Here is a 144,179-nt window from a genome sequence, read left to right on the forward strand (position 1 = left end):
CCCGTTTTAAACCAATAAATTGACAGGTTATATTATAGTGTTTCTCCGGCTGTATACTCGTCCAAATGTTTAATAAATATTGAATATTATATAATTCTATATAAAATGATCTATTATTTATCTTCTGTGTTGTTTTTTTTACTTCAGGAATACCCATTTTTTCTGCGCAGATCAGTTTCTCTACTTGTAATAGGGTTGGTAAGCGAACAGGATGGATCCTGATCAGACCGCGCGGATGCGCATGCTGGTCTGGATCCATGCTGGTCGCAAACGCATTATGTTTGTTTTGTCGTGACGCGGCTCATATATTCATGGTGCTAAATTTTTCTAAACAAACTTTAAAGAAAGGATTATTTATTGAAAAATCAAAAGTGGAGTTCTAATTAAGGTTATGAGGCTCTTTTTGGCTCATCTGGAGGCATGCATCTTTAAAGGTCAAGTTCATGTTGACAAATATATGCCACTGTGAAAATCAATTGAAGTTTTATTTTCTATTCCTGTGTTTAATATTTTTCATTTTTGTTGCATTGTTTTTGTAATTATTTTTCCCTCACGTTCTTAATGTTTATATAAAAGTGTTGATTTAAAAACTATATTTGTGTCAGTCATTTTCCAAGAAAGTTGCAGTTGTTATCAGTGATTTCCAACTTAAACATAATAATGTATCTCAATGTAAATCATGTTAATTACTCAATTTTACTACTGAGTTAACATAGTGTGAATTTAATACTTGGAAACACTTGCTTAATCAAAAAACAAAACAAAACAAAAAACAACATGGAATAAAAACAACAAAAAAAGAAGGAAAACATGTCAACATGTAGTTTTTATGGCCCAACCACTTGGGAGTCATGTAGAATTTCCTTTGTCCCTCTGTCATACTCATACTGTCCTGCAGTCGACTGACTGTGGAGTGTGGTGGCATGACACAATTCGAATTTTGGTTGAGTTATGTTCATTGAAAAAAAAACATTTTGACCTGTTAATAATGTTTGTATCTCCTGCTACACAGTAGCTGCAACATGCAAATGGCTATAACATCAGGCGACATGTGATCACTGATCTCACTGATCGCTCTTTTTCATTAAAAATCATATACAATGTATTGCAAAATTAATTAAATTATACAAAAGTCATGCAGTTTTTGGGGAGGCTATGCCGACCCAATGTTAATAACTGTCTGTCAAATCTTACTGCCGCGGTAATCAGGTCAAAAAATAGTACCTTGATTTTTTCTAAGCTGACTCATCACTCATCACAGACATTTACAATATGAAAATATTTTCATTCTTTAATTTCATATCTGCAATTTGTAAAGATAATAATTCTCTGAAAAATTCTTGATTTTTGTTTAAATCACTACTCCGTGACGTCATACTGCCACGGTAATCAGGTCAAAAAATAGTACTTTGATTTTTTCTAAGCTGACTCATCACTCATCACAGACATTTACAATATGAAAATATTTTCATTCTTTAATTTCATATCTGCAATTTGTAAAGATAATAATTCTCTGAAAAATTCTTGATTTTTGTTTAAATCACTGCTCCGTGACGTCATACTGCCGCGGTAATCAGGTTTAGGCATATTACGTACGTCTATATTAAATAGTTCTGGTATGAAAACCCTTCAAAATAATAACTTTATCCATATTTTTTTAACAAAAAGCATAAATGAAAATTTAAAAGTAAATGCTTTAATTCAGTGGCAAATATTCTTTATTATTTTTGATAACAATTTTCCAATTACTACGCAGCGACCAACTGTTTATGACGGGTCATTAACTAGAACGTTGCAACTACGTATTCTCAATATCATGCATGTGCTTTTGTTGTTATAAACTATTAATAGTCCTTAATATTTTTTAAAGACAAATAATTGTAAACTGTCGCTTACATCAGAGACATGGATTATGCTTGCGTGATAACTAAGGAAAACTAACTTATTTGTACACCCCAGGAGGCTGTACGCGGAAAACGCTCATAAACCGCTAAATCATATAGCTGTTTAGTAAATATTTTGCATACATTTAACTAAAAATTCACTGATGGTGATGAACATATAGTTTAAAAACATTTTATTCTTTAACCATTATCGCCGAAAAAAAACTATTTAACTACAAAACCCCTAAGGACCTCCGACAAAATCCCAGCACAATATTACATTTTACATTAGCAAAATAAAAAAAAGCAATACTTATATTTTCATCTTACATAATTCATTAATCAAACTTTTAACATAAAAGTATCTTTGGTAATTGACAGATCCCTACTCTGATCTTTTATTTGTATAGGAATAAATTTAAACATGTGCTCTTTTGTTTAGGAATATTTTGTAGTGAAAGTCTTATATATTCACTAATCTCATAATTAGAATTAGACAGGTCAGGAATTTATACAAACAGTTGTTTAGTTAACTATGCTCATTTTAATCCCAATAGAAACATTCAAATATTTGTGGTAAAAAACATGACCAAAGTACCTAGTAGTCGTTTACCCGGTGGTGATCCCATTAAACTGATTATAGATTCGAATTGATTAGAAAACACAAATAGAAACATGTGTTTCCGTACAACAAAATCGGAAGTAAAGTGAACAGTTAATTGACAGAAATATGTGGTCAAATATGTTTTAACAAGGAAATAAGTATTTCAGAGAAAGACGCAAAGATCAGTATGACCCGTATTGTGTAATTAGAAAGTTTATTCAATTCTAGGGCATACATCATAATTTGATAGTCCATGTGTAATAAAATTCAAATTTTCAATAAAGATTATGAGATACATAAAAAATATTAAAGAATAAGAAGCTTTAATTAAAAAACAAAAACAAAAAAAACAAAAAAAAAAAAAACCGCATACATATACAAATTACTTACAGTCGAGCATCGGAAGTCATTAACATATCTTACGAAACTTTAATTTGAAACCGATATTTGCTCGCGCTGAAGTGATAAATGTTTATTTGAAAAATAAAAAAAAGAACTTTTATGGTTGTGTTCTAAAAATAATGGCGGCATAAGAGGAATTTCTTATTCATTTTACAACACTTGAAAAAATTACTACAGAAAATGTGATGTTGTTTTGTTTTCAACAAAAGTGTGTGTGTTTTAAGTTTATTTATACTCGGCGCCGGAATAACCATATGTCCGAGATTATAGCATCTGGGACGTCTTTTTCAAGCAGATTCTTCCTGGAAGCCCATTCTTCGTTCTTTGGTGGTAAAGGAGACGACAATACCGTCAAGGCATCAACTTTCTGACTGACGTCAACAAAAACGGCATCTATTAGCGCCAAACCTCCAGAGTAAGTCACGACAGGTCAACCAATCACCTCTGGTACTTATGATGACTTGACTATGACCTTCCGTGTGCCTTCTCCGCGACGTGCACGCCTCTGGAGGTATTTGGAGAAGTTTCAACAAAAACTTCCAAAACACGCCATTTATAACACCATTCATAGCACTGACGGCTTCGATGTTCTCATCTATTTGCGGGAAATGGTCGACAGGGAAAACCCTACGTAATAACCGCACACCCTGTTAACAACAGATTTTCCGCAGTATATATTTCAAGCTAGTGAGGTGTGAGAATCTATCGATTAAGTAATAGAAAGAGCACCGAAACACGAGGTTATCTGATTTGTACGAGGGGGCGTTGCCCCCGAGTATTAATCAGATTACCGAGTGTTTTGGTGTTCTTTCTCTTTTGTATCATAGTCAAACATAATCAAAGCACAGAAGGCGCTGAATTTGTTTGGGTCTCAGAATGTAAGAAAGGTGCAGGTTGTGAGATTATATGTTTAGTGCCACCAATGCTTTCCAGCGTTTTAATTGTAGTAAATTGGCTATAAGACTAATTGCAATACTGATATTCAATCCAATGTTTATTTGACTTTAACAATTTTAAAAAATGAGTTACCTTTACTGGGATTTGAACTCCAGACCTCTCGCTTCCTAAGCGAGCCCGAAAACCCTTCAGCCACGGTTAAATTTATATGTGAACGGCCTGAAGAAAACCATATTATTCTAAATTAGGGCTTGTAACGACTTTTAACTGTTGTTTAACACAGATGTAAATAATCCTGAAGCTTACTATAAGCATGTATATTTATAAAGAATCAAAGGGCTTCAAGTTCTTTGGTATTTTCTGATCTTTGCAATCTAAATCGTACTGTATATCTGTATGCATTTTCCTGTATAAGTTTATTTTTATGTATTATAATTCATTTTGTAAGGCACATACGGAATTCTGCATAACTAGAGTTGCATCAAAAAAATCATTTATGTACTTTTTTTACGACAGCCACACTTTATCCTTGTAAATCATGGCTACTTCCTTAACAAAAACAATTTAAAAAAGAATTTAACAAAAAAAAAATTTCCTCGACTGGGATTCGAACTCGAGACCTCTCACTCACTAAGCGAGCGCGTTACCACTGTACCACGGACAAGTTATACACAGAACGTCTGAATAATATCAAGTCATTCTAAATTTAGAACTTCTATTGCATTCAGGTTTGTAATCCCAGGTACGTTATACGTACCTGGTAATCCTTATTAATTTCGAGGTATTTTGTTCAGGGTAAACCTGTTGTTTAAAATTGAAGTAAATATTTTAGCGAAAATCCTCTCGCCCAAACAGTCCAACATGTAGAATCTATATATTCCACTACTCGGTTTGTGTAGTATTCGGTAATCTACATGGCTAAAAATAGTATTTTCATTGATAAAATCATATTCATCCGCGTAATTTGTGATTGTGCATTTATTGACAATTCTATAAGCCAACGCTATTGTTTAACTTTAAATGCGTTGTAATTTGTTGGATACTTGTAACAAAATAAAATATTTCTTTCTTTTAAATCGCTAGTTTTAAGCTGTTTTGAGAACTACTTGTTGTTAGGTTTGTCATAAACTTCTGTGTCAGAGATTGAATGTCCGCTTTGTATTTAGTTATTTTCGATCAGAAAATACCAGAAAACAATATTAGAAATCTTCGACCATTCGGGAATTACTTTGCTTGAAAATTGATGCGCCTGTCTTTGACCATCTTTACGCAGTGATCTCCCCTGAATTTTTCGGCTTTAGTGTACATACAAAAGGGAAGTAACCGCTTCAAAAAAGTGGACTACTTTCGGCATTTGCAATTAAGAACATTAGACTCTGAAATTTCGCTACCATTATTTGTTTGGTCTGACGACCCAAACAAATAAAAACACGTTCCCTGTTGTTACAATATGAAACCCCGGCAAAAATGAACCAATGAACGAGCATCTAAATATGACATTTCTGTCGATTTCACTTTCACTGCCGTCACAATATGTAAACCCCAGCAAAAATGAGCCAATCAATGGGCATGCTCTGGAGTGCGGGTAACTAATACCCGCACTCCAGTTAACGCACTGTGCATGTATATGTATACGATTTAACCCTGACACATTTTCAACAGAAAGGTCTCCAAACTATGATACAACTACCATAAGTTGGTTGAGTGTTGAGTGTTGGCGGTAAAAAAAGAAGATATAACTTCCTGATCAATTTTCACTTAGGTTGATTCAGTTTTGAATAAGCTTTGCAGAGATGTATTTTTTCAAGAAATATTTAGCTTTAATATTATCCGACGCCGTCAGTAATGAAATGGGATTAATTTTCTGAAACGTGATTTTATTCGAGATTTGCTTCTGAAGAAGACAACCTTCTGTCCGTAGAGCATGAATGTTAATACTCATCACAAGACAGTATCTTATTGATCTCAATTATGGTACATCTAAACGTGTATAATTTTTATGTTCAATAAAAATGTTGCATCACTGCAGTTGTTATTATCATTCAATAATATTAAAATGACATAAAATATTTATGATGAACAGTCCTAGAATATTTTGATAAGGAACCGTCAGTTGTAAAATGTTATTGTTATCTGATAATGAACAGTCGTCATACTTGCTGGTATGTCATTTATTATTGACAGTTTAGGTTTTTCAAAATTTGCATGATTAACAGTCCGAATGTAGACCTTAATTAAATGTTCTGGAATATTTACAAAATGAATAGTCAACCTCATTAACCATATATATGAATGGTTGAACACAACAGTAAGGATAAATAGCGCAATGTGCATATCTTTTTATTTTGGTAGCATATTTAAAGCAAAAAGAAAAAAACTATAAGTCTGAAACATTCTCTCATAGCCTCCCCATCAGTACATTCAGTGCTTTGATTACATAAGTTGTCATAATTATATCATTGCAAAAAGGGAAAATGTTGTTGGGAAATACCGTAAAATTCCAACTGAACGCCCCCGGGGCGCTTAACATTATCCAAAATGGGGGGGCTATTATTACAACACAGTCTTTCCTAAATCCAAAAATCATTGTAAATACATTTAATGATAGCAAGTGTTGGTAATAACATTAAAAAGGTTTTAAAGTTTTTATGATACATTTTTGTGTTTTCTGAAAAATAAAATGGATTCTGAAGGATTAAAATAACATGGATTTACTCATTAGTTCAGCACTGAATAGTACACTTTTTTCCTTATTAAAAAAACTTGGAGGGGGAGGCTTTATTAAGGGAGGGTATTTAATAGGAAATTTACGGTACAATACGAGTGTCTCTGGTAGTGGGATGTGGTTATACGGGAGGTAAATCTGCATCGCTTTGTAATATGGGGATGTGGAGTTGTTTCCCTTATAAGTTAAAAACTGCAATGTTTTTGTATTTATTTTATAAGGTGGCGTACTGTCCGAGGATAACTGTCGATTCAAATATGATCGAGAATGGGTAATCTTAAATTTAAAAGTACATAGGGGTGGCAGGAAAAAGCCATATATGAAAACTGATTACCAGGAAAACATGTGATAAAATATTATTTTGCATGATAGTGTAGTGGTTATATTACTTGTTTTGCATGCGGAAGGTCGTAAGTTCAAATCCCACAAGGAGTAACACTTTTATCAGGCCTTTTGTATTTTTTTTTTACTTTCTATTTTATTTATTTTCTATTTTCAATTTTTATACATGTATATATAATTTCAGGTTTTTATTCACAAGAATGCTATAGCATGTATAATAAGTTACAATTCAATTCAATTAAACACTTCAAACAATTCCTTAAACCTCTGCGGCACGCTCATATATCAGAAAGTTACCCAGACCATAACAGTGGGAAGTAACATATTTCTACCGTTCCGTTTCAGGGTTCTATGCCAATACTTTTTCTGTTCTGTTCCTCAAGTTACTGTCAACTTATCCTTCCCTTCTTGCAAGGCTATCCTCATTGCATAAACATGGGCCTTATACAAGGTTTAAGCCAAGCTGTCTCAACATTATGATACGTACTCCTCTGCAAAAGCTTAAAATTATTGTCGATTGAATAATTAAGTTGAATGCTTTAGTGTATTAAAGAGATGGAAGGATTGTCCGAGACAAATGTACGTTGGAACTGTTTTGATCGCTTGGAGATAGACAGGAAAACGAACATTTGTCAACTCGGTCTTGCCTCTAGACATTTGCCCCCTTTTTGCTAAGGAAAATATTTGCGACTCCCGATCTAATTTTGAAGAGCGGACATTAGCCCCCCTGAAACCTTAAGAATACAGTAGCGTACATGTGCCCTGCCGTATAAATATAGAATGAAATTCGAGCAAAACAGAGCTCGACGTTATATCTTCCTAACTTTTTATCAATTTGCCTTTCTTTATTCATCTGTCATACAAACTGTTTAAACAATTATTTTACAATATGAATTCATATTTGTTTCATTTGGTTGAACGTTGCTTCCCCGAGAACACTAACTGACTGACTCACTGGTTAAAATACGAGCTTTGTTTTTGAGGACAGATTCCAGAGATCAAACTGTTGAAGAAGGCCTGTCTTACACCACAAGCTAGCAGGGACAAGAACGGGTACCATATATACGGTCTGGGAGCTCCTTGTACGCTGTGACAGCTTAAAAGGCAGACAGCAAACAGCTTTTATCAATACTACCTGCCTGATAATTGTAACAGGTTACTGTATGTTGAGACTCGTGACCTCTGTACAGTGATGAAATTCGGATGCCAAGCAGCCGTGTCTTGTATAATTTTGAATAATACCTCGCTCTACTACATTAAGGGCGGCTATTCAAGTTTTTGGAAGCACAGCGCTATCTCAATCACCTCAAAGGAAAAACACAAAACGTAATACATACACATGTATTTTGAGACTAAGTATTTTGAGACTTAATTCATTAAAATCGACAGAGATGTGACAAATTTGAGAGCAAAAGTTCGACGTTAAACTTTCATAACTTTATGAATTGGTGGATCAAATCCGGATAGGGGTGAATTTTCTAAATATAAGCAATACACGTCGTGTTGAATATTATTTTTTTGAAACTGTTCATGTGCACATTTTAAGACTAATATTAAATAAATAGGAAAAGATTTGGCTAATTTAGAAGCTAAAATTCGACGTTACATACCTGAAAATGTAGATATACCCGCCACTTACAGGTTAGGTGGTAAAATTATTTTAATTATTGCATATTTCTATGGTTTCATATATCTAAATTTCGTATTTCTATGTTAAAACATTGTTCAAACGTTCTCACTAAAAAGTGATTTTAAAAAATCTAGGTAACCATTCGGCGGTATTAATCTGAAACTCAAGACATTTACATGTATTTTAGAAATCGGGGTATCGGATAGTTTTATACAGCAGTCGAAATATTTGTATGATATAAATGTGTTTCATACTGTTCCAAAGACAAAACCCATTTCATTTAAATAACAAAATATCATTGAAATGAAACGAGAATTGACAAAATTATGAGAAAAATATAGTGCGCGCAGACGTCGCATTACGTCAGACAAACACGGCTGGACTCGTCAGTCCAAAAAAACACCCAATAACAATAACAAACCCTCCATTTTGAAATAAATCCATGAAAGCCATGACATGATAAAACTCCTCCGTTTGATTATTTTTCGGATGATATTTGAAAAAAAAAGAGAAATAGTTTTTGTCTGTTTTGTCTGCAAGTCTGTCGGTAAATTTGTTCAACAAAATTGACATCTCTTATTTTCATAAATTTTTGTTTAATCTAATCGAAAATTTACAGAATATACCTTGAAGGGTAGCCCTTTTATCATGCCAAATTTCAGAAGAAGGGTCAGAATTATCACGTGATAAACATTTGTATCATGGTAGGCGTGGCTTACCTTTGTCTGACTGAAGCAAGCATAATCTGCTGACGGACAAAAAGATACAAAACTTGATATTTTTTTGCTTGGATTTCCACAAACCTTTATTAGAATTTTAAAATGATTCCCGCTGAAAAGCGCTAAATATAAAATAACTTTCAGTAGGCGATGCCTCTTACGTTTATTTGAAATACTTGCAGGGAGCAAAAACAAGACGCGGATTTTGAAATTTTCTAACCCGGCATATTGCCGCAACACGTAAAAACGCAAAAATTCCCTTTTTAATTGATGTATTTTTCGTGTCTTCAGGTTTCATGATTTTGTATTGAGCTGGGCAGACAGGCCGACCGACTGCAGCAAAGCCCTCCCTTTTTCAGGGGGGGGGGGGGGGGTAAACAGTCAAATGATTTAAAATGTAACACTAATTTTTACTTATTGTTGCATAACATCTCTGCATGAGGTAAGTGGAAAAGGCGCGTACGCAAGAGCAATCACAGCAACTGCGGAAGACCCGCAACTTAAAGAAGGATCTTTATTAGTTTAAACAATATTTTATTTTTATTTTACAACATAAATATATACAGTGAGCATATACAATCACACTGATATATTTCGTGGATTGGAAAACAAGTCAAATGTGACTTATGTAAATTCCTTTCCACACATAATGTACTTGCAATAAAAAATATGCACTTATTTGGTTAGAATAATACAGAAAAGGGAAATCAGATAAATAATTAAAATGAATAAATTTGTTAGAACATTATTATCTAGAGTAGTAGAATAAGAAAACGTCCGTTTCAAGATTATTTCATAATATTGGGAGATTACTCCAAACAATTTCTATTACAAGGTAAAATATTGTTTTTAACTAGTATTCAATTTAAGTAAGTTTTTTTCAAATGATCTTTATTAATTATTAGAAAATAATTATTATCAAAGGTACTGCATCTTCAAATGATAAACTGACCTTTTCATTCAATAAAATATTATTAAAATGCTTTTATGTATAGGTTAAAGTTTATTAGTACGTTTTTACAAAATTAAAACGGTCTGACCCGGCGCTGCACGAGAAACATGGACTTTCATCAGTAGTGGTTTTATTTGATATTTAACATGATCGTGTTTGGACCGAAAAAGACACATATTTTAAATGTAAATCTTACAATGGATGGCATTAATCATAAAAAACGTGGTCGCGTGATCTATCACTTAGATATACGTAAATTAATTTTATTGTTCGTTATAATAACAATAATAAATAATAATAATAAATGTTTCAAGTTACTCGAATTGTTCGGTCAGCACACGGATTTATATTTATGTAATATAAATCCGTGGTCAGCAGTAGCCAGTAGATCTGTTTATAGATCTACATGTATCAAAATATTGTTGAGACAAATTAAATATAGTTCAATATCTTTAGCCGGTGATGATCAATATTTATATTCATTCTGGGGCTTAAGATAATTGTAATTAAGTCCCGCATTAATCCATTTAAGTTTTAGAAACTGATATTAAGATCAAAATATGCGCTCTTGAATTCATTCTTATGAAAAGATCTCATATATAAGAGGTCTTTATTTGATAAAAGATTAATTGAATTACAAAAACGAGCAAATGGAACTTGATCTACCTATAAATCATGTTAAGTCAATTTAACCGAGTTCGAATTAATGTTCTACAACAAAAAGCAAAAAGTCCCCGTAGATTTCTTATGATGCATCCGTGTAAACTTTAGAGCGTACATGCTTTCGCTCTTATTACAGGTCGTACCAATATAAAAATTTGATCAATTAGTCCTTATTAGATAAAGAAGATTCTAACGTAGGGTATCAGAGTTTAAAGTATGATTTTAGTGCTCAAGTTTAAATATGGGTCATTTAGATTTAATTCAATTAGGAAAGAATAACCATACACAGACAAATTATATTTTGTAGTATAAAGGGCGACAACTGTCATTCCCTTTATACCTTAATTCTTTTCAAAAATCATTGTAGAATTAGGTTAAACTAATTGAAAAGTTTTTTCCTTATCACTAAACCATCATTTTCTAGCTTCAAGCGTTTTACAAGTTATATGCTGCATATTTCTCCCTTAATTTTCATATGTCAGGATGGCCGAGTGGTCTAAGGCGCCAGACTCAAGGTGTAATAACCTTTACAATGAGTGTTCTGGTCCACGTATGTGGGCGTGGGTTCGAATCCCACTTCTGACACATCTTTTTTCACATTTTTTCTCGAAATTTAAAAGAAATTTTATTCTTTACTTATTTTTTCAGAGCCAGTCTAGATTCTATGTCTATCAACCGGTATATTAATCCGTTCCAATTTACACGCACTGCATTAGAAACATAAGGAATCGTACTAATTTACTGTCACATTGAATCATGTTTTTTATGATAGGCCCTATTGTTGATGTAACATTTCAAATATATTATGTCTATATAATATATCGGTATTCACGGCTTTTAGTAAATTATTATTATCAGCTGTGATGTAATATACATGTATATTTATATAACTATTTCTATTGCTTAATCAGTTGAGCCCCATCCGTCTTTCCAGGTTAGCACTTTGGAAGTAAGTGCTGATTCAATATCGCCATATAGAAGTAGTAGTGACATCTCGTGCCAGAGCATATGTAGCAAAAGGTGACTTGTAACGTTATCTATATGTCTTTGCTCGTAGCACATATTTCTTGACATGAGATTACAAACCTAAATAGATCTTGTTAATAACAATCCCAAACTTATCTGTAATTTTTCGCTCTCTGACTAGAACAGCATCTTATTCTAATAAGTGATAGAAAAAAATGCTGAATTGCTGATGCTATTCTAGTACAGAGTCTTTCTATTCGATAGACTCTGGACTAGTAGGAACTAGATCTAGTAGTCTCTTTCACGTTGACGCTGATAATGATTCGAGCATAATTTTTCATCTAGAACCTATAAAATCAAAAAAGTGAACACAACTATAATTACATTAAGTTTTCGTTATAATAATCAATTAGTTTGCCTTAGAATCACGTGCATTTGGAAAATAACAGCTGATTCGTGTTTCCCGCCATCAACGGATGTTATTCCCGGCATGCAGTGTCAGTAGTGCGCATGCGTGTTGATAGTATTGCAAATGGCGGCACTTGTTATTGTTCCATGGCGTTGAAGAAACAAGGTCATTTCTAGGAACGTTTTATCGCCTCCACAGGTATAATGCCTCCGCCCTAGTATAAAGAATACATTGATCTATGTCTCTCCTGTCAAAAAGAGCTGGAAATATATGCAGTTTTTGCTGTCAACTCTGTTAAAAATATCCCAAAATGCAGTATGTTGCACGGGTGAAAAATCCTGCAAAAATGGCCACCTTATACAGTATGTGGAAAATTTGCCTTGACAGTAAATGATATATTGTGAAATAACCTTGAATCACTTAATGAGTACATTATTTTGGATGTTGAACCCTAAATGTCAATCAAAATACCGTTGAAAATGTGTTGTAATACGTTTTGCAAAACGTGAATATCCCATGAAAACAAACATGGTGGACATGGATAAAAATACCTTCCCACCCGCTTAATGTCCTCATTGTTTAAGATGTTCATATATATTTATTGCAGCAGAACGTAGGTTATTCATAGACAATTTGTAAAGTTAAAGGGGCACAACCGTTTTTGATGAGTAGAGAAAGTTAAGTTTAAAAGTTTCATTCTGTCTCCCTATGGCTCCCTATATTGTGACATGAACACAAATTGTCCCAGTGTGTTTTGATTGATATGGGGAATGGAAACACTGAACAAATAATGACTTTTGTTAATGGGTCAACCAGTATGCATACATTTCATAGAAAAATGTGGTACATTATTACCTGTTAGCATAGATTTTGCGAGAAATTCGAAAACTGCTGATGCGACTTGGAACGAGCAACTGGAGATTCATACCATGTTATGTTCTTCCAAAAAGGCACATTCTCTTCCAGTATTTCCTGTTTCTTGTTGTGAAATGGTATTTTTTGTCAAGAAAGTGACATATTCAGACTTCCCGAAATACGTCGGTCCGACGGACATGTCCGATAAATTTTGATTAGGTCCGGCGATTTTTTTTATTCCGGATCGGTCTGACTGTCCAAGCCGCATGTATACAAAATGGCATCGCTAAAGGTGCCAAACGTGGGAAAAAACGAAAATCTACGTCAGCAGAGCGCGCAGTACAGTAAAAGGATGAAAAGAATAGATCTGAGACAAAATTTAATAAAAATGGAAGCAGGACCGTGAATCGATGGTGTTTGACAGGGATGAGATAAAAATGAGCTGTACGGACTGTGCTGATTTTTACGGCGAAAAAATTAAAACCTAAAAGTGTCTTAGAAATACAAACACAAGTTTTCCTTTGATTTTGATTAATTTTAATCGGTCTGACAGATATCGTTTCGGTCGAACAGATTTTCATGGTTTGTCAGACCAAATGTCTGACACTTTTTTTTAACTTTCGGGAAGTCTGCATATTAACAGAAATATAAGCCAACTGGAATGTAATTTGAACAGTTGTTTTCTATTAATATGTTCTTCTTTCATGTTGTCATTGTATGGATTAAATTATGATAATGGTATCAGTATATGTTTTAAACACCATGCTTACCATTTGACATGGCGCTTTACCAACTGTCAATTAAACACCAACATAAGGCCATTTATCTAGTCGTTCGTTGCTTTCCCTTTTTCCTGTCTTTGTCATGATGATAAGTTCATTCCTGACAATACACAGCCCTAATAATGTTAGTTACAATAATGTTTTTATTATTGCATTTTGACAAATAATAACTCTAAGGAATAAAATCAAAAGGTTGAAAATCTGGCGATGCAAGGGTAGGCAATTTCTAAGAGTTTGATAATTTGTTCTAGCCCTAGTGATCAAAGCAAAACTGACCGCCTAAAATTCATAATGGACCATCTCAGAATTTTTTTTAATGACAATCTTTTAGCAGTAGGGCTTAGTTTGCACCATCCTTCAGAAAAACAAAACAACACATGTTATTTACCTACCAGTTAAAGGCATTTTTTTTCTTGCCATCTGATAAATAAATGCCTTACTGGTCCAAAATTTTCATTTTATTACACACATAATTGCAAATTTTTTTTTAATGAAATACTTTGTTCTAGCTAAATTTGAAAGTGCAGAAATCTTTTTGAATTGATAGATTCTTTAATAATCACACTGGTACAAGAGATTATTGTCATTAACATGTGAATTTATATTTGTAGAGCTTATGTAATATAATATCCAAGAATGAAGATTTTCTTAATATTTGTGTTCAAGTAAGGCGACCCTACCTTTTGTCTTTGTTATGTTTTTTTCTGTATAATTTAGATGAGCACTAGTGAAGTTTAAACCTAACCATACACAAATGAAATAGTTTTCCAAACAGCCAGTTTCAGATGGGCCAGTTTTGCCAAGGTTAGAGTATCATCTCTGCCAACATTAGAGCTTAAATACAACTACTTCAGCTGTAAGTTCAGCATGTATGAATCCCAGAAAAAATACTCTATTAAAATTAAGAATGTGTTCCAAGGAACATGTTATCAAGCATTATTGAAATATTCCAAAGAAGCAAAAACAGAGACATTGACACCATAATATATATAAATAAAATATAAAACAACAAATATGACATTGTGATGAATAAAAAGAAATCACAATTTTGGCTTCCCAATACATGTGCAATTCTTCCAAATAAGACAGGAGCCGGACTCTTTCTAAATTCCCAAAACTCATAAAAGAAATTGCCAATATATGATTAAAATGTATCAGTTTCTTAGTGACAAATGTATAACTCAGATGTGTAAAATTTGAAAATGCTATACTCAACACCACTAATTCCGTGTCATCACTTATTTTACAGTAATGGCATATTTTCATGTGACCAGTGTTTAAATTGACAGAATTGACATATTTCATTCATACAACTATACAACAAAGTTTTTGTGCAAAATATTTTAAATCTCTAGATTTTTACGTAAAACAGAACAATATCTTACAAATTTCTGCAAAAAGCAATAATAGTCCATTAAATTTGTGCATATGTCTGAAACAATCATCATTTTCTAAATGTTCTTGTTTGTTGAAAAAAAAAATTTGAGTTACAAAGTAAGGATAATTTTAATATTAAAATTAAGCAAAATAACATGTAAAAATTTTAACTGAAACATGAAAAAACTGAACTGTAACACGATTACCGTGATTTAAATGATGAGTATACTGTTTTCAAAATGGCTGACATACGATATGGTCTGCGTTTGGTCCATTAAAATTGACTTTGACTGAATATATTGTTGTTTCCTTGTGCCATACAGCAGAAAATACCTATATGTTACAGCTTATGACAATTTTTGTACCATAATTTTTTGTTGTTGTTTTCTTTCTGGTTTCAAAGCGTTAAGTACCGTGAACAAAGAGGAGCACATTATAGTAGTCCCATGCATGCATGCATAATGAACATTTTAATATTTTTAGTTTATAATAATTCAAATTAAATACTCTGAATTAAAAACTAGTCTATAGATCTGCTTGATCACTGCCAACTGTTACATGCCTTTTCCTAGTGTCACCTGGGTCGGGCCTGATGGCGATAGATGCTTGTTTTTTCCAGTCTGTATAAAAAATCCGAATTCAACTAAAGCGCCGGTTATTACTGTTGGAGGGTAGAATAAACAATGTTGCACGAAACTTTTCCAAAGAATTGAAAAAGAGTATTCAAAATGTACATAGAAATTAGACTTGTTTTTGAAGAAGGCTCCTATTATTAGCTTTACTATAGATAGAAAATATGTGGAGAGCTGTCCTACTCACCCCAGCGATGGTGTTCGCGTCCAGATTTCAGATTAAAGTTTTGGTGCAGTAAAATATTTTTTACTATAACTTTTTCATTTTTAGCTCACCTGAGCATGCTCAGGGTGAGCTTTTAGGATCGATGATTGTCCGTCGTCCGTCTGTTCACATTTTGTTGTTAACACTCTAGGGGTCGCATTTTTGCCTCAATCATCATCAAACTTGGTCAGGATGCTTATCTAGTTGATAGCTCGGATGAGTTCGAACATGGGTCATCTTGGATTAAAAACTAGGTCACAAGAGCTAAAAATAGAAAAACCTTGTTAACACTCTAGAGGTCACAATTTTGCCTCAATCATCATCAAACTTGGTCAGGAAGCTTGTCTAGGTGATAGCTCGGATGAGTTTGAACATGGGTCATCTCGGATGAAAAAGTAGGTCATCGAGCTAAAAACAGAATAACCTTGTTAACACTCCAGCGGTCACATTTTTGCCTCAATCATCATCAAACTTGGTCAGGATGCTTATCTAGTTGATAGCTAGGATGAGTTCGAACATGGGTCATCTCAGATGAAAAACTAGGTCACAAGAGCTAAAAATAGAAAAACTTTGTTAACACTCTAGCGGTCACAATTTTGCCTCAATCATCATCAAACTTGGTCAGGATGTTTGTCTAGGTGATAGCTTGGATGAGTTCGAACATGGGTCATCTCGGATGAAAAAGTAGGTCATCGAGCTAAAAATAGAAAAACCTTGTTAACACTCTAGCGGTCACATTTTGGCATCAATCATCATCAAACTTTGTCAGGAAGCTTGTCTAGGTGATAGCTCGGAGAAGTTTGAACATGGGTCATCTCTGATGAAAAAGTAGGTCACTGGAGCTAAAAATAGAAAAACCTTGATAACACTCTAGCGTTCACATTTTTGCATCAATCATCATCAAACTTGGTCAAGATGCTTGTCTAGGTGATTGCTTGTATGAGTTCGAACATGGGTCATCTCGGATGAAAAAGTAGGTCACCGGAGTTAAAAATAGAAAAACTTTGTTAACACACTAGCGGTCACATTTTTGCCTCGATCATCATAAAACTTGGTCAGGATGCTTGTCTAGGTGATAGCTTGCATGAGTTCGAACATGGGTCATCTCAGATGAAAAACTAGGTCACCAGAGCTAAAAATAGAAAAACCTTGTTAACACTCCAGCGGTCACATTTTTGCCTCAATCATCACCAAACTTGGTCAGGATGCTTATCTATTTGATAGCTCGGATGAGTTCGAACATGGGTCGTCTCGGATGAAAAACTAGGTCACAAGAGCAAAAAATAGAATAACCTTGTTAACACTCTAGCGGTCACAATTTTGCCTCAATCATCATCAAAATTGGTCAGGATGTTTGTCTAGTTGATAGCTTGGATGAGTTTGAACATTGGTCATCTCAGATGAAAAACTAGGTCACAGGAGCTAAAAATAGAAAAATCTTGTTAACACTCTAGTGGCTACTGTTTTGATCCAAATATCCTGTAAATTGGTCTTAAAGTTTGTTTTGATGATTTCTATGTCAAGTTCGAACATGGGTCATCTTGGATGAAAAACTAGGTCACCCACCCAAATATTGAAAAACCTTGTTAACATTCTTTCTAGTGGTCACATTTTCGACTCAATTATCATCAAACTTGGTCAGGAAGCTTGTCTAGGTAATTGCTCGGATGAGTTCGAAATTGCATGTGAAACTCGGTCACCGGAGCTAAAAATAGAAAAATCTTGTTAACACTCTAGTTGCTACTGTTTTGATCCAAGTATCCTGGAAATTGTTCTGAAAGTTTGTTTTGATGATTTCTAGGTCAAGTTTGAATATGGGTCACCTGGGTAAAAAACCAGGTCACACTGCTCAAATATGGATAATCCTTGTTAACACTGTAGTGGTCACATTTTTGACTCACCTGTCATGAGACTTGGTCAGAATGCTTGTCTAGGCCATCCTTAAAAAAATGTTTGTTGCAGTAACGCGAAGATATAACCTTCAAACTTCAAATATACGTTCCTTTTCATCAACCACATGATGTCATCTTATGTGAAAAGGTTCATAACTCTAGAAGCAAAATTTTAAGAATTATGTCCCCTTGAACTTAGAATTTTCCTTAAAAGATATTAATTTTTACTCTTACTTCTTTATTTTTTAAGGGATCAACTGTTAATATATGTTCCCTTATCATCAACCACATGTTAGTGACAAGGTTATTAACTCTAGCACCAATATTTCAAGAATTATCTTCTCGTGAACTTAGAATTTTTCCTTAAAAAATGTTATTTTTTACGAACACTTCTTTATTTCTTAAGGTATGTAGTATAAATTTCATTTGAGTATTGATGGTTACATTCTGTAAATAAATACTGAAAATGGTTATAAATAAAAGCAAAAAATATCTCTACCGACAGTGCAAGTATTCCAAGTAACGTTATGTTTTTATTTATATTTATAAAAGCATGGATAGTGCAATTTTTGTTAGAAGTACAAGGATATTTTGGTTTTCTTACAGTTAATCATGAAAGTGGTACTGCACAGGTTGAATGCAATTGACAGTTAAAATGTAAATAATTTTTGTATGCATCATGCCTAATATAGTTACCTTAAGAGCTATTGTTAGACTTAGTGTTTTTGGGAAACCTATGTGGAAATTAATTCTTGTTTTAATCAAATGCAGGAGTTGCTAAACATGATAAGGGATTTAAATAAACCCTGGTCATTTGGGACAGTTTACAAATTTCCCATATTCTCCTTTAAATGATTAATTCAACGCTTACTCAGCATACAACCACCCAAACACCAAAAAATGTTAATACAACATGCTGTTCGATCGTTAACCTTAATAAAACGTCAAGAAATATTCTCACATAAAATTAAAAACTTTACCAAGAGTGTTAAACTGGCAAAATTTGTTATGCCTTATGGCCCATGTTTACTGTGTCAGCAAAGGTCTATGACACAGTCTCTTCTTTTACTACTATCTAGATCTTAATTTTATTATTTAAAGATTAGTAAAGGAAACTCACCTTAGCCCTATTATCATAATTATGGCACTGTCACAGACTTGTTACCTCTTCAACAGTTTGTCATCGGGTATTGTATTTTGAATTTGTATCTTTATTGCAGCTTGACAGCTTGATTTTAAAGAAATGTAAAACAAATGTTGTATTATTTCAGGCGACTTCAGTTGACGATGGGTCCTCAGGAGGACTACATTGAGACTGTGTTCACCTGTGAGGGAGATTACCACGATCCACATCTAAAGGATCGGCTTGAGGATTTCCAGAAAAGTCTAAAGGATCTCCTACTCACAGGTTTGTTAAACACACTTGTCACATTACTAAATTAATGACTTACGAAGAAAAAAATGTTTTTAGATAACTTTTTCTATTCTGACTATTCTGAGTTTGAAATAGCTTAAAGAGGACAGATTAGTGCTGATACTTATGAAGTGACATTATTTTTGTCAACTGCCTGATTGAATATATGTAATTGAAACTCATGGGTTCAATATTAACTAGCTCATAAAAGAAAATGGTTAAATTTTTGGCATGTTTGAAGTCTTAAAAGAAGGTAATCAGCTTGTAAATGTAATGTATAACCTGTAAAACCAGGCATCATATCTTCATTTCTGTGACAGAAGGTACTTTATGATAATCTATTGCAAAAATTTGTTTTTATGGTAAAATATAAATTTAAAACATTGTCAAATGTTAAAGGGAGACACAGGCAAAATTTTCATTTCTTAGTTTTGAAATTTTCATTCATTATTCTATAAATGTCCTCAAAATGAATACACTAAACAGTCAAAGGAACAAAACTTTTCTCCATATAAAGAATAAAATGGTGTTTTCCTAACTTGACCCGCGTGGGTCAGGTTAGAGCACTAAAATTTCACAATAGTTGTCACTCTGTACTCTGGAAACGTTAAAAAACATGTCAAATCAATTACTTAGACTTGTTTCAATCATACAATATCCACAATATTTGTTATTGTAACTTCCAGGGTTTGTTCAAATCGCACGACTTGTTTTTAAACTATTCAGTGATTCTGTTCGCGTCAAAATTTCGTTCAACATATATAGATATATTTAAACTTCAAACCCAAAATATATAGAATTTATACAGAAATTCATGTTGGGACTTTAAGAAATGTCATTTTAGGGTGATTTGAGTACAGAAAATCATTTTTATATTTTTGCCATTATTTTGCCTGAGTATCCCTTTAATTCTAAATTCAAAACATGTTGTATTCATTAAATACTTTCCATATTGAGCTAATGGAGACAGGTTATTGTAAACTTCACTTTTCTGTAGCATATTGAAATATTATAGTGAAATATATTTCTATATTACATTACAAAACTAAATTTGAGTTAGATTATGTAGAAAAATAGCTTTTAGGGATGTGGATCGTTGGATAAGTGATGATCCGATCCGAACCAAGATTCAGCACTTACGATTCACAAATCGAACCACAAATCTTTTGTTATCAAGACACCCATAAAAACATGTACATTAGTTATAAAAACATGTTTATTTAAAAAAAACAATACTAAACATTAAACATATAAAATATAAACTAGGTACATGTATATGTTTTTATTCTTTGGATGAGTATTTTTTTTTTTAAACCAATAACTTCCTAGCTTAGCATCGTGGTACATTGGTCTTTAACCGGCAAATTGTATTTGGGTAAACTTCATATAATTTATATTCAAATCGTATTTTTCCCGATTTTATGAGTGTGAGAAACAGTGAATGTATATAAAAAAATAAGATCGCGATCAACGATCTCTGGGCTTACGAATATTCAAACTCGATTTTTCATTTTGATTCGTGATTATCCGAGTACTCAGATACTCGCCCCAGCCCTAATAGCTTTTATATATAAATAAATAAAAGGAAAGTTTCATTAGAATTTAGAAATACAGTACTGTATATTGCATTGTACTTAAAATCCTGATAGCTGTAGGTACAGAAATATTGTGCTCTTGATATTAAAATCTACCAAAAGTCTTCATAACTTAAAGAATTTCTTGAGTATTAAAGTCATATTGAAGACATCATAACAAGGCAATAATCAGTAACAATTAATTCTAAATCATTCCAGAAACATAAAATGTTTCAATACCCTTGAAAATATTACTTGCAGTGTTTACAGTACTCTATGAAATATACATCACATTTTTCAATCTTACAAGAAACAAACACATACCTTTAAATTTAATAAATTTCACTTTTTACTATTTCAATTATATAATGATAAATTATATATATTTCTAAAATAAACAACTTTAATAATTATTCTATAAACTATATGCTGAAAGTAAAAATAATATTTTCAAAATTGTTTCTTAACATTGTAAGAAAATTCTATCCTTTATTTTTCAGATAAAAAGAAGCTGATTCTTAAAAAGGTTGAACCTTGGAATAGTGTCCGTGTAACTTTTAAAATCCCTAGAGAGGCTGCATCAAGATTGAAACAATTGGCTCAGCAGGGAAATGCCACTCTTAGGGATTTAGGTGTGCTTGCTGTTAAGATTGAGGATCAGAACATTTCCCTTACTATAGCAGGAAGAAATAATGAAAGAACTCAACTTGTGTTCAGAACAGGGGACGCAATCCAATCAACTACTCCATCAGTCTCAGTGTATAATACAAACTCACCATCATTAGATGAGCTTGGTCCACAAGGACCCGGACCTAGTCATGTAGATGTGACTAGTAAAAATATTGCGGATTATTTAAGACAAGGGCCTTCATTGTTAGATTCATTATTTAATCAGCAGATAAGTGAAAGACATGGGGAGGGTGCAAGAGCAAAAGTGAATAATATTTTATCAGAACATGGTATAGGGCAGCATAGAACATTTCAACAAACAGCAAGTAAACCTAGTCATCATAACAATCCATCGACTACAAGTCCATCAGTTAATTCTGTGAGTCCAAGTAGAAGTCCAGCAGGGCAAGCGGGACTCAAATTTCCACAGTTACCTGGTATGCCCCCTGGCCTACCACCTGGTTTACCGCCAGGGCCTCCTAGACATTCTTTAGACAACCTTCCCCCTCCACCCCCTTATCCTGAAGGCAGCTCATACATGAACATGAACAATCTCCAGAAGTTGCGGCTAAGCAGTGCAGGGGCTAGTCCACTCTTGGTAAACTTGTTGCAGAATGATCCTAGTTTGTCAAGTCTACTAGGGACGGGGAGATTGCCTCCAACTTTAGACCCAGATTTATTACAACCACCGAAGAAAAAGAGAAAACCAAGGAAACCTAAGGAAAAGAAGAAGAAAGAAGGGGAGTTTGTGTCAGCACCTAATGCTATTATACCAGGAACTTCTACAGAGCTTACAAGTGGGGCATCTTTAACAGCATCTTCACATTCAGCTTCAACAGTCATTAATCGTAACTTAAATCCCTCAGTGAAAGAACAAGGTTTTCAGAATGTTCCTCAGGCACTTTTACATGGTAAAAACTTACAGACTGAACAAATTGTGCCATTGACTAGTCCTGGTGTATGTCGGAAAGAAGAATGTGATACTGCTGGTAAGATAATAAATCCAGTTACAGGGCTTTTGGAGCCCATGGATTTATCAGACACAAGTCCAACTAAAAGTGAAGGTGATAAAAATTCTCCGCGATCTCTTACAAATAAGGTTGGGCTAACTGGGGAACATAGACTGGACAGTAAACATAAGGATATAGGTAACGCTGCAGAGCTTCAGGGTAGGTTAGAGAACCCCAATCAGGGCGTACAAAAACAGTTTACTGAACAACTAAATCCTCATAGTGTGGCTTCAAGTGAACACAGTTTTAAGCCTTTTAGTTCTAGTCACATAGGTGTTAACGCTTCAAGTGAACTTTTAATACAGAAACATTATACTGAAGGTGTAAAAAATGATATGTTGACAAAAGGGCGATTGAAAAATGATATAATGGCCTCTCATAGTAACTTAGAACAAATTGTACCAAAAAGTAAACATGATGTGACAAAAGAAAGGCCAGAAGATAAGTGTGATAACTTAAGTGCTTTGGAATTGAAAAAGAAATCTTTTTCTAGTAAGAGTGAAAACATACCTCAGGAACTTGACTCTAGATCTATTCCCCTTCAATTGCTCAATAAACCGTTGTTACAAGTGAAACATGACAGTATGATTAAATCATCTGGGTCACCAGATAGTAACGGAGACTCAGAGTGTTCAAATCTAGATACTCAGAATGGCCCTGACACTGGTAATCACCAGGGTCCTCATTTAGATGTGCGTAGTTACAATAATGACTCTGGTGTTGGCAGTTGTTCCGAGAGGTCAGATGATACACCGTCCGAACATGGAGATAATGACTTTAAATCTGGGAATCACAACTCATTTGAATGTGCCAAAACTCCAAATATAGATTCTCTAAAACAGGCTCCGCCACCAAATGCTAAAAGTATGATAGTAGGTTATGCTCTCGAAGAAACTCAGAAAAACCACAAGTATATGTCTGAGAAGGCAATATTGAACTCTGTTTTTGAAAGGGTGAAAATGAAAACTGAAAAATTAGATATGTGTTCTACTAGTCAATCACAACAGCTACATAACAACAGATCAGATGAATCATTACAATTTGCCAACAATGTAGAGAACAGAGTAAAACAGGCAGTTTATGAAAGCATTCATAGAAAGAGCCCAAAAATGTCAACGGGTTTACCAAACTCGTTGCAACATGCAGCTGAAGGGCAGTTTCCTATGCAAGGTAGGTTGATATGACATGAAATAACTTACTAAACAAGCCCATCCTAGAAAAGATTTCGCATGTTTTAAGTTAGCGCTTTTCGCGGTAGGCATGATTCCGCAAATCTTTATAGCCGCGAATATGTCACTTATAACAAATCCGCGCGAACATTTCTAGCTTCAACCAAATATAAACAAAAACGTGCAGAATATTTATTATAATCTAATTACACACACAAAAACAACATATAAACGCAGGTGCTATAGAAATGTGTATTTAAAGAAATATGTATGTATGTTATAGATACCTGTTTGGACCCTGAAGAAAATAAATTGTCAATTATTAGTAATTATCATGCTTATTGACGTTATTCGGTAGTCACAACGTATACAAAAGCATTTACAGTTTGCGTGCATTGAATGGCTTGGATTTTATTTGCTTGGAGTAGGTGTAATCCTTTGTTAAAAGTACAATAGCGATCAAGTGCTACATTGATAAGCAGCTGTTATGTTGTTATAATAAAAGCGATGTACAGTCCGATACTGTGTAAAAAACGTATCGACATTTTGAAGATAAAGTCAGTTATGATTCAAATGAGAATAAAAGCTTACAGGTTTGACTATATCTTAATTAATCACATAATGAAAAACGTAAGGGAATAAGATAAAAGTATTCACGGAACAACTGTCTGTGTTCGACCAGTCAATAGATGAAAAGGTATTGTCAAAAAAAGAAAAATAATTAAAAGTACCCAACAGGCGAGGACATGTATCAAAAACGTAGCCTCTTAAGGCCGTAGTGATTTAATATTCGCGAAATTCACGGTTACTACAAATCCGCGAAAGTTTGTATCCGCGAAAATGCCGACGTTGTGAAAAAGCGAAATATTGTATCCGCGAACATTTCTAGGAATACAGTATATTATATTTAGCTTTTTCTCATACCCATGCCACTTTTTGAAACTCCTAAAAATGGTATTGCACTGTTGTGCATTTATTCTGATAATATATAAACATAGCTGATTTTGTTTGTCTATTTGTTCGGGATTTTGTCATACCGACACAGTATAGGTCATATGGTGACATTCCAGCTTTACTGGTGGAGGAAGACCTCGGGGTGCCCTTCATTGCATTATTTCGGATAAGAACGGGCAACTGAGTAGAACCAGTGACATTCCATAAGCTAGCTGGATAGCTTCCTAACATGAAAGGATTTAAAGTTCCTGTCGGGATTCGAACCCACAGCGGTGAGGGGCAAGTAGTTTGAAGTCAACGACCTTAAACAAAGCTGAAAGAAAATGCTAAATTAAGTGTTGATAAGTGAGTCAATGTAGTAGTTAGATGCACTTAGTATATCATGTATATGTACACTGACAGTACAATGATATAATGGTCTTATTCAGTCTTAAGGTATTTGTACAGTGCTGTAATTAATTATGTCTCTCAAAATTTTTGGAAGACATTGTTTTTGCCTTCGCCGTCTTTCTGTCCTTTTGTTCGGTTGTCCGGCTGTCCGCATTAAGCCCTTCACAGGTCAAACTACTGGTGGGATTTCAACCAAACTTTACAGGAGTGATCAGTACCATCCCTAGTTGTGCACAATACCGCCATGTTCCGCTTCACTGCACAAAATGGTCGCCAGAGCAAAAAATAGAAAAATCTTGGCCGGCCTTCACAGGTCAAACTACTGGTGTGATTTCAACCAAACTTTACAGGAGTGATCAGTACCATACCTAGTTGTGCACATCACTGATATGTTTCGCTTTGCTGCACAAAATGGTCGCCAGAACTTAAAATAGAAAAATCTTGTTCGGCCTTCACAGGTTAAACTACTGGTGGGATTTCAACCAAACTTTACAGGAGTGATCAGTACCATCACTTGTTTTTGCATGTCATCGGCACGTTCCACTTCGCTGCACAAAATGGCCGTCAGAACTTAAAATAGAAAAATCTTATCCGGCCTTCATAGGTCAAACTAATGGTGGGATTCCAACCAAACTTTACAGGAGTGATAAGTACCATCCTTAGTTATGGACAAAACCAGCACCCTCCGATTCGCACGCAAAATGGCTGTCAGAGATATAAATAGAAAAATCTTGTCTGGCTTTCACAGGTCAAGCTACTTGTGGGATTTCAATGAAACTTCACATGAGTGAGTTTTGCAGACATGTTTTTGTGACAAGAATGCTTCTAGTTAATCTTAACTAAAATCAGGTTAGGTCTGTGCATTCAGGCCGTCTGATGTGCAGAGGGCAAGTTTGACCTTCTTCAGGGCAAGGTCACAATGTGGTCATTTTGTATCAATTTCAAAATTTTGTTTCTTAATACCAATAATGGCATTAGAAAGAAATTAAAACTGTTTGGCAGAAATATTACTTATAATGAAATGATGTGTATAACACATGTTTGGGCTTCTTTAGATCAAATTTGGCCTTGCCCCGGGGATTAATTCTTGATTTATATAGATTTATATAGGAAAACACATTGTACTTCCATTGTGAAACTGCGATGTCTAGAGCTGAGATATTAAGCTTTTTGCATTGCCTTACTGACTTTAACAAAACTGATATGAATCATGCCCCTTGGTTCAATATTGGCCCTGTCCCAGGGGTCACTTGATTTATACAGAATTATATAGGGAAACATATATGAGACTGACTGTGTGAATCTATAAATGATGCCCAGTGCTTAGATATTTAGCATGTAACTTCACTTTATGGACCACAAATTAACTGGTATTAATCATGTCTTTTGGGTCAGTATTGACCCTTCCCCAGGGGTCACTTAGTTGATAAAGTCTTGTGTGAGAAAACACATTTCAATCTTATTTTGTGAAATTACAATGCCAAGAGCTAAAATACTTGAGCATTTTGCATTACCCTGTGAACCTCTGCAAAGCTGATTATGCCCCTGGGATCAATATTGACCCATCCCAGGGTCACTAGATTTATATCAACTAACGAAGGAAAGATATTTAAGTCTTAGTCATGTAGCATCAGTTTGCAGATTTCTGAGAAAGTTATTTTAATCATGATGATATGGTCAAAATTGGCCCCTGCCCCGGGAGTCACTTGTTTTAGGCCAGCCTTAAAATGATCTTTGTTTTTCATGCTTGTTTGGGTAGGGTAGGTAGGTTGGATTAAAAAAAAATATATATCCAATTTTTTTTTCTATATTAAATGATAGTGATTGCTTAGCGTCTGTTTAAAGTTTAGAACCATATTTTCAAAATTTTATTCAACATTATATTATCCCAGTTTGTATAGCTACAATTTAAAAAACATGAGACAGATATACCTGTTAAGATGTGATTCTCATTGACAGATTCTGCTTCCATGTTTTAATAGTAAAAAATAATTTTTCTTTTGTAAGGCAATTAAATTTCTTGGGTAGCTGTGATTTTTGTGGGTAGGTAGTGGAAGGGGAAACAAACAATATTTTGTTTTAGGCCTTAAAGATAAAGTATAGATAAAGTAAAGTTGGCTTAAATGTGTTGGACGTGATGACAATATATTGCGGCTCCAGCTGAAAGCTCCAAAGTCCGGATTGATCATTGTGATTTGATTTTAGCATACAGTCCATAACTTTGTCATTGATGAATGTAGTTTGAAAGTTATGTATGAATGATGGCATATTAAGATGATGTGTGTCATTGTAGGTTAGAGGTCAAGGTCACAATTTACTTCAAAGGAAATTTTCCATAAAAGTACATTGATATTTATCAGCAGTAATGTTTTGTCATTAGTGAAAATAATATTTGAATGATTTGGCAGACTTGTCAAGGTCAAGGTCACACTTAGTTTTAAAAGTCCTGATAAAATTGTGAAAAAATGGTTGGTTAGGACTATGACCTTATCTTAAATCATAAAATGGATGGTTTTTGAAACAATTTTGCATTAATGTGTGGCACACTGAGATGATGTGTCACATGCAAGACCAGTTTTGGAGCTCAAAAGTCAAGGTCACACTTGGAATTCAAACGTAATATTTTTAAAAGCCCATGCATGATTTTATCCTGTCGGCAATTCTGTCATTCATTCAGGGGTTTTAATTTAACATTGCATGAAGATTATATTTAGTGCACCAGCTCAATGGTCAAAAGATGACAAACCCATATCACTGTCAAATAATTTGACAGATTTTAAAATTACTTTGCATAAGTATTTGGAATTGTGACATACTTTTGTTCAGATTTAGTACTGATATTTACATGTTTGACATATAAATATTGTGCAAATTTAGTCTTCACTAATAATATATAAAACCAAACAAGATTTTCAATTGTCTGATTTTAAAGCATACTCATAAAATATGTGGATCTTTCAATTTGTATGCAGATGCTACTTGACAAGTCCTATCAAAAACACCAATTTTAGGTCAAGTTCAAAGTCACTGTTACTTTAACAGGAAAACCTTATAATTATGTCTCCCAAAATTTTTATTGGGAGACATATTGTTTTTCCTTTGCTGTCTGTCCATCCGTCCGCACAAAGCTTGTGGCCTTCACAGGTCAAACTACTGGTGGGATTTCAACCAAACTTTACAGGAGTGATCAGTACCATCCCTAGTTGTGCACCTCGCCAGCACTTTCACCTTCACTGCACAAAATGCCCTCCAGAGCTAAAAATTGAAAAATCTTGTCCGGCCTTCACAGGTCAAGCTACTGGTAGGATTTCAATAAAACTTCATATGAGTGATCATTACCATCCCTATTTGTGTATATCGCCACCATGTTCTACTTTGTTGCACAAAATGGCTGCCAGAGCAAAAAAATAGAAAATCCTGTCTGGCTATCACAGATTAAACTGCTGGCGTGATTGCCACCAAAATTCACAGGAGTACAATACCATCCCTAGTTGTTTATACCACAGCATGTTCCGCTTTGCTGTACAAAATGGCCGTCAGAGCTATAAATAGAAAAATCTTGTCACTTGTCCTTTCACAGGTCAAGCTACTGGTGGGATTTCAATGAAACTTCACATGAGTGAGTCAGTGTGACAACACATAGTTTTAGGAGACATAAGTTTTCGTGACAAAAACCCTTCTAGTTGTTCATTACAATACATCAGACATTCTTTACTGTGCAGTGTCACAGCATCTTCCACTTTTCTCAGTCAGTGATGGATAATTTTTAGTTTGTCTTCTTGCATTTACTATCCAGCAATGAGAATAGAAGAGGGTGAAGTTATTTGACTGCTGTTGTTGCAAGTGTAGATTAAGTGATAATAAAATGTATTGACTCTGTGTTTGTCTTTAAGAATTTAGTGCACTCATCCTATCCTTACCTGTTAAAGGCTGGGCATACATTTAGGTAATTTATAACTTCAACAGTATTGGAAACAATGAACTTCATTACTCTTGTCTATTTGTTAAACAAGTAAATTAGTGAAATTTATGAGTATTTTTTCATGTTTATAAATTACAATTTCATGTTTATACCTTATTTCAGGTTCAGAGTCATCTATGCAGAAAAAGAAATCTAGCCCACGTAACAGCCCAAGAGGTAATTGTAGCCCACGCAATCCTGGTAGTCCACGTAATCCTGGCAGCCCAAGGGGAGGTGGAAGCCCGAGAAGCTCAGAACAGACCCAACAAGGAGGTAACAGTCGTCAGTCATTCCGAACCAGCCAAGATGTTCCTGCACACATGGCATCAAGGGAATCTCACAGTAAATCACCATTTAGTGAATTAGGAAAATCTGAACAAAGGCGATCACCTTTTCATATGTTGTCTACATCACAATCTGTAGCAGGCATGTCTGGTCACATGAATCATGTTGGTGTTGAACCACGAACAGTGTCACCACAGTGCAATATAGACAGCATAGCTCTCTTCAAGTCTTTTGAAGCATATGCTCAGCCTCATTTTAGCCAACTCATGGCTGCAAACAAAGACCCTGGCTTTCTTCAAAAGCTAGAAGAACTAAAACCTTTCTTTCAGAAATTGCAACAACATGCAGCTGCACGTTCAGCTGCAACCTCAATAGCAAATGGTCTTGAGACTTTGAACCATACTACACGAGCTTCACCTTCAAAAGGTCATGTGTCAAAATCAAGTGTTGGTTCAGCTGTGACTGAGATAGTTCATTCTGCCAGTGAAAGTCCTTTGATGCCAAATAGTTTACATGCTGGTCAGTGTAATACAAATGTGCTAACATTAAAAAGTGAAAAAGAAAGTAACAGTGTACATACAAAAACAAACAAAGTTGTGACAGAGGAACAAAAAATTGTTACAAGCGTTTCATCGCGACGTTCATCTCCTGGAGCTGCAACAAGCACCTCTGTTTCAATGCATTCTTTTGATTCCTCATTACCTCCACCAAAGAGACTTACTGAGTCTGTGCAGAAACTGTTTCCATTACCATTATTAGACACTTCTCTACCTCATGCCAATCGCAGATCTCCGTCAAGTAGTGCCTCTGTGACAAGAACAAGTTCAGGTCACATGGCATCAAGTAATGCAAATACACGGGGATCCGCTCCATTGATGTCAACTTCATTTTCAACATCAAACACACGAAATTTCCTTCCAGAAACTTCAGTGCTTGATATTGATACGATCACTCCATCTATAACGGCGGTAAGCATTGGACCAATAGACTTTCAAAGTGATACCTCTCGAAAACTTGGTTTAGATGCTATAAATTTAGATCATAAGAGCAGTATGCCACCTTTGTCATCAGTGGACTCTCAACCAGTAAGCATGTCATATCCAAGTGTTGTGTCGTCCTCGGCTACTAAATTAGTGCCAGCTGTAACTGGTTCAATACCTTCACATAAACTAGGAGATTCTAGTGGTAATTCACTTCAGTCAACAGTAACTAAGCATAATGGTACTAAGACTGAAACATCTCCTTACTCTAACTTAGTAAGTAGTGTTAATGAATTAAAAACCTCAGTGTGCAATAGTGAAACCAAAATGGCAGGCAATAGTATAGTGCAGTCTAAGAGTAATAACTGTCAGACTTCCTCATCAGGATTAGGCCCCCCTATTCTTCATCCTCAAACAGTTCCTTATTCTGTTAAATACCCTGTCCAGTTGAATAAAGACATACCAAAAAGTACTTCTTCTCAAATGGGTTTGTCTGAAATGCTTCAGGAAACAGCAAATATGCCTGTTCCTGCAACAGGGACTACAACAATATCACAACCAGTTCTACAAATAAAAACATCTGTAGCAGTTACTAGTGTAAGTTCAGGGCATGGTACATCAGTGTCTAGTAATGTAGTTGAAAATATAAAATCTAATGTTGAAACTTATTCAAGTGCAAAAAGTCCAGCAACAGAAACTAAACAAAAGCTAAACTGTGATGAAAAAAGTGAAAAGCAAAAAGATTCATTAAATGCAGGGACTAAAGTTGGTGCAGATGATTCAGATATACCTAAATTAAAACGTCAACCGAGCCTTAATTTTTCTATCAAACCTGGGCCTGTCGTAAGGTCCACATTGAGCAGTGATTCATGTGATAGCGATTTAAATAGATCGCAAGATTCTTGCTCATCTAATAATTTGACTCCTCCAGTTCTTATAGCAGTTTCAGAAATACAAGATGTGAAAATAACAACAGAAAAAGATCCATTGACAGTGAAATCTGAGCTTGAAATTCATTCTGAACATAAAAATTTAACAAATACATCTATTAATATACAAACTCCAGCAGGGTCTGGGGCGAACACAAAGATTGAAATTGTAAGTGAAGTTGTTAATGAACAAACAGTTGTTGTGAATGAAGATAAACCGCCTTCACTTATAGTAAACAGTGATCCTAGTATTCTTAGTGGCATTAATTCTATTCATGAAGACTCGGAGTCATCTCAATCAGCTGTGGGAGTACAGAGACAAAAATCACAAAGAAAAAGGAGAGCATCTTCTGAAAGTGTTGAAGATAAGCCTGGAGAAGCTCCTAGACAGTTAAGAAGTAGAAAAAGAACTAATCCTAATGAAAATGATGGTCATACTTCTGAAGATGCAAAGAAATTAAAAATAGACCCTAATACTGAACTGTCAAATAAAGCAGAAAGTGCTAAAGATAAAAGTGTGCTAAGTGCTAAACCAACTTATGTAAGCCCAGTTCAAGAAAGTAAAACTTTAGATGAAACTAATACTCAAACTGAGTCTATTAAAGCTGGACTTAGAACTCGGACAAATTCCAAGAATATGCAGGAAGACAAGACAAAGCCCATGGCTGCACGAGAAAGTCGGAAAGATAGTAAAGTAGTTGCTGGGAAAGGTGTGGTAGAGAAAAAAGCTGAGGTATCAAAAATAGAGGAAATGAAGCGTAATCAACAAACAAGGCGAAATAGACAGTCACCATCTGCACCAGCATTGGAAAAACAGACCGGAACTAATGGTATGATGCAGTCAAATATTGATAATCTTAAAGCCATTTCAAATATATTTGTAAAAAAATCAAAGTTTTTTTTTGCATCAAAAGTTCTATGAATATTGTAATAGTGCTGTTAAGTTTGTACTCCCAAAATGATTGAAATTACATTGTAGCAAGTAACCATTATTTTTAAAATCATTACATTTTTTATATTAGTTTTTGTTTGTAACAGAACTGTATTTATTGTATGTTGAGTTTATTTCAAATTTTTATTGTATATTCAAGGCTTTATTTTGTAACCAATTCTACATCAAAACATGTTCATCTTTCTAATATTTTTGCCAACTGAATTTATTTGGTATCTTGTGTCAGCTTTTGCATGCAGACATTAAATTTTGTTTCTAGAATGCTGGTTAAGTATTAATTATTATTAAAGCACATCCTTCATTTAACTCTGATGATAAAAATTGTATTTTCAAATTTTACAGTTATAAGGGAAAAATCTCCATTGCGAGGAAGTCGAACTAGAGGCCGCAACTCTCCGGTAGTAATGGAGAACTGTGAAGAGTCCCAAGAAAATAAACGTACCACAAGATCTGCTAAGTCTAAGGAAACTAAAGGTATGACTCTTTTAAAAGTATTTCACTCCAGACAGGAAAGTGTTGGTTTTATATAGAAAAAAAAACCACTTATGAGAGGGCTTCCTGCCCTTGTTTTTGTACAACAACAAAAAAGAAAAAAATTAATATGATACCAGTAATGCTTATAAATTAATATAAAAGATGTATAATTTAAGATGGTTATTTCTCATTAAACTTAAACACTTTCTTCATTAGATTTATAATTTGGCACTGCAGGGAAGTTATATTTTATATTCAGTTTAAAACAGATTTTAAAGATGCTCAGCTTTGAAACTCTTTCAAGCTTTGGTTAGGGACAGGCATGAGGTTATCGTAATTATTTGCAACTATTATACAATTCAGAACTGTTTCATGTTGTTTGTATTTATATTTCAAACTTTGCTGATTTTAATATCTGGTTCTATGAAAATAACCTCAAGACAATATTTGTGAATGCCTTTTATAAATGCTTAATGCAATAAAATGTAATTGTGTACTTATTACATGCTTTGCAGTGGAAAGAGAAATTATATTTGTCACAGTGAAATTATTATTTGATAATTTTCACTGTAGCCAGCCTATATTTAAATGTGGTTGAAAATAATATTTCTTAACTAAATGAAATTATCAACAGAAGTAAACTCTGTTGTATGTAAACTTTTCTTTAGGGGAAGCAAGTAAATAACTGCATACATTGTGTTAAAAATGTAACAAAATTCGAGAAATTTTACAGAACTAAATTTCAGCATTGGTACGGTGACGTTGTAATGTGATGACTTCATGAAGAGGAAGGCATGACGTTACGCGGCAAAACAAGTAAAAATGACTTAAAATCAATAAAAAAGCATGAAATAAAAACGAAAATTGTTTGTTTTCCATGAAAGATTGAAATATATTTCACTTGTGAACACTAGCTACGCCACTCGTGAAAATATTGCATCTGGTGGCCACTTAGTGAAATATATTTCGATCTTACATGCAAAACAAAACAAATATCCTCTTACATATTTTGGGGGAAATTGTAATTTTATCAAGTACAATTTTGAAAATGGTTCAAAGTACTTGTAATCATTATCGAAATGGATTACATGTAGACGTAATCGACCACATGTCTGGTCAGGAATAATAGAACAATTTCAGATTGAATATTGATCTTTTATTTTTTTGCAGATGGATCAAACGCCCAAACAGGAAAAGTCACATCAGTAAATAAACGTCGTAGAACGTCACAAGATCACAGGTAGCAGGAATTAAAGAGATGGAAGTTGATTTATGATTATCAGACGGGTGAAAATTGTTAAAATGTTACAGAATAGTATTGAAGCTCAAATGTTGGAAATTGAATTCTTATATTCAGTGCTCTTATACGTGTAGTTGAGGAGTTATGATGGAAGAAGTTGATAGTGAGCAGAGTTGTTATAGATATATGTTATTGTAATAGATAGGTAACACAAGTGGTGATCATAAGTTGTTTCTAGTGCTAAACATTAAGGGAAATCAGTGCAGGGATGTGTACCCTCAAAGAAAAACAACACAATACTGCTGCAGTGCAGTGCAACAATTTTATTTGAAGAAAAATGCTTAGAATAAATAAATATGTTTCGAAGCTGCCATGGAATGCAAGCTTCTCTCAAGTGTGATACATTTGCTTTATTAAGCACAGGAGGCGGACTTTATATAGCGCTATCACATAGTTAACATATGAAATATGTATACAAATGCTCATGGTCACGCATATTTTTCATCAATCATTTTGTGTTTTGTTTTCCCATATTACCTGTCATAGAGTTGTTAATAGATAAAATATGAGACATTTCTCAGACAGATTGATCATTTTTTCATACATTTTTTCTTTTCTTTTTTTTTTTTCTTACCTTGTATATAGCATCTTTGTAAATTGGCAGTAGAAAAAAAATGCAGTCACTTTGTTATATTTTTTCATTTAAATGCTTGTAAATATAAAGATGTAAATATGTATGAATGTTAATCATATTTAAGTATGTAGACGTAACATGAAAATAAAAATGGTGAATATTCCTTTATTATTTGTCGTGGAAAGGCGAGTTTTTCATGGCCATTTTGTGATTTTTTTGTTACTTTATCATTTTAGAGAGATTTAGATTAAAGCATCATATAATTGATTCTTGTTACTGATGTATAGTGTTGAGAAATATATTGGATATCTATACATTAACTGTGTTATTTAAGACTTTTTTTCTTTAAATCAAAATAGACTTGTGTAGTGTGTAATGTTTTTTGTATCTGTAATTTTGTGTACCCATCTTGTGTCCCAAAAGTTTCTTATTTCTTACTGACTTCATTTGTTAGGGTTTCTTTTCCAGAATTTTATCATTTTTTTATCAATATGTAAGCTAAATGACTCTATTACATGAATGAAATAAAAGTTCCCTTTTCAATTATATTGTTTACAGCTGAGTGAATTCTTTAACTGACTATAAAAAGTTTATGAAATTGTATCATGTATTTTACAATGATAAATGAATTTGCCCGTAATTTATATATTAGATTTTTATTAAAATTTTGAAATATTATCTATACACATCATGAGACTTACAATTATGTATATTTTAGAGTAATAATTTCTCTGTTTGAAAAAAAAAATCACAACTTGAAATATGTGCTAAATGGACAGTTCAGCTGTATAGTTTACATCTTTTATATTGCATTGATATATTTATTGGATGTTTGATAAAGAAAGTTATTTTGCCTCTATATACCATTGGAGTAAAGAAGCATCTATAAAATCATTGTAGAAAATCAATGTTTACTTTTTACTATCCAAAATTAATGTTTATTGTTTACTATCCAAAATTAATGTTTATTTTTTACTATCCATAAGAAAGATTTATTTTCAATGATGTAAAGACCACAAACTGTATTTTCAATTATGTAAAGACCGCAAATGAAGATAACTCTGGTTGAAATAAGTTCATCACATTAAAGAAAATTCAATTGAAATCATGTTGCCAATCAAAAAAAAAATGTGCAGAATGAAAATACAGCATAGTCACAAAGGTTGTGCCAACCTCATTTTATGATCAGATAACACAATAGTCCTATAGTTTGAGTGCATATTTTTGATAAGATAGTGCAAACTAACCCCAGTGCATGTAACTTAGTTGCTTGAAAAATCATATAGCTCTGAGATTTAATGTTGGAACAGAATGGAAATGATGGGTCTAATATAGTTTTGAGATTTAATGTCGGAACAGAATGGAAATGATGGGTGTAATAAATATATAATATATATATGTTGCTAAAAGTAGTAAACTAAACAGTTAATCTTGTTCAAGAATTGTTGTTTGTTTTCTTTGTTGCATTGAAACTGGTGACTGGTCACACTTACTTTAATTCACTTCTTGTATAGGTGAAAGTTATTCCTTCTGCCAGAAGTTACAACATGTACTATTATACTAGTTACATACCATGTAGTTTTTTTTATGAATTTCTGTCATTTTTACACTAAAGCTGTTCATACCTGTTTGTGATTAATTAACTGTAGTTATTTAATTCTTATATTTTGAAAATATAAGTCCTATCATCACATTGAGGTCTTATTTTATTTAGAAAATAACTAATTGTTAATCCAGTAGATGTTAACTTAACTATAAACGTCTTGCTATTAAGTGGTCACAACTACATGTAGTTACAGAGTTTGGGAAGGGAAAACGTTAACTTAACAATAGATGTCTTGCTGTTAAGTGGTTACCACTACATGTATTTATCGAGTTTGGGAAGGGAAAACAACTTTACATGCTATCACATTCTCAAATCTGGTTCAAATAAATTCATACATATATTTCTTCATGTTTTGAAAAGGTTTTTCAGGTGTTCAGCTGTTAATTTACTGATGATCTGTTAAAGAAATTCATGTTGTTGGATATAACTTCTATTATCTATGCATACACAAATTAAAACAATCCTTTGAAACAGAAATAACAAACTAAAGCATTGACATTTCCAAAACTTCAAAAACCTTTGGTTTACATATGGAACAGGTATGTGAATAGGTACCAGAAATTGTGTATCATTATGGTATTTTTGGTATATTTGTATATAAAATTGTAAAAAACTAACGAACAAAAGGCGCAGTATTAATAGATATTTACTAAAATTTATCAGATAAACATTAGTTATACATTTATACAGTCAGGGGTGGGTGGTATGGTAGGGAGAGGTGAGGGGCTATGTTCCTGCTCTTATTATGCCCCCATTTCGAAGAAAAGGGGGTATATTGCTTTGCACTTGTCGGTCCGTCGGTCCGTAGACCAAATGGTTTCCGAGTGATAACTAAAGAACCCTTAGGCCTAGGAACTTCAAACTTGGTATGGTGATTGGTCATGACCAGTAGATGACCCCTATTGAATTTGGGGTCAAGGGGTCAAAGGTCAAGGTCACATTGACCTTGTAAGCAAAAACGGTTTCCGATCAATAACTAAAGAACCTTAAGGCCTAGGAACTTCAAACTTGATATGGTGATTGGTCATGATCAGTAGATGATCCCTATTGATTTTGGGGTCAAGGGGTCAAAGGTCAAGGTCACATTGACCTTGTAAGCAAAAACGTTTCCGATCAATAACTAAAGAACTTTAAGGCTTAGGAACTTCAAACTTGGTATGGTGATTGGTCATGATCAGTAGATGACCCCTATTGATTTTGGGGTCAAGGGGTCAAAGGTCAAGGTCACATTGACCTTGTAAGCAATAATGGTTTCCGATCAATAACTAAAGAACTTTAAGGTCTAGGAACTTCAAACTTGGTATGGTGATTGGTCATGATCAGTAGATAACCCCTATTGATTTTAGGGTCAAGGGGTCAAAGGTCAAGGTCACATTGACCTCTTTGGTAAAAACGGTTTCTGATCAATAACAAAAGAACCCTTAGGCCTAGGAACTTCAAACTTGGTATGGTGATTGGCATGACCAGCAGATAACCCCTATTGATTTTGGGGTTAACGGGTCAAAGGTCAAGGTCACATTGACCTTGTAGGTAAAAACGATTTCCGATCAATAACGAAAGAACCCTTAGGCCTAGGAACTTCAAACTTGGTATGGTGATTGGTCATGACCAGCAGATGACCCCTATTGATTTTGGGGTTAAGGGGTCAAAGGTCAAGGTCACATTGACTTTGTAGGTAAAAACGGTTTCCGATCAATAACTAAAGAACCCTTATGCCTAGGAACTTCAAACTTGGTATGGTGATTGGTCATGACCAGCAGATGACCCCTATTGATTTTGGGGTTAAGGGGTCAAAGGTCAAGGTCACATTGACCTTGTAGGTAAAAACGGTTTCCGATCAATAACGAAAGAACCCTTAGGCCTAGGGACTTCAAACTTGATATGGTGATTGGTCATGATCAGTAGATGACCCCTATTGACTTTGGGGTCAAGGGGTCAAAGGTCAAGGTCACATTGACCTCTTAGGTAAAAACGGTTTCCGATCAATAACTAAAGAACCCTTAGGCCTAGGAACTTCAAACATGGTATGATTATTGGTCATGACCAGTAGATGACCCCTATTGATATTGGGGTTAAGGGGTCAAAGGGCAAGGTCACATTGACCTTGTAGGTAAAAATGCTTTCAAATCAATAACTTAAGAACCCTTTGGCCTAGGAACTTCAAACATGGTATGGTGATTGGTCATGACCAGCAGATGGCCTATTGATTTTGGGGTCAAGGGGTCAAAGGTCAAGGTCACATTGACCTTGTATGTTAAAACGGTTTCCGATCAATTTACTAAAAACGCTTAGGCCTAGGAACTTCAAACTTTGTATGATGATTGGTCGTGACCAGCAGATGACCCCTATTGAGTTTTGGGTCAAGGGGTCAAAGGTTAAGGTCATGACCAGTAGATACTTGATAACCCTTATTAATTGTTTGATCACTGGGTCAGAAGTCATAATAACCTTATCACATGACTAATTGGCTGCTGATAGGGGGCATACATGTTTTACAAACATATCTTGTTTCTATATCAATGCTGTATTATAATGCAATGTTGAAATTTAAGCATTAAATTTTCTATTATTTCTTCTTCTGTAATCCTGTAGCACCTCTTCAACTTTCATCTTTTCAATAATTGTAAATTTTGGTCTTGATTATCTAATATACAACAAATTTATATTAGCATTTCAATTTTTAATACAAATTAAGTAAATAGTTTTCACATGTCCAAAAATTGTATGTGACTGGTTAAATTATATATAGAAGTTGGTATAAATTAAAGTTGATGACACCATGAATGTTTCAGTTGATTGTTATAATTGTTTTTTTATGAAGTGACAATGGGTGTTTTGTTAACGTATTTAACAGTTTCATAATTTTTATTGTTATCTTTAAAAAAAACAACAACAACTGAAGTGCTGAAAAGATACATATCGGTAATATATGAATATTTTGCATTTTAATTCTGACAATGATGACTATGGATGTCTTTTTCAAGAGATGATGTAGTTAACAGCATATTACAGCAAGTGCTAAACTTTAGTGAATTTTAACATTGACCTCTTTAACTACGACAAATTGCCAAAAACAGTTTATGTAGAATGTTCAGTTAGTTATGATTTGATTATTTTTTGTTATTGACAGTTTAAGTAACATACATCAACACCATACAGGTTTTACAATAATATATTTCAGTCTACTTGTTTTCAGTCAACAATTGACCTTCATCTATTATTATTAACAAAATTATTTGCTGGAAAAAATCTTGGTTGATAGATATAGTCCCATGTTTGAGCTCAATATACTGTGAATTTAAGTATCCCATTACACCGAGTGAGGGTCAGCAACAGAAGAAGTTATTGCCCTTCTTCTTTGTTGTGTATGTGGATCCAGACTTTAATAAGCATAATACTATGTACATAAAGTCATGTGAAATTTTAATATCATATATTTCTATGTTTTTTATTCTGTAAGTTAACCAGAATTGTAACATCTTTTAAAACAGTAGTATTGTTTCTTGTTTATCTATTTGATATGATATGATTATGAATTGTGTTGAAATAATCTATTCTTTGTTAAAATATATATCTTTTTCTTTTTAAACATCTAAGCATTAACTGAATATAACATACCTAAGTTTAGTAACTGCCATGCACTGTTCTTCAGTGCGGATCTGTGAGACTACTGTTATCTGCTGATTGTTATCCCCCGCCGATGAAATCGGGAGGGGGATATAGTTTTGGCGTTGTCCGTCCGTCCATCCGTCCGTCCGAATTTCGTTTCCGGAGTAGTTCTCTGCAACTACTAGCTGGAATTCAACGAAACTTTATGGGAATCATCAATATCAAGAGGAGATGCGCATATCGTCGGCTTGTTCGGGTCAGACCCTTTAACTCAGAGTTATGGCCCTTGATTAGTTATGTAGTATGCATATGGAGTAAAAATCGTTTCTGGAGTAGTTCTCTGCAACTACTGGCTGGAATTCAACGAAACTTTATGGGAATCATCAATACCAAGAGTAGATGCGCATATCGTCGGCTTGTTCTGGTCAGACACTTTAACTCAGAGTTATGGCCCTTGATTAGTTATGCAGTATGCATATGGAGTAAAAATCGTTTCCGCGCTACTTCTCTGCAACTACTGGTTGGAATTCAACGAAACTTTATGGGAACCTTCAATACCAAGAGGAGATGCGCATATTGTCGGCTTGTTCGGGTCAGACACTTTAACTCAGAGTTATGGCCCTTGATTAGTTATGCAATATGCATATGGAGTAAAAATCGTTTCCGGAGTAGTTCTCTGCAACTACTGGCTGGAATTCAACGAAACTTTATGGGAATCATCAATATCAAGAGGAGATGCGCATATCGTCGGCTTGTTCGGGTCAGACCCTTTAACTCAGAGTTATGGCCCTTGATTGGTTATGTAGTATGCATATAGAGTAAAAATCGTTTCCGCACTACTTCTCTGCAACTACTGGCTGGAATTCACCAAACTTTATGGGAACCTTCAATACCAAGAGGAGATGCGCATATCGTCGGCTTGTTCCGGTCAGACACTTTAACTCAGAGTTATGGCCCTTGATTAGTTATGCAGTATCCATATAGAAAAATATTTGTTTTCTCGCTACTTCTCTGCTACTACTGGCTGGAATTCAATGAAACTTTATGGGATACTAAGAGGAGATGTGCATATAGTCGCCTTGTTCCAGTCAGATACTTATAACTCAGATTTATGGCCCTTGATTAGTTATGTAGTATGCATACATCTCATTGGCATTTCCTGATTTTACTATTTAACACAAAGTTATGGCTCTGTTATTGCCCTGAATATTTATCAAGTTCAAAGAATATTACTGTTTATGCCATGATTAATATATAAATAAAGCCTTATGTCTTCAGTTGTTGTGTTAATAATAACCAGTACTCGGCGGGGAATATAAATTCAACGAATTTGCTTGTTAACATTTTGATATGGAGATCACCAAAAAAAATAAATAAATAAACAACTGGTGGGTCTTTGTTTAAGCTTCCAGGGCCTATCAGGAAGTTTTGATCAGTTGATTAGCTTAGGCTTTAAGTTTCACATTAACAAAGATTTTTGGTATGGTATTTACAATACAGGAATGGAAATTACTGACGGCAATAACAGTAAGCTCGGTATTCTAGTTTTAATCTTAAAGTAAATGTACTTGTAACTCACTTGAATAGAAATTGCGAAAGGTTGAGCTTTTGTGCCTCTTGATTGAATTTTTGAAAGAAGAGGTAATCTTAATATAAAATGCCCAATCATATTTGGTATGTACCTGCAGCATTGTATAGTGGACTTCGAATAATAAAGGGCGAAGGTAAAAAAAAAATGCCCCAATCTTTAACTTTATGGTTACTCTATTGAGAGATACTTCCTCAACCTTAGAGTGATATTGGCTCACTTGAATAACTTCTTGTTGTTGGTAAAAAATATAAATCATCCTAAATAAAATAGTATTTGTTAATAAAATATTTATGAAATGAAATATTTGCATCATGTTCGGTCTTGTATGTGAACAGTTTATGACAATGTAGTTGTTATTATTATTCTCTCCAGCTGGTCACAATTATTTTGTCAAAGCCTTGGTAGTTTTTGCAAAAGAAGCTGAAATTAAGTCATAGTAAATTAGGATTGATTGCCCAAACAGTGTGAATTGATGCAGATGACTATCATCATTCTTAAATGATTTTTTTTCTCTCTCTCTCAATTTTCAGCTTTGGGATAATGAATTCATCAATTACGGCTGAATTATAGTTTGAGTTTTGTTAATTATTTTCAACGTCAGAAACAATTATTTATCTTCTTTTTCTTCTAAAAAAAAAGCAGGACTTTGATAGACATCCATTTTATAAACATGGTATCCTTTTACTATGATCCTGTTTAATGTTATAACTTCATCAAATCGTTATTTGAATCCTGTTAAATGACTTCATTTGAAATAAAGAGATTTGATAGATTTAACAATTAGTAAATTGTGCAAGCTAAACATTTTTAAAGGATGTTTATTAGTTGATTGTTGTTTATTATAATGAACTTCTAAAAAAAGTAAAAGCTTAAAGTTACTAAGGTTTTGCGTAAATTTATATTCTTTCTTTTCCGTCATTATCCACAGAATGTCACTAGGATCAAAATGTAAAGTTAACTTAAAAAATAGGAATTTTTAATCAGTAAAAACCTTTAATATGTCAATATTAGAAGTTTAAAGTAGAATTTCTGAATTTTGGAGCACTGTGTTATAAAAACATATATTTTTGCAGTATCTATATGCTGATCACATCATTCAATATTTTTTGTTCTTAATCTTCTGGGCATTAACTTCTTAAGATTTTATTTTTAGCATGTCTTTTTCACAGAAAAAGTCAAGCTTTGATGATTGCTGGGTTGCGGTTGTTGTGCAAGAAATTTTGATGTAGCTTATTACCCAAACACTTTTGAATGTAACAAGACATAACTTGGAATACTTGGCACTGTTTAAACACATGCAGCAGTATTATGAAGGTCATATTTTGGAGTTTTTCTTCTATTTCACTCACATTTTTTTTTATCAAAATCGCTTATTAAGTAGAATTATTTGAAGACTATAACTATTAAAAGCATCAACACTAAACTTAGAATACTTGATTATTGTGACAAGGCAAGTTTTAAGACAGGGGGCATTATCCTGAAAGCAGTATTTTTGGGTCATTTTAATGTAAATTTTTGAAATTGTTACTGATAGAAAATGTTGAAAATTATCAAAGTCAGGATAAGGATCATCTGTAGGACAAGAGACATAACTCAGTGATCTGTATTTCATGAGTTATTTGCCCTTTGCACCTGATATATAATCTTTTGTATAAATACCAACATTTTAAATATACATAATCGCAATGTCATTCATTTTATTGAGAAGTGATGTGCATAACAGCTAGACAACATAATATTCTTCAGTTGTTGCCCTTAGCAGACGAGTGTTGGCATTGCATGCAGTGCTCTTGTTGTTTTCTTGGAAATGGTCATTTGGTAAAATGTTACTTGCACTTAATTTTACTTGGAAAAAAAAGAGTTTATTTTTTAAGTAATATTGCCCATTGGCTTGTTTGTAATTACATTTGAGTCAATTATCATTACTTTTTACAGCTATTTGTCACATATATAACTATGATATCACAGCTCATAGATGACCCACTCCCTAGTGTTGTTTTCTGTCCAATATCATGTGTTTCACCTATTTCATGTTTTACTTCGGGATATCTATTTACATGTAGAATTGTTAAACTTTGTTGCGGTGAAAACTTATTTCTGTTTATGTACATTTTGTAAAGATATATAAAGTATTTGCCGTACAAAAACATTGTATTTGTTATGTTTATTTACTCAAGTGACTGCCTTGCTCCTTGATAACCCACCTGCTGAAGAAACTACTGTTTGTGTTGACAAATTTTAACCCTTTTCCTGCTGAATTTGTTAAATGGATTTTCCCTGCTTTTAACTTGAACTGTTCATTCTAAGTTAAGGGATTTCAACAGCAAAATACAAAAAAAATAGCAACAAACAGCATAGAGCTGTATAAAGTTTTAATTAAACCTTTTTAACAAATGGTAAAGTTTCAAAAGTTATGTCCTGTCTGCATAAGTAAACGCCTTTTGGAAGAATAGGGAGAACTATTGTACGTACCCTGCGGTCAGACTTTAGTTAAGTTTTTGCATGCAAGCTGGTGTCTCCAAATCCACTGAAGGATATATGTTGAAACTTCTCACATTTGAGAGCATAAAAGTAGGTCACTGTCTATAGCCCTTAACTCTGACATGGATTGCCCTATCAAACTTAGAAAATTTTACATTATCCAGGTTTTGTTGCACTGAGAATAGTTGAGCACTGTGTCCTAACAGCTCTTGTTTTATTTTATATGACATCATTCATCTCCTTTACCACTACCAACTGTGGTGAGAAATGGTGCTTTGTCATGTTGCATAAATAGGCAAAGAGAGTCACATGAATATATATTTAAAGGAAATTGTAACTGCTTGGTAGATTTGGTCTGGCACAGAATATAATGGGACAAGCAACTTCCAGCTAAATAAGCAATCTTGTGTTGCTGTCCTCTTTACAAAGGATCAATTTGCTTAGTGTTTAAATCATATAAAAATGTTGTAATATCATCATCAAAAATTACATGGACAATTTTTTTAAAGCATTGTGTTAAAGAGTCAACTTAATACCATTCTAATAAAAAAGAAACAATAAAATCTTACACCAGTGGGTTGATGATTTTATTATTTACACCATTAAATTGGGCAATAAATGCCCTTCCACAATGATCAACAAGACATATTGGTGGTTTGTGCAGCTTATTGGATGCAAGGATGCCACAGGCAGTAATCTCAAATTGCTTGTCCCTTGATGTCTCAGATTTGTAGTGATAAATCAGAAAATATTTGTTGTGATCCTTTGAAGGTACTATACCAAAAATTGAAATGTTCTTGTTCCAGTCCACTAAACAAGAAACTGGGGAAAATTATGAAGGTACTGATTTCAATGAAATTTTATATTATGAAGAATTTCTGTGGTATATAACAAAAATATATAGCTGCAAGTGCTTTTTGTCTGCTGAACAAGGTGGCAGTCAAGAGTTAAAGATGGTAATTGTTTTAGACCAGATGGTCAGATTCATAATACAATAAGGTAAGAGTGATCCTTCAGCAGTTCTAAATACAAAAGTATTTACAATTGTTCTGGTCAACTAAAAATGGCTGCCAGTGCTAAAAGTATAAAAAAAAACATGAAAGTGGAATCTCTGCTGCGGGCAGATTTTGAACAAACTACAGGATTATGATGATGGTATAATTTGTACATACGAAGCTAAAATTTTGCCGGTCTGTTTAATAAGATTGCTACTTGAATAAAGAAATAGTAAAAATGACATCTTTTCTTCACAGCACAGATTTTGACGAAAATTCATAGTAATAGTGATAATAAGCTGAAATTAATTTGGTTTGATGAACAAAATTAAAAGCAGCGCAGGAAATATGAGTTGACTTAAATAAGTTGGAATTTAATTATGATTTTTTTCTTTAAATTTTATATAAATTAGACTAATTCTTGCACATTGGGGCTTAACATTTATAGGGTCACCAGAACAAATTTCAGTGAACATATTTTAGTCACAATTTTGATACTATAACATTATTGATACAAATTTTGATCAATTAAGGTGGCGCAAATTATAGCTCAGTTGGTTAGACCACTGACTGTCACTCCTGAGGTCACAGTGTCACGGGTTTGATCCTGGGTAACAGCCTTGTAATTTTTCAGAGACACTTTCAGTGTTTCCCACCTAACTAGAGGTGTACTGGTAAATCCAGGTAATCCTATACACTTGGCATGTAAAAGAACCAAAGGGTCTGTTCAGTAAGAGCTAGGGACTGGTTCCTGAATTCCCTTGTCATGTCTACGTCCCAGGGAGGGGTTTGACATTTATGGAAGAAAAATAGAAAGAATGTAGTCTCATCTCTACTAAAGTTAATAAATTGACTAAGTTAGCCACCGTCCTGAATAACATACCAAATATACTGTATACAAAATATTTTGTTAAAACTAAACATCTTTAACGTACATGAATGTATAATTATGTTTAATATTAATGTTATTATGAGGGGCGAATAACGTTTCAGTAAAGTGTGGAGAGTTGTTTAAGGTCGAATAATTAATGGGACGAATCGTTATATTTTCTTTTTGTAAATTTATTTTCGTTAGGTTGATTTTCACCAAGGTCGCCAAAATGGCTGACTCAAAGGCTCCTGCAAAGGTGTCAACTGTAAGAGTGCCAGTACCACCGATTCCTCAAATCGAAACACCTTTGCCAAATGAGAAGGTATGGGAGTACCAACAGCGGGTTCAAAAAGTTTTAGCTAACAGAGGTAGTAGGTATCCAGCATTTTGTATTGAACCAATGCCATGGGAAAGGCAAAGACTCCATAAACCGATGACAGCAGAGGATCGTTTTCTAAGGAAACAGTGGCTCTTAGACCAAAATTTATCGCCCAACGAACCGAGATCTGTTCCAGCTTCACAACCTATGTTCGCTGCGAGACGTATATTAAGAATGCCATGGGATACAGCGGAAGTGATGATGGCTAAAGTAATAGTAAGTATCCAGGTATCGTTTAGGTGGTGTTTGGGTCACTTGCACAGACAGTGGGGCCAGGTAATTCTGATCAACTTGACCCTTAAATTAGCTCGGCCACCACGGCATCTTATCCCTACACTACACATAACTTATTTCGGTACGGGTGTACTCGGCCCATAAGATATTGGCATGGGACTACAAATTATCGATGTAGTGCATAAGGTGATTCCTCTTTGTATTAGTCATGTTTGTTTTCGCTAAGTGGCTCCAAAATTAATGTAACATACCTATAGGATACCTGTAGGATGATTCTGGGCTTTGAAAGCTCTCAATATAAAATGATAAACAATTTGCAATAACAAATCCAGGTCTATGTTTTAAGGACTTATATAAACAAAACAGGGGCGTCCGTGGCCGAGTAGTTAAGTTTGTTGACTTCAAACCATTTGCGCCTCACCGCTGTTGGTTCGAATCCCGACAGGGACTTTGGATTCTTTCATGTGAGGAAGCTATCCAGCTAGCTTACGGAATGTCGGTGGTTCTACTCAGGTGCCCTTTCGTGCCTGAAATAATTCACGGAAGGGCACCTGAGGTCTTCCTCCACCAGTAAAGCTGGAATGTTGCCAAATGACCTATACTGTGTCTGTGTGATGTAAAACCCAATCAAACTAACAAACAAAATATAAATAAAAATGATAATCAGAATATTAACCTTGAATGTGCTAAATTTTTGAAGACCAAGTAAAATCTTTGGCAAAGTTTGATGCACATTTCATGAATGGCAAAATCCAGTTTTAAGTCTGTTTTAGTGCAAAGTGGTTAAGGTCATTGACATCAAACCATTTGCCTCTCACTGCTGTAGGTTTGAGCTGTGCAAGTGTTTTTGGATTCTTTAATGTGAGAAAGCTATCCAGCTACCCAATACGGAACATTGGTGATTCAACTCAGGAGCCCTGTTTGTGTCTGAGATAACACACAGAGGGCCACCTGAGGTTTTCCTCCACCAAAGCTAAAGCTGGATATCTGCATATGACCTGTTCTTTGTTGGTGCAAAGTAAAACACAGTCCAAAAAATATATATATTTATATTATAAAGTTGAAATGACTGTTTTTAGACTGAAGAAATTCAATTTAAAGTGTAAAACATCATTATACTGACAATGGTAATAATACTGACTTAGAGATAGATCTGTAGCCATTTTAAGTGGTGAGCTTTTGTGATGGCATCCTGTCTGTCAATTGTTGTTCACTTGTTGTCCACAATTTCTTAAAACATGGCTTTTGAAAGCTCAAAAAGGTCACTATTAGAGGACAATAGCATTATTTCCAAAATAGCTCATGATCAATAGGGGTGTAACAATACGACAAAAAACGTATTGCAATATATTGCCATTTTGCCGAAGTATTTTTATATATTCTTAGTAGAAACTTAATAAAAATGTAAGGACTAAATAGAAAGTAAAGTGTCACACAATTAGATAAACAAAACTAGTCACGCCTGACCTTTCACATCTGGGCGGCTTATGTAAATTATGCGGCCGCTTATTGACTTTTAAGTGTACTAGTTGTCAGATATCTTACGTTGGCGCCAATAAAATTTCCCAATTAAAAGATTTTGTGCGAAATTTGTAGGAAATTAGAAGGCAATAATTGAAAATTATGATTTTTATAAAATACCAGTTTTTCAAAAATCATACTGCGGTACAAAATTTATTTTTTCATATTGCAATATTATATCGGTATACCGGTAAACCGTTAATGATCAGTTTATAAAGCACATGACATATATTTGAAAAACAGTTTTACTGATTTGTTGTCAGATATTTCTGTGTTTATTTATATTCTTTAAAAATATAGATTAAATTTTAAAATGAATAAGTTATATTGTTAATTTACTCAACTTGTATTTATTGAATGATTTCTCATTTATTGGGTGATTTCATATTGTGATTTCTATTTGGCCTTGAACAATTGTATTTGCCCTATACATGGGTCATTTTTGCAATACAAGTGTCTTGCCAAATAAGAAATCCAATACAGAATCATCATGCTAAATTGTCCATCTTTCAATCTGGAAAAAAAATCTTATATCCCTTTTAGTGAAACTTTCAAAATATATACTGACTGAGAAGCAAAGAATGCAGTCTATTATTAGATGGAATGGATGTGTCTGCTATTTAAATCTTGGTCTGCACTCATCACATGGGTAGATTCAGTTGCCGCAAGAATGCTAAAGGGTAGCAAACAATGACATTACAACTCTTTAAAATTTGTAATTTCTTCAATTCCCTTAAGTCAATCAATGTTTGACATATTTGTAGGGTTCTTGGCCAGCAAATGTTATAAGAAGATGTGTTCCTAAAGTACTAACTGGAGGAGCGGTGTCTCTTTATGCGCTGTATCTGATTTACTACACCCCAAAGGTAAGAATTTAATGCTTAAAAGAAAAAAAAATGCTTTCATGTCATATTTTTGTTCTCGTAGTATTATGCTTAACAGCAAAAATTTGATTAAAAAATATTTTAAAATTAACTAAACTAACATTATGTAAGTCATGCCCATGTAGTTTGAAATGTCTTTTTCCTAGGGTTAGTTTATACTCGGACATAATAGATAAATAACTGTAAGATCTTCTCTTTTGAAAAGACAAGACCTTGAGCAAAGAATTTAAAAAAAGAGCATTATCCTCACCTGTAGACTTCTACAAATGTTATACATGTATGTGATAAACCTCTCATGGACAGAAATGGCATTGCCTTTGTTGTTGATTTAACATAGTAAACTATCTTTAACAAACTTCTGCGCTGAACAATGCATATTAAGTACCGGTAGGCCTATAAAAATACTATGTAAATTACATGTATTGCCAGAAAGTCTCAAATTGTCTTGCGGAATACCCTTGGGTAATTTTATTTACTTTTCCATATCCTGAGGTGAACTATAAAGCTTTGAAAGTTAAAGTATGGCAAATTGACTCTTAAATTTTTGACTTGAGTTTTTTTTGTGAAGACAGCCTGCAGCTTATCGGAACCACTCTTGAGTCAGCTTCCCGGCACTAACCAATACTGGTGTCATATGAGGAAACAGTCATGTTCCCAGTGCTCAAACCCTTACTACCTAGGTTGAGTCAGGCAGATACTTTAACCACTACATCACAAATCCCCTTTTGATAATTTGCAGGCCAGATTAATTTGCAGAAATGAGTTACAACCAAAGTGTTTGTAAAAGATCTTGCTTGAACAATTGACAACTTGTAATGCTGGTTATATTTCTAATATATTAATTCTTTTATATTTTGTAACAAACAGAACTGGGAGAAACACACTGGTGTAATTGTATATGGCGGTAAACTACCTAAATATCCAGTAAGTATTTAGTTTCTACTTTGTATTTTATGCAAAGATTTGAAATTTATATTGGATTTTGCCATAATTAAAGTATGAGTGAAAAGATTAACAATGTTTGGGAAATGTAGCCCAATGTCTCAATATTGAGCTAAATAGACATGCTGGAATGGCACTTAGTTGGCCACTTAAAACATAGAGGGGAGGTGTGAAATAGAGGGAGGCAAACTGAATTGCATGGACTGCAATTTCTTCAATTGTTGTTGTTATATTCTATTGACTTATTCCAAGCAGTAAACATGTTCTGATATCATAATAAAATACTTCAATATAGCGAGGTTATTTGTTAGTTTTATCATATCTGATACCAAAAGAAAGCAATATAGCAAAGTTATTTGTTAGTAGTATAATATAACTGATACCATAAAAAATATTTACAGCGAAAGGATATTTTGTTATTATCATCGATTTTGTACATTCATGATTATAATTCATGTGTGAACGAAAGAAATGTACTTTATAATTTGTCGTTGCAGGGTGAGGATCACAGTAAAATGTTTCCAGACCCTGTAAAGTTTCATACAAGAAGATTTGAGGAGAGGACAAGTCATTTTAATGCCAAGACCAGTGCAGCTGGACAGTGAAACTAAACTAATAGAAAACATTTAAACATCTAACTAAGATGAATGTATCTTTTCGATTCAGGCATTCATGACTATTTAATTGATGACATTGTTGAAATCATAGCAAGTCTTATTTATTTATTGAAATTGCTGAGATCTATATTTAGATGACTTTGACATTAAACAATGTGAAAGAAAAATTTACATAGACATGATGTGCTTGATCAGTACACTAGATTTGAAGTATACAATGTTTGAATATTTAGATATATGATAGCTATAATGTGCGGTTTGTTTTGTAAAAACTAAAAAAAAGAAAGAAAAAAAAAGAATAAATGTTTGTTATCTTATGTTATCACCATCAGGAATAAGATAAAGAAATATGAGGGCTGTCCGCAAAGTTCGTAGACAAGGCTACAAAACGATCATAAGCAATCAAGTCATAATATGTTTTAATATTTTGCAAAAGTATTTATTTGCTACATATTTCTAAATTCAAAAACATTCATTTAATTCTGTTGATGTTGTCAGGGTGCTCCGTGATGCTGATATAATTATGTTGTATGTAAAGACTGTTATAATGCAAACGTTGCTTTCAGCACCATAATTTTTTGTAAATGTGTTTGTAAGATATGTATACTGTTATATTTGCGGGCACATTTTTTATAACATATGTATTGTTTTAAAGGAAAAAATGAAGTAGTATATGTGAACTTTCAGGACAACCCTGGTATATATATCAAAATTTTAACAAAAATACAGTCTTAAGTCTACTGTCAAAGAAGTTTGTTGATAGTTACCAGTACGAAAATTTGCTGTTAACAGTAAATAGTTCAACATTATTTATTTATGCCTAGTTGTAAAGAAGGCTGGCAGTTTATTTGGATTACTTGTGTGTGTACTTCCTGTGACTATGAAGAAACATGTCTGTGATCCACTATGCCTCACATTTTGGCTCGATTTCACATTTCCTTAGTTGAGAGGCAGACACCTTAACCAGTTTGCCACCCTTTGATCATGGGTTATTACGGTTGCCCAGATATGATATACCATGAAATATTGCAGGATCATACATCCAGATGAGACCATACTGTGCATACTGAAGAACTAGTTGATACAGTCTATTTGAAAAAAAGTATTTTGTGAATGACTCCAAACACACAAGATTATCAGTTTCAAGGGGATATGCCATTATTAGTCCTTAACTTTTAGCTTGGTCATTTAAAGAAACAGTACTGCTATCCTACTTACCTTGGTGAAAGCATCTGCTTTGGCGTAACTGGTGCAACTTCTTTAACAACATCATATCTTAGTAAGCACTGAAGATATTTGCATGGAACTTTACACATTTATATTACATCATAATATTCAAGGTCTATAACTCTGGCATGGATTTTGACAGAATTATGGCCATTTGTAAACTTTGAAAATTCCTTGGTTGAAGTTTTGCATGCAACATCAATCTTCAAAACCACTGAAAGTTTTCTGTTAAAAGGAGTTTTTTTTACTATAGCAAAGGAGGAAAATTTAAATTAGCAACATCCTACTTTACTGAGTTATCTTTATAGCTTAAAACAATTTTTTTGTATCATAATTTTAGGATCATAACTTTTGGCATAAATTTTATTGATATATTGCCCTTTGTGAACATAGAAAATTCTTTGGTCAATATACAAAAATGATATTTATATTTTTGAAAGAAAATTCTTTGATTATTCCTACATTATCCAGGCCCATGTTGTAAGTTTCTTTAAACAATACATAGAAATGACTAGAGTTGTATAAACATTCGGCCCCTTAGGATGACTTGGTTTACATAGCCTTATATAAACAACTAAAAAAGATTTTCGAACAAACTTTAACAAAAAAATTGAAAATGGACTGATGCATTCCCATATTGGGATTTGAACTTGTAAGTTGTATCATAGTTTGTGGACCTTTCTGTTGAAAATGTTACAGAGTTAAATCATATACATATACATGCACAGTGCGTTAACTGGAGTGCAGGTATTAGTTACCCGCACTCCAGAGGATGCCCATTGATTGGTTCATTTTGTCCGGGGTTTACATATTTTGACGACAGAGAAAGGGATAGCAATGGAAATATCATATTCAGATGCTCGTTCATTGGTTATTTTTTTTGTTGGGTTTCATATTGTGGTATCAGGGGACGTGTTTTTATGTTTGACTATGATACAAAAGAGAAAGAACCTCAAAACACTCGTCAATCTGATTTATAGTCAGGGGGGGGGGGGGGTAGCCTTGTGTTGTACTTGTAGTACTCATGACTTCTTGCTTAGTGATTTGGTTCTTTGTCTCGATAGTGACAGCATTGGATTGTGTCAGACAAAAATTGTTTGCATGGCATTTATTAGAAGCATAATTACTTTATAATTGGATTTTATTTGCATTATAATCTACACAATTCATACATACACTGATAACAGGCTAATCCTACTTTGAATTTTAAACTTTGTAATTTTCTAGGATCAAAGATTTGTAATCATGCAGCAGCTATCAGAATCATTCACCAAGATTGATCCTCTTCTTATTAACATGTGTTTATTGTGATAATTTAAATCTAAGACAACATTGCTGATGTAAGTTCCATGAATTTGATTTGATTACAGCAATCTGAATACATTTTTAAATTGGTTTGGTTATATAAATCGTACACTTTATAAGGTCTGATGACTGTCACTATAACTAACGGAAGATGAAACTTTCTGGCTTGAACTTGGAGGAAGTAACTACAGGCACCTTTTTGCATTACTTCAAGCACATGAAGGATGCTGAGTTTAACCATGTGTATACTAGGGGAATTACTTCATATAAAATAATCCAATATATGTCTGTATTCACATCTACACTGGTGAAGAATCCAACATAATAATTATGTGACAGGATTTGAACCCACAATGGCGAGGGCATGTAAAGTTGGTGACGAATACAAACCAAGTAACAAATGATTATCAATCTTGTTTATTTGTAACAATATAATTAGTTACAATTGTACATAACAATAACATTCCATAATGTCGGAACAGTTCATTTCAATTATGTTCGATTTATAAAAGTTACTGTATAAAACATTCAGTTTTAAATCAGCTACATGTATATTAATTTTCATTGTCACACTAATATAGTTCTCTCAGTGTTAACAATAACAATGCATCAGATGATGTAAACTTGGATAGCACTTGTCTTTATAATCGGTAAAAATATGAATATATAAAAAAAATCTGGAGTAATAGAACATAATATCAAATGCTATGAGATTATAAATAAGGAAAATGCATAATTTTCAAAAATCTAGTGTAAAGACAACCTAATCCAGAAACTGTAGTTATCAATCTTAGCTAATGTTATATGTTGTAAAAACATGTCACTCATAACCCCAAGATGATGAATTTGTTAAATAATCAATATTTGAGGTATCTAGATGAAATTTAAAGTAAGTAACAGTATAAAGCCGGGTCAGTCAGCATGGATGCAAAGGCTGACCACTCTTGGTTCCAGTGGGCTCTAGGGGCTTATTATTTTGAAGATACTGTTGTACTTTTGTTGAACAACTTTATACAAGTTGATTGTACACTTGCTATAACTGTAAAGTGCTGCAAATTTGTTTAAGCTTTGGAACACCTAACTGGTCCCTGATCATAGTAAAAGCATGAACAAAATCATATACAATACTGAAAAATATCATATGGAGTTGAGCATTATAATATGTGATTGAACTTTCAAAGATATAATGATATGGGATAAGCTGATTATATCAATACTTTGTGTACTGTTTCAAAGAAATGAACACTTTTTTTTTGTTATAGTATTTCCTTTTATACAAATACAAATCCACTTACAGTATTTCCCTTTATATAAATAAAAATGCACAAGTTGGTATTTAAATCTCTGTGTAATATTTTGTGAATGATAACCATTAAAAATTTGAATCACTATCTAGTGAAGGCTATTTTACAGCAACTAATTTCCAATGAAAACAAGTTAATTCAGGCTATTTGATTAATTTAAATGTTAAACAAAGCCTATTTAGTTTAATTTCTTTTTTTTCCCCCAAAAATTAAAACTGTCATCTGAGAAGGTTCAATGATCTATGAGTTATGTAATGATCTAACTAAGTAAGGAATGACTTGTTTATTTCGTATATATATTTGAATCTACAGATATGTTAAATGTTTGACAAAATAGTGTACAAATGTTTATTTTCTAACAGATTAAATTGACAAGAAAAACTGACAACAGTTGTAGTAAAAAATTCCAGTGGAAAAATACAGTATAGAGACACTGTGGACACTTTGACACTATACCTTATGTGATTAAATCTTGTTTAAAATAGTTAAGGAGATCTTGGAATGTTGGATTGAAAGCATAAAATATAAAATATCATGATTCCCTGATTTGCAATTATATGAGATTATATTTAATACAATTGAGTCAAATATAAAAGATAAGCAAAATGAAAAGCAACATATCAAACAAGCAGTGTGTTCAACTTTCCTAATTACTTGACAGAAGAAAAGGCTATGCAGGAATTGTACAAAATTCAGAACATAAAATATTTAAAGTTTACACAAATACAAACCCCAGGGACAGTAAGATTTTCTTAGAACTTTAAATAACTTCATTCATAACCACAAAATGATGTCATTCTAAGAATTCAATTCATTCATAAAAGGCGCACAGGAATTATTTCATTTAAACAGGTGACATGTCTTACACCCCTGTATTCTTCTAGCACCAGTGTAAACAGTAGATAAACCTGTCTGACACAAAAAAAAAAACCAACAGAATCGCAAAGTATGGAATATTATATAGATCTATAATTATCTATTTATCGATTTTTCTTCTAATGAAATTAGAAACAAAATCTTATGAAAAACTTTAAAAGATTTAATAATGAATATGTATATAAATCTTTCGAAGATGTTCAAAATACATTTGCTAAGTATATCTGAAAAAGGACAGTTGTTAACCATATAAAAGCACAATTGTATAAAATACAAAAACAGTAAATCTTAAAATGTTTTATATCTTAACATAGAGGATATTTGTTTGTTTCAGTGTAAGATCGAAAAATATTTCACCGAGTGAACACCAGATGCAATATTTTCCACGAGTGGCGTAGCCACGAGTGAAAATATAATAGCTGGGGTTCACGAGTGAAATATTATTTGATCTTACATGTAAAACAAACAAATTTTCTGTTTATTTCATGATTTTTTAACGATTTTTACACCATTTTACTGATTTTAGCCGCGTAACGTCATGCTCTTATCTTCATGACGTCATCAAATAATGACGTCACAATGTTGAAGCAAAATATAATTCCATGAAAATGATACATCTATATAATCCATAAAATGATATTGATATAATAAATCATCGAATCTTTCAACTATGGTAAATAAGATAATTGGTTAAAAAGAAAAAAATATTTAGATTACATCGATGACTGTTCCCCCCGATATTGTTTTGACAAAGCAAAAATATGTCATTACTATGAGTAAAAGGTGGAAATCTATTTTTAGTCTTGGTGACCTTGACCCTGACCCAATTTATCGGTAGAGGTCCAAGGAATAAAAGTACAAACACACCAAACAAAATATCTAAGGTAACAGTTAAATCAGTGTAATTGAAAGATGACAATATGTATAACAGAAGGGCAAACTTACAATAATATGCCCCACAAATATTTGTTAAGGAACATGAAAAATTAAGCTCTTTATTTAAGTATTGCATTACACATCAATTAAAACCTTCACCACATGAACACTCAATTTCCTCATACAGACATACTATAACTGACTGCTTTACATTTTATTAATTTAATTCTTCATTGCATAAAATTAAGTGACAACCATAGAATTCATACAAAAATTATTAGCCTAACAAATGATTTAAGTATCTATCAAGTGAACACATATACTTTCCCAGCCTTAAAAATACCTGGTTTACAGATACGTTACGAACTAAAAAAAAAGTCCATGTCTGCAAATATTATTTAGCCTATTTGACTCTAGCAACAATTAAATATTGGCAAAAAATAACTACCAACTTCTAAAACCTTTGGTAAGATATTCTCCAAATTTCTAAAAGATGACTAATTTGGCATGTACATGTATACACATTTTTAGAATTCATGTTATAAAATGACTGTCAGATATATATCTCTTTCCTGTTTAAACTAGTTGCTGCTGGTTGGTCCCTGTAAATGTTAACCAAGTCTGTGGATTAGTTTTAGTAATTTTGTCGACCTGATCTCTAGAGAAACCTCTGCCTAACATCTTTGGTACCACATGTAACAAAATATGAGAAAAACCATGTCCACCATACTTCATCTGGAAAACAAATTTGTTAATAGTTAACCCTTTAAGTGAAGATAAACGTTTTTCCCCTTGTCTATATTGGAAGGACAGACACTGACTCCCCCTAAAAAAAATTTGAAGGGCAGACTAGAATCATGTTACAAATGAAACTAGTGATTTATCAACATTCTTCTTTCTGTAGTAAAATAACAATGTACACTAAAGCCAGAAGTAAAATTATCCAAATAAGAAAAAATTTGTACTTGATCTGTATTTTATGATGTGTCATCTGTGTACCAAAAATTAATACAATTCATTGCCCTGTTAAAGTCTTATCATACTAAAACCATTTTGTTTCTTTGTAAAAAAAAAAAATCAAGTAACACAGAGATAAAGGGGCATTTGATTTTCTGACCTTGTCATTTCCCTCCTTGTCTCAAAAAATCCAGACAGCACATTAATCTGTTTATTCAATAATTTAAAAACTAAAGCTATGTTATTGTTGGGTTAAATGTTGCACCAACACAGTATAGGACATATTGCAACATTCCAGTTTTACTGGTTGAGGAAGACCCAAGGTGCCCTTACGTGCATTTTTTCAGGCACTGACGGGCCCTGAGTAGAACAACTGACATTTTCGTAAGCTAGATAGCTTCCTCACATGAAAGAAACCGAAGTGCCTGTTGGGATTTGAATCCACAACATTTAGGGTAAATGGTTTGAAGCCAATGACCTTTACCACTAATGTCCCTACTAAATATATGTACTGATCATTTGAAATGTAGTAGAGGACAATTATAAGGATCTGTACAGTAAAATGACATGATAAAATTATGATAAATACTTAAAGAACTTACAAGTCGATGTTTAGTATGTATATCATGTGATGCAGTTAATTTATCTTCAAATCCATTATCTATGAGAATTTTCATTCTCTCAATACGTTGAGCGTCACTAGGCATGTCTACGGTAGGTGTCTGCTGATAATATGAACATTCTATACCAAACAAATCATACTCTATATAACAACCTAACCTCGCAAACTCTAACAGCTGTGGTATATCTGATATAGTTCCTGAAATATAAAAATATAACTAATCAATGCCATATAAATGAATACTACAGGTAACATGTTATTCATTTTATTGTTTTTATGTAATCTTGTTTTACAGAAGTAACTATCTGCTCCTACACCTAAACTACTTATTTGTATCAGCAATTAAGATGTAATGGTAGATATGGTATCCCTAACTATATAATTTCTTAGCTGGGACACAGTAGATAGGACAATGATGCACAACATTCCACTGTTTTGTCAGTCTACAGATGGACAGCCTGACAGCAGGTTGGATGAAAAGAGGCAAATATATATTTCCCCCACCCCCACCCTCCCAATATTGGTGGGCATAAAAACAGATTTCTTATGCCATGTTATTTTAGTATTTATGTAAACACATAACCAACTACATGTCCACACAATATAACAAATGCTCCCTGATTCATCACATCCATATAATTTATTTAATCTCTTTCAAAGTTAACAGTCAAGAAATAATGATCTCATTTAAAATTTACTAGAACTATCACTAAATGTGATTAATACCCCCGTAAGACTGCTTCGGAAATGAGGATGTTACTAGTAACAGAATACCTTGTAAAACAATTGAAATACAGTTATGGTTGTGGGCAATTAAACATAGTTGTGGTTCTTGTATGTTGCATTTCCTTTCAATGTGGTTGGCCATTGAAGAAGTTTTATTGAATCACTCTGCAATAAGTCCAGAAAGACAAGGAAATGGAACAAAGGGCAATAAATACTGAAGATGGAGTTATGGTTATTGTACACTGCACTTCCTCTCATTGCACTTGTTGATTGTATGAAGTTGTATTGAATTCCAACTACAAGTTTTCAAGTTATGCACAGGACAAAACAGTAACAAAGGGCAATAACTGTAATAAGTCCAATTAGAGTTATGGTTCTTGTGCACTGCACTTCATCTCACTGCCCTTGACCATTGTATAAAGTTTCATTGAATTCCAACCATTAATTTTCAAGTTATGCACTGGACAATAAAAAGTAACAAAGGGCAAAAACTTTTAAATGAGTCCAGAAAGAGTTATGATTTCTGTACACTGTGCTTCCTCTCAACATACTTGACCATTGTATGAAATAGTATTGAATTCCAACCAGTAGTTTTCAAGATATGCTCTGGACAAGAAAAAAGCAATGGAAAAGTAACAAAGGTCTATAACTCTATAATTACTCTGGACAGAGTTATAGTTTTTGTGCACTGCACTTCCTCTTATTGTGCTTGATCATTGTATGAAGTTTTTTTGAATTCCAACGTTATGCTCTGGACAAGGAAAAGTATCAAAGGGCAATAACTCTGTAATTTGTCAAAATGGTGTTATGGTTCTTGTGCACTGCACTTCCTCTTAATGTGCTTGACAACTGTATGAAGTTGTATTGAATTCCAACCCAGTAGTTTTCAAGTAATGGTCGGGACCAGGAAAAGTAACAAAGGGCGATAACTCTGTTATTAGTCAAGATGAAGTTATGGTTCTTGTGCACTGCACTTCCTCTAACTGTGCTTGACCATTGTATGAAATTATATTGAATTCCAACCATTTGTCTTCAAGTTATGCTCCGGACAAAAAAAGCAATGGAAAAGTAACAAAGGGCAATAACTCTGTAATTAGTCAAGATGAAGTTATGGTTCTTGTGCACTGCACTTCCCCTTATTGTGCTTGACAATTGTATGAAGTTGTTTTGAATTCCAATCAGTAGTTTTCAAGTTATGCTCTGGACAAGGAAAAGTAACAAAGGGCAGTAACTCTGTAATTAGTCAAGATGGAGTTATGGTTCTTGTGCACTGCACTTCCTCTCAATGTGCTTGACCATTGTATGATGTTATATTGAATTCCAACCATTAGTCTTCAAGTTATGGTCCGGACAAAAGAAAGCAATGGAAAAGTAACAAAGGGCAATAACTCTGTAATTACTTTAGATAGAGTTATGGTTCTTGTGCACTGCACTTCCCCTTATTGTGCTTGACAATTGTATGAAGTTGTTTTGAATTCCAATCAGTAGTTTTCAAGTTATGCTCTGGACAAGGAAAAGTAACAAAGGGCAGTAACTCTGTAATTAGTCAAGATAGAGTTATGGTTCTTGTGCACTGCACTTCCTCTCAATGTGCTTGACCATTGTATGAAATTATATTGAATTCCAACCATTAGTCTTCAAGTTATGGTCCGGACAAAAGAAAGCAATGGAAAAGTAACAAAGGGCAATAACTCTGTAATTACTTTAGATAGAGTTATGGTTCTTGTGCACTGCACTTCCCCTTATTGTGCTTGACAATTGTATGAAGTTGTTTTGAATTCCAACCAGTAGTTTTCAAGTTATGCTCCGGACAAGGAAAAGTAACAAAGGGCAATAACTCTGTAATTAGTCAAGATGGAGTTATGGTTCTTGTGCACTGCACTTCCTCTCAATGTGCTTGACCATTGTATGAAGTTATATTGACTTCCAACCATTAGTTTTCAAGTTATGCTCCGGACAAGGAAAATGCAACGGACCGCTGGACCGACCGACCGACCACCGGGTGACTCCTATATACCCCCCCCCAAACTTCGTTTTTGGGGGTATAAAAACACATTTGAAATAGGGGAACATAGGCACTATATATCTTTTGCTACAGGAAAAATATTGGCAGACAATTTGAACTAACAAACTGCAATGAAATAAAACTATCTCTGTTGCCAAAATTTAGGATATTTCCTGGTCATTGACCTAATGTTTTGGATAACAAAACATATGCCAATAATTTGATAGTTGGCTCTTATATACATTATGTTCTTACAAAATGCTTTCCTATTGTTACAAACTTATCAAGTTAAGGGAATGGCCATTAACTCAATACTAGTAACACGAGTTCATGGAAAAAGATAACTTGGATGGCAGATAAATAAATATAAGTTAAATAATTTATTCCTTTTTCATACTGATGTGAAAAACTGAGTATTAACAGTAAGTTATTTATTACTGTACTCATTGTACATAACAACCGTAATAGCTGTCCTTGCTGTTCAATGTTTTTTTCTTGTATCCCATAAAATATAGATTTTTTTCTGTATAATTATGGAACATTGATACAAATGTTTCTTTAACATATTTGTGTAATTTCTTTCTTGGTAAATCATGAATTAAATCAATTTAGCATGTTGCAAGATCATTTGAATACAGATTATTAGAATATTCCATAAGACATTGCATCTTGAATGATAAACATTACATGGATATTCTTAAAGTAATTTTCTACTTTCATTTCAATAAATTTGAGAGAAAGTCTTGGTGAAAGTCATGAGTACTGAAATAAAGCCATTTAAAAGTAAGTGAAAACACTCCTTACTATCCATGTGTGACATAACAACTCTATTAGCTCGACCTCCTGCCTCTTGAAATATCCTCATTATCTCAAATGGAGCTTCTGGTGCTCGCCCTGGGTGTATTATAACCGGACATCCGGTGTCACGCTCCAGTTGTGCTGCAGCCTGAAGCACCTTTTTCTCCGAAACTTATGAAATAAATACACTGTTAGAGGTATATTAGCTTTATTTCATATTCTGTGGGGTCTTTTTTGGTTTGTTTTTATAAGTAAAAGTATAGTATAAAATATTTACTTGACTTGTTGACAACATGATTTATAAATACGTTTACCCTTGTCAAAATATCAACTATATATCATCAATGAAATGGTAAGATCACAATTTCAATCCACTGGAATAAATTTTCTTCCTACAAAAATGCAATGATACTGAGAATAAATAATACAAATTTCTTAAAATGAAATTTCAACGAAACTTAATTATTTCTGTAAACTGATCGCAGTCTCAGAGCAGAACAATTCTATTTGAGCCCTCCCCAAACATTAAAAATTATAAAAAATTTAAAATGTATATTATACGAAAATTTTCAATGACCATCAAAAGATTTTAGAATTTGACAAAAAGTAAGTTTTTATTTTCCAAGGGATATGACATCCAATTCCCCCATTCACCACCCTTTAATACCGTTCCTTCAAAACCATCCCCCAGATTTTTAAAAAAAGCCATAAATTGTAGATGCCTTTACATTTTAGGGCCCGAGAAGATCTACTAGAACCTTAAAAATATAACAATATTAGTAATTAGTGAACTCTTTCCCTGCCTACAAGTCAGATATATCCATTCTACTCACAGCATCATCTATCTGCCTTCTGGACTATTTATTGGTTTTATTGTGTTTTCTTTCCTATCTTTTCATATTTTTGGTTTTGAGGCTTTTACTCATTCACCTTATTCATGTAATGGCTAATACACTAATTCTATTTTTGTATTTATTATTTTTCTATTGGGTTTTACGTCGCACAAACACAATATTGGACAATACATGGCAACTTTCAAGCTTTACTGGTGGAGGAAGACCTCAGTTACCCCTCTGTGTATTATTTCAGGCACAAATAGAAGAACCGAATGGATAGCTTTCTCACATGAAAGAATCCGAAGATGCTTGCGGCTTGAACCTACAATGTTGAGAGGCAAGTGATTTAAGTCAATGACCTTAACCACTTGACCCTTCACTTATTTTATCAATACTGCTCTGGCAGGAAAAGGATTAATACAATGGTATAAAATGTCACCACATTAAATGATATAAAACAATATATTCTTAGCCTTAACGTCACATGGTCTTAACAAAATAACAACACATTGCATAGATAACAACACATTGCATAGATAAGCAAACAAATATTTGAATGTATTTTAAATAATAAAATACCAGTTCCTGCAATGATGTTAACCCCTGTTGCCATGGATAAATTAGCAAGAACCTCTGCATTTGGATGAATACCATATGTTGTGTTGTCCACTACTAAACCTCCTCCATTTCTCTGTAAAAATCAACAATCCCAAAGAATCATTGCCCACACTTGTAATGCTTAATTAATAACTGCCTCAATGTAAACCAATTAAAATGAGTACAAAAGTACTAATAATTTTAATAAGTTAAAGATTTATATTAATTTAGGCTGGTTGTGTTATCCTTACTTAACTTAATATTCTGTAAAAATTATGATACGTAAGTAAATGGTAAATAAAGAATTATTAAAGATATGGTCTTAGTTTGTCACATGTGCAGTGGGCAAAAAACTCAATAAACTGAAATGCTATGCTTCTACATGGATACTTCTTTTAAGGACTCATTTACATTATGGTACATAACAGTTCCATTGATTGATGACACGAAAGCTTGCTTTACAGATATTTCAGAGAACAAAACATGCTCAATAAAGATGTAAAACCAAAGAAATATAAAGGACCATGTACAGAATTCTTCAACATGAACAAAATTTCTCAAGAGATCTTGTTATAAAAGCAAGGAAAATGTTAAAAATACAATGAAAAAATACCTTAAAAAAATCCAATTCTTCTCTAACAGCATCCTTTTCCTCAAACAAACGTGCATTGTCGTAACTAGAATAACTGGATATATAATTTAATTCAAAGTGTTAATTTCACCTTAATACATAAACAAATAAAATATTCTTCCAAAACCAGTGTCATCATTACTTGCAATCTCCTGTTCAGTTATTATATTACAGCTGGGATTAATTTTGTTGAGTATATAATCAGAATTTCAAAGTTTCTAGTAGTTTTAGAATCTTTTTGAATAATGTACCGTCGTATTTTTGCTTTGGATTTTTCATACAAAAACCTAACTGTTGTTTGTGACAGACAAAAACAATCTAGGTGGATAAAAGTTAAAGTTTGGTAAAAAATTGGAAAAGCGCTTGCAAAAAATTTTGGGCTATGTATAAATGTTTTTTTTGTAAATCCATTTTTTAAAATCATGAAAAATTATTTTTCTTATCACAGCGCAGTCCTTTTATAAAAATTTTTTTTTTTTTTTTAATAAAAAGGAGTTTGCAGTAAAAAAAATTTTTATAAGATTTTTTGACGGTTGTATGACTGTATGTAAGTGGATTTTTAAAAATTTTAAAAACCCCATTTATATGGGGCCAAAAAAACCTGAAAAATCTATTTTTAAATAAATGTTAAAAATTTTTTTGCATAAAACCCTGATTGTCTATTTACTCAGGTCATTAAGCATAAAACCCTTTTTAAATTTGGCCAATAATCTGTTAAAAATATCTTTAAAAAAAATCTTTTTTATCATTTCATCAGTTCTTATAAAACCTATTCTGTCCCATAAAATAAATATTTTGTACAAAAAAATGAAATTTTAAACAAAAATTAAATTTAAGTTAATTTAAAAAAACTCGGTTAGTGAAATCCAAAACCCCCAAATGTTTGGGGAACGTTTTAAAAGGGCCCGGGAATGTTCTGCTGATTTTTAAAAATTTAAAACCTCAGTTGATTTAATTTTATGAGGAAATACAACCCTGCATTTGAGGGGGCAATCCCCCCGTAATGTTAAATTAAAAAAAATTTTACATTTTATTCTAATATTTTTTATAAATATTTACAAGTTTTTTTTTTTTAAAAATAAAATAGGGTTATCAAGTAATTCAGTCATGGCGGATCCTTAAAAACTTCGTAAAAAAGTATTCAGAAAAGTTGGCCTGGAAAAAAAAAATTTAAATGGAGATGGAAAAAGTTGTTAAAACATGTAACAATATCTCTCTTTATCACTAGGTCTAACATATTAATTGGAACTGGGAATAAGAAGTTTGTTTCATTGTTTATGCCCCCCACCTGCCAACATACACTCATCTTATTTCTTTACAAAACCAGGTTATAAACTGATAAAACAGCACACTTAACAATTTTGTTAAGAAAGAAAAAATTACTTTTATGTATAATATACTATGAAATTTTCATTACTGCAGAATTTGAAATCTAATTATGTCTTTAATATTGGCATTCAATTGTAGTCAAATACACGCACATGTAGTTATATGACCAACGAGACATATCTAAATTCAATAAACATAATTTATTAAAAAAAAAAATAAAATGAAAAAGATAATGACATGTCAATTTTACATCAGGTATTCATGCATGGCCATGAATAGATAAAGAATACACTTAACATAGAACATGATTTTCAAGTAATATGATACTACTGTTGCATTATATTTACAAATTTTTGTTAACAAAAGTTAAATTTTTTTTTATTACAATAGTCAAAGTAACTCGGACAATTACAAAACAAACATTTCAACTGCTTAAAACTGATGTGTTTTTACTCCAATAGATAATACAAGGTATATACAAATACATGTATGTATATAATTTAGTTCATAATTCCATGATCTATCCTATTATTTTCTATGCAATGTATCATTTCATCGATGGTTGTTGGAGCTTTGGTTAAAAAATAATAATACTAGAGCGGGTGTGGGTATAACCGAACACTTAAGGTGAAATAAGTAGTATTCGGTAATACACGCAGTAATCACGATTTTCAATTGACATTTGACGAATATGAGTTTTCCTTTACATTTACATGCAAGAAACACTTATCTACGCACATTATCTAAAGAGTTATGACATTTCATATATTAGACCTGACTGCTTCTATTACCGACTATATGCGTGTAATACCGAACACACATGCGTGTATTTCCGAACACTGCCAACTTTTTAAAAAAAACGTTGATCTTCACCTGAAATATAGATAAATTAAAAACAAATCATTTCACTATTGATGTAAGCATTAATGTTTCGCAAGTATTCACTATTGAACAATGTATTACCAGAGACATAGATAACATGTTATATTACGTGTTCAAATGTGTAAATATTAAATAATTTGAAGACAAATTAATTTTCATTCAATAACAGCTGACCATGTGATCTTAACAATATTTGTACTCAAAAGAGGTACTTGTCTGATACTCAGGTAATATGAAATCTACGTAAATCTGTATCTTTTAACTCCTCCCTAAGGTAGTGTTTGAACTCAGAAAACAATCTTTTAATCTTTTAACCTTTTCTGGGAAACAATCGATCGATCTCTCTCTCTCTCTCTCTCTCCCTTTCTCTTTTCCAAGCTGAATGGTTGTACGAAGAGTCAGTTCAGGGTTGCGGCGAAAGTAACCCTCCAGCCAAGATCTGCTAGGTTTGTTTTCACGAAAGCTGTTCAGGGACTTTCACCATAAAGTATTTTCAAGTTCAAGTGTGTGCAAGCTCTAGTCTTGTGCCTCCATAGCCGATAATTGAGACATGACGTGCATGACCAATTCTACAATACGTCTATCCTCAGACTTTAGTTAGAACTGGCCAACTTATGACCGGGACAGTATTGTGAGGGGTGGACTATGGAATCCCATCCTTTTTTGATGCTTGGTTTCAACTAACAGAGTTTAAACGATCTAATTCAGCTACATGGTCAAGCATTTTAATTCTGCTCAATTACGTTCTCGTTTTGCGTTTTTCTCCCTGCTCATTCATAAAAAGAAATTGTCTATGTCTGTCTGATCATTTTTTTCTTTCTCTAGAGCTATTTATTTGTTTATCTATTCATTTGTTATTCTATTTTTATATTTACTTATTCATTTATTTATCTTTCTATATATCTTTTTGATTGGTTGAATGAAAGCATTAATTAATTAATTAATTAATTAATTTATTTATTTATTTATTTATTTATTTATTTATTTATTTTAATCAATTGATTGATAATTGCTTAATTAATTTATTTTATTTATTTAGATGTATGAAATTATTTATTTTGTATTTAGATAAATTTATAACGCTATAATAATGATAACTGTGTTGTTTTAATCAGTGTAAGCATTGCGTTCGGTAATACACACATGACAAAATTTAACTGCTTGTAATTCCGAACATGCAAATAACTCAGTAAATAAATATCTAAGTGACATATTGAGTTATTTCCCATATCACAGTACATGTATTAGTTTCACAAATAACAAGAAACATGTGACTTATCAAAATCACGTGACCAGATAACCTTATGACGTCAAGTATCTAAAATTAGAATATTTGTAACGGAGTACATACTTGTCAAGCGTAGTAGTATTTTAGTCTTGGAAATCTTTGCTTTGTCAAGTATCACGTTGGCAATATTACAGATATGTCGGGAAAGGAAGTGACATCATGTTTCTGATGTCACTGCCTTATAAGAAGAACATTAAGAAGGTTATGGTGGAAAAAAAATTGTGTTCGGAAATACACGCACGTTCGGTAATACCCACACCCGCTCTATCATTATTTTAGACAACACAGAACACTGAAGATTATTTAGATCACCTTAAGGCCCGGCCCTTAAAATGTATTAATAGTTTGGAGTTTTGGAGAAGTGATATAGTTTGATGTCATATCTATGCAGTATTTATAATATATAACATGAAAAACGAATACATTGTATTTCTGGTCCTATTCATTACTGCAATATGTGTGTAAAGACTACCCTGGAGTAAAACTTGGAAACAATTTCACTTCAAAAATCAAAATGTTACAGTAATGCATTCAGCATTGAGATGACCTTACTCATATATACTAATTATAGATTCTATATTTAACAAGATATGTTTGTAAAACATGTATGCCCCTATCAGCAGCCAATTATTCATGTGATAAGGTAATTATGCATGACTTCTGACCCAGTGATCAAACAATTAATAAGGGTTATCAAGTATCTACTGGTCATGACCTTGACCTTTGACCCCTTGACCCAAAACTCAATAGGGGTCATCTGCTGGTCAAGACCAATCATCATACAAAGTTTGAAGTTCCTAGGCCTAAGCGTTTTTAGTTAATTGATCAGAAACCGTTTTTACTTACAAGGTCAATGTGACCTTGACCTTTGACCCCTTGACCCCAAAATCAATAGGGGTCATTTGCTGGTCATGACTAATCACCATGCCAAGTTTGAAGTTCCTAGGCCTAAGGGTTCTTTTATTATTGATCCGAAACCATTTTAACATACAAGGTCAATGTGACCTTGACCTTTGACCCCAAAATCAATAGGGGTCATCTACTGATCATGACCAATCACTATGCCAAGTTTGAAGTTCCTAGGCCGAAGCGTTCTTTAGTTATTGATCAGAAACCGTTTTTACTTACAAGGTCAATGTGACCTTGACCTTTGACCCCTTGATCCCAAAATCGAAAGGGGTAATCTGCTGGTCATGAAAAATCACCATACCAAGTTTGAAGTTCCTAGGCCTAAGCGTTCTTAAGTTATTGATCAGAAACCGTTTTTACTTACAAGGTCGATGTGACCTTGACCTTTGACCCCTTGACCCTAAAAACAAAAGGTCATCTGCTGGTCATGACCAATCACCATACCAAGTTTGAAGTTCCTAGGCCTAAGGGTTCTTAAGTTATTGATCGGAAAGCATTTTTACCTACAAGGTCAATGTGACCTTGCCCTTTGACCCCTTAACCCCAAAATCAGTAGGGGTCATCTGCTTGTCATGACCAATCACCATACCAAGTTTGAAGTTCCTAGGCCTAAGGGTTCTTTAGTTATTGATCGGAAACTGCTTTTACCCAAGAGGTCAATGTGACCTTGACCTTTGACCCCTTGACCCCAAAATCAATAGGGGTCATCTACTGATCATGACCAATCACCATACCAAGTTTGAAGTTCCTAGGCCTAAGGGTTCTTTCGTTATTGATCGGAAACCGTTTTTACCTACAAGGTCAATGTGACCTTGACCTTTGACCCCTTAACCCCAAAATCAATAGGGGTCATCTACTGATCATGACCAATCACCATATCAAGTTTGATTCCCTAGGCCTAAGGGTTCTTTCGTTATTGATAGGAAACCGTTTTTAATTACAAGGTCAATGTGACCTTGACCTTTGACCACTTAACCCCAAAATCAATAGGGGTCATCTGCTGGTCATAACCAATCACCATACCAAGTTTGAAGTTCCTAGGCCTAAGGGTTTTTTTGTTATTGATCGGAAACCGTTTTTACCCAAGAGGTCAATGTGACCTTGACCTTTGACCCCTTGACCCCAAAATCAATAGGGGTCATCTACTGATCATGACCATAACCATACCAAGTTTGAAGTTCCTAGGCCTTAAGGTTCTTTACTTATTGATCGGAAACCGTTTTTGCTTACAAGGTCAATGTGACCTTGACCTTTGACCCCAAAATCAATAGGGGTCATCTACTGATCATGACAAATCACCATACCAAGTTTGAAGTTCCTAGGCCTAAAGGTTCTTTAGTTATTGATCGGAAACCGTTTTTGCTTACAAGGTCAATGTGACCTTGACCTTTGACCCCTTGACCCCAAAATCAATAGGGGTCATCTACTTGTCATGACCAATCACCATACCAAGTTTGAAGTTCCTAGGCCTAAGGGTTCTTTAGTTATCACTCGGAAACCATTTGGTCTACGGACCGACGGACCGACAAGTGCAAAGCAATATACCCCCTTTTCTTCGAAATGGGGGCATAAATATAAAAGGTGCTATAGACAAATGATTTTCATCATGTTCATCATTTTATATGGTCAAATCTGTTAAAAGGGAGTGATGGCCCAATGGAATCTGCCTCTCAACCCAGGGATTGTGGGTTTGTGCCTTGCTGGAGTCACAACCATGTTTCCACTGGTACATGTAAGTACTGAGAAATGGACTCACAAGTGGTTCATATAAGTTAAAAGCTATCTTCACAATAAAGTTTACATAAATAATGCTATAAAACTAAAATTGTTAGTTATACCAGAGTGAACTATAGTCTTAAATTTCAAAATGCTTATCTCAAACTTTTATCTGATTGAACATGTGTAGTTTTCAACAATTACATGTACACACACTGACAGATAAAATGTCATAGACCATTGTAAAAATCTAATATAATGCATGTTTATGTATAAAATGTAGTAATGTGTCCATGAACTAGGTAGGTTAAATACAAACTTATTCTGCTTTCTTTAAAGTAAAACAGCATTTATTTCAAACGGTTGAGTATACTTAAATGATAAGGAAAAATCCAACATGAACATAAAAAGTGGTATTATGCATCAGAAAAATATCTTAATGCTGAACTTAACAGTTCAAAGTCTTTAACTGACTTATAACTCTTTTTATTACATGTTTTGCAGTAGATTACTGAATTATAACGGTTAATTATATTCTGATAATTTCACAGTAATGATTACCAAATATAATTTCACAGTAGCCGAACTATATTTGGCGTAAAAATAAAATATTTATCATTAATGAATGTTTTTTTTCAGCGGAAATGTAGTCAATCATAATAACAAATGTACGTGATAACTGTAGTTCGTAAATATTTACGAACGTTGTGCTGAAAAACATCTAAAATCTAAAAATAATCATGGAATTATATTTTGCTTCAACATTGTGACGTCATTATTTGATGACGTCATGAAGATAAGAGCATGACGTTACGCGGCAAAAATCAGTAAAATGGTGTAAAAATCGTTAAAAAATCATGAAATAAACAGAAAATTTGTTTGTTTTACATGTAAGATCAAATAATATTTCACTCGTGAACCCCAGCTATTATATTTTCACTCGTGGCTACGCCACTCGTGGAAAATATTGCATCTGGTGTTCACTCGGTGAAATATTTTTCGATCTTACACTGAAACAAACAAATATCCTCTATATAATGGGTGTTACATATAAACAGCTTAGTTACCTGTTTGAACTATGAATGCCAAGTAACATGCATAAATCTGATGTAGGAATAATTATATAAAAAAAATCTTACAAAAATTACAGAATAAAAATTTGTAGAAAATTGTTTCTGTACAATATTCGAATATATTAAAGAAATATCAGCATCATAACTTACCTGTATTTATTTTCCCCTCCATTATAATACAAGTCAACTTCCTATAATCCAGGTATATATATAATATATACCAATACACCAACTACACTAGGAATAGTATCTCATACACTTAAACTGTTATCTTTTTAAAATTCTGTCCTAAACTACTGTGACATGCACCTTATATATGGTAACCATTCACCTGAAATTGAAAAATTCTACATGATTATAAAATAAGCAAAGATCCGTAAGTCTACATATTGAATGACTAAAATGCAGTAAAAACTGAGAATTATCCTCTTCAATTCATTTTACTTATTACTGAAATTTAACAAAGTAATAAAGTGAATATTTATAGTGACATATTTCATAACTTTATATTCATTAAAGTATAAGTTATTCATAGGAACCAAACTGTTTTTGATATATATTAACTCACACACATGCACATACACAAAACACACGCAAAAACTTTAACAAGACATGTGATATAAGTTTTTTTAGATCTTGCACAAACAGTTAAAATTCAAAACTATGACAGCCAATTTTTTGTGTTTGTTTGTTTGGGTTTTACGTCACACCGACACAGCAGCCATTTGTGAATTCAGATACCAAAATAAATGGTAAATAAAATAAGGTTCACAAAATCTGTGGTAAATGTTATTGATACACATTACTAGCAAAATTAATTATGTAGTTGGGGGGTAAAAAAAATGCATGCTAATAAGAAACAGACTGTAATCAAGTATCTGGCAGGTGACGGAAACACATCCAATATTGTTTAATATATCAATTATTTTCTTACTGTAAGGAAAAAAAATCATTTATAGTACATGTACATTGTATATTGTAGTGTCAACATTAACTTCTTTTTTTATTGTTTTGTTTACTGCAACAATTCAAGAATCAATTAAGCAAATCAGCTTATAACAAATGAGTACTGATGTTTTTGTTTTTTTAAAAAAATCATCACTTTCAATCTAATTTATAAAGAAAAGATTCTAAATAAAACCATGCTTTATGATCTGACAGTCACCAATGGCTCACATTCCTGTGATCTTTCAAACCGACAATCACCAGCTTGCTTTTAATAATTGTTTTAAGTGAATCTGTTTTTTTTTAACCAATGGGTAGTCAGAATTGTGCATTTTAAGATGTTATAGGTGAACAAAAATGGTGGCATAATTAACCATGAAACACAATATAATTACAAAATCTAATGTGCCACAGAAAGTGAATTTGAAGATGTGTTTTAATATTCTATACTGATCATATTGCCAAATGACCAAATTACCTCTAAACCAGTCTGTAAGTAGAGGTTATCAAGATACACAGACAGTAACAAACATATGACATCAGAAGGCTTTGGATGAAAGCCTTTTCAGTCAAGGATGCTATTTTTCCGGTGACAGTAACCTTGGAATTTGACCTTGTGACTTTAAGTGGGTCTGAGAGGTAGAGGTCATCATGGTGCAATGTGAAGTCATAATGCTTAAAGATCCTGTATGTTTTGTGATTGATATTTTTACTGAATGAATACCACACTAGCAAAAAATTATATATGTACATATTTATGCAAATAAAACAATTTTCAAACATCGAAGAATATGTAAAATGTGTACTGCAAATATTTGTGCACATTATATTTAATCAATAAATTACAGGCATTCATTTCTTATTGGAAAATTTGACTTAGAATTTATAGAAAATATATTTCTAATTACCTCCCTTTATTTACATGAAATGTTAAATTGGGTAATATCTTTATAAATAATGCTTATTGGAACTTACAATATTGACAAATCTTAATTTGAGCATCATATTTATGAAATAAAACCATGAAAAAATTGTGTTACAGGATCTTTAAGATTGAAAATAAATAAGTATGGTTCTCTTATTGTCAAAGTAAATATTTGTGATTTAGGTTTATTTGTTTGTTTCATTTTACGCCTTTTCCAAACAGTATTTCAGTCATATAGGCGGGTAGTTTCCTAACCATCGTTCCTGGAGAGTTACACCAGTACTAGACGTAACCTTCCTCCGTGCTAAACTACCAAAGCATCTCCTGGGGATCAAACCCACGCCAGAGAGGTTAAACTGGATTAGAAGTCATCGACTCTAACCCCTCGACCACAAAGGCGGTTCAACATAATTGTTCATTGCAATCTTGGACCATAATGGGTTTGATTTAAATAATTCTTGTAAATGCATCAATAAACAATGTTAGACATACCAAATACAAATTCAATTAAATACTTCATGCAAAGGCTTTTTAGTTAAAATTTTATAGCAAAGTGAGAAACGTTTCATAAGAAGGAAGTCAATACATCTAAAATAAAATAAATCTTAAGCAAAACAGTTTGAAGTTAAACGATGTGAATGTTTACAATTTAAAGATGCTTTTCATAAATTTATGTGTGGTTACAATGTTTTATTCTCTATTTTAAGATCTTATATTCATGAGGGAATATACATGTTGTAACTTAACAGGATATTGTCTTAAACTATTATTAAAGCTTGATATACTGCAAATAAGATATACATAATTTATAATATGCATATATTGATATCTTTTTTAGATAACTAGTTTGTCTATGAACCTTTGCTCAATTTAGATTATCATTTATATATTTCTTAGTATAATAAATTGATATACATGAACATGCACTTGATTGCATTTAAATGTATCATATATTGTGTCTTTTCTGTGGCAGGGTTTGTAAATAACTTGAAGAAATTATCAAATCCAATAATATCTAAAATATGAACTTTGGTAAGACAAACAACTCTGTGATTAGGAACATATTTTTTGCTATTCTACTGACCATAATTAAAATTACTAAGTATATTCTACATGTACATGTTTACCTGTTTATGCTTAAAATTGTTGTTCTGCCACTGTATTTTCAAGGTCAGTAAATAACCTCATAATCATAAAACACAAATGTCACAATGCTGACTTGTTGACTTATAACAGAATTTATGAGCTTTTCAATTTCCTATGTTTGATTATAGTGAACAACATTGTGTGTTATAGTTGTGTGTGTTTGTTGGTTTGTTTTTGTTGTTTATTTTTTTGCTGATACAGCAATATTTTAAGAGCTGAACTGACTGAAGAACCCCTACCATACCCTGTCTCTATTGCAAAACCTAAATTACTTATAAAATGAACAGTAACAGTAGCAGTGAATTAAAATAACCATACCACACAAAAATACAAACTGGATATCATATGCAACTCAATATGCACAATTTTCATTAGTTATACATCTAGATCCTGTACTGTAATGTGGTATTCATGATAAAGAAACTAATTTATTGCTCTCTTTTCGCATAAAATAAGAAAAAGCTATGAGCCCAATGAAAAACACATGACATGTATCTCTAAAATAATTTATCATATATATCTCACAGATATACAGGATATAAATATTTCATCCATGACACTTACTATGTGTTTTATGATCTTTGCAACTTTAATTGGTCCAAATTTCTTCCCATATATGTAAGATTTATGGTGAAATGATGAAATATTTCTTAATTTTATTTCACTTTACCTGTTCACTTACCAGTAAATAACAAATGTAATTACTTGGGAAGTATGTTAGAGACTCAAAATAAGCTTCTCTGTAGATTGGACAAACATGAAGGATATAGAGAATATTGCTTGCTAATCACTTGGCCCTGTGTTCACAAAGATTTAAGATCAGGATCAAATTTAAATACTCAAATACCGTAATCTCCATGTTTATCCTCATAGATTAAACACAGGCACGAGTATTGGACCTGGGAAGAAAAAATATGACCAGAATGATAAAAAAAACAGGGTTCATCTTAAATGTGTCAAAACCCTTAGGAAAAGGAAAGGCATTTAACTTGTAGTTATATTGCAGTTATTTAGCAGTTTTTTCAAATAAATGCCTTTTTTACAATTTTTTGCCCTTCATCTTAATTTGTAGGATTCCATTTAAACAGCAGTTCTTAAACAAGAGCTGTCCGTAAGACAGCGCGCTCGACTTTTTTATTGCTTGCCAATAAAAAAAGTTTTTGCAGTAAAAGGCAATACAAGAATCTCTGTATTTTTAAAGTGAACAATGGCCATGAGCATTAAGATATTTAGTGAAGAATTATTTTACTGAATTGTGTGATACCCTTGAACACTGCAGCAAAGTTTGAAATGTTTAAGTCAAAAGAGGGCTGGTAAGAAAGAAAAAAAAACTAGTTGTTTGATACCCTTGAATATTACAGCAATGTTTATATGACATAATTTATGGTAAAGTGAACAAGTGGATAGGAATGAATTTTTTTAGATTTTTTAAGTTTTTTAGTGCTTGCCTATAATACAAAACATTGACAGTTAAGGGCCATAATTCAAATAAAATCTTTGACAGAATTACCTTCTCCTGGACATGTTTGGGAATCATGATTGTAAACAAGTATTCCAACTTTCAAATTAATATCTCAAACAGTTCAGTCAAAAAGTGGACTGGTACTAAAAACTTAACCAAGATTCTAAGTCGATAAAAGGCCTTAATTTTTAAAACAAATCCTTGACAGAGTTACCTTCTCTTGCGTACAGATGGGGGTAATGATGTGAAATAGCATTAAAAGTTTCAAAGCAATATCTCAAAGGGTTAAGGCAATAAGTGGATTTTACCCATATTCAATGTATTTTCTAAGTCAAAAAAGGGGCATAATTCTGTCAAAAACCTTGACAGAGTTATGTCCTCTTGTCTGTTGATGAAGGTCGTGATGGTAAACAAGTATGGTCAGTTTCAAAGCAATACCTCCAATGGTTTTGAAATAAAGTGAGGTGGTACAAAAAACTTAACCAAGCTCAATACACTTTCTAAGTCAAAAAAGGGCCATAATTCTGTCAAAAACCTTGACAGAGTTATGTACTCTTGTCTGTAGATGGAGGTTATGATGGTGAACAAGTATGGTAAGTTTCAAAGCCATACTTGTAATACTTCTGAAATAAAGTGGGGTGGTACGAAAAACTTAACCAAGGTGTGACGCCAACGCCGACGCCGACGCCGACGCCGGGGCGAGTAGGATAGCTCCCCTTTTCATAGAAAAGTCGAGCTAAAAACTGGTAAAAACTTGTTGTTAAAAAACTTGTGTCCAGCATTTTTTACCAGTTTTTCAACATTTAAAAATAAATGGTGATGTTAAACAATACTTACATTACCATTTTTTACAAGTTATTTTCTTGAACCATTTTTTTAAGCTAAAAGATTGTGACAGAAGCTGCAGTTTTTACAAGTTTTATTTAAATGCTTTTAGGAAAATATAATTCATGCACACTAATATTCACTTAATACCTTGTAGTGCATCATAGCAATATTGTATGTGTACAACTTGTATATATAATAAGCATATTATAACTATCAAAAGTACATCAAAAGTACATGTACATGTAAGGTACATCACATAACTAATATCATACCATGTTATCAGACTAATCCACTGTCATTTCTAATTATATTTAGACATTTACTTAAACAAAGTGGTCTAATAATAATCATTAATTGTAAGTTTGTTTCTTAATTCAGCAATATCCTAACTTGATAACAAGCTTAGGTCTACATTGTACTTGAAGAGTATGCTTGCGTGCAGAAAGACCAAAGGGTTGGGACTGATCACTCCTGCGAATTGTGGTCAAAATCCCAAAAAAAAAAAAAGTGAAATATGAGCCCCTTTAACCCTTTACCTCATATATACGCGAAACAATGCACTTTCGACCCCCCCCCCTTTTTTTAGGCCTGAAATAGTGAAAAAATGTCCTATTTGGGCCCCAAACACATGTTTCCGTTTGAGAAATGTTGCTAAAAAAAGTGAGCACTTTTTCGGCGCCGTCCCCGGGCATCTAAAAGATACATCAGGGGGTTGCCAGAAGGAGGATGTGCCCCCTTCTGTTTGGGGGGTTTGGAGGGGGGCGGAGTCCCCCTCATCGCCAAGAGAATTTTGGACTTGTGAGAGGCTTAAAATGACCCCAGGTTGATCATAAGGTAACGTGTAACCAACGCTGAAAAGCCTTTGACTCTATCTCAATCCCTTGAGAACTTGCAGCACTTTGAAATAAATTTTGATGGAAAAATTGAGACCAAAATAGTGATTTTTGGCAATTTTGAGATGTCCCCTCGTTGCCATGGTAACAGGAAATTTAAGACTGAGCATGTCGTTACAAAGGCAATGGTCAAGTCAACATTTGTGCCAAGTTTGATTAGTATTGAAGCATTTTTCATAGTTTCATAGCAGTTTGAACTTGTAAGAGGAGGCTTTTCAGTGAAAATGGCCATTTTTCACAATATGCTCATTGGGGAAAGGGTTAAATATATACTATATCTTAACTTATAAAAAAAGTTTTATATAACAATGAAAATAAAATCAGGATCATTTGAAGATTGTGGTGCTGAATGTGAAAACTATTCATAGAGGTAGCAAAAGGTAAAATTTGTATTTTGACACACATTCAAAATCATTATTACTGTACAAATTGCGAAAATTCAAAAGATTGTTCAGCTATATGGCCAATGTGTAACATATTGGACACTCCAAATGGACACTAAATAAAAAAATCTTTGGAGACATTAAACTAGAAATGTGTCCATAGGACACAGGTGCCCCCACACTCCACCGATTTGTCAATCTTATGTCTCTAGGTCAAATTTTTTTTTTGCCTACATGTGCCCAAGTTGAAAACTAAAAATCTTTTATTAAGTAAAGGGCAAATACTACAAATACTGAATAAATCCACAAGAAAACCCCAAGGTGCATAAGTACACATGCTGAACAACATTCTTGTAAAGGTTTCATGACTCTAGGTCAAATACTTTTTTAGTTACTTGCGACACAAGTTGAAAATTGGAAATTTTTACTAATTCAAGGGCAATTACTCTAAAAATACTAAGTATATCCACACAAAAATACCCAGGTGCATAGCTACACATGCTGATCAACATTCCTGTAAGGTTTCATGACTCTAGTTCAAATACTTTTTGAGCAACGTGGGACACAAGTTGAAAATTGCAAATTTTTACTAAGTCAAGGGCAATAACTCTAAAAATACTAAAAATATCCACATGAAAAAAACCCAGGTGCACAACTACACATGCTGAGCAACATTCTTGTAAGGTTTCATGATTCTAGGTCAAAATTCTTTTTTAATGATGTGTGACACAAGTTGAAAATTGGAAATTTTTACTAATTCAAGGGCAATAACTCTAAAAATACTAAATATATCCACACAAAAATACCCAGGTGCACAACTTTACATGCTGAGCAACATTCCAGTAAGTTTTCATGACTCTAGGTCAAATAGTTTTTGAGTTATGTGCGACAGTCACACAAGTTGAAAATTGCAAATTTTTACTAAGTCAAGGGCAATAACTCTAAAAATACTAAATATATCCACATGAAAATACCCAGGTGCACAACTTCACATGCTGAGCAACATTCTTGTAAGGTTTCATGACTCTAGGTCAAACACTTTTTTTAGTGACATGCGACACAAGTTGAAAATTGGAAATTTTTACTAAGTCAAGGGCAATAACTCTAAAAATACTAAAAATATCCACATGAAAAAAACCCAGGTGCACAACTACACATGCTGAGCAACATTCTTGTAAGGTTTCATGACTCTAGGTCAAAATTCTTTTTTAATGATGTGTGACACAAGTTGAAAATTGGAAATTTTTACTAATTCAAGGGCAATAACTCTAAAAATACTAAATATATCCACACAAAAATACCCAGGTGCACAACTTTACATGCTCAGCAACATTCCAGTAAGTTTTCATGACTCTAGGTCAAATAGTTATTGAGTTATGTGCGACAGTCACACAAGTTGAAAATTGCAAATTTTTACTAAGTCAGGGGCAATAACTCTAAAAATACTAAAAATATCCACATGAAAATACCCAGGTGCACAACCTTACATGCTGATCAACATTCCTGTAAGGTTTCATGACTCTACGTCAATTACTTTTTGAGTTACGTGGGACACAAAAAGAGAACAAACGGATGGACGGACGGACGGAGGGAGAAGGTTAAAATTTAAATGGCTCCCCCCCCCCCTATAATGGGGGCACATAAATATAGCATTTTCGAGGGTTAATGGGCCTTAAAACTTGACAACAGGGTACATGTATATCTGGAGAAAATTTCACCAAAATGATAAACCTTTGCCAATAATATAGAGCTAGGTCTTGCAAACAAATTTACAAAATATTTAGGCTGTAAATATTACATTTGAGCAGTGATTTTTTTACAAACTCATCAGTATGGGTCCTTAGTACTCGCTGGGCTATAAATCTATGAGTCCCAAAATTTAGCAGAAAAATCCAAGTTACAGGGCTTAATATTGCTTTAGTGATATGAAAGGTATATTAACAATGGAATGAAGAAAAAAATGAATTTGATTTCTATATTAATTACAATGCTTCTGATACTGAAATTATTCAAAACTGTCAAATAAATTTAATATGTTTATTTCCATTAATTTAGTTTGATATTAATCAAAAATTCATTTTCCTTAATATTTTTAAGCTTACCTATAGTATAGCACATTATTATATCTTAGCTGGACCTAGAATATGATTGACATAAGTTGAACACTATTTGGTATTAATTTTAATACCAAATTTCTGTCAGACAGGACTCCCTACTTAGAAAAAGTATGCATCCAAAAGATGCACATTATTTGAAACTTTGCATCCATAGCAAATTCATTGAGTTCTGGACTCAGGATGCAAAGGTAAAAAAATCACTGTTTGAGTTGTAATAGGTTTTCTAAATAAATGTACATGTATACAGTTTACTATACTTCTGTGAGATATGAAATAACATTCAAAACGTTCTGTTCACCAAAATTAGGTCAAACTCTAACGCGATTTGTATTCGAATAATAGCCCATGCTCAAATTTTCTTCATTTTAAGTTAGCTCAATAATAAATGTAAGTTTAACATTCGGAAAGAAAATAAACAGGAGCGCGTGACACGTTTAAAAATTATAACTAAAATCATCATTATTTAATACACAACTGAAATTGTGTAAAATATATGTTAAATAATTGTTCTAAATGTATAAAAGCTTTAATTGTTACCTCTCACTCGCTGTTTGTAAACAAAGGTCAAGTACTCTTTTATTTGGAGGTACTTTACGACGGCCTTGACATTTTGCGGGAAAAATAATAATACAGCGTGTAGACCCCTAAATTTACTTTACGATTAAAAGGCCAAAACATACCTTAAATTCTTATATTGAGATTTTACTATGTGAAAAATGGAGGTATTATTACAGTCATGGCGGCGTTCCCATTGCCGTTGCCATCCAAAAACGTTAACCTTGATCATAACGACTAAACTTGACCTTCATATATAAATGGCCTTGACTTTCAAGGTCAATGTCTAAATTTTGCTTGTTATTTTACTATAAGTGGCTGTATTAATTTATTTTTGAATGGATTGTTTTGAAAAGTTAAATACAACAATCTTTTAGCTTTTAGGATAGACCAGACTGACCTTCACTCATAAATTACATTGACTTTGAAGGTCAAATTAGATCTACTAAAATTTTCAAATTTTTGCTGTAACTGGCTGTAATATATAACTTTGTTATAAATGAATGGATTTACTTCATATTTAGACACAGCATTTTTGTTAGGATTTAACCTTCATGTATATCAAACTCAAATTGGCCTTGGGCATGACCTTGAATGTTATAAATTATAGATTTTCAGATATTTGCTATAATTTATTGTAGCTTGGTAATTAATGAATGGATTATCTTCATACTTGGACAACACAACTTTTAAATTGGACAAGACCTTCTATAAAGTTGAACTGACCTTGATCTTGAAATGACTATGACCATTAAGATCAAATTATTTAATTTTTGTTAAATTATACAGTCAATGTCAAATAATGAAATTCTCTAGATTTTTTCTGTAACTGGCTATAACTATGTTATTTGTATACAGGTTAACATATTTTAGGTCAGGTCAAACTTATATTTGATCTTGACTCATGTATGACCTAAACCTTGAAGGTCAAATTATTGAATTTTCACTTATAATTGCTATAATTGGCTGTAACTTGGTAACCAAGAAATGGATTATCTTCATACTTGGACAAAAAAAACCTTTTAGACAAGACCTTTTAAAAGATTGAACTGACTTTGACCTTTAAATGACCTTGACCATCAAGATCAAATTATTGAATTTTGGTTAAATTGTCATAATTTTGTTATTTATGTAAGGATTTGATTCAAACCTTGACAAAAGACTTGCTACCAAACAAACATATTAAAAGTAATAGTAATTTAGATGTGACCTTGACCTTAAATTAATGAAATTCTCTAGCTCTTACTGTAACTGGCTATAAATTTGTTATTTATAAATGGATGGAATAACTTCATTTTAAGAAACAACATCCTTTAGGTCAGGACCTTAATATATATCAAACTCAAACTGACCTGGACTTATGTATAACCTTGATGGTCAAACTATTTTATTTTCACTGATTATTGCTATAATTGCCTGTAACTTTGTAACTAATTAATCAATGGATTATTTTCAAACTTGGACAAAACAACCTATTGGACAAAACATTCTTAAAAGTTGAACTGGATGACCTTGATCTTTAAATGACCTTGACCATCATGGTCAAAGTATTAAATTTTGGTTAAGTTGTCATAGTTTTGTTATTTATGTACTGTTTTGATTCAAATGTGGAATAAACAACACTTGTGACGAATAATTTAGATATGACCTTGAACTTTAAATAACCTTGACCATCAAATGTTTGAATTTTGATATTTTTTTCTTAACTTTTGTCATTTATTTATTGAAAGGATTCATACTTGGACAAAACAGCAAGTGTGACTAGACAGATCTGTTAAAATTAAAAAAAATAAAAACTTATCTCTTTTCTTTAATTTTGGTTTAACCCTTTATTTAATGGTTGTGTCTGCCATTCCTCCCTTGATGGATTTTAAACAAATTTGCTATAAATGTGTAAGACATGATGATGTGTCTTGCATTAGGGTCAGTTATCCAGTTCAAAGGTTAAGGTCACCCTTCTGTCTAATTAGTCTCTTTTAGTGCACAGTTTTGTCATTCCTGGTTGAACTTTGAAGTAATTATGCATAAATATGCTGCTTATTATGATGATATGTAATGAACAAAATTTAGCTCAGCAGCCCAAATAAGATTGTTGAATTGGTTAAATAACACAAAACAGATTCATTGATCTCACTGACACTTAACTATTTATTTGAAATAATGTTGTTAAATTGTGATATCATAATTATATGTTTAATAAAAGGCCCTGAAATTAGTAACACTGTGTTGGGAAGTTGTGTGGGCAAAAGGGAACTAATGCTGTTACAAATCATTACAAATGAAATACAGGGGCTGGAACAAAGGGAGGGACTTGAACAAATGCTAAAGGCATCAATGTTGCAAGATATTTTTTTATCATTGATCAATAAAGGAGCACATAGCGATGAATAACATGAAAATATTTTTTATTCTCTTCATCTCTTTAATATACAATGTATCTTTTTTTATATATTTATTCATCAAACAGTATTCATACAAATTATTTAAAGATCCTGATCAGGTAAGTATTGTTCATAATGTACTGTTCATAACTCTAAGTAAATAGTTGGATACATGTATAATAATATCTTTCAAGTTTTGTCAAAGTTGGTAACTTTGAAACTGCTGTTGAAATAATAAGTTCTGGTAAAATCATAAACAGGCTGTAAAATGGAAGGGAATGCTACAATTGTACAAGAAATGACACAATTTCAAGGACTTACATATTTATTTAGTACCGTAAATAATGTACATAGAAATATACACATCAAGAAATGTGAATGATCTAGCTGTAATACTGAATGATTCAAACTGTATTATAGGTATCATTTTAAGCTAATACATATGAAACATACCTCACATATTTAAAAATTAGAGTTAATCTACCCAGTCCGAGGTTTTCTCTCAAAATGAAAATGGAAAAATTTGAAAGCTAAAATTTGAATGTTAAAGGCATCAAATATAATTATAAAATAACCATCTTTGTAAATATCGTCTTAAGTTTTCTCTCACAAAATCCCATGTGTAGGCAAAAACCAATTGGAGTTTTCACATATAATGACTGTGACCTTGACCATTGACCTATTGACACAAAGAATTTTTTTCACAAATGATGACTGTGACCTTGACCATTGATCTATTGACACAAAGAATTGATCTATTAACAAACAAGAGGGCCATGATGGCCCTGAGGTCGCTCACCTGTATATAGTCCCCCCAACCCCATGTTGCAGGGTCAATTTAACCCAAGGGCTTTTATTTGCACAAACTTGGTAGACACCCATAAGAAAATGTTTCATGCTAAACATCTAAGCTCTAGCTCATTGGGCTTTTTAAAAGAAGATTTTTTAAAGTTTTTACTATACACATATAGTTAAAAACAATGACACCCCTGGGGCCAGGCCAGTTTTGACCCCAGGGCTTTTATTTGAACAAACTTTGTAGACACTTACTAGAAGATGGTTCATGCTTAATATCTTAACTCTAGCTATTTGTTTTTTTTTCAAAGAAGATTTTAAGTTTTTGCTATACACATATAAAGAAAATCAATGACCCCCGGGGCGGGGCCAATTTTGACCCCAGGGCTTTTATTTGAACAAACTTTGTAGACACTCACTAAAAGATGTTTCATGCTTAATATCTTAACTCTAGCTATTTGGGTTTTTTCAAAGAAGATTTTTTAAGTTTTTGCTATACACATATAAGGAAAATCAATGACCCCCTGGGCGCTGCCAATTTTGACCCCAGGGCTTTTATTTGAACAAACTTGGTAGACACCTATTAGAACATGTTTGATGCTAAATATCTTAGCCATAGCTCTTTGAGTTCTTTAAAAGAAGATTTTTTAAGTTTTTACTATATGCATATAGGGAAAATCAATGACCCCCCGGGGCGGGGCCAATTTTGACCCCAGGGCTTTTATTTTAACAAACTTGGTAGACACTTATTAGAACATGTTTCATGCTAAATATCTTAGCTCTTACTCTTTTGGTTCTTTTAAAGAAGATTTTTTAAAGTTTTTACTATATGCATATAGGGAAAATCAATGACCCCCCGGGGCGGGGCCAATTTTGACCCCAGGGCTTTTATTTGAACAAACTTGGTAGACATCCATTAGAACATGTTTCATGCTAAATATCTTAGCTCTAGCTCTTTGGGTTCTTTAAAAGAAGATTTTTTAAGTTTTAACTATATGCATATAGGGAAAATCAATGACCCCCCGGGGCGGGGCCAATTTTGACCCCAGGGCTTTTATTTGAACAAACTTGGTAGACATCCATTAGAACATGTTTCATGCTAAATATCTTAGCTCTAGCTCTTTGGGTTCTTTAAAAGAAGATTTTTTAAGTTTTTACTATATGCATATAGGGAAAATCAATGACCCCCCGGGGCGGGGCCAATTTTGACCCCAGGGCTTTTATTTGAACAAACTTGGTAGACACTCACTAGAAGATGTTTCATGCCAAATATCTAAGCTCTAGCTCTTATGGTTTTTTAAAAGAAGATATTTAAAGTTTTTTCTTTCGGTTGCCATGGCAACCAGAGTTCTGCATGGAATTAAATTCTTTGAACAATTTTTAAAGTTGACCACCAAAGGAACATTCCTGTGAAGTTTGGATGAAATTGGCCAAGTGGTTTATGAGGAGATGTCATTTAAAGTAAAAGTGTACGGACGGACGCCGGACGGACGCCGGACGAAAAGCGATCACAAAAGCTCACCCTGTCACTTTGTGACAGGTGAGCTAAAAATATATAGGTTTCTCTAGTAATACATGTATGTTAAGGTTCCCATCTAATGAAAATTATGGCTTGGAACCAAATAAAAATTAATTTAATGAGCTGAAAAATAAAACAAATTAGGTCTTGACCTTTGAGCTATGTGGCTACTAAATAAGGGCAATATTCAGTGAAGGATGGTCAGGGGCGTAGCTTGAAAGAAACTAATGTGTAGGCACTTGTGTTAGGGGGGTCCGGGGGCATACTCCCCCGGAAAATTTTGAAAATCTACATTGCCATAGCTGCATTCTGGGGTATGTTAAGGCATGTTCTGAAGGAAGGGTATTCATAATTTTGCTGAATTTTGGTCACATTTTTTCCATCAATTTAAAGATGAGTGACCATACTTATATCACTTACTCAACGCAAAGCGACTGTGACATTTTGGCAAAAAGAGCTTTTTTTCCGTATATAGTTTTGGGTAATAATATATGAATCCAGAACTATAAATTTAAAAAGAACAAATTTATGCAATTTTTTAAAGCAATCATCAAAATTTCAAAACTCAAAATAAGGTTGTCTAAATATATAATTAGAAAATAATGAAAACAAAGATCAACAAGATCGAACCCCATTAACTAAATGCACCCCTATACACCGCACAATCGGTATTTAAATACCAATTGATGATGAAATATCTAATGTCACACAAACAGCGTCGAATACATTTTCTCAATAAGATTTTATGCACCCATAATTCATGAATGAAAACCTTAGTGAAACATATATAGAACATAGAATAGACTGTTTACGTGAAGTCAAACATATAAAGAAATTAAAGACAAAGCAAACTTACACCTTCAGTAACTCAATAAGTACGTTACCTACAGTAATGTAAAAAAAAGAATTCCGAAGAACTTTTATTATCAAACATTTTTGTAATTTGAATGAACTATTTCGCGCGAAGTAAGTGTTAGAATGTTCAAAAATCTATTTCACAATTGTAATAATTACTTTCAGTGTGAATGAACTTGGCATGTCAGAACGCTCATATTCATTTACATGTACATGTTTATTTTAAAAATGTTTATTTTCTAAAAAAATCGGATATTTTCAATCATGTTTTTCCTTACATTCTTCCTTTCTTCTAATAATTCTCCATAGTAAGTTACCTAAGTCTCTCTATAGTGATAAATTCAACAATCAATTATTCGAAATGTTTGTAAATGTTACTTTAAGTGCAATTTAATGAATAAATAAAGTTTCATTAAAGTATAAATTAAAAAAAGAGAATTGCATCGCTAGCGTTAAACGCAGGGTTCTCAAAAACAGCAGGCCACATGCAGGCCAAAATGACTGTTGGCCTGTTGGAACTCTGTAAGATATACAGTTTTCTTACTTTTATGCAGAAAATTTGTGTTTGAATTACACAAAAGGCCTGCTGGAATTTGCTTTTTGGCTGCTGATGAAAAATTTATTGAGAACCCTGTAAACGTACTTGTATATGTGAATGACGATGAACCGATGTGTTCAAGTCAATTTTGTTGAATAAACTTCTGTTCTGTTCTGTTAAAGGCAAACTCTCCACCACTACGCTAATTAATGCAGATTTTGATGTGTATTCGAAACACATTACTTGTATATATTATATATAATTAAAATACATTTAAAAAAATATGTAATAACACAGATTATGTTTCACGTTTACTTCAAATCGACTTTATGAACTTGCCAGGTTTCATTTGTGCTCAAGATTTGACGGAGATGAAAACAAATAATTAAATCATGAATACCTTAAGAAGGGAAGAGAATATAAAAGACAAGATGTCTAGCCTTCATTCGAAAGATATCGCTTAGCTTCCTCATCAGTTGTATTAAAGCTAGCACTACCGATATCTGGATATGGCCGATCATTGTCGTGCAGTCTTGTAGATTCTAATATTTATATTTTGAATCGAAGCGTTCCAAAAACTTTTATATTGTCAAAAACTTCATCCGTCTCTGATAGGTTTTACCACAGAACAGGGCAACACTTTCGTTATGAAATAAAGCTCTATATTAAGAGTATAAAACTCGATTCAAATAAGCAAGGTGACAGGTCATTTTCTAATATTAGGACCTACACATCTACCACCCTTACCCTTAAATTTTTATCGCATTTTTGTAATAATTAAATTTTTCATTTTTGAGGAAAAAGTGTAGGCACGTGCCTACAGTGCCTATAGGAAGCTACGCCACTGATGGTGAATGTGGAACTAATAGAAGGTAAGTTACAAAGGAGAAATAGTTTAAACATTAAAGGTCACCTTGACCTTTGACCTAAGGGCCAACATCCTAGATAGTTTTAAAGGTTGTTGATCAAATATAAGTTCTTTTATTGTCTGGAACTTTTTTTTACATCATTTGGGGGGAAGAGGGTTTTACATCGCACCAACACAGTATAGGTCATATGGCGACTTTTCAGCTTTACTAGTGGAAGAAGACCTCAGGTGCCCTTCTGTAAATTTTTTCACACACAAATGGGCACTGGAGTAGAACCACCAATGTTCCTTAAGCTGGCTGTGAAAGCTTCCTCACACAAATAAATGCAAAGTTTTTGTAGGGATTCAAACCCACAGCGGTGAGGTTGAAGTGGTTTGAAGTCAACGACCTTAAAAATTTGGCCATGTACGCCCCGAAAAAAGATCTGTAACTGATAAAGAGGGTAAAAACAATAGAAGAGTGAAGACTAAAAACAACAATTACAAACAAGAGCTGTCGGTAGGACAGCATGCTCGACTATTCTTAGTGCTTGATAGTAAAAAAAATGCCTGATACAGTTACCTCCTCCTGTTTACAGGTTGGGGTCATGATGGTGAACAAGCGTGCAAAGTTTCAAAGCCATATGTCAATGGACTTTGAAAATATTTGAACTATTACAAAAACTTTAACGTAAATTCTAAGTCGAAAAAGGGGCATAATTCTGTCAAAATGCTTGATAGAGTTACCTCCTCCTGTTTACAGGTTGGGGTCATGATGTTGAACAAGCGTGCAAAGTTTCAAAGCCATATGTCAATGGACTTTGAAAATATTTGAACTATTACAAAAACTTTAACGTAAATTCTAAGTCGAAAAAGGGGCATAATTCTGTCAAAATGCTTAATAGAGTTACCTCCTGCTGTCTACAGGTTGGGGTCATGATGTTGAACAAGTGTGCAAAGTTTCAAAGCCATATGTCTATGGACTTTGAAAATATTTGAACTATTACAAAAACTTTAACGTAAATTCTAAGTCAAAAAAGGGGCATAATTCTGTCAAAATGCTTGATAGAGTTACCTCCTCCTGTCTACAGGTTGGGGTCATGATGGTGAACAAGTGTGCAAAGTTTCAAAGCCATATGTCAATGGACTTTGAAAATATTTGAACTATTACAAAAACTTTAACGTAAATTCTAAGTCGAAAAAGGGGCATAATTCTGTAAAAATACTTGATAGAGTTACCTCCTCCTGTCTACATGTTGGGGTCATGATGGTGAACAAGTGTGCAAAGTTTCAAAGCCATATGTCAATGGACTTTGAAAATATTTGAACTATTACAAAAACTTTAACGTAAATTCTAAGTCGAAAAAGGGGCATAATTCTGTCAAAATGCTTGATAGAGTTACCTCCTCCTGTCTACAGGTTGGGGTCATGATGGTGAACAAGTGTGCAAAGTTTCAAAGCCATATGTCAATGGACTTTGAAAATATTTGAACTATTACAAAAACTTTAACGTAAATTCTAGGTCGAAAAAGGGGCATAATTCTGTCAAAATGCTTGATAGAGTTACCTCCTCCTGTCTACAGGTTGGGGTCATGATGGTGAACAAGTGTGCAAAGTTTCAAAGCCATATGTCAATGGACTTTGAAAATATTTGAACTATTACAAAAACTTTAACATAAGTGGTTACGCCGACGCTCGGGTGACTGCAATAGCTCTACTTATTCTTATCGAATAGTCGAGCTAAAAATAACATACAATGGACAACAAACAATGCACAGAAACTCTCATTAAAGCTTTACCATTTAAATTGTTTCAAAACTACTGATGGGACCCATTAACACAGTCATTTGCTTATCAGCTGTCTATGATCATTCAGATTATGTGTTGCTGGAGATTTAAAGTCTTTCTACATATAAAAGTACAGTACTTTCCAAAGAGACTACTTTTTCTTTTAAATAATGAGCCTTAAACTTTAAGAACTATTGTACCTATTCTCTTAAACAATGTACATGTATAATAAGTTTCAATACAATTTTATCATCATGTTCTTTACAGATCATCAACTGATTTGAACTGCAGTGCTTTACTCACTTCTCACTTCAACGACATCTGAACTAACATATTTACAATAGTTTGGTAGATGATCTTCTTTTAGTAAAGATGAATCTACATGGCATGGTGCTTTAACATCATCTATGTAGACTTTTAATTTTGATGGAAACATGCTGTGAAAACCAGACTTGTATCTTCTTAAGATAGCCGGCGTTTCTCCTCCAAACAATTTGTAATTCATAACTAACCAAACTGTTAGAATAATGTGATAACTCAACTGATTTCCATAACAACAGAGTTTGTGAGCAGATGTTTCTAAAAGCACATCATGAGCACTGTCATAAAAAAGGAACTTGATTTTCTCCTTTGATATACCAATATGTGGAGTCAAAAAATACTTTGGATTTTCTTTCTGCCTTTCTAACTTGTTGACATAAAAACCAAATCCTATGACCTGGCCTCTCATCTCATATTTATCATTTAAACTAAAGTCATTTTCTGTATTGCTTGTTTCCATTTCTACTGTATCAGAGCTTGCTGATTCAGACTTGGACATGTCAGTGTTCTCCTGGACCAGTTTTACAGGCATATCCACCCCAAATATCAGGTCAGCACTTCCATGCCATAATGTCCGGCAACCTGCAAAATATACATATAAGGAAATTATACTTCCTGCAGCAGTAACATCTCGACAATCATGTTGAATGATACACTATATCTTACAACCTGCACTTGATTGTGTGTACTGTTAACGTCTATGCTTTTTTTAAACAAATTCAGTTGTTGAGAGGTACCAGCGCCATTTTTTTACAAAAAGGTTTGAGTCCCTGTCTAGGCAATTTGTGTATCTTTTAGAAAAACATCTTTAGCTTTGTTGGTCAATTACAGATATTTTTTTTATTTGTTACTATAGAAAGCATTTCAGGACAGAAAATTTGAGAACATTTTGGACAGTGGGATATATATATTTACATGTATGACTTTTATGTATTGTATATTTATGATAGTGGTATATTTACATAGAATCATCATATAGCTTGCCAACATTATAATATATATTTTCATATTGTTTCTAATAAAAGCGACAACTTACCAAAACTTGTGTCACCAAATTTACCAACAAGCTCATCTTTGTTGGAACAAGGACAACTTTTCCTGTTGGAACCTTCATAACCACTATCTATAGTGTACTCTCCTGAGTAACTAAGCTGTGAAAATAGATGCTGAGCAACTCTTAAACACCAATCCTCTTTATTCTCTGCTGTTCTATCTTCAAATAAGGCAGACTGTTCTGTACAAAGATAAAAGCAGCACAATTATACCAACAAATATAAACTTGAAAACAACCACAAACATAGGTCATTTACTATTCTGTATACAATGTAATATATTACCTTTTGTATTTTGAATCACGTGAAAATAGCATGGTTATCTTTGGCATTTGTATCTTTAATACTAGGCCTTTTCTTGTTTATAAAATTGTAAATTGTATTTGTACACTGTCACCCTGGTACTTGAAATCTGTGATCCAATGGTAAGGCAACTATATAATTGCTTTATTACAAACAATATTGGTATTGACTATACTCCCCCTGAATGACCTCCCCACCTATTTTGAGGAAAAGCCATCTGCATATATGCAATATTTCCACACTGTTCATGTTATTAACATATTAGTTTTCTAGTATTTGCTAAGCAACAAGCCTGGTGAATTTGTCTTGTGTACCCCTAATACTTCATTTGAATACTCCAAAATAAGAATTGATTATTCTAAACTGTATATTGTGTACAATGTATTATTTTACAAATGTATATCCATGATAAATATATAGTTTTGTACTTAAACAGTTAATATTTATGTGACATACACATGTACCAGAACATATCTTTAACCTCTTTTTTAGCTATTTAAACAAATGAATGAAGATGATCAATTTATCACAATCTTGACCTTTATGATAATTACAGGTGTTTAACAATAAATCACCACACTACAGTCTTTATCTTTCTTAATAGTGTAGGTGTTGACGGTAGACAGACGTTTCACTATTGAGACGGTTCACACCAAGACGGTTCACACCAAGACGTTTCACTCCCTCTTTATACCAAAATTATTTTGATACTTATGATATATCTAAAATAGACTATACTAAAATAGACCTAAAATATTGAATTGAATTGAACTAAAATAGACCTTAAATTTAATAAAAATAAATTAAATGGGGATTTCACTTTTTTGTCAATGATTTAAAACTCAGTACTTTAAGTTCTATCATTTCATTTCACTTAAAGAAAAAATATTTTTGATTAAAATAACACAATAATAAAACTAACTATTTGATTTATTGTAAACATGGACTCAATATGCAATTTTAATTTAAAGCATAACATTATTGTGACAATTAACTTTGAGTAACCTGTTTCTTTGTTGTTAATTTTAAAGATGGGATACAAAATTGTTAAATTATTTAATGCTAGTATAGTGCTTTTGCGATATATGTCAAAATTTTTAATGGCCATTGAAATCAGAAAGACCTTTAAATTAAATAAGAAGCATTGGGACTTTTTCAATATTTGTCATGTATAATCATATTTTTGTGACTAAAATTAATTATTAGATCTATATAAACAAAACTTATGGAGAAGTTTCTGTTTAAATTGGCTGTTGTCAAAAAATATTTTAATGGTCCAATAAACCACTGATTAGTAAACTGTTGATGCTTAATTGCAGTGTTTATACAACTGATTTAATAGTGGTGTCAAACTGTTAGTTGATTGTCTGTGTTTGTACAACTAATTAGGTGATGAGATAACACCACAATTACTAAATTTTGTAAAATGGCTTCTGTTAAATAAATTGATAAAGAAAATAATTAAAAAAAATAAATATTTTATAAACATGTTTCGCATTTCATTGTTTAAGACTTACAAAAAAATCATTATATTGTCAATATATTTAATGTATTGATATTTTTTATTATAATTACCTCTAGTAGTGATTTCAATATTTAAACTGATTTTTAGATTAACATGTCTTTGTTGTTCTTTCTATGTTATTCTATTTTTTTTTCAATCTACTATAAATAGAATTTTCTCATGTTGTTACACTAATGATAAAAGTGATATTTCAGTCTTTTATTTACAGCTCTTATCACTCAACCCATAATTAAATGAGTAATCTTCTAATAATTTGTATAAACAATACTTTTGAAATCAACAAAATGAAACATTAAATTGAATTTCATTTTTACACTGTTTGATATTAATGAAATTAAAATTTGTTAACTTTTCTGGTAAACATCTCTCAAAATTGGGAGTGAAACGTCCATACAATTGACAAAATGGGAGTGAAACGTCTAGGTGTGAACCGTCTTGGGAGTGAAACGTCTCAATAGTGAAACGTCTTGGGAGTGAAACGTCTGACATTCGGTGTTGACTGAATAAACATACCAGAAAAAAGGTGTTAAAAATATAGCAAATATTCTTGACAGATTTAAACATATAAAGTCACTAAGTATTTTCAGGAATATTTCAAAACAGTAAATTGTCCCAGCTTTACCAAAATGACAGGCTATTAATTAGAAATAAGGGCTGGGACTTAAGATCATTTTCAAGTCCCAGGTAAGGGTAAGAAAAACCTGTCATTTACAATATTGTACCCACCTTTGTCTTCTTTAGTAAGGAAAGCAATCAATAACATTAAGATCTAATATACATTTCGTAGTTTCTTCTCACCAGGCACCTTTCTGTTTTTCAAATATTCAATTAATATTTCACAGCCTCTTTTAAAGAGTGCTCCGATACTAATTGTTACTGGTGCTTCATTAAAGTGACACCTTGTACGACAGTTAACATTACCAAAAGATTTACACAAATTAGCATCAGTCTCTATAATTTCCATTGCACATGCTACTAAAGGAATCGGACCAGACCCATTTAGTAAATCACCAAGTGCTCTTGAAACCCGTGCACAACGTTCATTATTAGACAAAAAGTCCTGAAAAAGTTGTTTATCATAGTCTGTTTTCATTTTCTTCGAACTAGACGGTCCTGCCATTTCGGCCATGATGACAGCAGAGTAATTACATGGAGCTCCAAATCGTAAAGTGGCGAATCGTTACATTACTTAAAGCGGGCCGGATAATGGTTACCGTTGTCACTTAAATGCCCTTTCCGTCAGTCTTCGGAATAAGTTCCGAATGATACGACACCGTATCGTCCTTATCCCAAGACAGACGGAAAGGGCCGAGTAGTTGCGATTGGACACCGTCATCGTGTCTCGCTCCGATGTGCTTCCCGGGAACCATGAATAAAAACTTGCTACTTTCGTTATCTGATATCCGTTTTTGTAAACAGGTAAATGCGGTTACACCAAGGGTCACCAACTGATTAATGATTCGTTGCTGACTTTATGTGAATGTGTAAGCACTTATTTTTTTCACTTTTGTTATCTTTTTTATAGGTTGTACAGTAGAATGTCATGTCGCATAGAACTGTAGAAAGGATATTAAAGATTGAATACATTGTCATTCCAGTTGACTAATTCTAATCGACCATCATTCATATGTAATAAATGCAAAAGTCAGTGAATTAATTATAATTACCAATCCCCTACCTTTCCTACCCCTAGCTGGGTAGTCCAACTAATTGTACTGCGCGACGAGATATAATTTGTGCTATTTTCGTGTCTGGGCAATATCTCGCCTCTAAGCGAGATTCTGCCCCAGAACGAAAATATCTCAGAATCAAGCTTTGGCACGTCAATATATTTTGACTACTAGCTGGGTGGCCACACCATTGTTCCTTATATGGCGCCAGTACTAGTTAGTAAGCTACAATCAAGCTTAAATAAATATCTTAAATCTTTGCAACTATATTAATCTTTACCTACAACAAGGCTACTGGTAGCTGTAGGTAAGATTAGCGGTTACACCTATTGACCAACTTATTCGTGTGGTTAGCAAAATTGACACCTGGTTAATTGCAGTGATTTGAACCAGGCCAGCCTGCATTTCAGTGTAATCTCAACAGGCTATATATATATATGATATATAGGAACCAGGCCAGCCTGCATTTCTGTGTAATCTCAACAGGCTATAAATATATATGATATATAGGAACCAGGCCAGCCTGCATTTCTGTGTAATCTCAACAGGCTATATATATCATGACTTTGGATGTTCAAGAGTGACCTTGAACTTTGAGGTTCTTATTTATCACAAAGTGCTCATAAGTCAGGGCTTTTGTCTTGACAGTGTGACCGTCATTTGTTGTTTTCATAATTTCCTACACAACATCTCCTAAATCACTGTTTAGTTTATACAAATTTATTTGTTTGATTGTGTTGGAAGCTATAAGCTTATTAAAACACTCCCGAATCCGTTCCTGGAACCAACCAGTACTAAGCAATTAATGTAAAGTTTCTTGCTCAAGTAAACAACAGCTTGCCTCTGACAGGGTTTGAACCCACGTGGTCCGAAGATTATAGATAGTCTGACGTGTTTACCACTCGGCCACGCCGCCATTAGTTTGGATTTTGACAAAAACTTCACATGAATGACCCTCAATAGGTGGTCCTCAACAAAAGTGACATAAATGGTTCCAGTGTGATGCATAAGTAGGTCACAGGAGCTAAAAATAGATGTCAAAAATGTAACTAAAAATGTTCAATGCCCTAGGTATAATTACTGTATTTGGATGTAGTATGACACCCTGTGTAGTCCTCTACATATAATTTATATAAATCATGCCCCTGGGGTCAAAATTGGTGGCGTTTGTGGCCATGTGGTTTAGGTAGTTGACTTCAACCCACTTGTCTCACCACTGTTGGTTTGAGCCAGGCATCATTCTATGAATTCTTCATGTGAGAAAGCTATCCAGCTTACCTTATGGGATGTTGGTAGTTCCACTTAGTGCCCGTTTTATGGTTTGTGTCTGAATTAATGAGCAGAGGTGCACCCAAGGAAAATTGCCAAATGACCTATACTGTTTTGGTGGTGCGTAAAACTCAAGTCAAATTGGTCCCACTCTTGGGTAACTTAATTTGTATTGACTTGTATATTAACCTTTTCCCTTATATAAGCGTATTTCGACGGCTTTTTGCCCCCTCCCCTTTTGAGGCCTCAAACAGTGAAAAAATGCCCTATTTAGGCCCCAAACACTGTTTTTCGCTTGAGAAATGTTGTTCAAAAAAGTGACCACTTTTTCGGCGCCAATCCCCATCCAAATATTACATCAGGGGGTTGCCAGAAGGGGGATGTGCCCCCTTCTGTTTGGGAGGTTTGAAGGGGGGCGGAGTCCCCCTCATCTCCAAGAAAATTTTGGACATGTGACAGGCTAAAAATGGCCTCAGGTCGATCTTAGGGTAGCTAGTAACCGACGCTGAAAAGCCTTTTACTCTATCTCAATTCATTGAGAAGTTGCAGCACTTTGAAATCAGTTTTGATGGAAAAATGAAATGATGAAAAATGATGATGCAATTTTGAGACGTCCCCCTGTTGCCATGGTAACAGGAAATTTATCATTGAGCATGCTGTTACAGAGGCTATGGTGTAGTCAACATTTGTGCCAAGTTTCATTAGTATTGAAGCATTTTTCATACTTTCATAGCAGTTTGAACTTGTTACAGGAGGCTTTTCAGTGAAAATGGCCATTTTTCGCAATATGCTCATGGGGTAAAAGGTTAAACTACAGTCGACTTCGCTTATAACAAACTCAATGGCACATTAAAATATGGTTCTTTAAATCCGAAGTTAGCTAAAGAGAAGTAGCAACAACTTGCTGACTTGTTTGGGTGAAAAAGCCATACCTGTCACTGGTTATCGGTGTAACCGGTATTATACCACAGCGGTAATTTAACACTTTACCTCATATAGACGTGTTTTGACGGCTTTTTGACCCCGCCCCCTTTTTGGGATGTGTCATCTTCTGTTTCGTGGGTTTGAAGAGGGGCAGCAGCCCCCCTCATCGCCAAAAAAATTTTGGACATGTGGCAGGATGGCCTCCGGTCGATCGTAAGGTAAAGTGTAAACAACGCTGAAAGCTAGGCCTTTAACTCTGTCTCAATCCATTGAGAAGTTAAGCACTTTGAATAATTATCGGATAGCGTTATTCATCGAGCGCATCCTGATATTTCAATTATAACAGTTTCTTTTTAACCAAGGAAATTTACATTTTTTCCGCCGTTTGGGGCTTGAAAAATGGTTAGTTTTAGCCGAAATACGTTTGAAGTGAGTATGTATTATGCAATGTGATTTAATATAACATATAGAAGGAATCGGACGTGGATGTCAGATTTAGTTCGCTATTAGCGATAATTCGTTATAAGCGAGTTTGTTATAAGTGGAGTGGACTGTGTCTGAAAAGACTTCTCCTCAGAAACTACAAGACCTATAGCTTTGATATTTAATTATTAAAAAAAAAATGTTAATCTGTCACAGAGATGTATAATTTACTATATTTTGATTATTGATTGTTAAAGAAGCAAGTTTGTATTTAATTTGTGAATGTGTGGGTCTGAGAGCAAATAGCAAATAAAATTTGATATTTTTGCATAAATTTGTTCATTGGATTTTGTAGACTGAGCTAGGTACTGGGTACTTAAGTTTGCACCCCAGTACATATTCCAAAATTTACCCGAGCTGTGGGTAGGTACCACTGAGTTCCCATCCTAGCCTTAATGAAGTCAAATTTATGTAGTCCAAACTTTTTTAATAAAAAACAGATTTTAAATTAAAACACATTGAGAGGCGGCGTGGGCGAGTGGTTAACGTGTTGGACTAGTAATCTAAGGATTGCTTACTGCGTGGGTTCAAACCCTGTTAGGGCAAGTCGTTGTTTCCTTGAGCAAGAAATTTTACATTCATTCCTTAGCAGTAACTGGTTGGTTCCAGGAATGCATTCCAAAGTGTTTCAATAAGCTTGAATTAGCTTCCAACACAATCAAACTAAAATAAATTTACAAGTATATAAACTAAAACACATTGAAAATCAATACCCATAATCAACTTGGACTACTGACAACATAAATTACATAACTTAATGCCCGATCACCTAAATCTTATTTTAAAATATTTCATTTTGACAGAAACTTAAAGTTAATAAATTCTATAATATTGATTTCCATATAAAATACATGTATACTCGGCCTGTTAATAATGTAAATGGTGAACATTAAAGCAACCTGTTACACTAATATACAATATTGATTTTATTATAATTTGTTATAATTTATACAAATTCACTCAACAAATTTCTAAAGCTGGTGTTGCATGTAATATTTTCGTCTTACATTTCAGAAACATACCAAGATGAAGGGGACTGCATGTTTGTTACTTCTAGTATTGTCAGTAAGTGTAAGGTCACATGACACTGTTGGCAGTGAAGAATCAGGAAACAAATATAAAGTGGATCCTAAAGGATATCTTATATTTTGTTTATGCATGGGTATATATTTTTATACATACTGATTTGTTTTCACTAATATCTTTAATTTTGAGTGAACTAATGTTATTTTAAAAGAATTAAATTTGTTCTTTAGCAACACTCAGTCTCTGTTTTTTCTGACGACAATTTGAATGATACATTTTAGATCTATATAATTTTATCTTGGACTGATATGAAAATTGAAATATCTCTAGCATTTGAAAGACTTTATAGTGCTATTGATTTAGTACACATTACAATTAGGTTATAAAAAATCAAAGCACAGAAGGCGCTGAATTTGTTTGGGTCTCAGAATGTCAGAAAGGTGAAGGTTGTGAGATTATAAACCAATTTGTTTTTGTATAGTGCCACCAATGCTTTCCAGTGTTTTAACTGTAGTAAATTGGCTATAAGACTAATTGCAACACTGATAGTCAATTCAATGTTTATTTGACTTAATTTTTTTTTTTAAATGAGTTGCCTCAACTGGGATTTGAACTCAAGACCTCTCGATTCATAAGCGAGCATGCAAACCCCTCGGCCACAGTGAAATTATAAGTTAACGACCTGTAGAAAACCATATTATTCTAAATTAGGGTTTGTAACTCTTATTATTTTGTTGCTAAACACAGATGTAAATAATCATGGAGCTTACTGTAAGCATGTATATCTATAAAGAATGAAACAATATTAGAAATCTTCGACCATTCGGGAACTACTTTGCTTGAAAATTAATGCGCCTGTCATTTGACAATCTTTACGCATTGATCTCCCCTGAATTTTTCGGCGTTAGTGTACATATAAAGGAAAGTAACCGCTTAAAAAAAGTGGACCACTTTAGGCATTTGCAATTAACAGCATTAAGCTCTGAAATTTCGCTACCATTATTTGTTTGGTCTGACAACCCAAACAAATAACAATCATGACTTAATTAGTAAATTGTAAAAGACTTTAGTATTATTTCAAAGACATTTATGTTTCAGGGAGATTTGGAAATCAGGCTGAACATTTTCTAGGTGGATTAGCATTTGCTAAAGCAATAGATAGAACATTATTGCTGCCACCCTGGAGAACTTATGTACGTTGTTTAAAATTTACCAGAAGTTCATACTATAAAGTATGTGTTTTATGAACATTAAGTTGTAGGGCATTAGAAATATGGAATTTCTGTCTCTTGAGCAGAAGTTCTACAAACCTCTAAGATTAGTTTTGGGAGTTATTTTGTCTTTGAAAATCTGACCTTCTGTCTTTGGGCACATCCAGTCTTAGGGACATGTCACATCATAACTGGGACCTCTGTATTTTCATGCAACTCTTTTATCAACATATTCAGGATATTTTACATTGTGCGGTCTGGCATGTGCTGGACTTAATCATCTTTGACTTGGTTCAACAAAATAAAAAAATTGTGATATTCATATTAAAATGGTCTGCTTCATATAAAATATGATTTATTTATTTCATGATTGCAATTCAATGTAGAGATATAGGAAAAGTTAAGTATGTTTATAATAAAGGGTTCCATGACATGACCTTCAAGACATTGGGTTGTAAGTAAAACAGGTTTTTACTACCATTGAAAACTTCAGTGATATCTGTTTAAGTAGTACATTATGTTTTAAATATTGACAATTTCAGAAAAACATACGTTTCACAGACTGGTTTAGACTTGAGCCATTGACTGAATACCACAGAGTCATAGTGGCGGAAGATTTTATGGAGAACCTAGCTGATCAGGTTTGGCCAGTCGGGAATAGAACAGGATTCTGTTTCTCATATACAGAAGATAGGGAATGTGATCTTAAACAAGGTGAATGCCAACATATTTTACAGTGATAATGATAGCCAATTTTACTTATTTTATATGATATGTAATAATATTATCAAGATTTCAATGTGGATGGGGGTGATTCTCCCATATTTTTGAGAATTCCCCCCAATTTTCAGAGGCAGGGGGGAAATTTTACATAGAGAAAGAAGGAAAAAGATCAATAAACGTAAAAATTCTAACTTTCGTTAAAAATCCCCCCTCTTTCTCGAATCCTAGAATAGACACTGCAAATATTCAGGTTTTCTTTCAGTTTACCTATATGTGTTTCTTTTTATTTCTGAAAGTCAGTGAGTTAAAAGGTCTGTTAATTTGATTTTATTGAAGCTTAGTTGATCTGTATCAGGCAAGTGAAATTAATGACAGAATTGTTTCTTGAGCAGACAAGAGAAGTAATATCTTCATACATGTACATTGTACATGACTGCAAGTTATATGGTGTTTATAGGTAATCCGTTTGGTCCATTTTGGGATGGTCTTGGTGTGGATTTTGATAAAAAAGAGAATTTTATGGTGAGCTATACACAGCCAACAGAATGGAGTACAAGGTAATTTATATGTGTAACTTTTGGTAACGGGTATGTCAGTATCACTATAATCATTTCAATTTGATTGGCTATCAAAATACAATTTTATCCGCAATTTCAATATTTCAGTTTAACTGTTGTTAACTGAAAATGGAAGATTAAGTAACAAAGAGTGTGTAACGTTAAGTATTGCATAGAAAACATAATATTAATATGTATATTATATGTATTTTTCTGTTGTTTATCAAACATTTCAAAAATTATCCTGTCTGGCCAATATTTGTTCAGAATCATCAGAGTATTCAAGAGAAGTGAAGGTCTTGTAAAAAAATCATGTTTTGAGAAATTTGAGAACTTTGGAAGTATTATGTAGTTAAATTGTGATAGGTACAACAGACAAATTTAATCCTGCTTCGATTGTTTTGTATCATAACAGATCAATTAAATTCTGCTCTGGTTGTTTGGTATTGACAGATTAATTCATTTTTGCTCCAGTTGTTTTGTATTGACAATTCAATCCTGTTTTGGTTGTTTTGTAATGACTTATAAATTCAATTCTGCTGTGGTTGTTTTATCACTTACCCTTAATTGTTATTTCAAATGTAATTAAAATGCCATGCAGAAAATTAAAAGTATAACTTACTAAGTGAATGAGTTATTTTAGTACATTGGGTACATGTATGTGAATTTATCTTACAAAAATTATTGTTTATCAAAATTTGTTTCTATTATCATTGCACACTACTACAATTAACTTTAAAATCTCAGTTTAATCAGACTTATGAAAGTAGAAATCATCAAAATGGCTGCATCATAGTTCCTACTTTTGGGAAATTGATCTTAATATAAAGACTTAAATTTCTATAGAAAATTATCCACATTTACATCCATTTTAACTTTTAATACCAACTACATGTTCTTATCATTATTAGTTATAACTTGTTTTAATTGTATGCCTCAGCTGTAATAAACTTTCATTTCTGTGACAGGTTTCCACCATCAAAGTACCCTGTTATAGCATTGAAGGGAGCACCAGCCCCATTTCCCATGAAGCCTGAGAATTGGAAGTTACACAAATATTTACAATGGTCAGATGAAATTATTCAGCAAGGGCAGAAATACATTCATGATCATTTTCCAGGGCAGGAATATGCGGGCATACATTTAAGGAATGGACCTGACTGGGTAATACTGCTTTCCAATTTTTTCATTAGATTTAAATATCGATGTCACTCAACATGATTATGAATAGTTGAAATATCCTAATTTGCATTAACATTTACATACTCAGGACAGTATGGGTTAATGTCATCAGAAGATGAATAAAAGTTCTTTAATACTTTTTTAAAACACATTTATTTTCTCCCAAAAAATGGTGTTTTTCAAAAATATTTGAATAAAAGCGTAACTGGAGCACCAGTGAAGTGTGCTGTGGCACATTTTTTATTTGTACAAGTATTTCTAACTCAGAATCTTAAGCTTTTTTAATATATGAACTGTATACACTGTAATACATGTATATAAACTGTTTATATTGTATTTAGTTATCAAACAACAAAGATTTCTTTTATAAGTGTTGGGTAGTTAACTCCCCCATTTATTTTACTAGTCCAAGGCATAAATATTCCAGGATGGTTAATTATTACTGCAAGTTTCCAGTAAGCTATCCTATTTATTGTTGACGTTTTTTATTTAAGGAAAATGCATGTAAGCATGCAGCTGGTCAGCCCAAGTACATGGCGTCCCCGCAATGTCTGCCTGTAAATGGCGGAGGACTGGTCACAGAAGACATGTGTCTGCCATCCAAACAAGAAGTATTAAGGTTTGCTGAGATTTTATGATTACACTTTTCATCTACAATAATCTAAATCCTTTATCAATCTTTAAACACCAATGAAAATAATGTGTGAAAAAGTAGAACCTGTTAGTACCTTCAACTGCATTTTAAGAGACAGTGATTTTTAGTTCTATTTACAATATACTGGCATATGTATAATCTTGAATAAATATGGCTCTCCTGGGAGAACATAATCTATAAAACATTAGATTTGCAAATTGCTAGAGGCAGCAGCACATAATTTTACCCAAAACAATTTTTTTTGAAAGTAATGCCTGTCAAGTCATTAATTTTGTCTTTTGCTGCAGATTTACATCGCTGAAAAAGCAATTATGACTGAAAGTTCTCATACAGAGAGCTGTTAGGTGATACAATGTATAAATATAAACTGGCGCTATACCCGAAGCAAAAATAGTATATTGTGTTTTCCCTCAAATATATAAAGTCAGGTTTTATTCTATCTTAATATTATTATATGATACTGAATTGTTGATACTTTTTATAGGAAACTGAAACAATATTGCTGAATATATAATAATGAAACATAGATATTGTTTATATGATGCTGAAATGTTGATACAGTCAAGGATACTGACATGTTGATATTGTTTATAGGATACTAAGACATAAGGGATGTCCGTGGCCCGAGTGGTTAAGGTCGTTGACTTCAAACCACTTGCCCCTCACCGCTGAGGGTTCGAATCCCGACAGGGACTTTGGATTCTTTCATGTGAGGAAGCTATCCAGCTAGCTTATAGAACGTCGGTGGTTCTACTCTGGTGCCCGTTCATGCCTGAAATAATGTACAGAAGGGCACCTGAAGTCTTCCTCCACCAGTAAAGCTGGAACGTCGCGATATGACAAACAAACTTAAACATAAATATTGTTCATATAATAATGAAAAGTAGATCTTGTTTTTTTATACTGAAACAATACCATTTGCATGATGCTGAAATTTTAATATTGTTTATAGGATACCGAAACAGAAATATTGTTGAATATATAATATTGTTTACATGATACTGAAATGAAATCATTTATATGATGCTGAAATATTGATAGTATTGAATTTCCAGGTTGTTGGAGAAAGTTGTTAAAGAAACTGGTGTTAAAGTAGTCTATGTTGCCACAGATAAACACCCTATGATAGATGAGATTGAAAAACATCTGAAAGATTATCAGGTTAGTTGTAGACAAGGGTTATTTGAGGCATTTACATGATAATTTGTAAGGATATATCATATTGTAATATAGGGGAGCTGTGGTCATGCGGTAAGACACAGGCTGGAGTGGTTCAAAGGTCGAGATTTATCATATGAACACTGTTAATATCCATATGTAAGAATATTTTACTCTACTTAGATGTAAAATGATATGATTTAACATCTTAAAATATGTTGAAACTTTGAATGATTAGCCTAGAGGTTATAAACATATTTTCTCAGATCTAGGGTCTTTTGATTGGTCACAAACTAGCACAGAATGTGCACTGACCAATAAAAATCCTGAGATTTGAGACAGATCTCCTTTAAAAGTTTGAGGCCAAAACTTTTTGGTTAGCTTATTAAATAATAATAGTGCCTACTTGGTCAACCTGTGTCTGTTGCTACTTTTTTAAAAACACATGAAAGAAGTTCATGCATTTCATTTAAATACTTCATGTTGTACATCATCAACATTTTCTTAATTTTATTATCAGGTATCAGTGTACCATCAGGATCCATGGCTTCCACAGTTAGATCTCTATATACTAGGGCAGTCTGTTCACTTTATAGGCAACTGTGTATCATCATTTACATCATTTGTTACGAGGGAACGCGCAGTTAACAATAAACCTACATCATTCTGGGGATTGAGCTGACATCTGACATGTTATAATCTAGTTAAACAGCTTTGTGCAATAAATTGTGTATTTCTAAAAAATATTTTCTGTTTCTGTTATTTTACTCATGAAGGGGTCAAGTCTGGAGACATTATCTTAGGCCTGTGTTTTTCACAGTAGAAATCTCATAAAAATGTTTGTTTCTATTATACAATTTTAAAGCAGCAGTCCTCCAGATTCATGCTTATATTCATGAAAACTTTGAAATCTGTCTAAAAATAAAATATTGCTGAGTGGACCAGTAATTTATACATTGCAATTTGCACTTACAATCCATTTAAATTAACAAAAAGAACAATCCATATAAATTAAAAAAAAAAGAGGTCAAATCTGCAAAAATAGCATGATGCAACTGTGTTAGTGACACGATGAATACTGCAAAATCAGTTATAACATGTGAATTATCACCTGAATCTTTTTACTTTTTTAAAATCTTAGTAAATTATTCTCAAGTTTGATTTTCTTGAACTTTTTTTGCTCTCATCTTGAGGCATGCAGCTTAAATTATAAAACATTGTAAGGTGGCACAATAGCTCAGTTGTTTTGACCACTGGCTGTCACTCCTGAGGTCCCAGGTTCAATCCTGGGTAACACCCTTGGGATTTTTCAGAGACACTTTCAGTGTTTCCCACCTAACCAGAGGTGTACTGGTAAGAAGCCCTGGTAATCCTCTCATGTATCAGTGCTATACACTGGGCATGTAAAAGAACCAAGGGGTCTTTTCAATAAGAGCTAGGGTCTGGTTCCTGGATTCCCTTGTATCTCGTAGCTTTCTCTCTGAAGTGACTAGTCTAGTCATGTCTACCAAATTGGCCTAAGAAGCTCAGCTTTGCATCTGTAATGATGTTCTGGCCTGAATACCACATTACATCAAACTTGGAAAAAAATCCTAACAAGAGCACAGCTAGGCGGAGAATTATATGCCCGAAAGTGTATTTTTTAGAAAGAATGAAGCAGTAGTAAGACATGGCAATTAGCTGTTCATCATATAAAATTTTACAGCTGTAGGTTGATTAATACTTAAGTTATTGATCAGAAACAGTTTACAGTTTTAAGGTAATAGTGACTTTGACCTTTTAACCCCAAAATCAATAGGGGTCTTCTACCAAATATGGACAATCATTGTAAGAACCAAAAATCAATAGGGGTCTTCTATCCAATATGGACAATCATCCTACGAAGTTTGAAAATTGTGGGCCAAATGGAACTTAAGTTATGCTCTAGAAACTGTTTTCAGTTTTAAGGTAATAGTGACCTTGACCTTGGACCTCAAAATCAATAGGGGTTTTCTACCCAATAAACACAATCATCCAATGAAGTTTGAATATTGAGTGCCAAATGGAACTTAAGTTATACTCCGGAAACTGTTTTTAGTTTTAAGGTAATAGTGACTTTGACCTTGTGACCCCAATATCAATAGAGGTCTTTTACCCAATATGGACAATCATTCTATGAAGTTTGAATACTGTGGGCCAATGGAACTTAAGTGATGCTCAGGAAACTGTTTTCGGTTTTAAGGTAATAGTGACCTTTGACCTAGTGACCCCAAAATCAATAGGGGTCTTCTACCCAATATGGACAATCATCCTAAGAAGTTTGAATATTGTTGGCTAAATGGAACTTTAGTTATGCTCCAGAAACTGTTTTCAGTTTTAAGTTATGCTCCGGAAACTGTTTTCGATTTTAAGGTGTTTGAATATTGTGGGCCAAATGGAACTTAAGTTATGCTCCAGAAACTGTTTTCAGTTTTAAGGTAATAGTGACTTGACCTTTGACCTTGAGACCCCTAACAGGAGAGTAATAATGTGGCTACTCTATTGTTCTTTTTAGCCACACAAAAGAAAATAGCCACATAAAAGCATTACAGAATGAATGACACCCAAGAGAAAAAAGTTACCTATCGTCCCTTACCCAAATAATTACTGTCCGTGATGCGAGGGGAAGACAGACAAAGCCAGGGTTAAACAAAAATTTTGATAATTGCCCAAAAATTTTTTTTGGCATAAAAAAGGGTTGGTAGTAATTTGCTTCAACAATTATTTTTTCCTCTTTAAAACTGAATTGGGTAATTCTCAATGAAATATTTTCCACTTAAACTACATGTTCACAACACATTTTCCTTTGTAAAACAATTAATTCATATCCTAAAAGCTGTTTGGAATATCACAGCATTAGAGCATGTTATTTCCTATGCTTTGTGTAAATGGTAGTAGATTTGTAGAGATGTAAACCAAACACAATATCGTTTACAATCGTGTCCATAGTATGATCATACCCTACCAAACAGAAGTTCTAACCATGTCATTAAAGTACCCTGGTAAAAATTTATAACTTCTGAATGGAAAACAGAAAGCAATGTACCATGTATATGTTTTAGATTCTGCAAAAACTGCTCAGATTCAATAACAGCTTGATTCACAGTAAATAAAAAATTACGACTAAAATTTGATTCAAAGATTAGATTGATCATTTAAATAACAACTTTACTTGGAGATAATTTAAAATTTATTGCAAACATGTTAATTACAATTTCTATCATCAAGTAAGAGGTTTTCTTGAGTTGTACATTTTGACACCATTTGTTGTTGATGCTCGAGCAAACTTGGTCAGCATTGCTGAAATATTCATTTTATCTGTTTCTAGATCCCTGAAAGTAAATACACACAAGGCTGTTAAACAATGTTCCAATAGGACCGTTTTAAAAGCTCAGAAATTACTTTTTGTAAAATTCTGTAGATCTAGAAGGCACATTAATCCTTACTCTAAGAAATGTAAATTGTTACCTTTCTGTAGAAAAGGCAAACATGTGTTTTATAATGTGATAATAATGCATTTGGAACATGTAAGATGCTGATCACCTGAAGAAAAAAGGACTGAATGTGGAATAATTTGTGATAACGGAAGCAAAATGTAAACAAGGAGGTATTTAGACTTCCATTAAAGTACGACATGAAAGTGAAATTGTGCCAAAATGCAAAAGAAGCAACAGATGGCTATATGGCAAAAAAGTAACTTTTTGGAAACATTAAATGGACACCTCAAGTAAGCTTTTGAAAAATAAAGATAATAACATGTTTTAGACTTAAGTCTTTAAAGCTTGCCTATAGATAGTTGCTTATTTCTTATGAAAATTTAGTGTTTTAAAAAAGAAAATGTATTAAGTGAACAAATAGAATAATGCACCTTTATTCCACATAAATTACTTTAAATGAGCTTAATCCAAAATAGCCCTTATTCTTCGTTTGTGTGTGAAAAGTGTATAAAATTAAATATGACAACAAAAATAGTAAATGCAATCATGATTCACTTGGAAAACATACAGTGTAAAATGTAAGGTAGTAAAGTATTAAATCATTTTAGTTAAGATCAATGCTTTTGACCCATTTGCTCATTTGGAGACCCTATTTTTATTGCCCAAAGTTTAATTGTAAAATACATGAACAAAAACAAAAATATCTTTTGGTTGCATATAATTATTCACAACAAAAGCATCATATTTTTTTTGCATAAATATTACCAATCACAACATAATTACTTACTTGATATAAGGAGTAATTTCCTCTAATGTCCATTTTTCTTTAGTTCTAAACAAGAAGTCAAACCTGAAAGTATAAAAAGGTCATTCCCAATACAAGTATTTCACCACAAAAAAACTATCATTGGTGGTAGATGACCTAGAAACTTGAAAGTGGATAATTTTTCCTTCTTTCTAAAAAACAAACATTAACTGTCATTTCTTCTAAGTCAACTTAACCCCACAAAGAAAGTATGAAGGGGGTATACTGGAGTGAGCTGCATATGTAATCTTAATGAATGCTACATGTACTTGAAAGATGTAGCTGATCAAACAATATCATGAAGTATCTGACAAACAGGTGGACTTTCTCAAAGTAAATATCCTATAACAAAGTGGCATGCAGGGGTATAATTCATAGTCCTGTGGCAGTTCTAGTTTTCATTGTTGCCAATTTAATCAAATGCACAGTAAGCTGTTAATTCTAGACTTATTTTTGTTTCTCCAGAGTAAGTAATTCAGTCATCAAATAAAAAGCAAGTACATTTCAGCACTCTCCCAAAATCCCTTAACAGGTAATAATCAAAACTTCTTACTCAGATCAAACTCTATTGTAATTACAAAGACTTATTTCCTCATTAAATCTTACCTCTCATTGATGTCCTCTGGTAAGGTATCAGCCGATAAATAACATATCACTTCAGGTGTACTTTGTCTGTCTATTAAAGCCATACCCTAAATATTGCAAGAACACCAGAATATATAACATGATATATATAGATAGCATCACTTTATACCTATCATGAACCTAACTACAATATTAATGTGATGCCTTTTATTCTTTCAAATGATTCAGTAAACTTTGTTGAGACACAAAAAAAGCCTTTTACCCAATAAACAAACTTGAATATTCCCAATTTAATCCCAGACAATAAAATAAAAATAGGATTTTCCCAAACTTTTTATGCATACCATAATTTGCTTTTTACGAAAGCATCATTTATATAGAATTATATGTAAATCATCATCGAAAAGGTGAATGTTTTTTAATTGTTTGTTAAATTTTCCCAATTTACTTATTTTTACTTCCTTTTAATGTCCCTACTTCAAAATACATGGGTTGTTGTCAAAAATAAATAAGGCACTGCAACATTCACAAAGACCTGGATAGAGCTTCAACTCCATCAAGGATCTAAAAACATTTTCTAACAAAATAATTCAATGTTCCTTGTAAGATTTGAACCTATATTTTCAAGGGATGAGTCTTATGGAAATAGACATTGACCATTTATTAGGCCATACAGGCATTTAATCAATGAATTGTGTAATAATTTCTATACTGGTTGGGGAGATAAACTCGGCCGAAAATCAGTATTTTTGGGGCATATTTTATTTATTTGTTTACGTATTCTGATGAATCTTACATCATAATAAACTTCAGCTCTTCGATTTTCCGGTATCACCATAAAAAGTTATATTTAGAAACAACGGGTAATTTTGAGAGGCCCTGGAAGAGGTACGTAAAAAGGATATTTTTAACCCGCGCGAGTGGATAATTCCGGCTCTTTGTTTTTCTTCTAAAATAAGTAAGTTAAAACGTAAAATAACATGTTTAGACATTTTATTATTTCTTTACTATTCATATGTCAAAAAACAATATTTGTTATAAAAAATTCTGAGCATTACGTAAGTATAATGAATATCTATGCTAGTATGATATTTAATATGCAACGCATTATGTAACCGTTCTAACGTATAAATCAATTTAACGTAAAAACATCATCTTTCTTTTTTTTAAAGTAAATAAATCAATAATAATAATAACAATCACAATCACAAATTATCAGAAACTAATAATCACATACAGATATGATATTATATTCATACCTTAGGAACGTACGTATACAACAATTGATATGATCTAACTTTAGTAGTAACATTTAAAATAGAACATCGGTAGGTCATTTTTCTGTACAACACACAGTTTCATATTAACAAAACATTCGTTAATTCATTAATTCTTTTCATTCATTCATTCATTCATTCATTCATTCATTCATTCATTCATTCATTTACTTATTCATTCGTTCATTCCTCCATATATAACCAAGGTTTACAAACTTTACAATACCAGTCATTACCATCGGACAAGCTTTCACGTATATACTCTTTTTCTTCAGTGCATAAACAATCTAAGTGGTACCACGCTAGACACATAGATTCATCACATCCAACCCACTCTATACCACGCGCTTCATCATCCACTCTCCCACGCACACTACAAACTCCACAAGTACATGTATACATAGGGTTGTCTAGTCTACTAGGCCTGTCCCGCTTTTCTGACTGTGAAGATACATCTCTTCTCGCTGACTTCTTTGACTTTTCTTCCCTTCTTTTGGTTTTCTTTTCTTCTTTCTTTGCCTTCTCTTCTTGTTTCAACTCTCGTATTCTCTTTCTTTCTTCCTGTCTTTCTTTCTTCTCTTCCAGTGCCTTTTCTTTCTCCTATAAAAAAACAGCACATTTATGATTTACATTCTGTTCATTTTCTTAAAGACATATTGTTGAAATACCTATGTTAAGATCATTAGCAAAATACCATAGTTTATTGCATATGAAAACATATATTTCTTTTATTGTAGAGAATTTATGTTTACTTTTAATTTCATTAACATGTCATCTCCACTTATGATTCTGCCTTCAAGGATCATCCTTGACGTTCTCTTTTGGCTAAGTGGTTTTGCTGGAGGTGGCATTAGGACGTCAGCAAGTGATTTTGGCACAAGTCCATCTTTTAACAGTGGATTTACATTAAAGACACCGCACGTAGGACATGTCTTTAATTCTGCTGTGCCAGCATCTGGAAAATAATGAGTTGGAAAAAATCAGTTCGTTTCAGATCAAATGTTTAAAATAATAAAATTGTTATGAAGTTCTATAATTTTATAGAATAATACATAGCCTGAGTTCAAAACGCGTAGAAATGCAATCACAAGAGCCGCACGATCAGAGTTAATGTAAAGCATCTGAACAAAATTTATTATCCAGACGAAGAAAGAGGTAAAAAAAATTTTTTTAAATGTATTGGTGCGTACACATGGTGAAAATTAAACACGGATCTATTGTTGGAAGAAGGTCTTACTATCAACCACCTTGCAAAGATAGTAGAACTATTACTTTATTATCATAGAAATGCTTACTTTCTGTTACAGGTTGCTTGAATGATGCTGGTATTAACTGACTTTTATCTATAGCATCTACAGAAAGAGGATATATTCCTGTTGTCTTAAAGGCATCTTTAACTGAAGCAGGAGTTGTCTGATCAATGGCATAACTGAGGAGAAGTGGAAACTTTGCTTTGCTTATTGTAAAACCTTGGCTAAGAAATCCACATCTCTCGGCAATGGTGTTGAATCTGTTTTTAAGTGGCCCGATTATCTAAATAATTTGAACAGATATTTAGTTTACATAACATCAGGGTTCAAGCAGAAATGTTGAAACTGAGTTCATTTTTCTGTATATTTAATTTTAGTGTCAGTGTCAATAAAACTTTTCGAATTTTCTTTTTAATTACCAGTTTAAGTAAAGCACATTGCAAATTCCATTCACTTTTGTTTCAGCTATTTATATTTAAGATTTTCGTCAAAGATAAAGGTATTTTTATTTACGGTAGAGATATATTTCATTAAATCATGGAGAAAAATGTGCTATTTTATAACTATTGACTGTTGATTTATATCACATTTAGCCAGTCAAACGGGTAAGCAACGTGTGAACCATACCTTAACATCTAGGGGCTGTAATATGTGCGTGGTGTGCGCAGGTAGTCCTATAAGAATGATGTTATTTTCAATGGCCTTTTCTACCAGTGGCAATGTAATGTGGCTGTCATGATTATCCATGATGAGACACACCGGACGTTCCTTGCCACAGTTAGGTATGAAGCACTTGACGAACCATTCAAAAAAAATCTCCCCATCCATGTATTCCGACTCTGAGGTTGCATAAAACCATGAAGATGGAGGACCGTCTTTGTAGTTTGAATGCGGTAAACATTTCTGCAAACAGATATTGTTTGGTAAATACATAATAGATATACACTAATAAAACCATAAATGGCATATTTAAAATGTTCATTTTAAAATAAATAAATAAATAGATAAATAATAACTTGCCTGATATATTATCATAGACGGCATAAACCTCCCATCAGCACAAATACAGAGATGAGCTGTAACATGGCTGTTGACGGCTGCTTTTCTTTTCAACAGATGCCCACCTTTCCTCCCTGTGACTTTAGTTTTCGCTGACTCTTTCCCAGTCCAACCAGTTTCATCGCAGTTGTAAATCTAAATGTGAGGAGATAGCTTATAAATTCAAATATTTTTTTAGAGTCAATGGTCAAAATAACATTTAATTCAAGTACAATGTTCCTAATGAAAGACGAATGAATGTTCATGAAATATTTAATTGAAAGGTTTAAAGTTAAACTTACCCGGTCTGGCTTGTCTTTTATCCCGTATTTTTGTAGGACACCATCTAAAAAGATGAACCACTCGTCCACACAAGCCTGGTTTGACATCCTGGTCCTACTAAGCTCCATATTTTCGGGAGTCCTCTCTGACAATTCTGGGTTCCGTTTGAAAAAATTCCTGAACCATTGGTTACTCGGACCAACTTTCAAATTAATCCGTGTGTTACGACCTAAATATCAAAACAGATTAAACACATGTACTTTAATTGCACGTAATAATAATATTAAAATATCGAATAATTATCGTATTAAACGTGCTTAATGCAAATATATATATATAAAAATTCTCACATTGTGAAGCCGTATAATAAGTTGCAATATCTCTAGGTACATAACATAGTTAAAATAGTTCTTTTGCAATGTTGGCTGTCATGTAATTGTGACCATTGACTAAATGAAATAATTTTTTGATGTTGTTGTTGTTGTTGTTAAAACAGACATCTGGAAAACAATTTATTACAATAATCTTACCTGATCTTCGAAGAATTTCCCTTGCATAAATTCTTATCATGGCTCTTGTTAAAGGAAATCCATGGTCTGACATATACTTCAGAAAAGAAACAAGAGACTTCTCCTCGGCTCCAAGTAACTCTAGTCTTCGTCCACTTTGATTACTCTTTACCCTCTTTTTAATATGGTCGAAAAGTGTAGCTCTTGGTACACAAAACTCTTTTGCAGCCCGATTTAGCTTCATTCTGTTTTGCTTGATGGCAGAAATAGCTTTCTCAAATCACTGTCCGAGTATGTTTTACCCATTTTGATTCTGACAAACAAACAACATTTGTAACGTTTTATTATACTATATAATCATTATTTTATAAAAACAAAGAGAAAATAAAATGCACTCTTTATTTTATGATAGATTAAAAATCTGTCTCGGACTAGACATGTAGGCTATAAGAAAATCACAATATAGATTTTATTCCCTTATTATATTTGTAATAATATACAAGTATCATTATTACTTTAAAGCTTGTTGTAACAATTGAGTTATAATTAACGTCCTTGTATTAAATAAACAAACGCTTTTTTCCCTTAGTTTGTTAAAAAAATGTTGAAACACATTGGGCCACTTTAAATCATAGAGCTGATTAGAGACTGAACATAGTGTAAAGTTGCCTGAGACACTATTGAAATTTCAAGGGACATATATCTACATTCAACAAGGACTGTTACTTTTATACAATCTTATATAAAAAAAACTCTGATACACAATTTATTTTCATTTATAAACATACGACACATAGATTCAAATATATTTTGCGTAATTTTACAGAGTGAAGAAGAAATTAATTTAGTGGTATGTAACCTACACAATCATTATTGTGTAGGTTAAATACCACTATATTTATTTATATATAAAAAACCATTAAACATTTCAATCAAATGCACTAAAATATGACATTTGTGACTAAATGTCCAAACAGTCTTTTTTCTGAGTTATTAAGACAAAAGTGAGTCTGAATTTCATCTACAAATTGCATCTGGTAACGTCATCTGCTTTACCGATAGTCGGCCAATAAATAAAAGTAGCTCTGTACGGGCCTCAAAACGAGCATCTACTGCGCATGCGCACATGAATCGGATTTCCCGTACTTTTTATAGGCATGTTTTGTAAACAAAAAGGTGAAAGTCTGTGTTATTTTTTAAATATCTTACCAAACTTGACAAAATTTCCAGATGTTGTTGAATTCCAGCGTTCGTACGAGATGGTAAGCTTGATTAGCATAAAAAAACCGATAACTCGATTAAATTATAAAAGGCCGAGTTTATCAACCAGCCGAAGTTATCTCCCCAACCAGTATGTAAACATTTTAGTTACAGCAATTTTGACATTATTGTTACCTCTAGCTGAAACAGGGTTGTTTTCATTCCTTCTGGTACACTCTTTTCCCATGTAGACAGAAACTGGTTCAAATTAAACTGGAAAATGAGAAAAATAATTCACCATTTTACTTTAATTGATAAGGAAATACATGCACATCTATTTTAATATATATATATAAATCACCTTACGTCGAAGGGATCATAGAACGGTTAAATAGTTCATTTAAAACTAAAAGTTTTATTGAATTACAACACTCATGTCTTATTTGTGATAAATCAGAGGCAAAAATCAACAATAAAACATGAAATAGTAGCATTCATTTGTAAGTAATTATAGTGGACCTTTGTGCACTTGACAATAACTTATTTGTGGGAAAAAACCCATGGATCCTACGTCCTAATATATAAACTGCAAACAAATATGCCAGTTCTTTTTTAGCATGAAGGTTAAAAGCATTACAAGTTTTAAAAGTTTGATGATTATTATCTTAATTTTGTTTGTTTATTTTTTTGTTATAAAGTTTTACCTTTCTGGCATGTTTAAGAATCTGTTCAGCAAAGAATCTACAAACTTTATCCTCATCCAATCTGTAATAATCTATATCTGAAAAATAATACAAATGTATTTATGTCCGTAGCCTCAAGTAACCATGCTCTAACTTACTTAAACTGAACAGAAAGTTTGGATTGTCAGTTAACTACTGTATAGGGGCATTATTAATACCAGATTTTTGTACTCCATAAAGTGATATATATACCAAATATCTAAACTCTGGGCATAGTAGTTTCACACAGTCTTAGATGTCTTTTTTCCTATATAAATATCAAGTGACCACTGGTGCTGGGCCAATTCTGTTCTTAGGAAACCAAAACCAGCACATTGTCTCATTATAATCATTATTTCAACCAAAAAGTTTTGAGTGGGAATAAAATTTTGAAACATATAGAAAATGACTGTGACCTTGACTTTGCCGAAATTTATTCGTAAACCCTACAAAATAAGCTGTACTGAATAATTGCCGATAATACCAATGTTATATTATGCAAAGAAACTAGATCAGAAATTAATCACATTTGCAACTAATGTTAAACATGTGCTATTTCACCCAGTCTTTGATTACACAAGGACATCATTAACTCAGGAAAATGTCCTTTACTCATTATTGTTCATATTGCTGAAAACACTCCAGGACTCATTTCATCCATTTCTATAATCAAACAGTGTCAACAAATTTAAATATTTATTTTACCAATTTGCATCTTTTCCTCATCATCATCTTCTGTTGTGTTTGATGATAGTTTGGTAGAAAAATTCTTTAAGACATGTTCTATCACATTCCTGAGAAAAAAAATAAATATCATGAAATTACATTTTACATACATCTACAGTATCTTTCAAATGAAGCAGAATAAAACATGACATTTTCACAAAACCGGGTTTTCTAGTAATATTATGTTTGTTAAAAAAAGCATCAAGGGCCGTTATTCAGAAGAAAAATAAACATGATCAAATCACAAAATAACAAATGCCATTACATTCAAAAAATTATTCTGTATGGTTAAAAGTTTGATTGAAATCCCTTCTGCATTATAGAAATTGCACACAGATGAAACTGTTTAGGCCCACCCACATACATTAATCAGATTACATATGAAAATATATTCCTGCATTCTGAAAATATTTAAAAATAAAATCAGACCATTCTTACATTCCAAGCATTTGTTGAAAAGTATGAACTAAAATACGCCTTTTAAAGATTTTGTAAAAGATATACATATATAACAAGCTCTTTAGGAGGGATATATACATGTACAAAATAACTAGATAGAATAAATACAACAATAATTAAGACATGGATCAGGTACATGTAAGTAGACAGTTTAACCGTACCTAGGAAATAATTCTTGTAAAACTGAGACACATTCTTCAATAGGAATACCAGTGTGTGTCCAATCATTCTCATCACACAGCTGTAACAAGTGGGTCATTACTTGTACCAGGAAGTCAAAATCTAACACTCTCCAATAACCTATAAAACATAATGCTTCAATGTAACGGTACTCTGTACAAAATATATACCATGCTGAATGCTTCCTTACCCTCAGAGGTCAGAAGTACAAGCAGGCACTTACCCCATAATATATTATCAACCTTCTGCAACCTAGACTGTGACTGTTATTTGTTTGTTTGGTTTTTATGGCGCATCAATACAATTTAGGTCATATAGTGCCGAAACCAGGAAAGAAAAATTTTGGCTAACATTCAGGTGTTACAAACTTTAAGCAACACCAGAGGTGAAAACAACCTCACCTGCTGAAGCTATAAGATGCATAGACCCCATTAATTCTATTCTAACCTAGCTACATCTTATGATCACATAGAGATAAACGGCGACTGCAATTCTGATACCTCAACCCTTAAAGGCAACCCCTCAGCCACAAGGGGTAGATGATGACTAACTTTCGTACCAAAACATTAGTACTTATCAAGAATTAAACTTAAATGATGATGACAAGTGGCTCAAGGTCACCAGCCTTACTTCTATCACCAAAGACAATTTTTTATTAATGTATTTATTTGCTTACGATAATATCAATCATTGGCAATTTAGCACATTTTTTATGCAAGTCTTCAATTCTGTCTTTACTTCTTTGGTCAACATGTATTTCCCTAAATCTGATAAGATGTGAACATACCATTTATAACAAGGGCCTGCATCTTGTCAAGAGCTTTCATTATTTCTGTCTCACTACCTTGAACCAGATCCAGTATTTCATTGAACGTGTACTGAAAGATAAATCAAATCACCCTTTGCAAAACTAAAATACTCACTTTTACATTTACAAACTGAGGCCAAGAAGTAAAAGCACACTTCTAGACTATTTCAATGGTAGTTAAATGCTATTACATCTTCATTACTATGTAAATAGTCTTCTGTAAATTAAAACCAAATTGATATTAAGGTTTTCTTTTTAATATTATAAACATAGGAATCTATTAGAATTAAGTACTTACATGTACACCATGAAAGCTAAATAAAGATAAGTTTGATATGTGCATTACTTTGTAACACAGACCTTTTTACACATTGCAGTTAATTAATTTGAATAAATATTTGAATATAAAGTAAGAACAAGAACGTGTTTGTTAAACACAAATGCCCCCGGCTCAGATTCTTGTCAGTAGCAATATTTCAAAAAATGTTTACCCATTCACTCAGTTATGGACAGCAAAATTGCCAAAAAATTGTAAACACAAGTTATATAGCTTGACAAACTCATATCATTTTGTAATTGTGAAAAATATAAGTTGCCAAGTCATTGCTCTGACTTGTGAAGTTGAATAAAAATATTCAACTTCATGCAAGTTATCTTCCTACCAAATATGAAACACATCTGTCATTAAATAAAGGTTGTATGGGCAAAAGTGTGAATCTATTTTGAGCAATGGTAACCTTGACCAAACTGACCCCTAACTCTATCCAAAAGAAGAATACCATGTAAGTTATCTTCCTACCAAATATGATATACATCTGTCAATAAATAAAAGCTGTATGGGCAAAAGTGTAAAAATCTATTTCAGCACAAGTGACCTTGACCCACTGATCCCTACCCCAATCAAAAGGATGAATACCATGCAAGTTATCTTCCTACCAAATATAAAATATATCTGTCACTTAATAAAGGCTGTATTAGCAAATATTTGTGTAAAAATCTATTTTTAGCACTGGTGACCTTGACCCAACTGACCACTAATTCCATCAAAGTTTATGTTTCTATCAATTATAAATAACATCTGTCTATAGAATAAGTCAATACACCTGTAAAAATGTAAAAATCTATTTTTAAAATTGGTGACCTTGACATTGGCAACATTGAACTTGACCCGAATGACCCCGTACTACACCCAAGGAGGACCTCCCTTGGCATGTTTGTATTAAACTAAGTCATCAAGTAAAAAATAAAGGCTATATGAGCAAAAATGTTTATATTTATTTTTTAAACCAGTGACCTTGACCCTAGAGACCGCTTACTCCACAAAAAATTAGAGGACCATTAAAGGTATCCACCAACTAAATATGAAAGATATTATTAAAGAAATTAAGCAATTAGGAGAAATTTAAGATATATCCAACTTGCCGAAATAGGTTAACCAGACAAGGCCCTATTTTCAAAGTGAAAAAAGGGAAATAACTGGGAAATATGGACGACACAGTTATATAACTCGGCAATATCATGTACTTTGTATTGATAAGTAAGTGTGGAAATTTTTTTATAAAGTCATTAGTAAAGATAGAACTTAAGATATTTCCAACTTGCCGTTTTAGGTTAACCATTATTCATTTTCTAAGTGCTGAAAAGGGCAATAACTTGGTAAATATGAAAGCCAGAGTTATGAAACTTGCCCAGATCATGTACTTTGTATTGATTAGTAAGTGTGTAAACTTAGAAGCCATTGGTACAGGTAGAACTTAAGAAAAATCCAACTTGCCGTTCTAGGTTAACCTCGTACGGACAGACGGACGGACGGTTCAATTACTATATGCCCGGGGGCATAAAAATAAATGCCTTTGGCTTGAAAATAAACATGAAGTGTTAAAGAATATAATTGTGTCCACACTGGGGACTTGAATTCAGGATAGCAACAGTTTTGCCACAAGGCCACTGTCTTCATGTTCAGTTACCTTTTTGCCCTGATGATCTTCATCTTCTTCACTAGCCTGCCCACTATATGGGTTCTCATTTAACATTGTGCGTAACTTTGCTAACCGTGGTTTACATGGCCGCAGCTCAAAGAATGTGTGGATTACAGTATTTACCTGTAATAAAACAAAGTTCAAAACACATCATACTTAATTAAATGCATATTAATTTTTTAAATGGTATAATATTTCTAGCTACACTGTAAAATCTTTGCATAATTTCATTGTTGCTAAGGTAAACAAAACAAGAGCTATCCCAGTACAATGAAACTGACAAAATGGCCATACAGGATTGAATTTATAAACGAAAATAATCCGTAAGAAATGTGAATATGTTTTAAGTCTTCAAGAGCTATGATTCTAACACAATGCCATCCAGATTTATCAGACTTATATCTGTCTGTAGGTCTGCCAGTGGAAATGCTGTGATACGTATAGGATATCGACCGAGTGCGAGGTCTTTCTGTTAAGGAAAGTCCCGGTCACGAATTTCATGTGACACCGAGAGTGCGTAGCGCTCTAGGGGTGTCATGGAATTCGTGACCAGGTCTTTCCTAAACAGAAAGATCGATGTACGAGGCCGATATCCAACTTACACACCGTCAAACTATTGGCTTGAGCAATGGCTGATCTGAAACATTTGATGTAAATGCACAAAGATTACTTTTTAACACAGCCCGTTTACAGGTAAGGTTTTATCAACGTTCTGCTTAAATATAACATAAATCTTGCATTTAACTCTGCTTTTCCCTTTAAAATAATCATCAAAAAGGTAAATGAGCAATTTGTCAATAATAAAGCGAATGGGTCTGAAATGGAAGGTATGTAAAAGAATGAATAATTATGTTGATAGTATTTCGTATAAGACATTGCAAGTTCTAGGACATTTGCCCCCTCCCCCGAACAGTTGTCCTCTCGGACGCATGCCCCCTTTATGCTGTGGCGAATTGTTACTCACAAATTTGCGCAGTTTTTTTCTGTTTATTTAAGCACGATTAGAATTTCGACAAAAGGCGATAAATTTTTGTAATAAACAATTCAAATTTTTTTTTTTTAACATTTTTAAAACATGGGGGGAGCAAATGTCCAACCCTTCCAAAGATATAAGGGGCAATGTCCGCTACTGCAAAAAGGGAGAAAACTTCCGAGGGAACAACTGTCTGAGGGGCAAATATCCGGATACCCAGCAGACCAGGAATACTTACATATGTATATTGTTGGCAAGTGTGAGATACATGATCCGATTATAAAATGTTATAGAATAAAATATGATCGCTCATCATATAAATTTTTATACTTAATCACTTACAACTTTGCATTAACATTTCTTTTTCAAGATTTCTTTTAATAATATCTGAATCGTTTCTATCGCTATTTTAATAACTAATGGGAGATCTGCCCAATGTAGACTAATCCACTTTAAGTTCTTGTATATGCATTTCACTATAAGCACATTTTGGATTATATCATTAACGTTGTAGTGTAGCATTCCTTGAAACTAAGCCCTGGATTCGAAGGTTTTCAGGGGAACATTATCTTGTATCCAGATTTTGTAAGACAGGAATATTATGACAATCATTTACATTTTATTTTCATTTGCATATCATGTTTTCTTTGTTTTCGCATAAGCAGGTCTACTTTTTCATGTGTTTTTCATGACCGGGTCTGTCGGACTAGAACAGACCTGTGCACGTGCAAAAGATAAACCTCATAACGGACTTTCTTTTGTTTAAACAGGTCTATCCAAAAAATATAGACCTGTCACACACAATAATGGAGGTGTGTAAGTTTGAATAAAATCCACTGGTTATTATTGTCCTCATACTAAGTTATAGTACTTGCATGGAACATCAACTAAAACCAAACAACCATGATGCTAGGACAAGATAAACCCTCTTTATTCTTCATTGGATAAAGTACCTTCCATTGAAGTAATGCAAGTTATACTACCACCCTAAGTCATTACTAAACCCATGGGCTCAAATTATTTTAAAAGTAATGTTGAAACAAAATTCAAGGGTCTTTGCCTTACACAACAGAGACTTTAAAAGTCCTCTTTTCAATAGTGATTTTGTTTAATAATTAATTAATATACTCTCCTGTAATCCAAACATACACCATCTTTTAATTTTTACATTCTGAAATCAGCAATAATTTATCCCCAAATGAAAAGGTTAAATCTTGCCAATTAAGAAAGAAAAACCCATGAAATTTATGTTAATTATCATTTAATTAAGTTTTTAACATAAATATACCTCTCTGTACTCCACCTGTGCATCACCAGTGCTCTCTAGGCTGTTACCATAATTTAAATCAGTTAATAAAAGCATTGCATTGGACACTTCTCCCTCTTTGATATCATATGTTTGTGTGTTTGTACACAGTACAGCACTATCTTCCTTGTCTCCACGTATTACCACCCTAGACAAAAACACAATAACTTTCAGTATTTGTTATTCTCAATTAATTTCAAATGATAACGATTTATGAAGTCAATACCGCACATTTGTATTGTTGATTTTCATCATATAATCATGATATCAACATGTATTTACATGATGAAGTTATCTCCTCAAATAAGGGCATTGTGCTGTATTATAAATTTATTATTAAGAACTTAAACAGGTTATATGGCTGCGTATAATGGTTGTTTGCAATATATCCTTCATCCAGCAGCTGCGGTCACATAAGCCTACAAATGTACAACCATTTATTCTGGGTCATATAACATGTCAAATTTCTTTAAAGCTAATAAGTTGATAAGCTGGTAATACATTTCACAAGTAATTTTTTAATAAATGTAGTCAAAGCAATAAAATACATAAACAAATATATACTTTTCTCCATTTTCAAACGCCTGTAATACAGTTTTGTCTAACTCTATCAACTTAACACCCTCATTGTCTAGCTGCTTGGAAAAGTAAATGCTCTGTGTTTTTGGTTTTATTTCCTCTCGTGGTAATTTTGCGAAATCTAAAACAGCATCAATCTCTTTCAGATTCCTGGAAGAAACAATACATGTTTTGTAAATTTGTGTGTCAATTAGTTATTATTGATACACTGTTTGGTCATCCATTTCATTTTTAAACCAGACAAGCAATTGGAAATAGCCAGCTGACGCTGTATCCAATCAGGTGCATATATAGCTAAAGAGACTTCAGCAAACAGGTTTTATAGTACTGCTAGACCTGTTCGCTGAAGCAAATCCCGTATCGAAAGTCAACCAGAATCGTGACATATTTATGTCATGCTGTAATTCAATAAATTTGCGTGATCTGGACAAAAGCTATTTTAACACAGGTAGTTAAATATATTTGGGACACTTCAGTCTATATTTTTGAACAAAGAACGTTAGATTGTTGAAATAATGCCTCAAAGTTTATCAGTGGGTTCACATTTCATATTATTCGCCGCTATTGCTGCCCTAATTATCACATGACTAGTGAGAATTTAGGTTCGGATATCTTTGCAAGACATTTGGTGACACGTGACCAAAATGCTTTTTTTAATTGAAAACATGGCTTAAACAATTATGAATAACGGTGTATTTATTCAATAACAGACGTTGTACCAAAAACATGTTGGATTTATATTGTTTTGAGTGATGATTCATGAATTATTTGTTTGTTTTTATTTAAAATCGTACACTTACTAAAAATAGTGTATAGTCCGTTACTAAAAAAAGATCCCACGAGATTTCATTTGAAAGCAGACTCCATATTGGTAAACATTCTTTACATATTTTCCTAACAAATAGTTGGGTACACAATGTCATTGAAGTTTTATTTAAAAACAAAACATGAATTGATTCAAAATGCATATTTTTATCTGACCCAAATTTGATTAATAAGGGTGATTTTAATAGGTTTTATGTACGGCACACAAACTGCAAAAATTCTGGTAGACTTTGCAAATAGGGTTGATCCATAACTTTACTGTCGCAACGTCAAAATAAAAGAAACATATAAAGTTATGGAAGCCAGAACTAGTGCATATACTGCAATCATTTTGTCTTACTGATCAAGGTAGCAATCAATGTAAATATAAACCTACAAGCAAACTGGGGTAAGATTTTATCAATCCTTTCTTAAATGGTCTCAATATGGGGGTGATTGGAAAAGGGAGGGGGTACGGCAACTTAGCAAGGTGGGTTGGGACGGAAAAGAGTCAACTCGGCCCTATAGTGGCTATACCAACTCGGCACGGGTCAACTCGGCACGGGTCAACTCGGCCCACTTTACAAAAATATATATAACGTATTAACTTTGCTTTGCATGTTGTTAAGGTAAATGAATAATAAGAAATATCTTATCATTATATAATTATACATTGTACTTCTGCCGAAATAAAGTATATTTAGAAAAAAAAAGTTATTTATTTGTCTTGCAGATTCGATAAAATTTATATAGATCTAATAACAAGAGCGATCAGTAATCACATGTGTCGCCTCATGATGGCCAATTTCATGTTGGGACAAATTTTGTGACAGACGGACAGTGCACAACTAGACTAACCACTTTGTACTGATCATTCCTGTAAAGTTTGGATAAAATTGCACCAGTAGTTTATGAGGAGTAGTCCGGACAAGCTTTTGCGTATCTGGCAACACACAGAAAAAAACACCTTTTTATCAAAGGGCCATAACTCGGCCAAAAATCATTCAACCGGAAAACCCGTGCAATATGCGCAAGGACTTGAGCTACAGATCAATCCTGTAAAGTTTCATTGAAATTGCATAAGTGGTATAAGAGAAGTAGTCTGGACAAACTTTAAAAAAAAAATAATTAAAGGGCCATAACTCAAACAAAAATCATTGAACTGGAAAATGCTGACAATATGCACAACTAGACTTGGTACTGATCATTCCTGTAAAGTTTGGATACTACTTGCACCAGTAGTTTATGAGGAGTAGTCTGGTATCTGGCAACACACAGAAAAAAAACCTTTTTTATCAAAGGGCCATAACTCGGCCAAAAATCATTCAACCGGAAAACCCGTGTAATATGCGCAAGGATTTGAGCTACAGATCAATCCTGTAAAGTTTCATTGAAATTTTATAAGTGGTATAAGAGAAGTAGTCCGGACAAACTTTAAAATTAAAAATTATTAAAGGGCCATAACTCTTACAAAAATCATTGAACCCGAAAATACTGACAATATGCACAACTAGACTTGGTACTGATCATTCCTGTAAAGTTTGGATGAAATTGCACCAGTAGTTTATGAGGAGTAGTCCGGACAAGTTTTGTGACGGACGGACGGACAGACGGACGGACAGACAGACAGACGGACGACGGAGAAGTGATCCCTATATGTCGCCACTACTCCGTAGAGGCGACACAAAAATGTGTTTCCTTAGATGCATTTTGTTTGTAAAGTAATATTCAAAAAAATATGAAACAAAAACGTGTTTACTTAATGTTATAAGCTTCTATATAAGCACTGTTTGCACTTTGTTATATTTATGAACTCTCTCTCTCTCTGTCTCCACCAATTGACAGTCTCTTTATGAACTACGTAAATAGCCGAGGTAAATCGAGTGAAAAAAAAGAGTTGTTTCCCTTCGCTTGCAAAAGAATGCAAATTTAGCTGTGTTTAAATCGCTAGTGCAATTTAATGTCCGATTTTAAAATTTATTACACCAATTAAAAGCTGGTGATCTAAGCTTCCTCTCCGTATATATTTCAACACATTGTTTGACACTGAAGGTATTTATAAAGAGGATATTTGTTTGTTTTGCATGTAAGATTGAAATATAATTTCACTGAGTGAACACCAGATGCAATATTTTCACGAGTGGCGTAGCCACGAGTGAAAATATAATAGCTGGTGTTCACGAATGAAATATATTTCAATCTTATATGTAAAACAAATAAATTTTCTTTTTATTGTGATTTTTAGTATTTTTTATTGATTTTGCCGCGTAACGTCGCGCATTCTCCTATGTGACGTCATCACATCATTACGTCACATCATCAATTTTGAAATATAGTTCTGTTAAATTTCTCTAATTTTGTTACATTTTTAACATGATGTATGGTGACATCGACTTTCTCTTCCTTAAGAAGCACAATTTACGTATGACGGCATTTATTTCTGCCTGTTATTCCATTTAGTTATGATTTTCTTTTCATCCGCATTCGGATATAGTCCGGCTACAGTGAAAATTATATTTTATAAATTTCACTAGTGGTTTATCAGAATATAATCATCTGATATATTACAATAAAACACTGGAAAGCATGAAATAAATTTACGGTTAAACCAGGGAATTCCCCAGGATTATTTTTAAGCGCTACATTTTTTTATTTAGACAGGGGTGGGTGCGGGAGGGGGTCTTAACCCCATACCGCGTGTCGAAATATTTTGCCATTTTAGGTGTCAAGATACTGCTGTGGGCTGTTTTAAAACAAATAATGAAAGCTTTTCACTTGATAAACATTTTCTTAATTTTTATTATTTACTTTTTCCATTTCCAATAAACAATTATATATAAACACAAGTTCACAACATGTGATCAACATTTATATGTATGTGTGTGTCCCATTTAAATGAGTATATTTCATTTGTTTTTTCTTCATTAACATCATTAAAAGTGGGCCTGTCTTCTAGGTTTGTTGTCCTTCCATGCCTTGACTGCCTTCTCAAAGTTGAAAGATTCTAATGGGGGTCCTTGAAGGGAGACGGCAAGAAGATAGTTTAGAACTTTAACAGAGAGACAATTCCTGTTTTCAGTCTTAACTTTCTTCAGGCAGCTGAATCCTCGCTCACAATCTGAAATTAATAAATGAAAGTAATCATTTATGTTAACCTCATGTCTTTTATTTACAGTCTAACTTGCCCATGCGACCACGTGTATTAAGCGACTTTTGTCTTAAACGACCACTTTAAATTGCCCCCGATCATTTTATCTCTATATCTTTAATGTATTAAGCGACTTTTGCTCAACGCGACCAGCGACCGCTAATTAGTCACCTAATTGACATTAATCTTTTCATTAAACGACCACTTTTACCTGTCAAGTAATTGTGTTTTTTAGAGAACGCCACCTCGTTATGTCACAAGTGTCAGCAATAAAAACACAACAATAAACGTGTGAAAAACTCTATTTCCCATACCGTTTAAGCGTATGCAAATGAAGTTAAGTATACGCGTGACGTGTATTATCAAATAATATCGGATAAACAATGCAACGCTCCGCCCATACTGAGATGGTGTATACGCTTCGCTTGTTGACATTTAGACTGCATTGAATTGACCTTGAACTTGAGCAGCCATTAAATCAATCGTAACAATTAGATGTAGTTTGTTTATTTCAAATGAAAAAAAAATGCACAACAGAAAGCATCTTCACTAATAGGGTTTTCGTGTTGGAGACAAGGAAAAACAACGGAGAAGTTAAAAAATTCTGGAAAAAATGTCAAACATGTACGTAAGGGATCAAAACTGTTTTGTCAATAAATATCAGAACGTTATTTTTACATTTGCATCCGTTTAGATTGCCGGAGCGTACTTATTATTCAACATTTATATAACAAGAACTGTCGGAGGACAGTAACACTCGACTATTCGAAAATTTGTCACAAGGGTGTTTCATTGAGTATAATAATGCTTACCTATATGAATACATAAAATTGTCCGAAAAGGTACAAACTCTTCAAGTTTCAATACATTCCCTTCAGTAAGTATGGAGATACAAGCTTACATGCAAAAACTTAACCAAGAATTCATGAGTCGAAAAAGGGGCATAATTATGCAAAGAAACAAATCAGAGTTATGGGACTTGTACTAATCATCTTAGATAATCACAGAGAACAAGTGTGTGAAGTTTCAATCCATTCCCTTCAGTAGTTATGGAGATACCAGCTTACATACAAAAACTTAACCAAGAATTTCTAAGTCGAAAAAGGGGCATAATTATGAAAAAAAGCAAATCAGAGTTATGGGACTTGTGCCAATCATCTTAGATAATCACAGAGAACAAGTGTGTGAAGTTTCAATCCATTCCCTTCAGTAGTTATGGAGATACCAGCTTACATGCAAAAACTTAACCAAGAATTTCTAAGTCGAAAAAGGGGCATAATTATGAAAAAAAAGAAAAACCAGAGTTATGGGACTTGTGCCAATCATCTAAGATAATCACAGAGAACAAGTGTGTGAAGTTTCAATCCATTCCCTTCAGTAGTTATGGAGATACCAGCTTACATACAAAAACTTAACCAAGAATTTCTAAGTCGAAAAAGGGGCATAATTATGAAAAAAAGCAAATCAGAGTTATGGGACTTGTGCCAATCATCTTAGATAATCACAGAGAACAAGTGTGTGAAGTTTCAATCCATTCCCTTCAGTAGTTATGGAGATACCAGCTTACATACAACAAGAGCTGTCAGAAGGACAGCGCGCTCGACTTTTTTAGTGCTTGCCTATAAAACAAAACTTTGACAGTTAAGGGCACACAAGACTTTAACTAGGAATTTTTAAGTACAAATCAAGAAACATTTTCACAGAGTTATCTTCTCTTGCTTACAGATAGGTCTCATGATGGCACATAAGAACTCCAACTTCCAAAGTAATATCTCAAATGGTTAAGTCAAACAAGTGGACAAGAATGAAAATCTTAACTGAGTTTCTAAGTCAAAAAGGGCCATAATTCAAATAAAATCCTTAACAGAATTACCTTCTCCTGCCCATGTTTTGGGACCATGATGGTAAACAAGTATTCCAACTTTCAAATTAATATCTCAAACAGTTCAGTCAAAAAGTGGACTGGTACTAAAAACTTAACCAAGATTCTAAGTCGATAAAAGGCCTTAATTTTTAAAACAAATCCTTGACAGAGTTACCTTCTCTTGCGTACAGATGGGGGTAATGATGTGAAATAGCATTAAAAGTTTCAAAGCAATATCTCAAAGGGTTAAGGCAATAAGTGGATTTTACCCATATTCAATGTATTTTCTAAGTCAAAAAGGGGCATAATTCTGTCAAAAACCTTGACAGAGTTATGTCCTCTTGTCTGTTGATGAAGGTCGTGATGGTAAACAAGTATGGTCAGTTTCAAAGCAATACCTCCAATGGTTTTGAAATAAAGTGAGGTGGTACAAAAAACTTAACCAAGCTCAATACACTTTCTAAGTCAAAAAAGGGCCATAATTCTGTCAAAAACCTTGACAGAGTTATGTACTCTTGTCTGTAGATGGAGGTTATGATGGTGAACAAGTATGGTAAGTTTCAAAGCCATACTTGTAATACTTCTGAAATAAAGTGGGGTGGTACGAAAAACTTAACCAAGGTGTGACGCCAACGCTAACGCCGACGCCGACGCCGGGGCGAGTAGGATAGCTCCCCTTTTCATAGAAAAGTCGAGCTAAAAACTTAACCAAGAATTTCTAAGTCGAAAAAGGGGCATAATTATGAAAAAAAGCAAATCAGAGTTATGGGACTTGTGCCAATCATCTTAGATAATCACAGAGAACAAGTGTGTGAAGTTTCAATCCATTCCCTTCAGTAGTTATGGAGATACCAGCTTACATACAAAAACTTAACCAAGAATTTCTAAGTCGAAAAAGGGGCATAATTATGAAAAAAAAGCAAATCAGAGTTATGGGACTTGTGCCAATCATCTTAGATAATCACAGAGAACAAGTGTGTGAAGTTTCAATCCATTCCCTTCAGTAGTTATGGAGATACCAGCTTACATACAAAAACTTAACCACAGGGACGCCGACGCCGACGCCTACAAATGGGTGACTGCATTAGCTCGATTATTCTGCGAATAGTCGAGCTAAAAATGAAGTTAAAAACAATCCCATCGAATAAAAAAGATGTCATTTATAAATTTTGACTTTCATATCATGCTGACTGTCTTAAGAGACCGTTTCATTAAGCGACCGTTTTTGGTGTTTCCCTTGCCCGGTCGCTTAATACACGTTTGACTGTATATTGTTTGTTTGCTGTGAATTTTTGAAAATTTAAAACTTCCAGTCTGTTTAAACTTAACTAAGTAAAAAAATTTATATTTGAAATGTTGAAAAACTTCTAGCAAAGTGTTGCACATCTGCAACTGTCATTGGAATTTCATTAATGTTCAAGAATGAATGAATTTAATAATAATTACCTGCAATAGAGGTTGGGAGGAGGAGACCCACAGCAGCAATTCTGTAAAGAGCTGGATGACTGGTAGAAAGGTTGCCAGTAATCCAGGTCATGGTCTGGTCGGCTGACTGATCAGTCCCCTCTAGACTGGCATGTACCTGGTGCCAGTGGCTGCGGCACAGCTCCATATCTATACCAAAATGCCTGGCCAGCTCCTGTATGTCCTGACAAACCAATGCTAAGGGGTAGGACAGTAGATTGCACTTCACAAAGCTGTCCATGAACAGGTTGATTAAAGAGGGCCTGCAAAATTAATATTTTTTTCATTTTGGGGATTCAGTGAACAGAAACAGATTACAAGATATTTTTAATTAAAAAAGAAAATGACCAATTGGCTGTCACTAAGTGGGATTGTTGATGTAAACTAAAAGTTTTTGTTGTTGTTTTCACTCAGTTGCAAGTTGATAATGAACAGTCTATACTGTTTTCATTGTTTAAGTAGCCATCAACCAAATTTAGTTATGAATATCTATGCAGTTTAATCCAAGTAAAATACGATTATCATGTATATATTAAAAAGCAAAATAATCCTGAGACAGTTTCAACGACATTGCTCACCAAAAAAAACTCATAAAATTGATAGTGAACTAGGCATCCCTTATTCATGTTAAGACATATTAATTTTTGAAATCTTAATACTACAGTACTGCTTAGACGTAACGATCATAAGAAAGTGAAAGATGAAATTGAACATTACACTTATATCAAGACAATTAACCCATTCATCCCTAAATATCAAACTGTTATATCGCATGTCAATTAATGCCAATTATATTATCAAAACAATAAAAGTTATTACACCTACTTGAAACATGTAAATATCACACATGTCGCGGTTAAATTGCACCCATCTCAATACACGGTAATTGACAACACCTGAAAGTGCACCAACAGTCGTCTGCAGACATCGATGACAGGTGTCTGTGACGTCACACAGTTTAAAGGCAATCAGTGTATCGGGTTGTGTATACGCCTCGGGTAATTATCTACACAGGACATGTATGTTGGCTTGTTTATTTGGCTAATTGGGGTTAACTTATAGACACAATAGAAAGGAATATCGGTCATTTTTTAAAGCGCTATGATAATTTTAAGCGCATCGGGATTTCTTGTTCTGAAATTTTAGCGCATCGGTGCCGATGCGCTAAAAGCGCCTGGGTTAAACCTACCACGAGTCAGAAATACAGTGAGATACTCAATCGGTTATCATTACTTAAGAAAAGCATGTCTGCTGCTAGTTCGGAAACTGTCAATCCGTGTATTAGATCTATAAATAATTACAATAATTACAATAAATAGTGATAACACAAACCTAAATATTAATAATTGCAAAATGGGCCGAGTTGACCCGTGCCGAGTTGGAATAGGGCCGAGCCGACTCGGGGCCGAGTACGTTTTAGGGCCGAGCTGACCCGGATTCGGTTGGGACATAAACATATTCTTACTTCTTTATTAATTTAAAAATTTCGTGACACACTTCACTAATTGCATTCTAAATCAACCAAAGTTTACATGTAAAAATTGGAAATTATGCAGTTATCTAATGTGGGTACGAATTGACGATGGTGCGAAATGTTAATGGTTAACAGTGAGTGATTAATTTCTATCACTGATCATCATAGAAGTTCATAGAAATATCATTATCAAAAAATGTACTGTATCTAATCACAGATCTGAATTTTTCTGCGTAAAATTTTACAAATCTGACAATAAGATCGTTTTTTTTTTACCTTTTTTCTTGTTCATAACAATCCATTTCTCGCGCGCTTTATTTTCCGGTGAACACGTAAACAATACTCTTCAGTACGGAGGTGAAAGATGAACTGTCAAACTATGCAAGGCTTTCTGTATATTTTTGCATGCATAAACGTGTATATTGCAGTTTGCAATGCAAATGGTAAAGTTACAGGGGAAGGAGAAGGTTTTTGTCAGAAAACTAGCGATGGTGTGACGTGTGTTAATCATGACGACCTTAGATTGACTCGTATTGACGGGATGCAGGTAAACTTTAAGGTTCTATGGTACTAAAAATTTGTTTTCAAATTACATGTACGTGTACAAGCTTCACTCAAGCACAATAGGTAACGTTAAAACTTATAAAGAAACTCTTCAAACTGGAAGAGTTTGGAACTCTTCACACCAAGTGTCTGTGATCAAATGTTCAGGTGACAATCAGGTCTAAATCATAGTCCTTGTAATTGTTCTACACATTGAGACCTGTGCATGTATTGTGCTATTTACTAAGTTGTGTGCATGATATACTATGTAATGGCCATGAGTTATGAATCGGTGCACACAAGTTTATTAACTGATGCCCACGAGATACTATGTGTTGCGCACAAATTGCTAAACGGTGCAAATGAGATATAATGTTGTGTGCACAACGCACAGGTTACTAAGTCGTGGCCATGAGTTACTAAGTGGTGCACACAAGATACACAAGTAATGGGCACAAGTTACTGTGTGGTGCAATCAAGATAACTTGTTTTCATAGTTAACTAGGACAATGATGCTCCTACATCACCTGCCTGTCACAGTGCCATATTTATATTCAATTATATATTGGACAATCAATTTACATTTAGCGTCATTGTGACTGTGATTTTTCACCCAATGACCTACAAAGTATTAAGTGTACTGAGCAGGTGTAATATCCATACTAGGTTATATAAACCATGGCTGTAGCTGCTTATTCAGACTTAGTCAAAATTATTTCTGATTTATGGGCCTTGGATAGTGACCTCCTAAATATGATCCTCAAGTTTAAAGTGAATACCTTCAGACTCAGTAGTTTCAAAGATAAATGTTGCATGTAAAATTTTAAACAGGTATTTTCTAAGTTTAAAAAATTCATATATAGTGAAATCTGATTGGTTAATATATTGTGCCCACAACTTATAATTATCTCATTCGCACCACATAGTAACTTGTGTGCACAACTTAATTATCTCATGCACACGACTTAGTAAGTGGTGGCCACGATTCCACGAAATAGTTACTTGTTGGCACCACTTAACTATCTTGTGCGCACGACATAGTATATCACGCACAAGATAAATAATAATAATAAAAACATACACATGTCACCTCTGTACCAACGTAGTCTGCTGCCATGCCATACTAACATTTAAATGTAGATCCTGTAATTTTCTCTAAGACATCTTGGTATAAACATGAAATGCCTTTAATTATATAGCAATACATATCTAAAACTTTATTTACAGGTTGGAAATGTCAGAACAATAAATGCAGATGGTAAAAAACTCCAGATGAAAACACTTAACATAAAACCTTTGGTATTTGGTATGTGTTTTAACTCAAATGATGCAATATGTAATATTGGCAGATATTTCAAATATTAAATGTGTTTAGAATTTAAATATATAATTTGTTTGAAAAGAATTGTTTGCTAGGTTGTAAGTTATGACAAAAGTTTGTTAATTTTTCAACAGTAAAATGTTTTTATAGATAATGAAAACCACTTGTGTAACATAATAATCTGAAACCAGGATTTCATTTGCCACTTTGATCTGAAATAATAGTGCAAATTTGTTTCAGCTTTGAATGATCAAGACATATTTTTCTGTATTAATGAAATTAATATTTATTTTTAGAAATTGAAGATTTTCTGTCAGATGACGAATGTGATCATTTTATAGAGACAGCCAAGCAGATTGGTTTAGAATCCAGCCATACAGAGAACCAGTCACCAAAACAGGGTTTACAGTTGATGGATGTGAATTCTGACAAAGCTCTTAGTCTGTCTGAGGTAAAATACAGGTCCATTTTGAATAAATTATCTCAAATTCTAAAGAATATAGATTTCTAATACCATGTAGACAGGAAGAATGGTTAAAAGACTTGTATGAAATCTGGTTTCAATTTTGAAATCTGGTTTTAATTTTGAAATAATATCCTTGATTTCTTTTGTTCCACATTAAGGAAAGTGTTAAACTTCTAAACAGATTGCCATGAAAAGATAAAGCTAGTGAAATAGAACATTTTAAATATTTTAGGGTTAAATTTTACATGACATCACCTTAGTGCAGTAATGGGTTAAGTCCTTCTGAATTTTATAGAAGTTAATCAGTAATTACACTAAGTCTAAGGTGACAGTGAGTCAGTCTATTCTTCATTTCATGTTTTATAATGACATCTTCTTGGTGAATAACTTGAGCAGGACAAGATAGTTCAATATGCTGCAACACTGCATGGTTTTTGTTGTAAAAACCTCACAGTCTAGACAACTAAAAAAATAAAATATGCAAGAGATAAGAAAAAAAATTACTAGGCAAACATAAGAACTCAGCAATGAAATACTTGGAAAACAAAACAATTTTTAAAATTTAATATAGTTTAATGATATTTTATTGCATATATAGATATACATCAACAAAATTACACAATACATGTATATGAAAGTGTTGGGCCAAAAGTTTTTAAAACATTATTGTGGGCCCTTCCCTGAAAATTTCATATATATGTATCTTGAAGAAATATAAATTATGGCTTAGATAATGGCAATGTTCTAAAAAACAGTATTATTGAAAATATTCTCTTTGATTTAAGAAGATTCCATGTTTTATTGTATAGATGAAGCTGACAATAGAGAATGGTTATGATATTTACTTGGATGAAGAAGATATCATACAAATGTGAGATTTTTTAAATCATTTTATAAAATATATTTCATATTCATCATGTTACAAAATTAATATGACCAATATTTAGCATGTTTGTTCACGTTTTTGAAAGAATATTTTGTTTACAGAATCTTATGTAGATGTATGAAATGAGTTACCTTAATACAATAAAAATAGCACCTTTAATACTATTTTGAATATAAGTAATAAAAGTAAGATTGGGAACTTGCCCGTTAATGACTTTTAATTGGTCAGTTTTCAGATGTGATTAAATGTTAGCCAGTCAAATGCTTGAGTGTTAGGTCAACCATTAACCCTTACCCTCTGGAAACAAAACATGAGTAGCCTTTGCCATTGTGATATAATAAGGTCAGTCTGTGCACTACAATGTTGGTTGACCAACTTAAAATTTTCATCTTGATATCCACAAAGTCATTAATGGGCAGTCCCAAAAGAAGGAGCTTGTCACAATCATTATTTTAAGAAATTCATAGCAGGTTATACATTAATCAAATAAATTCTCATGTATTAAGCTGGGTGTTAAGTGAAACAAATGATCAGTAACTTTTTTTTAAAGGGTGAGTATAGCAAGGTATGAAGATGTATTGTTTTAATTGAGATTAATAAAATCTATATATGGATAAGAGGGTAAGGAAATCCAAATTCAAGGGTGATCGGTTCCATTGGGAACGAGCCTTTGCGAAATAACCCCATGTAAGATAAGATTTTCCAGCACCGCAATTTTTAGTAACATGGATTTTTCTATCTGGTTTAAGTGAAAAATAGTAAGTAATCATGTTTAAATATAAGTTTTGGATGTATGTGCAGCTTTTTCTGCATGGATTGTGCATTGATACTGTGAGTCAGAATGTTGAAATTAAAAACTATCTATCTTTCACTTTATCTTTTGTTAACTTTAAGTTGCATCATTCAGTCAATTTATTGTCAAAGGAGTAACAGTGCTTATTATTATTTATTGTATTCTTTTCAATAATTATGACTTTATTTCTTAAGTTCTTTTTAGTTAAAAGTTAGAAAAATTTTCATATTAAATTTTTTTTCTTGGTAATGGGATGAAAAGCACAAATTTTAATGTTTTGTTTTTTTATGACCCCAGATTGAAAGAAATGGAAAGCATTTTGAATTTTGGTTTGTCTGTTCGCCTATTTGTCAATCTGTCAAATTTGTAGCAAGGAAGTCCTCCCTTTTACAGGTGTGTGCACCTTTATTAGTTCTACTGCAAAAAGAAAACCTGCAACTTCATGAGTTCATACTACCATACCCACTTAGAAGTCATAGGGTAAAGGTCAAGGTCACTGTGACATTCAAGTATCAAATATTAACTATGGCCATTAAATAGAAGCTCTTCCATGTACATTGAAGCGCTCAAACCACCAGATCAAAGATCAAAGTCGTCATAACCTCTAAATATGAAATATTTACTGTAGTTATAAAACTGAAGTCCTTCCATCCTCAGTCTTCAAACTTCACAGATTTATGCGCTCTTTTTGCTAGACTCACTTAGAGTTCAATGGTCTCAGTCAACAGTGTCAATGACTTTTTGAGTGGCATGGCATTCATTTGAAAGTAGCAGTTGTTTATTCATTTACATCCTTGTTGGTTGCTGGTGTTTTTATATAGAAACATAATAATTTCGGTTCTACTAAATGTTGTTTATTATATACTCATAGACTTCATCCTGTTACAGGTATAAGGACCTCAAACTTGATTCTAATAATGACAGTGAGTTTTTATCACCATTTTTTCTCTCCTAATTTTTCACACTCTCTTTTTTTTACCTCTTGTACTGCCAGCAGAAACTGCATAAATAATGAAATGCACACATGCAATAATAATGAAATGTTTGTATGCATTCAGCTAGAATGAAGAGTTAGCATGCAACAATTAACAATTACATATTGACATGCAACAATAATGAAATTATCAGGTACAACAACAAAGAAATATTCACATGCAACAGTGATAAAATATTTACATGCAAAAATAATAAAATATTCACATTCATCAAAATGAAATTACTTACATGCAATAACAATGACATATTCTTATGCATAAGAATTGTTACATATTGTTGAAACATTCACATGCAACACGAATGAAAAATTCACATGTAACAATAATGAAATATTTACATGTAACAAGATTGAAATATTCACATGTATGTAACAAGATTGAAATATTAATATGTAACAAGATTGAACAATTCACATGTACATGTAACAAGAATGAAATATTTACATGTAACAAGATTGAAATATTCACATGTACATGTAACAAGAATGAAATATTTACATGTAACAAGATTGAACAATTCACATGTAACAACAATGAAATACTTACATGTAACAAGATTGAAATATTCACATGTAACAAGAATGAAATATTAATATGTAACAAGATTGAACACTTCACATGAAACAATAATTAAATATTTACATGCAACACAAGAATTAAATATTCACATTCAACAGCAATGAAATATTTACATGTAACAATCATGAACACTGACGCTAGCTAATGAAATGTCTGTGGTTTTCAGAAGTATAGCCAGAGCTTTTCTATACCCCTGTATACATGATAGCGGGGCAACTCATGAGAATGAAATCCTCCTTATTAAACCAACCTTTTGTCTTTTTGAAGTATCTTGCTGTAAAATTCCAGTTAGTTTAGTGTTATACTAGGTGATATCCTAGCCATCCCTGGTATCATTGTTACCTTTGTTTACTGTTTAAAATTTTTTGTTTAACCTTTGTTTACTGTTTAAAATTTTTTGTTTAACCTTTGTTTACTGTTTAAAAATTTTTGTTACCTTTGTTTACTGTTCAGAACTATTTACATTTAAAATAGTTCTTTGTCAAAAATTCTAATTTGGCTTCTTATAATTGTTGCAGTAATCTTCAGTCATATATTTGTTTATTGCTATGCTTAAAATTACACTTTTCTTTTTGATTTCCTGCATTGTGTTGTTAGAGCTTGTTGTTGTTAACCTTGCTGCATTATTTTATGTTGCTCAGATGCAAATTCTGTGAATACATGTATAATGAAACTACTAGTTATCATAACGTTTACATTAGTTAGACCAGTGAAATGTTATTTTGAAACCATATTTAAGTTATTAGTCCTGTATAATTGTCATAGTTTAGTTGGTATACATTTATTTTATTTAGATTGTGTTGGAAACTATAAACTTATTGAAATACTCTTGAATCCATTCCTGGTACCAACCAGTACTAAACAATGAATATAAAGTTTCTTGCTCAAAGAAACAATGGCTTGCCCCTTATGGGGTTTAAATTAGCATAGTTAAAGGAAAGTTGAAAGCATTATTAGTCCCCTACCGGTTTACCGGAGGGGACTTTAGGTTTACCCTCCGTCCGTCTGTCTGTCCGTCCATCCGTCTGTCTGTCTGTCAGTCCGTCCGTCCACAAAACTGGATCCCGCGATAACTTGAAAAGTACTGAAAATATTTTTATGAAACTTGATATATGGATAGATGGCAGTATGGAGATTATGCACGTCTTTTTCTTTTCTTCCTATGTTGAAAATTCTGGTTGCTATGGCAACAAATTTTACATATAAACTGGATCCAGTGATAACACAAAAAGTACTGGAAATATTTTTATGAAACTTGAAATATGGGTAGATGGCAGTCTGGAGATTATGCACGTCTTTTTCTTTTCTTTCTATGTTGAAAATTCTGGTTGCTATGGCAACAAATAGACTGAAAATATGGCAAATTTTACACATAAACTGGATCCAGTGTTAACGCCAAAGTAATAGAAATATTTTTATGAAACTTGTAATATGGGTAGATGGCAGTCTGGAGATTATGCACGTCATTTTCTTTTCTTCCTATGTTGAAAATTCTGGTTGCTATGGCAACACATAGACTGAAAATATTGCAAATTTTACACATAAACTGAATCCAGTGATAACTCAAAAAGTACTGGAAATATTTTTATGAAACTTGACATATGGGTAGATGGCAGTCTTGAGATTATGCATGTCTTATCTGTTCTTCCTATTTTGAAAAAATATTGGTTGCCTTGGCAACAAATAGGCTTAAAACATGGCAAATATAACAATATTTGTGATTAGTTAAAAAGAGCTGAATTTTTTTTTTAAAATTGCATCTTTAATTCAAGAGTTATCTCCTCTTTAAGAATTTTGCTTTTAAAAATGTTATATTTTGGTAACAGGGATGTTTCAAATATTAACTTTAGAGTGTCCTTCAGTCCGTCTGTCTGTCTGTTCATAAAAAATGTTTCCTGTGATCACTTTTAAAGAACTTTTCCAACAAATTTACTTAAAATAGAGAAAAATTGAAACATTAGTGAATAGCCAATGGCCTTTCAGAATGTTGATGGGGTTCTAACCGGTAGGGGACTTATGGATTGCTTGCAATACTATGATAATTGCTTGTTTCAAATGTTACTTGTTCTAAAACTTGTGTTATCAGTATTAATTCTGTGTATCATTAACATGTTAGTTTCAGGAAAAAGTCGTAGCTAAAGTCTATAAAAATAGAAGTGCTTGATAAATCTAAACCCATATATTTCAGTTAAAATTATCACAGATATGTAGATTTTGATGTGGAAAATTAAATGCTGTTGAACTTGATTAACAAGTATCCTTTATAGGTTTTATAATTAGAAAATATCAAATAAAGCATTGTCATGCTAAATATGTATTATGAATGTGTCCTGCTTTAACTGTATAACAGTAACCATAGTAACACAGTATATGATTAATGTGAAACAATTTGAAATGTAAAAGTGGCAAGTTATTATTAGAGAATTTATTTTTACAGAAGTTAAATCTTGATAATGTTTTATGGTAATGCTTGTCATTATCATCAACAACAGCAGATAGATGCAGATTTGAACACCAATTACAAATTGAAATATCTTGTATTTTACTTTGTATCATTTATAAATTTGTTTTCAGTATGAGCATTTATATCTTGTATGACAGATAAAATAATGTGAAGAAAAAATGAATGTTTCAAAATTCTTACAGGCATAACATTACATTATATTGTTATTTAAAGAAATAGCACTGATTTTCATAAATTGCTCCATTTGAAGCACTTGGATATACTTGTAGCTGGTAGTAGACAGATTCATATATTTGTGATGTGTTCTCATCTATTATCATTATTTTGTTATATAGACCTTATCACACAAGCAGAGATGACAATTTCTCCAAAACAGTTGAAGACATATTTGAGCGAATTTGTCAAGAAGCATCCAGAGAAACATTCGCGGTACAGTCGGCAAGCATGGCTCTACCCTGATAAATCTACAGATACTATATTCCGAGCCGTACAGTCCAGGTTTGAATCATTTATAGACATATAAATAAAAGATAATTTGACACAGTTTGCTATGTATAAAGAAAAACTGTACAAATCTATTACCTAACTTCATACTGTCTTTTTACATATTAATGGTATCAAGTGTTCTGTACAACACTTTTATATTGAAATAACATGAAATACATGACCTCTTTTTTTTCGTTATGAACACTGATGAAACTGTGAGGAATTATTTATAAATAAGCATAATAAATTAGTAAAGCCTTTGTTGCCGGATGCACAAGTTGTCATACATGGATTCATTTGCCAGTAGTAAATGTGCATCCCTGACGGATATGAAGTTTCATGTTACAGAATGTCAGTAGTTCTACACAGGTGCCTGGGTCACTGGTTCTGCTTGTAAATCTGGTAAATCAATATGATCTTAACAATGACATTGTGGGTTAAAGGACATAACATGAGAAGCATACGCTTAATAAGCTACTGATAAGGACTTGCAAAATGTAAGAATGATAACACCTGTATGGAATATTATCTGAGGTTTTGAATTATTCTCTTTACAAAAGTCTTACCTATCAGCTCCTACTTCTAACCAGTAATGTATCATACATTTCAGGGTGTCACAAGTGGTTGATTTGCCAATGGACTTGATAAGGCTCAGTGACTTTCAGGTAAAATACAACTATAAGTTAAAAAGTATTTCAGAAGATATACATGTAGTTTGAAAGACTGATAGATACAGAAGATAAGGCTTTTAAGGCTGATTTCTATAGATATGCCGTTATAAAAGCTGATCTAAGAGCTTTTACCTCATCATAATGCTCTACAGATTTCTTGACAAAGTACATACTAAGCACACCAACACTGACAAGCAACAATACTCTTTTCAATACTCTTCTTTTTTTTTTGTGATCGCTTTTCGTCCGCCGTTCGTCTGTCGTCCGTCTGTCGTCCGTCCGTAAACTTTTACTTTAAATGACATCTCCTCATAAACCGCTAAGCCAATTTCATCCAAACTTTACAGGAATGTTCCTTTGGTGGTCACCTTTAAAAATTGTTCAAAGAATTTAATTCCATGCAGAACTCTGGTTGCCATGGCAACCAAAGAAAAAACTTTAAATATCTTCTTTTAAAAAACCCAAATAGCTAGAGTTTAGATATTAAGCATGAAACATCTTCTAGTGAGTGTCTACAAAGTTTGTTCAAATAAAAGCCCTGGGGTCAAAATTGGCCCCGCCCGGGGGGTCATTGATTTTCCTTATATGTGTGTAGCAAAAACTGAAAAATCTTCTTTGACAAAACCCAAATAGCTAGAGTTTAGATATTAAACATGCAACATCTTCTAGTAAGTGTCTAAAAAGTTTGTTCAAATAAAAGCCCTGAGGTCAAAACTGGCCCCGCCCAAGGGGTGTCATTCTTTTTAACTATATGTGTATAATAAAAACTTTAAAAAATCTTCTTTTAAAAAACCCAAATGAGCTAGAGCTTAGATGTTTAGCATGAAACATCTTCTTATGGGTGTCTACCAAGTTTGTTCAAATAAAAGCCCTTGGGTTACAATTGGCCCTGCCGGGGGGTAGAGAGGGGGGAAGGTCATTATTTTTCATTATATGTGTGTAGTAAAAACTTAACATCATGAAACATCTTCTAATTGGTGTCTTCCAAGTTTGTTCAAATAAAATCCTTGGGGTTTAAACTGGCCCCGCTCTGGGGGCCTATATACAGGTGAGCGACCTTAGGGCCATCATGGCCCTCTTGTTTTTTTTGTATATTAAAAGTACATGTATATTAAAATTTATCTACATGTATTTTAAAACCAGCAAATGTCTTATTATTTTGTCCAGTCAATATTATGACTAGAGATGGAAAGCTAGCCAGGAGAAAGGCCAAATTGGATAGGGATCACTGTCCTAGTGGTATAACTGCCTGCCTCTCAACCTAGGGACCATGGATTTTAGCCCTACTTCGTTGACAACCAAGTTTCCTAAATAAAAACACCAGTACTACCAAAAATCAATATATTTAAATTTACCTATATTAGTATTTTTAAAAGGTAGGTCAGTATGATTATATTTTAAGAACATTCATATAAATTTATTGTTGTTGATGTAGGTAGTCACATATGGGGTTAAAGGTCACTACAATGCTCATTTGGACTCCTCCCATATCATAAAGGATGTTAGATGCTGTGATAGAGGACTTTACAGTAAATGTAGGATTTGCAGGTAAATATCAACATGTTTTATTTTATGAGGAACTTACTGACAATTTATCATAGCCTAAAAACTGTGCACATATTGTAGGTATACATTAATGGAGAGGAGAACATGCATTTACAGATAAAATCACATGATTGTTCACCATTGTGTTGCCATTCTTAAATATGCATGATCCAGGGCATCAAGTAAAATAGCTTCCTGCAGTGACGGCCCAGGTAGTTTTATTATAAAAACATAACTGTCAAATGACATTGTACTAGCATGACTGTTATAACAAAGTGAACATAATATCATTGCCCCTAATACCTGTTAAAGCACAGTGAACCTAAAATGATATCTGTGAACACAGTGAAAAATAGCATTTCCCCTTATATCCCTTGTAAGATTTCTGAAATATCTCTTCAAACGCAGTGAACAATATCATTTCCCATAATTTGATATCTGTGAAATATTTGTTTATGTACAGTGAATATGATATTTCCCTTAACATGATATCTGTGAAGTATCTGTTAAAAAGCAATGAACAATATCATTGCCCGAGCCCTTATATCTGTACAATACATGATTACAGTGTACATGGTCTAACTAAATCTCTGCAATACATGTTTATACCCCATAAAAATAATCATTACATAGCAAAAGTTTGTTCAACCATAATATCTCTTCTGTTTACAGGTACATGACAGTGCTTTTCTACTTGAATGAAGTTAAAAGTGGAGGAGAAACAGCTTTCCCATTTGCCAACAAAGAAAGTATAGATGAAAATGTAGGTATTTTATGTCTTCAATTTCATTCCTTTGTTGGATATTTCAAATTTCTCCCAATGTTAGATCACATTTACCCCATTTACTTATGTTAATAAAAAAGATTGCCATGTTGTTTTTTCAGATTAGGAAAAACGCATTTAATAACAATTACTAGTATACCATTACATTGATTATATCATTACATAATTGGTTTTATCACATACGCATGCAGCTTTTTCAAATTTGTAAAAATGGTATTGCAAAATGTTTTTGGATGACATTATTTGCATTATACAACCATAGCATAAAAGTGTGCTGAATGTTGTGTTACACTATAGGGGCATCAATGGACAAAATGATTATTTTCACTGTAAACTGTTTTCAGGAATGTGGAAATGAAATATTCCATTTGTTATGGTCTATTACTAAATTTTTCCAACAAATTAAAATATAATAATATTATTACAGAGGCTCGCAAAATATAATTTATTCAACTTATTCAGTAATTTTCATATTGAACCTTCACTCATTCAATATCCTCAATGTAATTTTATTTTTTATTTTAGAAAGCTCATATAGATGGAGTTCATCATTTATACAAGAACTGTGAGAATGCCACACTGCGTGTACCTCCTAAAAAAGGAAAGGCAGTCATCTGGTATAATCATTTTATTGACGACGATACAAACTGGATGGGAGAGGTCGATGAGTACACATTACACGGAGGTTGTCCCGTCACAGAGGGTGAAAAATGGATTGCTAACTTCTGGATTAAAACCAACAATGACAAGTCAATAGATCTTAAAAAAATGAAGAACTTATATAGCAAATAATCTGTAGTGTTTCTTGTATTTTGTTTCGAAGATATATACTATGCTCATCTTTGGTTAAAATACTTTAATTGAAATATAGGAAATTCTTACTGAATATGTCTAAATTGAAGTAAAAGAATGTACAAACTGTGCATGGCAATCTACATATTCTATTACTGTTCAAGTAAATTTGGTCCTTTTTCAAAAAATTGCCAGATTTTTTAATGACACTATGTATTCCAACTGTGTTTACCAATAGTGTGTTGAGTTTAAAGCGTAATATATCTTCTCTGTGTGTGCTCAAAAGCTGTTTATTTAAAAGTTAAAAAGAGACTTTTATCTGTATCAGCAATTATCAGTATTTTCAAATAACGAATTTGAGCATAATTTATCTTTCAATTAGTGCCTTTCCTTTTTATGTTACTTTTAATTAATATGCTCAAATTGTAGAAAGTGAAAATAATATTAAACTTATGTAACAGTTTTTACATTTTGTTGTCACAACCTTTGTGTAAAGATTCTTGTTTTGTTCTGTTTAAAATTTAAATCGCAATAGATTTGCTCAATTTTGTCATAAAGGAAAAATATGTGCATTTTGGTCCAAAATGGAAATTGTTCTTTGAAAGCATCTAATTTGTTGATTTGAAATTGACCAATAAATATTTTCACACTGGTCCCCATATGATATATTTTCAATAAATGTTATCCGGAACTTGGCAAATGTGGATTTTCCCCAGCTAATCCATAGGTACAAACAAACTTTACTGTTACAGCTTCACGGTGTTCTACCAGTCACAATAGATTAGTCAACCATTTGCGCTAATTTTGGAAGCTGTAACTGTAATATTTTGTTTGTACCTACGGATTAGCTGGGGAAAAAACTTGAAATATTTTTAAATTCGGAATAAGTTTATTTGGATCTGTAGGGCCGAGGAGAATATCAAACCTATGCATTAATTTATTTCACCAGTTTATCAGTAGTCATTTACTATAAATATGTGTTCATTTTTTTGTTTCATTATTTTTGAAAGCTCAATAAAGATATATTTGTACTGCTGCAATAAATTTACAATCAATTTTTGTATATTTGTAATTAAATTTTTGTTACTGTAGACACATATATTTATATTGTAGAATTTTTTTTCTTTCTTTTTTTGTTGTCTGTAAAATAATTTGTAAAAAGGTTTTTTTTTTAAATTGATATTATGTTTATTAACTGGAAATTTTAGCCATATGACATATTAATTAGAGCTTTAATGAGATACTTTGGAAAATATGAGGGTTGTCCCAATACGTAACAGTATTTATAGAGATAACATGCTACAGTTTTTTGATATCAATTTTATCAGGTAAGGCTGATATGGACTAGAAAGGGGCAAGGCTTTCCAGCCCTTTCTGCCTATATTAGCCGAGCCTGATAAAATTGGTTCAAAAACAGTAGCATGCTTTCCTATTTATCATGTAACACATAAATGTAAAAATTAGAAAAAAAGTTACCTCTACATAACGAATTTTGTAGATAGTGGCATTTTTGTTCAAAGAAATAATTCTTGAAAACAAATTCCTCCTCCCCTGAAGTTTAGAATTTTTATGTGGCGGCCATTTTTTTCATTCAACTTGAGATAATTTCCATTGATAATAGATACAACACATACAACACACATTGAAATAAAATAAGATTCTTACCTTTAAACATCGATCCAAAACTATCCCTATGAATCACATAAACTTTACTGCATTTTTTCCCCTGGGCATATCAAATTCAAAAGTTCACCATTATTTCAGTTTCAATCAAAGTCAAATCAGCAATCAAACACAAGGTACACAAACATGCCTCTTATTTTCTGAACGAAATAATTTGCTCACTTATTTAATAACAATCCATCAAAACAAAGTAAACATAAATTTACATGTTGTCCGAGAAAATGGTCTACTCTAGTTTCTTATGTTTATACAATAATAATAATGTGAAGGGACATGTCATTTGCAAAATAAATTATGACATCACTTCATTAAGCTGGAGGTTAACTATTCACTATCTCATTTGTTCTTAATTGAAAACGAAATAAAAACAATAAATATCACATCTTGATTCAAGACTTGTCAGGGTATGAGATAAAATTGAAGAATTGAAAGGCTGATAAAAATGGGAATTATAAGGTATTAAAACAAGTCCGTTAAAATGGGCGGGGCTTATTTTTTGATATCACTTACCTGATATTGAAAATAATTATCAGGCAAGTGTTATTGGGCAGTTACAATGGCAATTGCTTGATAAAAATACAAAATATTCAACAGGCTTCAGTAAAAATTATAACATTTTTGCACAATGGGACCCAAAGCTGCAACATCATAATCATATATAATGTCAATATTTCTCATTTTCAAAGTATTCACCCCTAAGAAGGATACACTAGTTGTGTGTGTTTGTCTTATTTTACTTTAGACTGATAAATAACACAATGTGTTCAAAATTATTTCAGGAGCAGGCATATTTCTTTTAGTCCACTACTTTCTGGGGCAGCCCTCTCATACTAATTACTGTTACTTGAAACATTTTTGTAAAATATATGGCAAAATGATATGGATGTTAATGTCTTGTTCATAATGGCAAAATTAGACTTTTGTGTTGTTAACCCTTTCCCACATGAGCATATTGTGAAAAATGGCCGTTTTCAGTGAAAAGCCTCCTGTT

General features: G+C 33.1%; 9 protein-coding genes, 1 long non-coding RNA gene and 1 other non-coding gene across 12 annotated transcripts in view; 5 read left to right on the forward strand and 6 right to left on the reverse strand.

Moving 5' to 3' along the window:
* Positions 1 to 11,294: 11,294 nt before the first annotated feature.
* On the forward strand, positions 11,295 to 11,402 carry Trnal-caa (transfer RNA leucine (anticodon CAA)). The gene is made up of 2 exons: positions 11,295 to 11,332; positions 11,357 to 11,402. It is a non-coding gene; the product is annotated as a tRNA-Leu (tRNA).
* An 887-nt stretch (positions 11,403 to 12,289) lies between these two features.
* LOC132747683 (uncharacterized) lies at positions 12,290 to 36,685 on the forward strand. Of its 2 annotated transcripts, XR_009628151.1 has the most exons (7): positions 12,290 to 12,390; positions 19,207 to 19,343; positions 21,424 to 23,772; positions 29,200 to 32,100; positions 32,565 to 32,696; positions 33,443 to 33,512; positions 33,867 to 36,685. XR_009628151.1 is itself a non-coding variant. In XM_060737174.1 (6 exons), exons 2-6 carry the CDS (start codon positions 19,223 to 19,225, stop codon positions 33,938 to 33,940), a joined length of 5,577 nt encoding a protein of 1,858 aa, XP_060593157.1. In that variant the 5' UTR covers positions 12,290 to 12,390; positions 19,207 to 19,222; the 3' UTR covers positions 33,941 to 36,685. The 2 variants fall into 2 exon arrangements, 1 of the variants encoding a protein (XP_060593157.1); XM_060737174.1 differs by lacking the exon at positions 33,443 to 33,512.
* Positions 36,686 to 45,918: 9,233 nt separating this feature from the next.
* Positions 45,919 to 50,594, forward strand: LOC132747696 (uncharacterized). The gene is made up of 4 exons (XM_060737188.1): positions 45,919 to 46,318; positions 48,622 to 48,723; positions 49,609 to 49,665; positions 50,181 to 50,594. Exons 1-4 carry the CDS (start codon positions 45,953 to 45,955, stop codon positions 50,286 to 50,288), a joined length of 633 nt encoding a protein of 210 aa, XP_060593171.1. The 5' UTR covers positions 45,919 to 45,952; the 3' UTR covers positions 50,289 to 50,594.
* Positions 50,595 to 55,623: 5,029 nt separating this feature from the next.
* LOC132747667 (phosphotriesterase-related protein-like) lies at positions 55,624 to 63,141 on the reverse strand (the record flags this gene model as incomplete). Its single annotated transcript, XM_060737115.1, has 5 exons — positions 55,624 to 56,623; positions 57,448 to 57,665; positions 61,003 to 61,167; positions 62,328 to 62,523; positions 63,043 to 63,141. Coding segments are annotated over 5 exons (837 nt in total), but the record flags the coding sequence as incomplete, so codon positions are not given.
* A 4,238-nt stretch (positions 63,142 to 67,379) lies between these two features.
* Positions 67,380 to 79,795, reverse strand: LOC132747702 (uncharacterized). The gene is made up of 2 exons (XR_009628152.1): positions 79,494 to 79,795; positions 67,380 to 70,588 (listed from the first exon to the last, which is right to left on the reverse strand). It is a non-coding gene; the product is annotated as an uncharacterized LOC132747702 (long non-coding RNA).
* Positions 79,796 to 86,451: 6,656 nt separating this feature from the next.
* Positions 86,452 to 92,296, reverse strand: LOC132747708 (uncharacterized). Its single transcript, XM_060737208.1, has 3 exons — positions 92,162 to 92,296; positions 89,592 to 89,789; positions 86,452 to 89,137 (listed from the first exon to the last, which is right to left on the reverse strand). The coding sequence occupies exons 1-3, from the start codon at positions 92,196 to 92,198 to the stop codon at positions 88,530 to 88,532; spliced, it is 843 nt and encodes a 280-aa protein (XP_060593191.1). The 5' UTR covers positions 92,199 to 92,296; the 3' UTR covers positions 86,452 to 88,529.
* Positions 92,297 to 96,789: 4,493 nt separating this feature from the next.
* LOC132747719 (GDP-fucose protein O-fucosyltransferase 1-like) lies at positions 96,790 to 103,039 on the forward strand. Its single transcript, XM_060737219.1, has 8 exons — positions 96,790 to 96,943; positions 97,906 to 98,000; positions 98,561 to 98,732; positions 99,199 to 99,298; positions 100,267 to 100,462; positions 100,975 to 101,099; positions 102,191 to 102,296; positions 102,814 to 103,039. The coding sequence occupies exons 1-8, from the start codon at positions 96,808 to 96,810 to the stop codon at positions 102,973 to 102,975; spliced, it is 1,092 nt and encodes a 363-aa protein (XP_060593202.1). The 5' UTR covers positions 96,790 to 96,807; the 3' UTR covers positions 102,976 to 103,039.
* A 2,449-nt stretch (positions 103,040 to 105,488) lies between these two features.
* On the reverse strand, positions 105,489 to 129,589 carry LOC132747743 (sister chromatid cohesion protein DCC1-like). Its single transcript, XM_060737239.1, has 12 exons — positions 129,457 to 129,589; positions 120,412 to 120,576; positions 119,830 to 119,995; positions 117,557 to 117,691; positions 115,569 to 115,659; positions 114,763 to 114,901; positions 114,122 to 114,210; positions 113,399 to 113,475; positions 112,890 to 112,967; positions 107,160 to 107,245; positions 106,536 to 106,598; positions 105,489 to 105,643 (listed from the first exon to the last, which is right to left on the reverse strand). The coding sequence occupies exons 1-12, from the start codon at positions 129,480 to 129,482 to the stop codon at positions 105,535 to 105,537; spliced, it is 1,224 nt and encodes a 407-aa protein (XP_060593222.1). The 5' UTR covers positions 129,483 to 129,589; the 3' UTR covers positions 105,489 to 105,534.
* Positions 108,343 to 112,842, reverse strand: LOC132747678 (uncharacterized). Its single transcript, XM_060737126.1, has 6 exons — positions 111,516 to 112,842; positions 111,006 to 111,214; positions 110,293 to 110,859; positions 109,711 to 109,948; positions 109,168 to 109,370; positions 108,343 to 109,015 (listed from the first exon to the last, which is right to left on the reverse strand). The coding sequence occupies exons 3-6, from the start codon at positions 110,596 to 110,598 to the stop codon at positions 108,599 to 108,601; spliced, it is 1,164 nt and encodes a 387-aa protein (XP_060593109.1). The 5' UTR covers positions 110,599 to 110,859; positions 111,006 to 111,214; positions 111,516 to 112,842; the 3' UTR covers positions 108,343 to 108,598.
* Positions 124,159 to 128,031, reverse strand: LOC132747731 (uncharacterized). The gene is made up of 2 exons (XM_060737228.1): positions 127,689 to 128,031; positions 124,159 to 124,348 (listed from the first exon to the last, which is right to left on the reverse strand). Exons 1-2 carry the CDS (start codon positions 127,945 to 127,947, stop codon positions 124,164 to 124,166), a joined length of 444 nt encoding a protein of 147 aa, XP_060593211.1. The 5' UTR covers positions 127,948 to 128,031; the 3' UTR covers positions 124,159 to 124,163.
* LOC132747752 (transmembrane prolyl 4-hydroxylase-like) overlaps positions 129,504 to 144,179 on the forward strand; it is a 15,059-nt gene continuing 383 nt past the window's right edge. The window contains exons 1-10 of the mRNA XM_060737250.1: positions 129,504 to 129,727; positions 130,951 to 131,029; positions 131,341 to 131,495; positions 132,320 to 132,381; positions 134,078 to 134,112; positions 137,563 to 137,725; positions 138,324 to 138,378; positions 139,820 to 139,932; positions 140,602 to 140,692; positions 141,239 to 144,179. The exon at positions 141,239 to 144,179 is cut by the window's right edge and continues 383 nt beyond it. Coding sequence (XP_060593233.1) covers positions 129,545 to 129,727; positions 130,951 to 131,029; positions 131,341 to 131,495; positions 132,320 to 132,381; positions 134,078 to 134,112; positions 137,563 to 137,725; positions 138,324 to 138,378; positions 139,820 to 139,932; positions 140,602 to 140,692; positions 141,239 to 141,505 — 1,203 coding nt within the window. The 5' untranslated portion in view covers positions 129,504 to 129,544 and the 3' untranslated portion in view covers positions 141,506 to 144,179. The remainder of the gene's footprint in view (positions 129,728 to 130,950; positions 131,030 to 131,340; positions 131,496 to 132,319; positions 132,382 to 134,077; positions 134,113 to 137,562; positions 137,726 to 138,323; positions 138,379 to 139,819; positions 139,933 to 140,601; positions 140,693 to 141,238) is intronic.

The sequence above is a fragment of the Ruditapes philippinarum genome, unplaced genomic scaffold, assembly GCF_026571515.1.
Source record: "Ruditapes philippinarum isolate M1 unplaced genomic scaffold, ASM2657151v2 ctg245_1_1_1_1, whole genome shotgun sequence".
Lineage (NCBI taxonomy): Eukaryota > Metazoa > Mollusca > Bivalvia > Venerida > Veneridae > Ruditapes > Ruditapes philippinarum.

Excerpts from the sequence above, each read along its gene's own strand:
- LOC132747678 (XM_060737126.1), bottom strand. The coding sequence starts at position 110,598 with ATGTATTTACCAAACAATATCTGTTTGCAGAAATGTTTACCGCATTCA. Across the intron at positions 109,949-110,292 it reads TACAGCCCCTAGATGTTAAG|ATAATCGGGCCACTTAAAAA; the intron begins GTATGGTTCACA and ends CAAATTATTTAG. Across the intron at positions 109,016-109,167 it reads ACATGTTAATGAAATTAAAA|GAGAAAGAAAAGGCACTGGA; the intron begins GTAAACATAAAT and ends GTTTTTTTATAG.
- LOC132747731 (XM_060737228.1), bottom strand. The coding sequence starts at position 127,947 with ATGGACAGCTTTGTGAAGTGCAATCTACTGTCCTACCCCTTAGCATTG. Across the intron at positions 124,349-127,688 it reads CCTCCCAACCTCTATTGCAG|ATTGTGAGCGAGGATTCAGC; the intron begins GTAATTATTATT and ends TATTAATTTCAG.
- LOC132747696 (XM_060737188.1), top strand. The coding sequence starts at position 45,953 with ATGGCTGACTCAAAGGCTCCTGCAAAGGTGTCAACTGTAAGAGTGCCA. Across the intron at positions 48,724-49,608 it reads TGATTTACTACACCCCAAAG|AACTGGGAGAAACACACTGG; the intron begins GTAAGAATTTAA and ends TGTAACAAACAG. Across the intron at positions 49,666-50,180 it reads GTAAACTACCTAAATATCCA|GGTGAGGATCACAGTAAAAT; the intron begins GTAAGTATTTAG and ends TTGTCGTTGCAG.
- LOC132747708 (XM_060737208.1), bottom strand. The coding sequence starts at position 92,198 with ATGTTATTGATTGCTTTCCTTACTAAAGAAGACAAAG. Across the intron at positions 89,790-92,161 it reads CCTTACTAAAGAAGACAAAG|AACAGTCTGCCTTATTTGAA; the intron begins GTGGGTACAATA and ends ATCTTTGTACAG. Across the intron at positions 89,138-89,591 it reads ATTTGGTGACACAAGTTTTG|GTTGCCGGACATTATGGCAT; the intron begins GTAAGTTGTCGC and ends TATATTTTGCAG.
- LOC132747683 (XM_060737174.1), top strand. The coding sequence starts at position 19,223 with ATGGGTCCTCAGGAGGACTACATTGAGACTGTGTTCACCTGTGAGGGA. Across the intron at positions 19,344-21,423 it reads AAAGGATCTCCTACTCACAG|ATAAAAAGAAGCTGATTCTT; the intron begins GTTTGTTAAACA and ends TTTATTTTTCAG. Across the intron at positions 32,697-33,866 it reads TAAGTCTAAGGAAACTAAAG|ATGGATCAAACGCCCAAACA; the intron begins GTATGACTCTTT and ends ATTTTTTTGCAG.
- LOC132747719 (XM_060737219.1), top strand. The coding sequence starts at position 96,808 with ATGAAGGGGACTGCATGTTTGTTACTTCTAGTATTGTCAGTAAGTGTA. Across the intron at positions 101,100-102,190 it reads TCCAAACAAGAAGTATTAAG|GTTGTTGGAGAAAGTTGTTA; the intron begins GTTTGCTGAGAT and ends TTGAATTTCCAG. Across the intron at positions 102,297-102,813 it reads AACATCTGAAAGATTATCAG|GTATCAGTGTACCATCAGGA; the intron begins GTTAGTTGTAGA and ends TTTTATTATCAG.
- LOC132747743 (XM_060737239.1), bottom strand. The coding sequence starts at position 129,482 with ATGGATTGTTATGAACAAGAAAAAAG. Across the intron at positions 120,577-129,456 it reads TGTTATGAACAAGAAAAAAG|GAATCTGAAAGAGATTGATG; the intron begins GTAAAAAAAAAA and ends TGTTTCTTCCAG. Across the intron at positions 117,692-119,829 it reads CACAGGTGGAGTACAGAGAG|GTAAATACTGTAATCCACAC; the intron begins GTATATTTATGT and ends GTTTTATTACAG.